We start from the raw sequence: 143,282 nt of genomic DNA on the forward strand, positions 1-143,282 counted from the left end.
CTTCTGGGAGGAAGGACTCTGCCAGGATCAGCTCAGGGGCCATGGAGCACAAAGAGAAAAAATGTGTTTACTGCTGTATCCCATACCCAGCATGGGGCCTGGCACACTTTAATCTTCAGTGAATGTTTGGTGGATGGATGGATGGATGGATGGATGGATGAATGAATGAGAAAGAGACTAAGTGCCTAGGACAGAGGCAAAGTTAACCAGGGAAGGCTCTTCAGATGAGTTCACTTTGGGAGGGCCTTGAAGGATGAGAGGAATCAGCCAGGTTGGAAAAGGAGGGGGAAAGGCATTTCAGACATATGAAAGGGGATAACAGGATGGAGTAACGATCTCAACTTTTTTTTTATTACAACCTACGATACACACACACACACACACACACACACACACACAATCGGAGCCTTATTATGTACAGTGCCCTATTATTTTCTGGTCTGTTTCCATTTTGTAAACATTAGTGGCAACCTGCTAATTTTTTTGTGATACGGTCACAGGATTTGGGAAAAGTAGGGGCTGGAAAGGTGATTTTCAGCCAGACTGTAAAGATCTTTGGATGTTCGAGTTGAGTTTGGACCCTTTTCAGTCCTTGCTTCTCCTACAAGCTCTGATCCTGAAAACTACTTGCTCCTTCTCTAGCTCTTTGAGTAATTTCCTGCCCACTCCGGCAGTCTTCTTCACTTGCTTCTGGCTGCTTTTCTCCCTACGCCCCCGCCCAGTTGGTTCTTTAAATCGTGCTGAACTGGGGCTCTGTGCTGGGCTGTCCTCACTCAGCCTTCTTGGCCGCTCTGACGTCTCACCCATGCCTTGGTTTGAAGGACTGCCCACTACTTCCGACTCTGGAGACCATCACCCTCAAAAGTCCACACACTCCCTCCTGAGTGCCCAGCACACTCACTCAACTGCCCCTTCAGTGACCTACAGGCACATCAAACTCAGCACCTCCAAAACCAAGGTCATCACCTGTTCCTCCCTGTCCCATCTCTGTGTTGTCCTCACCAGCCACAGTGCCTCCAGGGCAGAATCTTGTCCTTGGAGATGCATCATTCTGTCTATTCTGCCTTCAGACCAGCTCTCAAATCCATCCGCTTGTCTCCTTACCATCTGCCACCACCCTTGTGTGGGCTGGACCTCTTCTGCCCTGCATGTCTGTGACACCTCCTGTCCCCATGCCCTGCCCCCTTCTCTCAATACCGCATAACAGCTGCCATGAACCTTCTGAAGCATAAATCTGACCGTATGACACCCCTGCTTCCCTTTATGATAAAGCCCAAACTTATTAATATACCCTGTGTCCCCAGACTCCCTCTCTACCCCCATTCCCTCTGATGCTCCATTCATTCACCAGACCTTAGTGAGCCCTGCTTCCTCTGGCTTCAAAAACTCTGCCCGGTGAACCCCAACTCATTCTTTCTGGATCCCCGTTTAGGAACACTTCCTCCAGGAAGCCTTCCCTGACCCACCCATTTGGAGCCCTCTTCTCTGTGTTCCCACAGTCCTTGCATTCCCCATCTTGATGCCTAATACCTTTTTTTTTTCCTATTGCAGTGGTCCACGTCTCTCTTTTCCATTAGATGGGAGGCATAATTGAAGGATTAAGAGCAGATGCTGAAGTCAAAACTCCGTAAATTCAAATCCCAATTCTGCCACGTGGTAGCTGTGGAGTTTGGGATTTTATTTCATCCCTCCATGACTCATTTTACCCATACTATAAAATGATGATAATTATGATTATAACAAAAATATTAACAAATAAGAATAGTACCTACCTCATAGTATTATAAGAGGATTAAATGAGTCAATGTGGGGGCGCCTGGGTGGCTCAGTCGCTTGAGTGTCCGACTTCGGCTCAGGTCACGATCTCGCGGTCTGTGAGTTTGAGCCCTGCGTCGGGCTCTGGGCTGATGGCTCAGAGCCTGGAGCCTGCTTCCGATTCTGTGTCTCCCTCTCTCTCTGCCCCTCCCCCGTTCATGCTCTGTCTCTCTCTGTCTCAAAAATAAATAAATGTTAAAAAAAATTAAAAAAAATAAATGAGTCAATGTGCTACAGTTCTTGGTGACAGTGCTTGGTACATAGTAAGTGCCACCAGTGTGACTGATAATCAAATCAGCCCTCAGAAGAGTTGCTCCAGGAGGGCAGACACTGGATTCATTTGATCCACTGCTATGTCCACAGCACTTACCCCAACATCCTGATCATGAGTGTCCCCCAACACTTGTGACACGAGTGAATCTTTTGTCTAAGAGAATGACAATGCATATAGAAAAGAAAGGACACATTTAGGTGATGCTTTGGAGGAAGACTGCTCAGAGCTCATCACTGACTGCATCTGAGGGTAGGAGAGTAGGAGGAGGAGTACAGGAGGAAAAACATGGCCAGGACAGACTCTGTGACTTTCCTCCCGAGCCCTTAGCTACTCCAATCCCCCTCCCCCACTATCACTCATGACTGCCTTCATCCATCCAGGACTCCAGCCATCCTAGGGGCTCACTGTTCATCCCTCTCTCCACTCTGTCCCTTCCCTGCCCCTCTCTCGGCCAGGCCCTTCCAAGTCCTGTCAGACCTTCTTGTGGCCCAGGCCCAGCATCCTCCATTCTCCCTGCACACTCCCCTTCCACCTTAGTTGTTTCAGTTACAATTGCTGTGTAACAAGCACCCTACCCCAAAGAATGGCATAAAACAATCATTTTATTCTACTCCCAAATTATGGGGCTTGGGGATTTAGACAGGGCACATCAGGGATGGCCACAGAAGCCCCTGTCCACGGTGCCTCAGCCGGAAAGACTCAAAGGCAGGGATGACTTGGTGGCTGCAGGTTGGAATCATCCACATGTCTGGCACCTGGGCTGGGAGGACTCCGATGCTGAACACAGCTGGGACTGTGGACTAGAACACCCACATGTGGCCTCTATCGATGCCTGAGCTTCCTCACATCATGGCAGCCTCCAGACCCCTTCCATGGTGGCTCAGGGCTCCGGCAGGAGTGTTCCAGCCAACAAGCAGAAGCTACACTGCCTCTTATGACCTAGCCTGTGGCAAGTCTTGTGGCATCACTTCTGCCACACATACGGCCACCCAGATTTAAGCAGGGAGAGCACAGACAGCCCACCTCTCAATGGGAGGCACATGGAATAATTGTGTGGTCGTGTTTTAAAACCACCAGTGTCTCATACCTGGACCATGGGGTAGTCTTCTCTCCGGTCTGCCTGGCTTCACTTTGCCTAGCCCTACCCTTCCCCCACTAGTGGATTTTCCACAGGGCAGCCAAGGGGAGCTTTTGAACACACAAATGAGATGAGTCATCCTTCTTCATATCCCTCCAATGTCTTCCCACTGAACTGCCCCTTAAAATCTAAGCTCCTTGACATGCCTACACAGCTCTGTGGGATCTGTGTACCCCCATCTCCTCCCTTCCATCCCACTGGCCTTCTTTCTCTTTCTTGAGCAGAGCCCCACTTCCCCTCCTGGTGCTCATGCCCACCTCCAACCTTCTGCACTGCTGTCCTCCTTCTTGAAGTGCTGGGACCCCAGATCCTGCCTCCTTCAGCTCTCAACTCAAACACCACCTGCTCAGATCTCAAATAATCCCTAGGCACCCAGTGTTGTCTCCCTCATCATTCTGTTTTACATTATCTTCACATCACAGGAAGCTGTGATGTCTGAAATTATGTGTTTACCTCTCTCTGGTCTGTCTCCCTCACTAGCTCCAAGAAAGAAGGTCCCTTGTCCTTCGTGTTCCTTGTATCCACGAGCCTGCCATGATGCCTGGCATAGACATCTGCGGAATGTGAATGCATGCATGAACAGCGGTTTTCAGGGAAGATTTAGAAAAGCAATTCTGAACGATAGGCAGGTCTGGCGTGGTGGTGGTTAGAGTGGGGGGTGGGGGCGGTGTTTCCAATCTGCCTCTCCCACTCACTAGCTGCTGACTTTGGGAAAATACCTTCGCGTCTCCGAGCCTCAATTTCTTCAGCTGAAACGTGAGTCCACTAGCCCCTAGCTCAACTGGACTCTGGGGTGTACATCATAGGAAGGGATCAGCATTTCTGCTCAGCTGGAAGGCTCCGAGCACCGAGTTTCAGGGAACTAGGAGGAGCTAACAGTGCCCACCGCGCCCGCCAGGTGTCGCCGCGAGCGCGTGCTGAGCGGCCAGCGGAGCCTGGCGCCCTCGGGCGGCTCCGGAGGGAGGCCCACGCCCGGGTCTCGTGCCGGGCATCCTGGCCTCCGCCCGACTCCGACAGTCCGCTAGGAGCGGCATTCCAGAAGAAGCTGCCCTACCTGGGCACCCACCTGCCGCACCCTCTCTAATAGACAGGGGTCGGGGAGGAATATGCTGAATCAGTTATCCCCGCTTCGCGGAAGGGGGCGCCCTCCCCTGAAGCTGGGCTCGGAAGCCTGGGGAAAGGGGGAACCGGGGTGCCACCTAACACCCCGCCCCCCAGCTCTGAGCGTTCCACCGGGCGGGGAGGACGAGGAGGCGAGCCAGGGTGCAGGGGTTTTCGGTCGCGCCTCGATCCTCTCAACCCGAGGGGCAGTCCCAGGGCGCCAGCTCGACCTGCAACTTGCGAAGTAGCGACGCGTGGGGGTCGAACTGACTTCCACCGCCCCCTGCCCGGCTCGGCGCCCCGGAGCCGGGAGGGGGCGCCGCGGGAGCGCGTGGGGCAAGGCGTGAGCGCGCGCTTGGAGCTGGCGGCCCCGTCCCGCGGGCTCTGGGGTGCGGGGCGGGCGCTCCGGGGAGGCGGGCGGGGGAGGGGGTGGGGGAGGGACAGGAGAAAGGAGGGAGGGAGGGAGGGGCGGGGGCGGGCGGCAGCAGCGCCCCCGCACTCCCCGCGCCTCACACACTTGCACCGGCCGCTCGCGCGCAGCCCGGCGTCGCCCCGCGCTGCGCTCGCTCCTCCCTCCCTCCTCCCGCTCCGTGGCTCCCGCGCTCCCGGCGAGGCTCAGGCGCCGAGCGCGCGGACGGGCGCACGGACAGACGGCCCCGGGGACGCCTCGGCCCGCGCCTCCCGGGCGGGCTATGTTGATAGCCCCGCCGGGGCCGGCCCGCGGGATCAGCACTGCCCGGCCCGCGGCCCCGGCGGCCAGCGGGGACTATGAACCGGAAAGCGCGGCGCTGCCTGGGCCACCTCTTTCTCAGCCTGGGCATGGTCTACCTCCGGATCGGGTAAGGGCCGCTCGCATCTCCTGCACGCTGTCCCGGCAAAGTTGGTGTGGCCTGGGGAGGGGGTCGGCCGCCGGCCACCAACTTCTTCGGCCCCTCGGGGAGGCTGGGTGGGCGCGGTGTGGGAGCCGTGGGCGCACAAAGGCCCCCCGCAGGCGGGCGCCCCAGGGGCGCGCACAGCTCTAGAGACTCGGGCAGAGGTTCAGCCATCCTGAGGATGTCTGAGTCTGGAAGCCCCAAGAACCAGAGACAACCAGCAGGGACGGTCCGGCCTGGGGGACTCTGAAGAGAGCTATAGCTGCTGCAAAGGGTCAGCCCCTCCTAGGGACACTTCTGACCCAGGCATAGGAACAGCAGGTCCTTAAGGAGCTCCGGAGCCGGGAGCCGGAACGACAGCCGCTCCCAAGGAACTCAGCACCCGGAGCCCGAGAAGAACTCTGTACACAGAGGCGCGGGCACAGCCACTCCTGGAGTCAGGGCAGTCCCGGGGTGGCAGGTGGGGCTAGTCCGTGCAACAGGGAACAGGTACCTAAAGGGAGGGACCTTCGATGGCAAAAGCACAAACCGCTGCTCAGAGTCCTGACACCACCCGATTTCCGAGGACCCTCGTACTCCCGGAGCCCTTTCCTAGGCCAAGGGGACAGCTCCTCCCATCCCCACGAACACACACAAAGGTAGGACGAGAGATGGCCCTAGACACCCAGAGAGACAAGCTCGCAGAGCCAGCGCCAGAGAGACGCGGGCCACCCCGCCCCCTAAAACTGGGCACCCGAGTCCGCTGGCGCGCCTGCGGAGCAGCCCTCCCCGCTTCACTCCAGCATTTCTGTGGAGGTGGGGCCTAGGGCGGCGCTCTGGCTGGAAAGTGGGAGGGGGTGGCTCGGGACGCGTCTCGGAGCTGCAATTGCAGGGCCAGTCACCCTTTGTACTTCGGAGATAATGCGTGTGAAGCACGGAGGGGCGGGAGTGGGGGGCTTTAGGGATTGGTAGAGGTTCTGACGCTAAAGGAAGGGCCACCTTGGCAGGTTTCACACAACCTGCTTTCCCACCTCCAGCGGTGACCACCGCCCCCCCACCCCCACCCCCCGACCCCGACCGCTCGGCTTGGGGAGGGGGCAGACTGCGGGGGTTGCGGCGAGGGGGTGTGTGTGGCGGAGCCTTTGTGTTTTGCCACAACCACTCCTCCCCTCTCCCCACCCCGCGTCTCCGGAGCGAGCGGGCATTTCGCAAGTTGAACAGCCGCGGGTGCGAGCAGGTGCGCACAGAGCGGACGAGGCGGCCGCCAGCCGCTACCGCGGACCGAGAGGCGACCGCAGGCGGAGAGGCGGCTGCGGGGCTCGCGCTCTGTCTGCCTGCGGGTGTGTTTTAAGTGTTATTGATTCATCCGCGTCTGGGTGGCTTTTCTTTTTCTCCCTGCTTTAATCTTCATCTTGGCCCGCGCCCCGCCGCCCCGCGCGCATCCAGCATCCAGGAAGCCGGTCGGGCTGATTGGCGCTGGCCGCGTGAGGCTTTATCTTCTTTTTAATTAGAAACGGGGCGGAGGGACCAGGGAAGGGAGAGAGAGAAAGGGAAAACAACAGAAAATAACCTCCCCTAGCTGCCCCGCCCGCCGGACCTCCCGCCTGCCGGGAGACCTCACTGGCCCCGAGGGGGCCCAGCTGCCCTGGAGGGAGGGAGGGAGCGAGGAGGGCGCTGGCCTTCAGCACCGACGTCGCCCTTTGGGGCAGGGAGAGGTCCAGGTCAGGAGAAGAAGTTGCAGGGTGAATTTGGCCCGGCCCCACTGCTCCCTGAGCCTCGGGTTATCCATCTGTAAAATGGATATGAGGAGTAAAGTCCCAAGGTCCTTCAGAAGCCTTCCAGCTCCCAGGATGTGACTGGTTCCTCCCTGCTCAGGACTGATGCTAGGGCAAGTGTCTCAAGCACTATCCCCTTGTGACAGCAAATCCAATAATAATCAAAACCACGAGAGCAGCATACTTACCGAGTACATACTATGTGCCTGGCACTTTCTGTGTTTTAATTTTCACAGCCACTCTGACAGATGAGGACTAATTATCAATATCCTCATTTTAGTGATGGAGAAGCGGAAGTACAGAGAGGGGATGTAACTTGCCCAAGGCCACAGAGCTAGTAGGTGAAGGAAGCTTGGATGGCACCCTAGGCCTGACCTCTTAGCTGCTAGATTATTGTTCCTATGAATTTTTGACCCTAATATATCATTACACTCTGCTGGTGTAGGAATTCTCTGGGGGTCACAAGTGTTCACAGGTTCCTCCCGACTTGGGGCCAAAACGTCTCCACTTGCCACCTCTTCCTCAAACATCTCAAATAGTCTGGCTCTAGGTGTCTTAGACTCTCTCTTAGTGCCTCCGGTGAATGAATGAGAGCTCTTCTGAGTCTCCTATTTCAGATCTGTGACCCACTGGCCCCCAGATCTCAGTCTCTGTGAGCCTCAGTTTTCAGATACGTGAAATGGATATGGTGATTCCTGGCGGCCAGGGCTGTTTAGGAAGGTCCCAGGTATCTAATGTTTGCAGCAGCACTGGCCACACTGCCTTGGCATATGGTAGGGATGTTGCCAAAGTTCACTCCTTCATTCAGCACGTATTTGGGGGGCACCTGCTGTGTTGAACACGGGTACTTATTCTGAGTGATATTTTTGAAGCTCCATAATTCATTCATTCAGTAGCCATTTAGTGAACCAGCAGACAGCCTCCATGCCCCCCCGAAGAGCTCATAGTCTAATAAGACAAGTGGGAACAAAGTGGGCACACAAAACCAAACGCATATTAAAACATTTCAGAAGACCGTAAGTCATAAAGAGAATTAAGTAAACAAAACAGAGACTGTGATAGAAAGTTATAAGGGGCGGGATGTGGAGGCAGGTTCCCTTAGCTGCGGTGGTCAAGGAAGGTGTCCCTTGAAGTCACATGAATGATGGCAAGAATGATGGACATCTCAGGGGACCAGAGAGATCCCAGGGAAGGGGACGGGTAAGGACCTGAGGGAGGAAGAGCCTGAGGCAGGAAGAGGGCTGGTGTGAGGAAGGAATGAAGGGAAAGAGGGCAGGAGTGGTCTGTTATGTGCTTGGAAAGGACTGGGATCACCTCATCTCCTGGGCCACTGGTACACAGAGCCTCGCTTTAAGAAATTCCAATTCCAGAACAACTTCCTGTAGCTGAGCCCCAGGATGGAAAGTGTGAGGCACTTCGCCCAGGGCTGGCAGTGACCTTCAATAAATGGAAGCTCTTATTATTATAACCAGAGTGAGGCATCAGGGGTGAGGTCTTCTCTTTAAAAGCTCCAGAGTGCGGACCATCTTTGTGTAAAGGGAGGGCTACCTGCACCATCGCAGGGTTACCACTGGAGCCTGTCTGGGGTTATCTTGATATTAGGAAATGGCCCCACTCTCAGGCCAGACACCCAACAGTCACACTGACGCCTGTCTTTCCCTCAGACCCTACCCCATCCCTCCCCTCAGCTCTGCCTTCAATCAGTCCATCAGCAAGTTTGGTCAGCCCCATCTGCAGCCTCCCCCACTGCTGCCAAGGCTAAGCCACCACCCCTCTTACCCGTCTGTCTGTTCTCCCTTCTCCTGCCCTGGCATCCCGCATTCCTCCCCACCCCCGCCCCCGTGGGGCTGGAGGGAGGGGATCCTGTGGGTTTCCCCGCTTTCAGCCTTTCAGTGCATCCTGATGCACCTGAGAAAATTCTACTCTCTACCAGATCCTCTCCCCAGACCCTCCCCTTCCCTGAGCCTGAGGCAACAGCCTCTGTGGGTTCTTTCTGTTCATTAGCCATCCCAACAAGCTTGCTCCCCTCCCAGAACTTTGTGTTTGCCGTTCCCTCTGCCCAGATTACTCTTCCATGGCTGGCTCCTGGCCATTCAGGCCCTGCTCCTCTGCACCTCCCCAGGGAGGCTCCCCTTGACCACCCCAGCTAAAGTGGGCCCTCTCTCTTCCCTCCCAGCCACCCCCCAAATGCCATCACAGTGTCTTCATTTACTTTCCTCATAGTGCCCACCACTGTCTGCAATGGTCTGTTTTATTCATTTGTGAAATGGGTGTAGTCCCCTTCCATAGCTCCTGGAGGGCAGGCTGTTGCCTCTGTCCCAGCATGGTGCCTGGCACTTGATAGGGGTCCAAGACGTATCTGTGTAAAGAATGAGTGAGGAACATAAGAACTGTAGACGGTTCCGTCATAGGCATCCTCTAGGTGGGTCATGCCTAGAATGGGATACACATGCTCTGTTGGCATGAAGTTCTATGTAAATAGGACTTTTATTTACAATTACTTTTTAAAGATTTTGTTTGTAATAGAACACATACATACATACCAGAGAGTATATATAACATGTACAAGCAGTTGGGTGGGGTTTTTTTAATTAAAAAAAATTTTTTTTAATGTTTATTTATTTTTGAGAGAGAGAGAAGGAAGGGAAGGGGCAGAGAGAGAGGGAGAGACAGAATCCAAAGCAGGCTCCAGGCTCCGAGCTGTCAGCACAGAGCCTGACACGGGGCTTGAACCCACGGACCATGAAATCATGACCTGAGCTGAAGTTGGATGCTTAATTGACGGAGCCACCCAGGCGCCCCATTTTTTAAATGAATGTCTGTGTATGGACAACCTTTCAGTGCCAACTGCTGCCTGAAACTTTACAGTTACCATTCCCTGGCTTGACTTTGCAGTTTTACCACATAGAGATGATTCCTAGACAATATTAGGTTGTATTTTGCATGATTTTAAATTTCATCTCAATTGAACCCAACCATAAATACAAGGGCAACTTCTTTTGTGCACATTATGTTTGTGACATACATCGTCTTTGTGTGTGTATATCTTAAAAGGAAATCAAGCCTCACTGATATTGTATATATATATTACAAAAGTGCCGATAGGGAATAAAAAAATGAATAAGTGTGGGTTGGGGGTGCAGTGTCAAAAAGTTGGGACCCTTGCTGGGAGCAGTGGGAGGCGGTGGCCAGGGCCAGACACGCTGGGAGGGCTTGCAAGCCTTGCCCTCCACCTTGCTGGCCTAACACTCCTTCTCTCTATGTCCCCTGTTCCAGTGGCTTCTCCTCGGTGGTAGCTCTGGGCGCGAGCATCATCTGTAACAAGATCCCAGGCCTGGCTCCCAGACAGCGGGCGATCTGCCAGAGCCGTCCCGACGCCATCATCGTCATAGGAGAAGGCTCACAAATGGGCCTGGACGAGTGTCAGTTTCAGTTCCGCAATGGCCGCTGGAACTGCTCTGCACTGGGAGAGCGCACGGTCTTCGGGAAGGAGCTCAAAGTGGGTATGTGCTCACCCAGACACCTCAGGCAAGGTCTCACAGGCTGTGGGAGACCACAATACCCCCGGGAGCCCTCTAGGACCCTCTCACCTGCCCCGTGTGGGAATGCTCCCTAATATGGGGTCATGACTTGAATTCAGATCTCCTCGTGAGGGTTGGCTTCCTAATTTGAATCCAGATCCCCCCAATCATTTATGGCAAAGTTGAAAAACAGCAACCAGTGGCCTGAATGCTAACTGACTGATATAGCACTCTGCTGTTTCGTTAAATTGAAGACCAATTAAAAAAAAACAAAACTGTTTCGCCTAGAAATATGAATTTCTGTCTTCTTTTAAAAAATCAGCAGATCTGATGACTTATACATGTGTGTACATAGTTATAATGGGGTCAGACTGAGAATGCAGCTTCTTCAAGTGGAGCCAGGGCAGGCCAGTCACTGCCACGGTCCCTACCACTCCCTATTACCACCCAGTCCCCTTATGTGACCCACCAGGCCACTGTGGGCATTTGCATTGGTAACCTGTGATCTGTGGGGATTGTGGGTTGCTTGGACATGCACACACGGGCGTGCACGTGCACCTGCACACATATACACACAGACACGCACAAAGCGTCAGGCCACACATTTGGTTTTCAAAGCAACTGTGACAAAAACCTGGTGGAAAGGGGTTTGGTCATAGCACTTGTGGAAGATGTCATGGTGTGTGTCTTGCTTGGGGGCCAGGAATTCTGCAGGCTCGCTGCTAAGCTGTGAACTTCCCTGAAAATAAGTCAGCCTCAAGTGTCTTTGGGCTGGAGTGGTTCAGCCGGCCTGCCGGGCTGCTCTAAAGGCACCCCTGAGTTTTCTCTCTCTCCCTCAGCCCCAACACCAGCAAATTCAGTGGACACTGATGAGATCCATCCCAAATCCAGCCATTTTTCTGTGTCCTGACATCCTCCCTCTCAGGTCACGAAGCTGGGCTCCCGGGCACCCACATCATCCTGTTGCCCCTGACTATCCTGCAGACCTTCCTGCAGGCAGGGTCCTCCTCTGTAAATGAAAATCAGATCACATCATTTCTCTGCTCAACACTCCATGGAGGCTTCCTCTCGTTTCAAAACGCCCCCCATCTGCCCCCATCTGCCCTCTCCCCCCTTGCCCACCCAGGCTTGTTCTGTTTCCCAAACATACCACGCTGGGTCCTGTGCTGGAGCCCCAGCACCACGCATTCCTTCTGCCTCAGATGCTTTCTCACAGGCAGCACCGGGGCCCCTTTTCTCTGTGCATCTCTCCCTCCCGGCCACCCGGGGCCTCCCTTGATCACGGGTGTCTAAAGTCCCCTCTCACTACGAAGCTGCAGCCCATCGGCCAAGTACTCGGCACCGTCTGAATCATTCCTCACCCACTGAGATCGCCGGCTCCAAGAGGGTTGGGGCTCCCCTGTCACATCCACCGCTGGATGTTTCCTTCCTCCTTCTTGGAAGGAAGAGCAGTATCATCTTGGTCCTAAGCAGGTCTTGTGTCACAATCTTCTGTAGGCCCTTGCTTACTCACACCTGAGAGGGAAAGAGCTCAGCATCATGGTGAGGTTGGCAGGGGGGCATGTCGGCCCCCTCTTGCAGAGCCTCTCTCCACCTGTGTGCCCTTCTGACATCTTCATGGTTAGACTTTTGCCTTGCAACACTTGCCCTTCCTTCTCCCTCTTCCCTACCTCAGGGCTGACTTTTCAGGTGGAGAACTAAGGCCCAGAGAGAGTGTGGGCTGCCCCCTGCTCACACGAAATTGGGACTCCGATTCAGGTCGCTGAAATCCCCGTCGTGTTGGCATCTGTGGTTTTTCTGCCGTCTCCTGCTCACATCTCCAGCCCCCTGTTCCTGGGAACCAAGCCTGGGCTCCGGCATTATTTTAAACTCGCGTTTCGCTGACATATGAGATGCTACAGATGAGGAAACAAGCTCAGAAGGGACTTGTCCAAGGCCAACAAAAGTGAAGGACACGGTCTCCTGGGACTGGGTTTATGCCAGCACAGCCTGTAGCCTTGGAATAGCCAGCCCTTAGCCTGCCATTATAGTAGTGCCTGCTGGGGTGCATTGGAGGGCTGTGGTACACGGAGCCCCTACTGTCCAGCAGCCCCCCGCTGGCTAGAATTGTACAATTGAGGGAATTCATTGCACGTTGGGTGGCCTCAGGGAATTCAAACAATAAGAGGAGCCCAAGAAAACCCCATGATAGTATAGCAATGCTAGGGCAACAGGTTCACAGGCTTGGAAGGGGAGTGGGAGCCAGGGCCAGGAGGTGTGTGGCATCCATCTCAGAAGTTTGGATTTCTAGGCGGTGGGAGCAATTGGAGAATTTTGAACAATGGCATAGCTGCCAAAGTAAGGTCATACTGTATGAAATAGCCACTATTCAATGATTTTTGGCTTGCAAAAATGGCAACATCATATGATCCAGCCTAATAGCAATCCTGGAAGATTCATTAACAGGTGGCTATAAAATTCATTCATTTATTATGTCATTCATTAGCTCATACACTGACCAAATTATTTATTGAGTGCCCACTATGGCTGGAGGCTGCTGTTCCAGCCTGTTTGGTCAAAGAAGGCCTCTAGATTCATGAGGGAGTTGAGCTATGGCAGTTCTGGGTAATGGCATGCTAGGCAACGTGAATGGCATGTGCAAAGGCCCTGAGGCAGGAATGTGTTTGGCAGTTTGAGGAATAGTGAGGGGCCTGGTATAGCTAGAGTACAGCAACAAGGGGGAAGAGGAAGTCTCAGAGGTCAGAGAAGGAGCCAGAACCTGGACAGTGTGACATCTCTCAGGCCACATCAGGGGTTTGGGTCTTCCTCCAGTGAATGGAGGTCAAGAGAATGACAGGATCCGACTTTGAATTTAGCAGCATTGCTGTAGCTGCTGGGAACAGAATGAACCGTGGAGGTGCCACTGGGAGTTAGGAGTCTGGTCTAGTCTTCCAGACAGGAGGTGACAGTGGCTCTGGCCTGAGTGATAGCTGTGGGGATCTGCTTTGGAAGTGAGTTGCAGAGGATGGAGGGAGGCCAACGACTCAAGGGCCACTTAGAAAGGCATTACCCTGGCCGGGAAGTTGTAAGGTGGTGGCAGTGGAGGAGAGGAAAAGGAGGCCAAGATGAGACCCTCCCTTGGGTCTGAGAAGTCACGTCCCCTCTGAGCCTTGGTTTCCTCACGTATAAACATATCCTGCTTAAAGACACCAAGCAGCAAGCCTCAGATTTCATCTTTCTGGGCTCTTCATCAGTGCTCTTACCCTCATGGGGTTGCCTCTTCCTGGCAATGGCCAGCCAACAGGCTGCTTGTAGGTGAGGCATCAAGAGTGTAGTCTTTGATTTTGGGAGCTCTGGCCATCAAGACCGCACTCTGGATGGCAGGAAACGTTGTCTTTGAAGAGACTTCCCAGAAGCCTCCTGGCCTACCCCCTTCATACTTCTTCTGCTTACGTCTCATTGGCCAGAACTCAGTCACATAACCACACCTAGCTGCATGGGAAGCTGGGAACTGTAGTCTTTTATTCAGAGTAGCTATGAGACCAGCTAAGGATCTGTGACTGAGGAGGAAGAGGAACGTTGATGTTGGGGTGGGCAGCCACCCCCTGGCATAGTTATCCATCCCGTGCTGAGACCGGGACCAAAAGGCTCGCCTTCCACTGCCTCCTCAGCCTCCACTCTGGTCCCCAGCTCTGCGTTTCATGGCTCTGTCTCCCCTTCTGAATGTTCCAGATTTTACTGTATAGATCTCAGGAGAGGGCCAGGGATGTGAACCAGACAAAGGCCACTGGGATGCTAGAAACTGAACCCCAGTTCAAGCCACCTCAAGGTGAAAAGGGGAATTTATGTCTGCCTAAGTCACTGGAAAGTCAGGGATGGTGCTAATTTTTGAATGGCTTGAACCAGAGATGGTGTTGGCCTCTACCAACCCCACAGCTGCTTCTTGGGGAGGCAAGATAGCTGTTCAAGTGCCAGCACCGCAGCTTCCAGGTTCTAGAACTGCAAGGAAGAGCCTTAGCCTTTCTCTGGCTGCACCTACAAAAGTCCTAGGGTTCACCCTGACTGGATCAGGTAACAGGGCTTGACTTTTGGTCATGTGTCCATCCCAAACCAATCATTAGTGACCGAGGGTGGCAGTGATTTTGTTGGCCAGACGTGGGAGCCCCACCTAGACCGTCTCTTGGGGGAGAGGCACCGCTCACGGGTCCATCAGGCAGCTGGGGCTGCTGTAACAAAGAACCACAGGCTGGGCAGCTTAGACACAGATGCTCCTTTCTCACAGTTCTGCAGCCTGGAAGTCTAAGATCAAGGTGTCAGCAGGTTTGATTTCTTCCGAGGCCTCTCTCCTTGGCTTGCAGATGGCTGTCGTCTTACTGTGTCCTCACATGATCTTTCCCCCGTGCGCGGGCCCTTGATGTCTCTATGTCCTAATCTCCTCTGCCTACAAGGACACCTGTCAGATTGGATTAATACCCACCATGATGGTCTCATTTTAACTTAATCACTTATTTAACAGTCATACCTCCAAATACCTCTTGCCCCTTGCCATATTCTGAAATACTGGCGGTTAGAGCTGCAACATATTACTTTTGGGGAGGACATAAATCAGCCCATAACAACGAGCAAGCAGATTGTGGAATGGTTCGTGCTTTAGGGAAAGGCACAGATGGTGTGGTGGGTGCTCAGAGGTGAGACTGGACAGTGAAGGTGAGACAAGTGGACTGGACAGTGAAGATGGCCCTTGCTCTGGGTCTTCAAGGGTAGGAAGAATTTCACCAGTGAATGCGATCCCTGGCGGAGAGAACCGTGGGGCAAAGATGTGGACATTGGATTGCTAAGAGGATCTTGGACAAGGCCCTGCAGCCTCCAGATGCAGGGGGTCAGAAGTCTCGGATGAGATTGCAGGCCAGCTATTCAGGGGTCTTGAATGCCAGGGATTATTGGAATCTACAATATTGGAAGCCACAATAGTGGTTCCACATTGGTTTTATCAATTGCTACCCAGTGTGGCCCTTGGGGGCTTAAGAAGGCATTCACCTCTCCCCCTTTAGCCTTTTCCTTTTCTGAAATAATACAGTGAACCCCCCCTTGAATCCAGCACCCAACACAACATCTAGAACAAGAATGGGTAATTTACATCCACCCCTGTGAGCATCCCTGTGCGCCCCCTGCTCTCCCCACCCCCTGCTCTCCCCACCCCCTGCTCTCCTCACCAAGCCATACGTTCTCTATCCTGAACCGTGGGTTTCCCATTCCTTGCTTGTTTGTGTCTGTTTTATCATATTGATATAGTCCCCAGAAGTAAATTATTTGGTTTTAGTTCTATTTAATTTTATAAAGAAAAGATATCATCCTATGCGCAATCTTTTGGAATTTATTTTTTTCACTCACTAGTAATAAAACCCATCCACGTTGTTCCTTTAGCTGTTGCTGATTCGTTTTAGCTGGGGTAATAGACTCTAATCTATGCTCCTGTGCTTTTGGTTGTGGGACATCTGGGTTGCCTCTAAGCATTTATTGTCACATTGCCACCACACGCCTCCCTGTTCACATCTCCCGGGGCCCATGTGCATGTGTTTCTCTTGGGTGTGTACAGAGGAATGGAATTGCTAGTCACAGGTATGAATGTCAACCTGATTTCCACAGTGATTGTGCTAGGTGCCACTCCTGCCAGCCAGCAGTGTTGATCCACAGCCTCTGCAACACTTGGAATTATCGAGACTTCATTTTTGCCTAGGGATTTGGTATAAAATGCTTTCTCACTGTCGTCTTGATTTGCATTCTCCTGAGAAGTAATTCAGGTGAACCCTCTTCCTATATTTACTGGCTCTACATGTTTACTCTTCTGTGAGTTGCCTGTTCATGCTTTTTACCCATTTTTCCATCCAGTTGTGTGTTCTTGCCTCAGGTTTGACTGTCGTGGTAGTAGTACTGAGTCATGGTGCAGGGGAGTGAGGCTGGATCAGATAGCACCCCAGGCTATGGTGGCTCATGTGGGGTTCACTCTTTTGTCTTTTCATTGAGGATCCGTGAGGGCCAGGCACCGCGATAGCCCTTCCTCATGTATGGCCTCATCTGCCCCCCGACAGGAGGTCTGTCTACCTTCATCTCAGGCTCTGAGTGAGGCGGAGGCTGACCAAAGTCACATGGCTGTTTTGTGGCAGAGCTGAGATGGGTAGTGAGTTCTCTGATGCTGGGATATTCTTCTCCTTGTGTGAGCCTGCCAGATTTGAGATTCTCGAAGATGCCACGTATTTGAGAACCTTGTCTTGCTGGGCCATGTGGCAACCAAGTGAGCACTGGGATCAAAGTCACATGGCCAGGTTTCCATTCCAGCCCCACCACTACCTTGCTGAGGACTCTGAGAGAGTACCTCACCTCTCCTATCTCAGTCTTCCCATCTGTAGAATGAGGGAGTCTCATGGCAACGTTGTGCAGGATTTAAAATCCTGGCACCTGTAAATTAGGGCCATCAGAAGGTATCCCTTTGTCCCTCCCAGGAGGCTCACATGCCCATCTCAGACAAAGATGAGCTCAACGAATTGGGGATGCATGCACTGGGTTTTTTTCTTGGTGCAACAGAGTGAGGAGATGCAGAGAAGAACAGGGAGAGGCTACCGGTGCAATTGCTAATCTAAGCTCACCATTTTGACTCTACCTGTGAATTGTGTCTGCCAGTCTGTCCACCTCTCACCAGCTCCACCACCACCTCCTGGTTCAAAACCTCCATCTTTAGAGACTTGTTGCCCAGACAGCTACATCAGCCTCCTCATGTACCCCCGCGTCCCCAGCTGCACAGCCATCCGGCATAGCATCTTCCCAGCATTGCTCTGATCATGGCAGCCACCGCCCCCCCCCCCCAATGTGCAAAACCCTGTAGCGGTTTACTGTTCCTCCAGGAATAAAATACCAACAGGCCCCCCTGGTTCTTTACAGACCCCTGTGACCTGCACCCAGACCCCCTCTCCCCTCCATCTCCAGCCCCTCTGCCTTTCTTTCCACCCTCAAGCATACCAAAGCCCTTCTCACCTCAACGCCTTTGCCCTGCCTTGTCCCCTCTGCTGGGATGCTCTTTTGTCCTTCCATTGAGGACACCCATGGGTAGCGTCGACCACCTGTCCCTATCTGCCCCTTACCTTGCCAGATTTTTCGTATCACTTCACTACTCCAGGGCATATTCCCTATTTGCTCATTTGTGCAGCACTGTATAACAGTTCAGTCCCTAGACTGCCCGCTTGGTTCTTTTCCTGGCTTCCCCATTTACTAGCTGTGGACCTTGACCACACGGCAGTGATAATAGTGTCTGCTCCATAGATTGTGTCCCATGGGCTGAGATCATTTAGTCCCCATGAAGCATTCAGAACTGCGCCTGGCACATAGGATGTGCTCCGGAAATCATAGTTGTGATGTTGCTATCATCTCTCTCTTGGGCCAGAAGGCAGCTCTGTGAGGAAGCAGACGGAGGCCTCTGACATGGCGCCTGGTACATGGAGGGCATGGTGACCACAGACGGGCACCAGAGGATGTGGGGACCTCCCTGGGTACTGGTGCAGACACCCGCCCTCAGCTCCCTCTGGAGCAGGAGGCAGAGGAGAAGGGTGAAAGGGAGCAGCTGCCAAGAGATGGCAGGTAACCTGCTTGCTCCAGCATCATGCAGGTCTCCACCCAAATGCCACCTCTTCCAGGAGGCCCTCCTGGACTGTCCAGCCTGAGATTGGTCAATCTGTTCTGATGTCTTTACAGCACTTACCACCTTCAGAAGGGACATTGCTTACTTTTGCAAAGATGTGTCCAATATCAATCTTCTCCCTGACTGTGGGGGTGTCCATGGAACCCAGGCCTGTCAAGCATCTTCTCCTGGGATGCCCCACCCAGGGCCTGGCACACAGTAGGTGCTCAGAGCACACATGAAGAAACACATGACCCCGGAGCTCCTCTCTATCCTATGTGCCAGCAGCTGCTCTGAGCCCTTGAGGACAAGGCCCAGGTCTTATTTATCTTCTGACTCCCAGGTCGGTGGTACCTTGCACACAGGAAGCACTCTGTTCCCTCTGTTGTGTGAGTGGATGCTTTTCATTCTGACCTCAATACGAGGCTGAACATTCATTCCCGCACATTTCATTTTAATCCGTTTTAGCCTGGCCTTCTGTTGGCTCTCCCTTCCACCTTTGCATTGGCTTCAAATGGGGTAAACATGCTAATTAGGTCAAGGCCTAGGGAAGACCCCTTCCCCATGGCATGATTCAAAAAGACGCGTTCCCAGGATCTGTTCAGCAGAATGATACTGTCCACCCGCTCCCTTCCTCCACCAGCGTCTCTGGAGAAACATAGGAGGGCTCCCTGGATGACAAACTGGGGAGCTCCCTACTTGGGGGAGCCAGAATGCCCACCAGCATATTAAAGGCCCTGAAAAGTCTTACAGACAAGAGAGCAGCTTGAGCAGGCTTTTCCTGAAGGACCCACTCATCTCTGACCTTGGACTCACTGACCATCTGGTAGAATGCTCTGCAGAGGCAGCCCCTGCCCCCCACCCCACAAGAAACACCACTCATATATATATATATATATATATATATATATATATATATACATATATATGTGTGTGTGTGTGTGCGTGCACGTATATGCATATATATGTATATCCCATTTATATATCACATTTTATGTATATATCATAAAATACACACACACACACACACACACACACACACATATGACGTTTTCTTTGTCCATTCATCCATTGATGGACCCTGAGGTTGTTTCCACATCTTGGCTATTGTAAGGAATGCTGCAGTGAACACAGGGTGCAGGTATCTTTCCAAGAGAGTGATTTTGTTTCCTTTGGATATGTATCCAGAAGTGGGATTGCTGGATCATATGATCATTCTATTTTTAATTTTTTGAGGAACCTCCATACTCTTTTCCATAGTGGCTACACCAATTTACATTCCCACGCATACAGTGTTTTTATTTATTTTTCCCCTAGGTGCTTTTGGTTGAATTTGTAGAATTTAAATGCTCATGGGATCCCACACCACAAGCTTCCCCTGCCCCACCATGTGTCCGCCATTCATTCATTTATCGGTCCCACAGATATTTACTAGAATCTTCTGTGTGGTAGACTGATGAAATGGCTTTGCCTTCAGTGTGCTCACAGTTTGGTGGGGACAGACAGCAACATCAGAGCAGAAAATGTGCTCTGGGATCTCATAGGTGAGGAGAGGGCACCAGGCAGGTAGACTGTAGCACAGAAGGCTGCCTGCAGGGGTCATCTGTGATGGGCTGGTCCACACTAGAGGGGGGAAGGCTGTGGCAGGGGAGAAGCCGTCAGGAGAGGCTTGCAGGTGTGACCCAGCCCAGAGCCAGGGGGTCGGGAGTGTGATCCGGACACCCTGGACTCTAGGGTGTGGGGGAGGGAGGGCAGAAAGAGGCTGGAGAGAGAGGTGGGCATGAATCAGTCCGCCAGTGCTTTGCCAGGAGGGGAGCTGTCAGAAGAATTTCTTTCCCTTGTGTCAGGGGAGAGACAGGATGTGGGAAGATAATCACATTCTTAGCACATATAGAAATTTGCTCTGTCCCCAGCATTATTGTCAACAAAGAAATGGTGATTTCCCGACATGCGGGACGGCTGCATTCTTTTCCAGATACTCACGACCTCCTGTTTGGTACTCCCCCGCCGGAATTTTTCCAGGGATGGGCACAGATGACCTAGGATCCAGGCCCTGGGAGGGGAGTACCACCCTCCTGTGTCTGCACACCGGATGACTTTAAAGCATTTCTAGGCTTTTGCTCCTGTGGCACTCTTTAGAGCAGGGTGACCCGCTGGGCCTAGGTTCCCTCGTCTGGGAATCCGTGCCTCACACAAATGGCTCCGTCTTTTTACCCATTTCAGGCTGTGAAAACAGCCAAAGCACACGTCTGGTGAGCTAATGACTGCTTGGAAGGATGGATTCGAAGGCCTTCCCAGTGAGTGAGAGAGACAGAAGCAAGGGGCGGGCCGGCTCCACTTTCTCTCTGCCATTTCTTAACAATGCGCCATCTTGCCTGAGCGAAAGACCTATTCTTTCCCTATTCTTGCTTAGAACGCAGCTAACAAAGGACTTTTTGTCTCCTTTGCATTTTTTTTTTTGCAAGCCTCAGTTCATCCTGGGTTTTAGCTCTCCTGACACTATTCTTTGAGATGAGTCTTTTGTTATAATGTTCTCTTTCCAGCTTTCATATGGTGGACAGACAGACACACACACACACACTCACATGCTTACACGCTTTTACACACACTGTCATTCACTCATTCAACTATGGAGGCTACGCAGATAAATAATCCAGCTCCCCACAATCTAGTGGGAAGAGACAGAATTCAATTCGACACCAAGTAAGGAGAGCTAAGGTGCTGGGCCACAAGCAGAAGGAGGGGCATATCAGGAAGGTCCCTCAGAGAGGGGGCACTGGAGCTGGTGAACCAACAGTGCATCTTGTAAGAGCTACTGGTTATTGATCCCTTACCAGGTGTGGATAAGGGATTGACAGATTCTGTCATGTGCTTTGGTTTTTTAACCATCCAAGCGACCTTAAGAAGGTGACTATATTCCCAGTTTACAAAGGAGGACACTGAGGCCCTGAGAGGTCAATGAACTCATCTAAGGTCCTGCCACTGGGAAGTGGAACCAGAATGTGAAACCAGATTTATCGCCTCCAGGGCCCTGCTTTGAAAACACCTGCCTCTCACCAGGCAGATGGGAAGAAGACCATGTCCAGGCTGACGGAACAGCATGCGCAAAGGCATGGAGGCAGGAAGGGGCAGATGTTGACCCTTCGTGGACGGTCAGCAGGATGCACTGGCTTTGCCCAGTGAGAAGAGAGACCCTGAGGTGAAACTGAGGCAGGAGAGAAGGGTGGAGACTGGGGGCCTGCACATGCCCCTCCCCCAGTTTCCAGCTCTAAGGGCCTATTATCTTAGCCAGGCTCAGCCCAGACATGTACTCCCAGCACCCCCAGTTCTTCCAGTTGTTCACTGAGAAGCTCTCTAGTTCCTCTGGATGGAGACAGCCAGATGTGGCATTCTGAGCCCAGAAGGGCTGTGAGCTGCCATGCCATGGGACTGGCAAAAGCAACCTTTTTCCATCTGTATATTTTCCAAATCATCATATATTTCAGCCCGTGTCACTGCAGATTGCTCACTCTCTGACCCATTGGCTTTAAATAGCAAAAGAAAAAAAAATACAATGCACTTTGTGGTTTCCAGTAAGATACCGTAAATACACCCAGATAATATTCCGGTGCAAACCATTTACGGTGGCTGCACAGGGCGGTGGAATGGAATCTTTCGGGCAGGCTTGGTCATCAGTTTATTTCCTCTGTACCTACCGGGATCGTTATGGAGCTGGGCTGTGTGGAGGGCACCATTCGGGCTCCCCATGTTCACCTCAGTGATAACACTTTCCTGAGCACCTCCTAGGGCCTGGGCTGTTTACACAGAGGGTGCACTACTCTTCATGGCAACTTGGCAGTGTCCTCCTGGTGGTTCTCATTTCACAGATGGGAAAGTTGAGATTCGGGGAGGCAGAGCCCTTGCTCAGGGTCCCCCCAGCCGAATAAGGAGTAGAGAGGAGGAAGGACGGATAAGCTCCATTGTATCCAAGTTCTGAGCTAAAGCCAGTTACCTGGGCTTCTGGATGGAAAGTTTACCGGGAGATGTGGGTGCCCTGAGAGTTAAGGAGGATGTGGTGGAGGTGAGAGTGGGGACCCCATGCTGGGAGCCAGGAGAAGAGCCTCGTTCTAGTTCCCCTGGTCTCGCTGAGTCACTGGTGACCTTGGGCAAGTCTCCTGGACTCCATGAACCTATCATTCCAGGAGGAATTTACGTCTGCGGCTCTGGGAGTCTGTTCTCTGATTCTGAGGATGCCTCTGTGCAGGGCAGGATGGTGGAGCCAGCAGAACCTGCCACCGCCCTTGAGAGCTTCGGCTCACCTGTGCCCCCGGCTCTCCTGCTTCTGCCAACGGCTCTTCTGTGTCAGGGTCATCACGCGGGCTCCTCACAGAGAGAGCTGCATAGCTGGCTCCTCTGAGCTCTAAAGGCACGACCCCCGGTGCACCCGGCTAGCAACACTGCTCTGTTTTATGTTCTTCAGAGTCCTCAGCTGCCACTGAATGATGTGATCGTGCTGTCTGTTCCCCTATGAAGGCAAGGCCATGTCTGAGTCTCTCCTGTCGGTATCCCCAGGCCCCAGCACGTGACAGGTGCTTAAGAAATATCTGTGGAGTGATGGCACAGGGCACATGGCTTGGTCCAGGAGATTTGATGGAGGTTCTTCCTCAGCTCAGGGGTAGGAGAGACAGGTAGACTCTCCAGGCAGAGGGGGGTGGGTCTGTTCTTGGAGGGCGCGTGGTCAGCAGTGGCCAAGCCCAGCGTGTGCTGCTCAGTGACTCCATGTGGAAGATCTGGGAAAGTGCCTGGGTCAGGGTCAGGAGGACTGAGTGGGTGTCATGACCTGGAGGCAGGAGAGTGGGTCCGACTCTGGAGCTGAGCCAAGTTTAAGTCCTGGAAGGTTGCGTCACCTCTCCAGGTGTCAGTTTCCCCATATGTAAAATGGAGATAGTAATGGTCCATACCTCATAGGGCAGTTGCTAGGATTGAGTTGATCTATATTGAGTGCTTAGGAAAGAGCCTCTCACATAATAAGCATTTTATGACTTTGCCATGCTTATGATGAACTATGCCATTGGGCATAGGATGTCATAAACAGACACCCTAAATGCACTCTTGCAGATGCCTCATAAGAGACAAACAAGGTGGCCTTCAGGAAATCACCCAAGCAGCTGAGACACGGGCTGTCCTGGGAGCCCTGAGAATGGCCAGGGTGTAGGGCATTGCCCCGGAGTGGTTGGAGATAGCATGTGACCTCGAAGTTTGCATCCTGGCTCTGTCTGGGCAAGTCATTCTTCTGAGCCTCAGTTTCCTCACTGATAAATCAAGGTGTTACTCACGTGGGATGGGTGCAGGAAGAACCCACGGATGGATGCAGTGTAACATGGCCTCTTACCTTGAGAGTCTGAGATTTTAAGATTCTGGAATCCTTTTCTACCTTCTCCCTGCCATCAAAACCGGCTCTTAGCTTAGCAAGCCATCTCACTTGAATGGGTCTTATAAATTATTTGTTGATAGGTTTTAACTGATAACCTAATGGCATCTCTTGACAGAAATAAAGGCATTTTGATAAGCATCCATGCCTTAAGCCAAAAGAATCTCTCTTAACCGTGGGCTTCCAGATTCAATGAGGAGCCAGGAAGAGAGGTGGGTGGGGCTGAGAAAGGACACTTGGGTCTAGAATCCCAGTTGTGGCCAGTTTGTAGGTGGGTGGCCTCAGTGAATCACTTTTACCTCTCAGAGCATCGGTTTCCTCATCTGTAAAATTGTGGACAGTGACGTCTACCGATAGGGCAGTTGGGAAACACGACACAGAGAGCCAAGTATGGGCCTAGCACATAGTAGGTGCTCAACAAATGTTACTTTCAGGCCTTCTCCCTGAACCCAAAACCCCCCTCAAAAACCCCAGCTTCTGGCTAACTCTGTGCTGGTATCTTGGAGGAAGTAGGCTGAATGGGCTGAGTTCACCACTGCTCCCCACCCTCCTGTCAGACCTTCTCTGAACCTTTCAGTCGGGGTTGTTTTCCTAAGGAATAGGTGAGCAGACTTTCCCAAATTGCCTAGCCGGGAGCCTGGCAAATAAGCCCTAAATAAAAGTTGTTGGCCACCGTTTGAAGCTTTCATTCATTCATTCATTCATTCATTCATTCATGCAATGAAATTTACCGAGTACCTACTATGTGTCAGGCCCTGGGGACCCAATGGGGAACATGACAGAGTGCTTACCTTCAAGGAAATTATATTCCAGTGGGGGGATGGGAGTGGTAGGTGTGTGAGGAACAGACAATAAGCAAATCAATCTAAAATGGCAGGAGGGCTATGTAAAAAAACTAAATGGGGGGGAGGGGAGTTTTCTTTCTGTATCTCCCAACAGTGTGCCTGTAATTTTATCAATTATAATCTCTGTAATACTCACTGCAGTTTATTTAAGCACCAGCTTTGTGCCAGGTGAGACATATTTCTTCCTACAGAGTAGGTGACACGAACAGGTATGGAAATGGAGACGCAGAGAGGTTAAGTGACTCGTGCAAGGTCATCCAGCTCCTGGCGGGGTTGAAATTGGAAACAGACCTGCTCCTTCATTCATCCCTCACGCATTATGGGGGGGGGGGGGTTGTAAACAATGGAAGCAAGACAGATGTGGTCACTGTCACCTTGTGAACCTGCAGTTTGGCTGGGCAGGCAGACATGGCTGGCTCAACCCCACCCACTTGCCTCTGTGTGAGGCTGTCTTATCCTTCGGGGCATTATGGAGCACAGTGAGGCAAAATGGGACCTGGGGGTAATAATAACAAAAACAACAACGATGCTTGGCATTTACTGAACACTTACTACATGCCTGGCTCTGTACTCAGCCCCTTCCCCTCGTTCTGTGGTTCAGTCTGCTCAGTAGCCCATGATACATAGATGCTGTCATTATGCCCATTTCACAGAAGAAACAACAGAGGCTTAAAGTGGTTAACAGGCCTGACGTTAGATACCCAGGTAGCCTGATGCACAGGCCAGTTTCCTCAGTGGTCAGGTGGGGGGTGGGGGAGAAAGGGAGGGGGGATCAGGCAGTGCCAGTCTAATATAGGCGGGCAAGGCCCACATCAAGGTCAATGGCAGGGCTCACAGTGACCCTTTAGCACCCCGAGGCATTGGGCTTGAGCAGCCAGTACTTGGGTCCCTGGGAACTCTTAAGCCACAATTTTCACTTTTCAGGGGCAGTGGGTGCTGAGGTAAGGGCCAGCTTGGCGGGGAGGGGCAGGCCATGGCCCATGATGGGACTTCACTGTGGAGCGGGGAGGGGGGGTGGGGTCCACCTTGAACTTAGGGGAGTTAACTGTGTGGGGGTTCAACTGTGCTTCCCCGACCTAAGTGGAGGTACCTGGGAACAGAAGCTGTGTTTAGTTCGTTGTCTGCCCCTCACCACCTGCATTGGTGTGCGCTGCTCAGGGGGCTCAGAGGGACCAGGGGCAGGTCACCTGCACTGCACACAAAATTACCACAAAGGACGCTGGTCCCACCCCTCCTCACCCTGCCCCTGGCCCCGCCTCCAGGGAGGAGTCTGGGAGAAGGGCAAGTCTCAGATGACCGGCCTGGCTCCCCCCCCCCCCCCCCCCCCCCCCCCCCGCCTTCCTCAATTTGCATACTCCATTCTTGGTCTGATAAAGGGGACACAGTCTCCTTTCAGCTGCTGTGGCACCTCCGGCCATTTAATCCCTGGGGACAGACTTGATCTATATGGGGTGTCTGGAGGCCAAGTCGGCAGCTCAGCTCTGTTGCCCACCCGTTGGGTGGCCCCAGGGCAAGCCAGACCTTTCTCTTGGCCTCGTTTTCTTCAACCATAAATGAAGATCAACATTGCCTCCTACTCTTTACCTCCTCAACCTCTCATAAAGAACTGTTACTTGGGTAAGGGGCATTAAGGAATCTGAAATCATTGTTGCACTATATGCTAACTAACTTGGATGTAAATTTAAAAAATAATAAATTAAAAAAAAAAACTGTTACTACCGTCATGAATAGAAATCGTAATAAATCTAGTATCTGGGGCCCCTTTCTCATACCAGGCTCTGTGCTCAATGTTTTATCTTTGTTAGTGTTTCTAATCCTCTCAGCTACCCTAAGAAAGTGGGTGGTTGCCGTCCCTATTTTATAGTGGAGGAACTGGAGCACAGAGAGGTTAGGTGACTCACCTGAGGTCACACAGCTGGGAAGTGGTGGAACGGGAATGACCCCCATCCTGTTCTCTTTATGCTCTCCATCTCATTACTCTTTCCTTTGGTGTCACTGAGGGTCTAATCTCACTGTTGGCTGAATCTAGTATATTATTTCCTCGTGTGTTTCATACTCTCCTGTGAGCTGGTGCCTGGCAGCTTTATCTTTGCTTCTCGAGGGGTCTTAGGGAATGACCGGCCTGGGGCCAGTCTTCCCCCTTGACTTGGGAACCCCTGAGCATGCAGAAGGACAAGTCTGAGCCATATCTCGAAGGCAGGGACAAGGCTCCCAGTTTCCAGGATTCTGATGTCCTCACCCCTTACCCTCCCACCTCCTGTGCTGCCTCAGGTAGCTTGTTTATTGTCCTGCTTTGCTGTGTGTGTGTGCGTGAGCAGCGACTTTCCCAGCGTGCCCTCTCTGCAATTCTGTCCATCAAGTAGTAGCTCCTTTCCAATGTCCTGCCCCTCTGGGACCCAGGGCCTGATCACCAGGCCTTGAGGCCTTAATTCATGAGCTCCCTTTTCTGCAGAGCCCAGCAACACAAGATGGCCACATCCCATGCCTACTCGCCCTGCTGGTGATCAGTTCTGTCCTCAACACACGGCCCCTACAGGTTCCCTTGCCTTCTTGTGAGCCCGGCCGCGCAGCGGACGATCTTACACAGCATTTCTTAATTTCACAGAACGAAAGCGTTTTGTCAGGAATCCAGCGTGCCCGAGGTCCAGCCTGTGCATGTGCCCACACTGTGGCTGTCCCCTGTCCACGCTGGGGCTGTCCCCTGTCGATGCTCCCTTGTGCTCAGTTCTCTGCAGGGCACGTGTTACACACACACGGTTTCTAATACTAATGTGATCGATAATGTGTGCAGGGTCAGGAACCTGGTAGGTGCTGAAATAATGCCTTTTTCCAGGTTCGAGCTTGAGGTACAGTGAAAAGGAGAGAGTGCCCAGTTTAGGGGTGTTTGGTGAGCCAGGCACTGGGCTAAGCAGGTCACCCCCACTCCTTTTCCTTCTGAGCAGCTCCTGTCAGGTAGGCACTGGCATCATCTGCATTTCACAAGCAGGGAGACTGAGGCTCAGAGAGGACAAGGAGCTTGCCTGAGTCACAGTCCGGAAGTGGTGGGGCTGGGATTGGAGGCGCTGTGTGAACAGGGGTGCCACGGACGGGCTGGCACGGGATGGCGGAGCAAAGCGCCCTGGTAGAGCGAAGCCATCTGACGGGTGGGCAGGCCGACGTCAGTCAGACAGTGGGAGAGCAGTGGCTGGGGATGGGGTGGGAGGCAGGCTCTTTGTGTCTCAGCAGCCCGGGTGGGCGAGGCCAGGAGGTGGATGAGGGGTGGATGGGGGAGGCATCTACCTGAGTGTGCATCAGTGTGACCTGAGGCCCGAAGCAGCTTGGAGGTTGCCTCACCCACTGCTGAGGTCACGTGCATCACAGCACCCTGGAACCCTCTCCCTGCCCCTTCATGACTGGTCAGCCCTGCCTCATCTGCCTGCTCTGGGTGTGGGGCCTCTTCCTCCAGGGAGCCCTCCCTGAACCACCCCACCCCACTGTGAGAGTGGACTTGCTGAGGGCTCACTGGGGCTTCCCAGAGAGTGCCTGGGTTCATCTTCATTCCATACAGCAGACGCTGCTCTCGGACCCATTTTACAGATGGAAAGACTGAGGCTCAGAGAGATTAAGGGGCAGGGTGGCAGTGCTGCTGTGCCCCAGCTACTCAGGACCCTTTTACTCCCACTTAAAGCCCTAGCACCATCCTGCAGAGCCTTTGTAAATCCTTACAGGATTTATGCCATCTCCACGCAGCTGGGAAGACCTGTGGGAAAGGTGCCCCCCAAACGCCCTCCCTCCCCCGAACCTTCCTGTCCAGGCTCCTTCCTGCCCCTTTCCACCCTGACTGTGGGCAGTCCCCATCCCTTCCCTACACCTTGCCGTGTCTATCAGACTGATGATGCCTGAGGACACAGACACGAAGGGGCCAGGTCCCAGCCTTCTCTGGAGAGGCTCACAGTCTAGTGAGAGGACCATGGGGAAGAGGAGGGGATGGGCCTTATAGGCGACACACAGCCATGATAATAGGGACCACAAACGCAAGACCTGCTGTGTCAGGCAGGTGCCATGAGCCGGGCACGGAGTCGAGAGCTTGACACGGACAAACTCTTAACGTTCTCTGTCATTGCTCTGAGAAAGGCACGATGGCCATGTCCCCATTTTACAGCTGAGGAGACTGAGACACGGGGAGGAGTCGTCATTGGCTGAATGTCTCAGAGCCAGGGATTGACGGTCCTGGGATCTGAGCCCAGGCCCCTGGCTCCAGGGCCTGTGCACACTGGAGGTGTTTTAAGAAATGCCGCTTTGTAGTGTGTTGCCGTTAGTGTGTACACAGTTTACACAGCCACATCAAGTGTGGCGGGGAGTGGGTGGGAATCGACAGAGAGGTCCCCTCATCCAACCCTCCGGAAGCCGGACAACCCCTGCGCCGCCCAGCTGACACCCCAAGGGCATTCAGTGACAGGATTGAATGGGTGTGTGCATGCTGGCGGGTGTCGGGCATTGTCATCGGCCCCAGACGGAGCTTTCTCGGGGGGTGAGGAAGAGTAGGCACTCAGTCCGTCTTTGCAGAGCATTACAGTGAGCTCGGCTCCCCTTCTTATCCAGGCTGGCCTTCTCCCAGGGTGCCCCGGACTTGACCCCAGTCTCTCCACTCTTCTCCCTGCAGGGAGCCGGGAGGCTGCCTTCACGTACGCCATCATTGCCGCCGGTGTGGCCCACGCCATCACAGCTGCCTGTACCCAAGGCAACCTGAGTGACTGTGGCTGCGACAAGGAGAAGCAAGGCCAGTACCACCGGGACGAGGGCTGGAAGTGGGGTGGCTGTTCTGCCGACATCCGCTACGGCATCGGCTTCGCCAAGGTCTTTGTGGATGCCCGGGAGATCAAGCAGAATGCCCGGACTCTCATGAACTTACACAATAACGAGGCGGGCCGAAAGGTAGGCAGCCAGGGAGGGGAGCCGGGCGGCTCTGGCAGATGTGCTGTGAAACAGCTTATTCCTAGCGGCTGGTGTTGGGTGTCTGGTGGTGAGCCCCAGGGCTCTGCCCTCAGCCTCATTCGGCTGGACTCTGTCGTCGATTTGCTGCTGGTCAGGATCTGGGTATGGCGTGGAGCGTGTCAGTTACTGGAGAGATTGAATAACCGAGTCTCTGGTAAAACAAACTGGATGGAACTTGGCAAGATGGAACGAGGGACGGATGTGATGTCTTATCCTTGGGCCCACAAAATCAGCTATACAGATCTCTGATTGTGGGGAGGAGGTGAGGTGAGTTCAGTAAGAATCATCCCTGTGGAGCAGCTGCCGGGGCCACTGAAATGTCCTTGCTCACCTTAGTCAAGATATGGGTGACTGTTCTGTCTTTATTGCCTCCTGAGGTCCTCCTGGATTCTGGGCTCAGCTTAGAAGAGAGTCAGGGATGTTTCGGAATGTTTCTAGTGGAGGTGCTGGGATCGAAAGGGGGCTGGACATCTCTTCCCATGAGGAGCTGGCTGTCCCAAGGCAAGGGGGCACATGGGTCTTCAGGCCCAGAGTACAGAGTGAGGGCCCATGGGTGGGGGGTGTCACAGAGAGGCAGGTCCTACTGGTGTGAGGACAAGCCATGGCCGTTGAGAAACAGATTGAGTTACCAAGAAAGTGAGCCCCCCGTCCCAAGAAGTATTCAAGCACAAGCAGCTTGACCAGGCGTCTCGGGGCTCCCAAGTCAGTGCTGCCTGGCTTGGGTGCTGTCCCAGACAGAGGCCTGAGGTTGGGAGCGGTCTCTATAAGTGCCTGTGAAGGCCACAGTGCTGGGAGCCCACGCTGGAGCCCCCAGGCCCAGGAGGTGCTGGGAGAGGAAAGTGTCTGGGGGCCGCTTGGAGCTCGATAGAGAAGCCTCTGTGAGCCAGGGCAGATTGGGAGTGAGGGCTCCGTGCCACCTGGGTGGGGGATAGACCACCACAGTGACAGGACATGTGCGGGCACTACAGGAGGCCACAGGAGCTGGGCAGGAACAGGAGTGACAACAACGAGGGAAACCGTGCACAGGGCTATGGCGAACCAAGGAGCCCAGCGTGGTTCCTGCCTGGTGTGGCTCTGTGGGAATGCGGCCCACTGTGGCCGGACCTTCCGATTTTACACTCAGATTTTTCTGTGCAGTCCCTTCGTTTTTAAGTCTGGGTGTTTAGAACTGGTAGTCACCGGTAGCTCTTAAAAAATACAGAAAAAGGTGAAAAGGAAGATGACCAGAGGCTCCAACACATACATCTCCTGGCAAAGTGTGGGCCGCAAGCTGCCCATTCAGGCGAAAGATGGTTAAGGGGCACCAATCTTGTTCTGCCAGAGCCTGTTCGTCGGTCAGGTAGCCTTCTAGCTCTGGAGGCATCCGCTCACTTCATCCTCAAGGCATTCCTATGAATGGTCTTATCATGATCCCCATTTCCCAGGTTAGGTTCCCACAGCTAATGAGCAAGGTCAGAATTCGAACCCAGTGCTCCTAGCTCTCGAGCTGGCCACGCGCTGCCACGGCGTGGTGGTCGCAGCACGGGCTGGCAGCAGGCTGCCTGGGTTCTGGCTCTGTCGCTCCTTCCTTCACGAGGAGGAAGCAGAGCTGGCAGGAGTGTCCTCGGGGCTGAGGTGGAGAGGGAAAGAGACGGGGCAGGGGAGCACTTACCCCAGGGCCTGGCACCTAGGTGGTCCTCAGCACAGGCTGGGCATAATTACAAGTCGTGTGAGCATGTGTCGTGGGAGAGGGAGTCTGTCTGGCAAGTGGCGGGGGTCACGCATGCACACCTTAGAGGGGAGCGAGCCCCCCTGGTGTGCAGAGGAGTGACACAGGCCAGCCGGGCCTGAAAGCAGGCCTCCCACTCTCTTCCTTCTCCTCTCCAGCCTCTTGCCACATCCTGTGTGTCAGAGCCTCCCAGGCTGCCAGGGTGAGTCACACAGGCCGAGCTGCTCACCTGGCCTGCCCCAGGATGATGTCCTGGGGTAAAGTGTAAGGCCCTGCCTATCCAGTCCTATGGCTGGGAGTGCCTACCTATAGCCAGCACACCCCTCCAGGGTTCCCAGCTGCCCATTCCTCTGTATTCCTGTGGTCAGATCACTCCTTATGGCTGGGGTCGCAGATCACAGACTCCCTCCTGCCCTGGAAGCTGTCACTCCCTGGGGGTGGACAGAAGGAAGGCAAGTGGCTTCCCTCTCCCAGTCTCAGTTTCTTCACCTGTGCCTACCAGGTTGGGCCCCTGTGAGAACTGAAGGAGAGAAGTCCTAGCCTGGGGTAAGAAAGGACCTGTGTATATCACATGGGAGAGGGTTTTAGAAGCCATGTCACTGCAGCAGGTGTGAGGGCCATGGTTGCCGTTCCAGGCAGCTCTTGGGGGAAGCAGATGCTGGGAGCTGTCAGAGATCAGAAAACCAACCTTGGTGGGCTTCCTGGAGGAGATGGGCCCCCAAATGAGTGAGGTTTGACTAAGCAAAGAAGAGAGATGAAGGTAACCCAGGTCTGCTGTATGGAGGGGGTGGCCAAAGGCCAGAGGTGGGGACTTGGGGTCAGTTCGGGGGTCATGGGTCCCTGAAGGGGTAACAGCCGCTGTTACCCGCAAGGTCACCTGCCACGTTAAGGAGTGAGAAGGGCCTTGCATTCTCCCCTCAGATCTTCCTGGGGCTGCCTTCTTCTTACTGGTCACCTTTCAGCTCAGATGTCCCCTCCTCAGAGAAGCTTCCCTTTCAATTCCTTCTTAGCCTTTTCTCAGATGCTGCCTTGTTCTGGAGCTTGCTCCCCTCCCTAGACCATAAGCTTGATGAGGACAGAGACCCTGTGTGTCTCATTCACGGCCACACACCAGAGCCTGGCATACAGAGACCTTCTGCATACGTACAGAGTAAATGGTTGTGCACCTCATGGTCACTGATGGTTCTGGAGCGGAGGAGGTACGAAAATCATAGAAACTGACTCCAGGGATGCAGAGTACAGCTTTGGGCAGTGTCTGGGAAGAGTGCAGGCTGGGTCCTACTCGATGTTTCTGAGCAGGAACAACTCTCACGGCTCAGGGAAACCCAGCTGAGGGGATACTCCCCATACCTACCAACTCCACTCTAGTTTGGGAGGACCCTTGAGGATACCCTTCCTGGAACAGCCATTGACCCTGACGCCATGTATTTTCCAGAGCCTGGAAGTAGAATTCAGGACTTCCCGTTGTACATGGGAATAGACCTGAGCACCCCTTTGTAGGGTGCAAAGGGAGGCCACCCAGGGCAGTGGCCATACTATTCAGGCAGAGCACAGAGGGAAGGCAGCTTTCCAGCCTAGCCCTGCGGTGGCCAGACTGTCACTCCCCGCTACGGGGCCCGCCAAGGGTCCAGGCACATATCTAAGTGGTCAGGAGCAAGGACAGCCACTTAGCTGGGGTTAGTAAGGCTCAGTGTATATCAGCTCAGGGTCCCATCTCTGTTTGAAGCCTCCGTTTCCCCATCTGTTAAATGGGGCCCTGATCCTCAGTTTGTTCTGGACCCTCAGGTGCTGGTCAGGGCCTGGTGAGGGCCCCAGTGGGGAGATGCCCATGGGATCCTGCAGGGTGCTATTTGTTATTCAAAGACATGGGGTCCCACCGCAGGACCTCCCCCACAGTAGGTTTCCGTGGGCCCCACACACAGCAGAGGTAGGGAGCTGACAGCAGAAAAGGGGCCAGCCCACAGCCGCTCCTGACGGAGCATCTTGGAAAGGATCACAGATGTGTTTATCGCTGGCTCCCTTGCCCCTGCTGTGAGAAGACAAGACTCAACCCGACCACAGGCTCTGGGCTTGTTGGCAGCTGGTGAGAAGCAAAAGGAGGAGGAAGTCAGGGAAGGGTTATGTGTCCTAAGGGGCAGAGGTGGGGTGGCAGGCCCCGTGATGGGGGACCCAGGGCAGCCCACGGCCTCACCTGGCAGATGAGGGAGAATAAACGCCATGGGGCGTCCTGCCCTTACGGGTCTCCAGTTCAGGTCGGAGCCCGGGCAAAGCCAGTCACTCACCTGCAGATGTGGGCCTTGGGCCTGGGGAGGCGGGGCACCGCTGCAGGCCGGCGGGGCTCCCCCCGCACTGTCTCATGCAGTTGTGTGGTCCTCGAATCAGAATGGTCAGGGGAGAAGATAGAAATGGGGGTGCCAACAGCTCTTTTGGGAAGGTGATTTTAGAATTATAGTCTCTCCTATTGGAAAATCAGGGGCATGATATTTTTGGAATGAAATCACAGACCGCTCAGGTTGGGATTGTAGAACGTGAGGTTCACATGCTCACGTGTGGAGTTTGGAATCATAGGATCTTGGTTGGGAGGGAGAGAGGCGTCAGAAGCGCTGGGCTGACATCTTTGGATGGCAGGATTTTTGTGGCTTTGCATGATTTCTTCCCAGCCTTTTGGGGAGATGAACTAACCACAATTCTCGCCCTCAAGATGCTCAGTCTTGTGAGAGCGTCAGATAAGAGGAACAAAAAATAGGATTCCGGGCTACCCTCCACAGGAGAAATGCAATGCAGAAAGAAGAGGGAGTGGCTTCTTCTTGGAGAAGTCCGGAGACCTCTGGGAGGAAGAAGGGACTCCTTAGCAGGGCTTTGAAGGTTAAGTAGGAGTCCTCCAGGTGGACAAGGCAGGTGGGAAGAAGGAGGAAAGTTCAGGCAGTGCAGGTGGCCGGTGAGGTGCTCTGCGTGTCCAGGGAGAGAGGGGTAATAGGCGATGAGGCTGCACAGGGGTGAGGACCAAATGCAGGGCCTTGAATGCCAGTTCAAGGAGTGAGACTTTTCCCCTTCTGCAGGAGGTTGCTGAAGAGGCTTTGGTGGAGAAGTGTGTAGGCAGTTTCTGGTCCTTTCTGGGACATAGTGTACAACAGAGTAAAGGGGGCAGGGCAGCAGCATGTGCCCAAACTCAGCAGGGGCCTCGGGAGAGTGGGGAGGGACAGCTGTTCAGGAAGCAGAATAGACAAGACCCACCTTGGGTTGTGTTTGGGATGGATGGGTGGACGCCTCTTCTCACTGGGATCAGGACCTGGGGCAGGGGGAGACCAGTGTCAGGGGAAATGATCAGGGTACCTTTGGGTGCTTTTGGGACTGGGAAACCCTGTGGCCTGCAAGTGGGGGTGCCCAGGGGTATCCTGGATGCCTAGATCTTAATTCTGGAGAGAGATCTTGTCTGGAGCCACTTCCTGGCAGCCACCAGCAGGAGGCAGTAACAGAAGCCCTGGCTTTTGGTAGGATTGCCCAGAGGGAGGATTCGAGTGGGAAAGCAGGAGAGCTGGGCATTTGCCTTTGGGAAGTGGGCACGGGACAGGAGGACTATGGGGAGCCAAAGAGCAGTCCTGGAGGTGGAAGGAGAGCCAGGTGCGGGGGCCCTTCCAGAGACATTCCGCTGCACGTGTAGAATGCCCCTGTGGGGTTCAGAAAAGCCCAGCCTCTGCCAGGTGCCAGCTCTGGAACCCCAGCCAGGGGGATAGGAGACCGGCCTCTTGGAGCCTCCACAAACACATTGCACCTGGCGGGGCAGGCTGGTGAGGTCTTGCTGTGCACAGAGAGGGAAGTGTGCTGCAGCTCTGGGGCCTGGAGGGAGGGAGGGGCCCTCAGAGATCCCTTCCTGGGAGTGTGGTGACTGAGCCCCAGAGAGGCAGCCCCCAGGGATGGGGGCCCAGCTGGGATGGGGCTGGCCCTGCTGGAATGTGCTGCTTGCTCCGAGGGAGGTGAGCTCAGGGGGATGGAATGCCACTGGAGTGAGAAGTCACCTTCCAGTCCCTGCCCAGCCTCTCGCTCACGGGAGTGGTGTGGGGGGGGGGGGTCAGTCTTGTCCCTTCCTGCCCTGCCCCGTCTGGTCTGGGTGCTCCTGGGAGCTGGATTCCCACCCTGCCCTGGCTGCAGGCAGGCCTGTGAGTCAAGGGACACCAGAGACCTGGCCCCTGGCAGCTGGGCGGGGCCCAGATAAGGCTTACTCAGCTATGCTCCTCTCCACCGTGCAGAGGGCCACTTGCATATTTGACCAGATAGAGTGCTCAGCGGTGGCACGTTGAGGGCCAGAGGAGGAGCCAAGCCCTACCTGGTCTGAAGCTGGCTGCCCAGGCAAGGCTGAGTCCTCCTGGGGCCACCATGCCCTCCATTTCTGCCCCAGATTCAGGAGCAGCTATGGGTTCTCACCTTCCCAGATGGAAAGGCTTCTATTCAGAATTGAGGCACATGGGCCAGTGGCAGCTTTGGGCCAATCTTGGCCTCCAGAGCTTCGGTCTCTTCCATGGTCTCAGAAAGGTCTTCCAGATCTGACATGTGGGGAAGGGGAGGACACAGGGTTCTTAGGAGCAGTGGATACCAATTTTGTCTGAGGCCATGCATTCCTGGAATTTGCCAGTCTTGTTCCTGCCTCAGGGCCTTTGCACATGCTCTTTCCTCTGTCTAGAATGCTCTTCCCTCAATCTTTGCATAACTAGCTCCTTCTATTCCTTCAGGCCTCTGCTTAGATGTCCCCTTCTCAGGGAGTCCCTCCCTGACTTTCCTCCCCTACATCTACTTCAGCTCTCTCTGGATACTACTCTGCTTTATTTTCTTTTTTTTTTTTTTTTTTAATTTTTTTTTCAACGTTTTTATTTATTTTTGGGACAGAGAGAGACAGAGCATGAACGGGGGAGGGGCAGAGAGAGAGGGAGACACAGAATCGGAAACAGGCTCCAGGCTCCGAGCCATCAGCCCAGAGCCCGACGCGGGGCTCGAACTCACGGACCGCGAGATCGTGACCTGGCTGAAGTCGGACGCTTAACCGACTGCGCCACCCAGGCGCCCCTACTCTGCTTTATTTTCTATGGAACACTTACCCCCATATGAAATTATCTTATTTACATAGCTCATTATGTCTTTATTGCCTGTCTTCTTCCACTTCAATGCCAGTACTGCAGGGTAGGGATGAGGTAAGTGCACAGGTGGGTTCTCTGTGCCTAGGACAGTGCCTGGCACATATTAAGTCCTCAAGAGATCTTTGCTGAGTGAATGAATGAAATGACAAGTATCTGCTCTTACCTTGGGGAATTTCCCAGGAGTAAGATTGCCAGATAAAATACAAGACTCCCAGTTAAATTTGAATTTGAGATAACAAATAGTTTCTTGGTATGAGTATGTCCCAAATATTATGTGGGACATACTTATACCAAGAAACTATTGCTGTTTAACTCAAATTCAACTTTTACCATGTTTCTTGTACTTTTAAGTACAAGTTTTTTATGCCGACATATTATAGATACACGTGCAGTTGCCCCAACACAGAAAGATACCGCGTACCTTTCCCCGGTTTTCCCTAACAGCTTGCAAAACTATGGTACGGTATCACAAGCAGGATGCTGGCATCGATACAGTCATGGCATGGAACATTTCTCTGAGATAAATGCCCCAGAGTGCGAACGCTGGGGTGGATGGTAGTTGTCTGGTTAGCTTTGTAAGAAAGTGCATCCCCACCGGCGATGTACAGGGATCCAGTTACCCCGCGTCCTCACCAGCATTTGGCATTGCCGCTGGTGTTTACTGTTGCCATTTTGGGAGGCGTGATAGTGGTAAGGCCACCGACACACTGTGGCCTTAATGAGCGTTTCCCTAATAGCTAATGATGCTGCGCATCTTTCCGTGTGTTTGTTTGCCATCCATATATCTTCTTCAGTGGAACGTTTTCATGTCTTGTGCCCATTTATTTTTATTTTTGAGTCAAAAAAAATTTTTTTAATATTTGTTTATATTTGAGGGGCGAGCAGGGGAGGGGCAGAGAGAGAGGGAGACACAGAATCCAAAGCAGGCTCCAGGCTCTGAGCTGTCAGCACAGAGCCCTGTTCGGGGCTCGAACCCACGAACCGTGAGATCACGACCTGAGTTGAAGTCGGATGCTCAACCGACTGAGCCACCCAGGCGCCCCTCTTGTGCCCATTTTCTAATTAGGCTATTTATGTTTGTACTGTTGAGTTTTGAGGTTTCTTTATACATTCTAGATGCTAGTCTTTTGTCAGACACATGTTTTGCAAATCGTTTTTTTCTCAGTGTCTGGCTTGTCTATCTGTCCTTGTCACAGGGTCTTTTCAGAGCAGTAAGCTTTTAACTTTGATCAGGTCCAATTTATCAGTTTTTCCTTTTGTGGATAGTGCTTTTGGTAATGGGCTAAGAACTTGCTGACCCCCGGTCCCAAAGTCTGTGATTTGTTTTTTTAATGAGCTAGTTATTTTGAAATCAACAAAAGGCTTCTTTGTTATTTTTAAAAAAATGTATTTATTTATAATTGTAGTAAAATATACATAACATCACACTTACCATCCTAATCATTTTGAAATGTACAATTTGGCGGTGTAAGTCCAACAGCACGGAGCCCGACACAGGGCTCGAACTCGTGAACCACGTGAGATCATGACCTGAACGGAAATCAAGAGGCAGCCGCTTAAGGAACAGAGCCACCCAGGGGCCCCTCTCTGTGGCTATTTAACTTTCAATTAATTACAAACAAATAAAAGTAAACGTTCAGTTCCTCAGTCCACATTTCAAGTGCTGGGGGGCCACATGTGTCTCATGGCTGACGTCTCAGACGGTTTCATCTTTTCAGGGAGGTCTGTTGGACAGCACCCATCAGCTTGGGGGAGCAGTGGGCGCAGACATTGGTGTTGTTATTAAGGGGACTCGGGAAGGTCTTGGCAGCAGTGGGAGCGAATCCGTTCACCTCCTGGCCCCTAGCCAGCCCAAGGGGTTCTCAAATAGTGGCCATCTGATTTCTCTTGGAAGGAATTCTCAGTGTGGCTGCTGGCCCTTCAGCCAGGGGGCTCATTTGAAACCGAAGTGAGGTGGGGAGGGGGCCCTGAGGGGCCTCCCAAGTGGGGTGAAGCCGAGGGGGCTCAATTTCACCGTGGTGAGACCTAGTCAGAAGGCGCCCACCAGGGACAATCGCTGCCTTTGTCCTCAGGAGGGGGACTGAGGTTCCTGGGTGTTATCAAATCTGCTGGGATGAAGGGAGGGGGAGCCAAGTGCTGGTGGGGGAGACAGGGAGGGGAGGGGCAGGAGTGGTCTTAGAGGGGAGGAGGGAGGAGTGGGGTGGGGCCCAGCGAGATGGGGGAGCAGGCGGGTCACTTTCCCTAATTCTGAAAGCTTGCATGTCCTTTGAGGAGAAACCCAGGTGCCTGTGTGTCCTGAAAAAGGGCTCCTTGCCTGAGAAATGGGCTTCTTTAAATCATGACCTTGCAGCGTGCCGTAGAGTTGCAAATAACCAACACTGCTCACAGCGGCCAGTGCTTGCTGTGTCGCAGCACTCTGTCTAAGGGAGTTAATCTGTTTCACTGGCCTAACAACCTTGGGAGATGCGGGGGGGGGGGGGATCCTTGTTAACTCCATTCCACAGTAGGGCAGCTGAGGTCCAGGCAATGACTTGAGCAGCATCTCAGGCTCCTGGGAAGTCCCAGAGGTAGCAGAATGAGTTACCTCATCTCAGGGTCTCCCTGGATGTTGGGGGTGGGACCAGGCTCTGGGCCAGGAGGGTGCAGGCAGTGTGAGCCCAGCACTCAGCTGCTCTGTGCACCCCTCTCAAGGTCTGACGTAACACGTGCCCGCCCATTCCAGGTGCTCTCCGTAAATGATCTCACAGGGAAGGGCCTGTGTTGTCACTCCCATTTCACAGATGTGGAAAACTGAGGCACAGATCAGTTAAGTGGTACACTGAGGTTGCTGAGGTAGAAAGCATCCGAGTCAGGATTCCCTCCCGGCCATCTGCCTTTGTAGCCTGTGCTCTATGCAGCCTCTTCTCATCCTGCGGTAATGTATATATATAGTTGTGTGTGTATACTGTATATGTATATACACACATACGTGTTTATATATACATAATATGTGTGTGTACGTGTATGTATTTGAGGGAGGGGGAGCCTAGAGGATTGGTTGTATTACAAAGTAATAATTCTAACAAGAACATTGGTAAAACACTTTATAATTTGCAAAACCTTTCTTTGACACTTTGATGGCCAAGGCTTGAAACGCTCTTCCAAGGGAGTGGTGAAAATGTGCCCATTTTGCAGGCAAGGCGATTGAGGCTCTGGCTGGGTGCCACGCAGTTTGCTGGGAGGGTTGCTCTGTGGGGAGCTATTCTCCCCTGGGCTTTGAGGCTCCTGGCAGGGTGCGGGGAGGCAGGTCAGAGGGCTCCTGGCCACACTGTGCTCTTGACTCATGAAGGGATGTTGGACTTTTGTTCCACTCTGGGAGCTGCGAATGACACAGCTGGGGAAAGAGCTACAATAAAAACCCCAACTTTGCAACTTGTATATGGCGTGACCTTGGGCAGTTTTCCCCCTCTGAGCCTCAGTTTCCTCACTGGGAGAAAAGTGATGATTTGTACTCCCCAGAGCCGCTGTGTAGACTGAATGGGACAATGCTCAAGAGTGCTGGGTTCCGTGCTCTCTTGCTTGATGAGTGCTCAGAAAACTGTAGCTACTATTGTGAATATTGTTATTAGTAGTAGCAATGCTAGTCATTTTAAAGCTACGATTAGGTTTTAATCCCTATATTCTATTCCTAAGGGTCTTTCTAGCTCCATTTAAAGTCCCTTTTTCCCCACATAGCAGACAGGTAGCATGCTGGAAGCACTGGGGAGCAGATGTGTGAGAGGTCATTGGGATTGTCACTTTACTGGACAGGAGACCAAGCCCTTGCAATGCCACACTGGTCCTCCCGGCTCTGAGACAGAGGGGGTCTGTCTGGGTCTGTCGGTCATGTCTGAGCAGCCACCTCCAAAGAGGGCCCTGCCCTTGCCCTTTCTGGCCCCACGCCACAGGTACCCAAGTACATGCCACATTCTGGGATCTGCAGGTTGTCCAGTCCCGTCTCCTGCCCAGATTTCCCACCCAAAGGCAAGCCTCACACATCCAGCTGCCTGCCACTCTCCGCTCCAGGATATCTGCTGGAAAACTCCACCTGCCCCAAACCTCCCTGCTCATCTCGCTCCCACCAACGGGCTCCTGCTTCATTCCTCCCAACCCCCAGCTCCATCCTTCCAGTTGTCCAGGCCCAAAAGCTTGACTTGGTCCTTGACGCTTTCCTTCACACCTCACATCCAATTTGTTGATTCTACCTGTGACATCTTTCCGGAATCTTCCCCCTTCTAACAGCCCATACCCCTGATCCTCTGGTCCATGCTGCCGTCATCTCTTCCCTGAAATAGTACAACAGCCTCCTAACTTGTTTCACTTCTGCCACCTTGGCCCCTGTGGTCTTATCCAGCATCAGTGAAACCATGTTTCCTCTGCTCATGACTTTGTAGTGGCTCCCAACTCACTCAGAGTAAACATCAAGTCTTCACCATGCCCGACATGGCTCTTCATGACCTGGGCCCCCATGACCCTTTGACCTCATCTCCTTCTACTTCCTCTTTGCTCTCTCTGTCCTATCTGTTCCTTAAACACACTGGGTCTATCCCTACCTCAGGACCTTTGCACTTGCTGTTTCCTCTGCCTGGAATGCTCACCCTCCAGACATTCACCCCTTCACCTCCTCAAGTCTTGGCTCATGTACCACCTTCCTAAGGAGGCCTTTCCTGACCACTCTATTTGCAACTGCTGCCCCGTCTGCCTCACCACTTCCTGTCCCCTTCCATGTTTTCTTTTTCTACATAGTACTTATGACCACCTGACATAATATTGGTAGTTTGCCAAATGATCCCAGTGTGGCTGGGAAAAGTTAAAAGTGTTTGCTGTAGGAGCCCTCCTATGGGAACAGTGCAGGCTGAGACAGACGCTTCCTTCCCGCCTTTTAAACTCAAGTCTGTGCCTTCAATATTGGTTCCTATGGACCAGCTTTACATTGGGATTTCATTCTTAAACTCCTATGTAGCCTTTGTCTTACTCTGGGCACTATTCTAAGTACTTCATGTCTATTAACTCATAAAAATCTCAACCTGGTGAGATAAGTACTGTTGTCAGCTGCCTTTTATGAATGAGAACCCTGAAGCACATAGAAGTTCATTGACTCACCCAAGGTCACACGGCTAATGAAGGGAGATCCAGGATCTGAATCCAGGCAGTCTGGCTCCAGAGTCTATACTTTTGCTATATTCCTTTTTTCTGCACTCACTCAGTCGTTATGTATTTATAGACTGTCTTCTTTGTGTCAAACACAAGATTTTAGACACCCACAGATGACAGAAAACGTGGTCCTTTCCATCAGAGAGCTCACAGTCTTATAGGAAGTGAAGAGCAAGTAAATAAGGGGAAAGGAAAAAAAATATTCATCCAGTAAACATCCACTAGCACCTACTAAGTGTTAGGCACTGGAAATGAGAGATAATATTTCTGCTTTTGAGATTCTTACATTGTAATAACAGAAGGAAATGGTGAATCACTGCATATATTCATGATGGCATAAGCTGGATTTGGTAAAAGACAGCGTAGGGGACTGTGGGACCCCAGGATATGAGGTCTAACCATCTGGGGGTTGGTTTGGATGGGTGGGTGGTGGATGGCTGAGTGATTGGACAGATGGTTGGATGGTTATGTGGATGGATAGATGGATACTTGAATGGATAGATGTTAGAAGATGGATGGATGGATGGATGGATGGATCGATGGATGGACAGGTATTTGGAAGGATGGATGGATGGATGGATGGATGGATAGTATTTGGAAGGATCGTTGGATGAATGGTTATATGGGTGGACAGGTGGATGAATGGATGGATGGATGAATGGATAGTTATTTGGAAGGATGGCTGGTTGAATGGATGGGTGAAAAGCTGAGCTCATTGCTGGCAAGCTGGACATTTTCCCAGTGAGATCAGCAGACCAGCTGAAAGAAAGGGATGGAAATCCATGCATTCATTAATTCAGCAAATGTTTATTAAGCACCTATTTATGTGTCTGGTATGGTTTTAGGTTCTGGGATTAGAGGGTGCTTGCCTTTATGGAGCTCACATTCCAGAGGGAAAGCAGAGGACAAACAAATAATCAAACACAGAGAGAATCTACTGTGAGAGAGCAATAAAGCCATGATTAAAAAAGGAAAGCACAGTGAGAAGAGGGGATGACAGGGGCAGGGGTGGGGGGCGTTTTATATTGGGTAGTCAGGAGAAGTCTCTCTGAGAAGGTGAGTTCTGAGCAGGAAGTGAGGAAGGGGGCCCTGTGGGGAATAGCATTGGAGACAGAGGGAACCACAGGCACAAGAGCCTGAGGCCCAGAGGCCAGTGTGTTTCTCACTGAGGGAGAGAGGGGAAGGTAGGAGGTGAAGTCACATGGGTGTGTTTGGGAGTGGGGCTGGGAGCGGGGAGGGCACATCACCTCCCGACCCCTGTGGGTTTGGTTGTGTCCTGGAAAGCCAATGGTGGATTTTGAACCTGGGCCGATGTGCCTTTGGAAATGCACCACCCTCCCTGTTCCCCTCTTGTGGGTTCCCAGCCCTGCTCCCTCCCGGCCTGCTCACAGTTGGGAGGCTGTCAGCATTTTAATTACAGCTCCCAGCTCTCAATGGTTTACAACTCAACCGTAAAACAGGCCCTGGGCAACCCGTGGCACCTCTGAGTGATTTACTTGCTTACCATTTCTATATTTAGTGCCATTTAATGCCTGTGGGCCAAGTTTTCAGAGAGAAAAAGAAGGAGGAATTTAGGGGGAGTTGGTCACATTGGTTTTTGTTTTTTTTGTTTTTGTTTTTTTTGTTGTTGTTTAACACACAGCTCTGTTTTCCAGTTATTTTCTGAGATTATTTCCCAGCCTTTAAAAAGTTACAAGGTGCCAACCAATGGTGTATTCTGTGTGCATTTCTAAGAGAGACTGGTCCTCGCGAAGCTGCCCTTTTTTCTTGAAAGTATGTTTGCTTCCTGGTGCGAGAGAGCAGGGTTTGAAGGACGGCATGGACCAAGTGTATGACTCTGGGACAATGGCATCCGTTAGGATTTCGTGTAATGCAGGCTGGACTTCGGGCCGTTGGCTCCCACTCCATGCCGGAAACGGGGATCCCCCAGACCTCCAGCTGAGGCGTCCACAAGGCATCTCAAATTTACACGTGCACACAGATCACCTAGCGAGTGTGTGGAAAAGCAGACTCCGGAATCTGTACTTCCAACGAGCCCCCACGAGGCCATGCTGTTGGTCCTGGGGCCATGCTTTGGGCAACAAGGAATTGACCAGCTGTCTGATAGAAATTAACACAAGCTGTGTAGGTAATTTAAATTTTCTAGTAGCCACATCAAAAAAGTTAAAAAGGGGATACTAAACTTAATAATATATTTTATTTAATCTAAAACACCCAAAATGTTATCATTTCAATATGTAATCAACATGAAAATACTGAGATGTTTTATGTTATTTTTTTTTTTCCGTAACAAGTCTTTGAGATCTGGTATTTGCTTTACACTTAAAGCTCATCTCCATGCAGACTGGTCACAGTCTGAGTGCTCGTGTGGCCGGCGGCTCCCATTTTGGACGGTGCAGATCTAAATCTGGCTTGCACACCTCTGGTGCCGGGGAGCCCACTCCCTTTGCAAAGTCCACTCCCATCCTGCAGGCTCAGTTGGGAGTTGCGCCCTAAAACAACTAGGAAGAGCCACCTTTGCTCCCCAGGTCCTCCAGCTCATTGGCATCCTCTGCAGAAAAGAGTCCTGCAAAAATCTGGAAGCACCGACCAGGCCCCCTTGAAGCCCTGTCCTCTAGCTCCCTCCTGTGAGGCAGGCACGTCACATACTCTTCCTCGGTTAGCAACCCTGAGCCGGTTTCTGTTGTTGTTCTCAACCCCCAGTTTTCTTGCTGAAGAATCAGGCTCAGAGAGGTGAAGTGATATTCCTGTGATCACCCAGCCAGGAGGTGCCAGAGCTAGGACTCCCAGCGGGGACACTGAAAACTCCTCTCTCTGCTCTAAGATGCTCCAGTTCCCTTGGTGTGATCTGGCTTCTGAGGACCTTCCAGGCCCACTCGCACTCCACCAAATTCGCAGGGCCAGCCCACGTGGCACTGACAGAGCCTCAGAGATGGCCGGGAGAGTGGGGCACAGAAGCGACACAGCTTTTGGTGGCTGGGCTGGGACAAAAGCCCAGGTGCCTCCGAGCCCTTGGGTCTCAGTTCCTGAAGCAGTTCCCTGTAGCTTCAGAGCAGTAAGAAATCAGTTATTCCTCCATCGTGGCCCCCCTCCGCTGCGGGGCGAGGCCCCACCCCACCTCTCTGGAAACTGGCCTGGCATAGAGATAACCCAGGGTGTTTTTCCCAGTTGCCTGGCTGGAAAAAACCTGACTCCATCGGGGGCAGGAAAAGGCATATCTCAGGGGACGTGTGCCTGCGCCCATGTCCTCTGGGACATGTGGGGCAACAAGGAACCTGAGGCCAGACCGGCCCACCCTCCTGGATACCAGCTCCCTTGCCCAGACACCAACACAAAGAGAACTTTTGTCCTGGGATGGGGGTTCAAAGGGCTTCATTAGTACCTGGTCGCCCCGGCGGGGCCTTGTTGGGATCAGGGAAGTTCATCTGGGGGTGGCCAGGGGCACAGAGGATGACCTCATTCTTGAGTCTTCCCTCCATGCACTGGAGCGTCCATCCCTTATGTCCCCTGTCATTAGGCCCCTCCGTGGGGTGTCAGCCTTCCTCTGTGGACTAAGTCAGGGCCTCTTTACAAGGTCCCACCGGGAAGGAAATGGCCAGCTAGGCTCCTGAGCCGGGATGAATTCATTCATTTGTTCACTAACTCACTCCTTGATTGCATCCAAATGCTGGCTGAGCACCTCCCATGAGGCAAGCCTCTTCTAGATGCCTCCTGAACAAGAGATAAGGGCAGTGATTTTTTGGAGCTGACATTTAGGCAGGGAGGGGGGAGGAAAATGAGTTATCTCCAGGGGCCCTGAGTCTTGGAAGATGTAAGTGGAGATATGATAGCTGGAGGAGAATGCATGGGCCACCATGGAGAGTTGCTTTGAGGAGCAGAACTGTAGCTGAGGGACCAGAGGAAGGGTGTCACAGGCAGAGGGAATAGTAGCTGCAAAGGCCCTGAGGCAGCGTGGGCTTCGTGTGGTTCAGAAAGACCTGACATTAAGTGTTTACAGAAGGGATTTCCAGGGCCGCGCAACCAGCCCCGTAAAAATTTTAGAATGTTTTCATCCCCGCCGAAAGAAAGCACGTGCCTATTAGCAGTTGCTCCCCACTCCTAATTCCCCCAGCCCCGGGCAACCATTAATCTGCTTTCTCTCTCTGGATTTGCCAGTTCTAGACATCCATATAAACGGAATTGTACAATATGTGACCATTCACGTCTGGCTTATTTCACTCAGCTTAATGGTTTCAAGGTCCGTCCGTGTTGAGCCTGTGTCAGTATTTCATCCCTTTTTATGGCTGTGTAATACTCCATCATACGAATACGCCACATTCTGTTTATCTGCTCGTCAGCAGGTGGGCGCGTGGGTCGTTTCATGTTTGGGCTCCCGCGAATAGTGCTGCCGTGAACATTCTCCTCCGAGTCTTGTGTGGATGCGTGTTTCTGGTCTGACTGTTGCACTGTCCTTGTGGTCAAATACCACAGGCCTTTGAAGTTTCATCTTCAGCATTGTCCTTGAAGGCGCACAGGTCTCTGGGTCAAGAGAGGAGGGTCTGGACATAGGCACCGGCCTGCTGGGCAGCACGGGCCAGCCGTGCCCTGGGCGCTGGGGCTCTGATCCCCATAGGGCTGGCAGGGTGTGGCTGATTCACCACCAAAGCAGGTTCATAGGGGCCTTCCTCTGGAAAATGGCCAAGCTCTCTTCCAGCTTCTGTGAGCTTCCTTGCTGTTCATCTACAGTTCTGCCCGGCTGAGCCCCCATCTTATTGCTTCCTGCACCTGCTCAGCCCCCCGGTCTGTCATCCATGCGACTACCCGAGGGGGCTTCCCAAATGCCAAGTCCCTCTGTGTCCCATGCGAAGGCCGGGCTGGCCCTCTCCTCATGTCTTGACTGCTTCCTGCTCCCTTGTGCTCCGGGGCCTTTGCCCATGCTCTTTTCTCTGCCTGGTCTGTCCTTGCCTCCTTTTTGTCCGGCCACGTCCTTCTCGACATCCTGGTCTTGACTCAGGAGGACATTTCCTCACCTCACTCCAGTCAGTTTCCTCTGTTACTGCTCTCAGTTGTTCATTTAGTGAGTATTTTCCGGCACCAACCATGGTCCTGGCACCAGTCTAGGTGCTGGGGACCTAGCAGGGAGCAGACAGACAAGTCCCTATCCTTGAGCAATGTACATTCTAGTGGGAGACAAGAGCAACCAAACAAAGAAAATGCGTGCTATGTCAGTTACTGACACAAGGGAGCAAAATGAATCAGGGCAGGGGTCAGGGAAAGTGTTCTTGGAAAGGAGAGATTTGAGCAAGGGTCAAGTGAGGGACGGAGCCCTACGGAGGGTGGGGAAGAGTGTTCCAGGCAGAGGGATAGCAAGTGTAAAGGCCCTGAGGCAGGAGCACGCCTGGTGTGTGGGAAAAACAGAAAGGAACCTATTGTAACTTGAGCGCAGTGGACAAGACATCCGAGGTGAGGTCAGAGGTAGCAGGGGATGATAGGGGTAGATGGAGACAGAACTGTATAGTGAGCCCCACGTACCCAATGCCGAACTACAACAACCCCAACATTTGGCCAAGAGCCATCAACATTGTTTTAGTCTCCACCCCAGTTCCTCTAAACCAGAACCGCTTAGGGCAGACATCATGTTACTCCACTAATCAATAAGGATTTTTTAAAAACATAATAATGGTACTGTTATTACCTGGAACAACACAAAGAATTCGTCAATGCTCTATGATACCCCATCTGATTCAGATTCCTCCATTGGCTCAAAAACGTCTTCCAGTCGGGTTGCAGGAGACAAACTGCTGGGGGCTATGACCGCGGGAGGGGCAGGTGTGTGCTTCCCTTCAGAGCCACCGCTGGGAGAGGCTGGCCTCAGCCTGCGTGACACTTGGGTGCATGGTCACCTTCCCCGCAGAGCGTAAGCTTCCAGAGAGCAGGGGGCTTGCCTCTTCCTGCCCACCTGGCCATCAACCTCAGGGCCCAGCCTAGGGCAGGGGTTAAATGAACATGTGGTGGAAAGATGAATAGTAAAAGAATGAATGAATGAATGAATGCTCCGGAAGTCGGGGGGAACGTGTGGGTTCAGTGGCTCCACCTCGCTCCTGCCGGCCTCCCTGCCCCTCATGCTATAGTGGGGTCACCTGACTACCATCCGGGCCACGGTCCACATTCCCCACCCAGACCCCGTCTCTAGGGCTGACCCTGTCGGAGGCAGCCCCTGCCCCTTAGTCATCCCAGCTCCCCCCAGTGAGTCCGCTCATGAGAAAGAAGCAGACAGAGTGTGTCTGGGAGAGATGGGCTGGGGCTAGGAGGCGGTTCCTGGAGCCACCACTGGCCCCCTTGGGCCTGTCCGTTCCACCTCGAAAATGGGGTTTCTACCTTCCATGCCCTCAACAGCCCTTTGAAAGGGTTGTGCTAGAATCAGCTGATAGGTGAGCAAAGCTGAGGCCTGGCCTAGGGCCCCTGGCAGGAAGCACAGTGAAGCCCATCTGCTGCTCCCAGCTGGGCTCACTCACCTCCAAGCGTGTGTGTGTGTGTGTGTGTGTGTGTGTGTGTGTGTGTGAGATGTGTGCAAGCCTGTGAGGAGTGTATGTGTGTATGATGTGTGAGCATGGGGGGGCTCTATGTGTGTATGTATGTGTTCGAGCACAGGAGGTTATGCGGTGTGTCGGGGCGGGTGAGGGACTATCTGAGTATGTGCCATGCAGGGCTGACTGGCGTGTGGTGGTGTGTGAGAGTGTGCACACGTGTGTGTGACTGGGAGTGGGGCAGCAGGCGAGCCCGAGCACCCGTGCGACTGTGTGGTGAGGACCGCGAGGGTGTGAACGGGGTGGGGGCCGCTGGGGCCATGCATACGTGGAAGGTGCGTGTGTAGGTGGCACGAGGGGTGTGTCCCGGTGTGTGTGCCTGTGTGCAGGGGTGTACAGGTGTACTGGGGGGAGCGGGAACCTAGAAGGAGACAGGTCTAGGGGTGGGGGGGGTCTGTCCCTGAGACGTGGCTCCCTACAAGTCCCCAAGGTTGGGCAGGGGCCAGTCCGTGGAGGCCTCGAGAGCCGGGCAGACTGGGCTCGAACCCCAACGACAGGGAGCCAGGGTGGCCTCTGAGCAGTTGTAACCTGGCCAGCGCTGAGTTTCAGAAGGTCCCAGTCTAGACCAGGAAACTTCTCTCTCCACTTTGGGTTGACACTCCTTTTCCTGAGGCCCGGGCTGGACGCTGGGCCTGCCTCACCGTCAGGGCTAACCCGGCTGCCCTCCACTACCTCTGTCCTGTGGGGTGTGACTTTCCCCCTGCCATTCCCACCTGAGGCAGACGGGGATATTTGCTTGAGGTCAGTACATCCAATATGACTTAAAGAATGTGGCTGAGAAGAAAATACTCCAAATGTTTACTGAAAAAAAGCTGACTTTTCCTCTCTTTCATCTGAGTTGCCCAGAGGAATACAGCTGCAGCTGGGTGATATGCAGCTTTCTGCTCATGATGGATTGACACGCGGGGCGGGCGGGGGGGGGGGGGCAAGGGAAGGAGGATGAAGAGCAGAGGAGGAGGGGCAGCAGGAGGGAGAGGAGCAGCTGGAGGGGGAGGACCAGCTGGAAGGGGAGGAGCAGGAGGAGGAAGAACAGAGGAGTAGCAGGGAGAGGAGGAGGAGCTGTAGGAGGAGGAAGAACAGGAGGAGGAGGAGCAAGAGGAGGAGGAGGAGCAGGAGGAGGAACAGGAGGAGGAAGAACAGGAGGAGGAGCAAGAGGAGGAGGAGGAAGAACAGGGAGAGGAGGAGGAGCAGGAGGAGGAGGAGGAACAGGAAGAGGAAGAACAGGAGGTGGAGGAGCAAGAGGAGGAGGAGGAGCAGGAGCAGAAGCAGGAGGAGGAGGAGCAGGAGAAGGAGGAGGAACAGAAGAAGGAAGAATAGGAGGAGGAGGAAGAACAGGAGGAAGAGGAGCAGGATGAGGAGGAACAAGAGGAAGAGAAAGAACAGGAGGAGGAGGAGCAAGAAGAGGAGGAGGAGCAGGAGGAGGAGGAGCAGGAGAAGGAGGAGGAACAGAAGGAGGAAGAATAGGAGGAGGAGGAAGAACAGGAGGATGAGGAGCAAGAGGAGGAGCAGGAGGAGGAAGAACAGGAGGAGGAGGAGCAGGAAGAGGAGCAGGAGGAGGAAGAACAGGAGGAGGAGGAGCAGGAGGAGGAGGAACAAGAGGAGGAGGAAGAACAGGAGGATGAGGAGCAAGAGGAGGAGCAGGAGGAGGAGCAGGAGGAGGAAGAACAGGAGGAGGAAGAACAGGGAGAGGAGGAGCAAGAGGAGGAGGAAGAACAGGAGGAGGAGGAGCAGGAGGAGGAGCAGGAGGAGGAAGAACAGGAGGAGGAGGAGCAGGAGGAGGAGGAACAAGAGGAGGAGGAAGAACAGGAGGAGGAGGAGCAGGAGGAGGAGGAAGAACAGGAGGAGGAGGAGCAGGAGGAGGAAGAGCAGGAGGAGGAAGAACAGGAGGAGGAGAAGCAGGAGGAGGAGGAACAAGAGGAGGAGGAAGAACAGGAGGAGGAGCAGGAGGAGGAAGAGCAGGAGGAGGAAGAACAGGAGGAGGAGGAGCAGGAGGAGGAGGAACAAGAGGAGGAGGAAGAACAGGAGGAGGAGCAGGAGGAGGAGGAAGAGCAGGAGGAGGAAGAACAGGAGGAGGAGCAGGAGGAGGAGGAGCAAGAGGAGGAGGAAGAACAGGAGGAGGAGGAGTAGGAAGACAAGGAGGAGCAGGAGGAGGAGGAGCAAGAGGAGGAGGAGGAACAGGAGGAGGAAGAACAGGAGGAGGAGGAGCAGGAGGAGGAGTAACAAGAGGAGGAGGAAGAATAGGAGGAGAAGGAGCAGGAAGACAAGGAGGAGGAGCAGGAGGAGGAGGAGCAAGAGGAGGAGGAAGAACAGGAAGAGGAGGAGCAGGAGGAGGAGCAAGAACAGGAAGAGGAGGAGCAGGAGGAGGAGGAAGAACAGGAAGAGGGGGAGCGGGAGGAGGAGGAGGGGCAGGGAAAGATAAGGCGGAGCAGCAGAAGCAGGGGCAAGTGGTGTGGACTCTGGGCTGTCAGCCTGCAGCCCCTCCTCCCAGGGTAGTGCTCCCGCCTGTGGTCTCCTGGGGGCACGGTCCACGGCCAGCTGCCCACTGAGTTCCACACGGTCTTCGGTCAGGGCCCCTGGAAAGGGCCTCCGACGTGGAAATTCACACGCAGGGCATTTCCAGGAAGGGCTCTGGGGAGATACGCCCAGAAGGAGACGCGATACGGCCACAGCGGAGCCTTCGGCTGGTCCCGTGAGACGCTCTGGGCTGGAATGGCCCTTTAGAGTTGTCCCCAGCGGAGGCAGGGAGACCGGGCCTTTGCAGCCAGTACCAACCGATCACCGGCTGGGGTTGCCCCGAGGAGGGTCATGACCTTGTGTGAGGTGGCTCCCATGATGGGAGAGCGGCTCCCAGGACGAACTGGCCTTCGAGCATCAGCGGCCATGGCCCGGGCAGCCGGGTGGTGAGCGTGAGTCCTGGAGGGGGACCTGGGTGGGCACCACAGGGTCCGCCCTGCAGACTAGCCCTGGGGACCACAGCCTGAGGGAACAAGGCCTTCCTGGCCCTTGGCCTTCCTTCTGTTCAGCCGTACTCTCCTTCCTCGGCCGCAGAACGGGGATGAGGATAATCCTGCCTGAGATGGTTGCTGTGCAGATTCAGAGAGTTGCTCCCGCTCTGGTGGGAGGAGCAGGTGAAGCTTAGGTGGGAGGCCAGCACGGAGCCCTTTTCTGAGAAAGTGTCCCCGCTCTTATCCAAGCCCAACATAAAGATTTCACACAGCACCGGAAATAAATAAGTCCTAGGAGCAGCAGCTGTGTTTCCTGACAGCCTCCTCCGGACCCGGCACCGTGCCTTTGGTCATTTGGTGTTGGCCCTCCTGCTGGCCGGTGTGTTCCCTTGACTGAGGGGGCAAAACCAAGGCGCACAGAGGTGGTGGGACTCACCAGGTGGCCCAGCCAGGGTCTTGTAGATGGCACAGTTGGGGTCCCGGAAGAGAGCCTGCCGAAGGGATTACTTACAGGGGTGTGGGCAGCATCGGGTGAATCCTGTGAGGCCTGTTGCCGACCCGGTGTTGGTAACCCCAGGAGCTTTTACTGCCCAGAGGCCTGAAGGGGCAGTGAAGAGAACCATGTCACTGGAGAAAGTATAGCTGGAGGAGAGGGACCAGCTGGCAGGAGCCACGGTTATAGGTAGGGGAATGCGGTGACAGCCACCAAATGGCCCCACAGAGAGGGAATCAGGGGAAGAAGTGTCCCAGCCTCTCTTTCTTCCTGCACTTCCATCCTCTGTGGGGTCTCCCACTGGCCAGATCTGTCATGAGGCTGGGGGACAGGGGGTCTGTGGGTGTGGGGTACACAGGTGAGCCTCCGGGCTGGAGAAGGGGGCAAACAGACTGCCTGGCACAACCAGGCTCTCATGGGAGGTGAGCAAGGGAACAGTCCTGACTCCAGCAGGGCCCCGATCTTGTCAGGCCCCTTGGGATGTGTCTGTGAGGCACTGAGCACAGAAAGTGGCACATGCACAGTCAGGGACACCGTGATCACACACAGAGGATGAGGGACAAGGGTTCAGCTCGGTTGGTGCAGGTGGTTTGGGTCACATGCGGCTGCGGGCAGCGAGGGCATGGAGGCCTGGGAGAAGCCAGCAGGACTCGGTGACCATGTCCTAGCCCAGGTCACCTCCCTTCGGTGGAAACCACGCGCCAGCCCTAGGGAGACAAGGCCTCCATGCCCAGCAGACCCACCACCTGCTTTCTGGGCCTCTCCTTGACCAGTGGCCAGCTTTTCCTGGTGGCCCAGCTCACTCGGCGTTTGTCCAGAGAAGGTTCTGGGACCAGGTGCCCTACTAGGGAGAGGGTGGTCAGGATCTCAGGGTGGGAGCAAGCACCGGCGATGACACTGATGGGAGGGGACACTGCAGGCACCGGGAACGGGCACCACGCGGGGAGAAGACGTGGCCTTCTCGGGGGCTTCATGAAGATGCCCTGGGCTCCTGTGCCATGTGGCAGCTGCACCGACAAGCCTCGGGAGCTGTGCTCGGGGTGTTCACAACAGGATGGGTTTTGGGGTGAGTCGGCCTGGGTGTGGGAGGAGGCGGGAGGGAGGATGAAGACCCAGAACCTCCTCAGCAGGGTTCGCTCGACACGCGCAATGACCTCCGTGTCCGCGTGGCTGCTGTACCACGCTGAAATTAACACACACCCTGGGAACGCCTGGGAGGACGTGGCCAGCTGCTCTTCTCACGTCCCTGCCCTCCTTGCCCCTCTGCGTCCCTGTCTTCTCTCTTGGAGATCCCTCTCTAGCTCCTTCATTGTACAGGTGGGGGAAACTGAGGCCCAGAGAAGGAGAAGGACTGGCCTGCAGCCACACAGCAGTGTAGAGGACCTCCAGCCGATTGCTCCTACAGCCCACAACGCTGCTCCTCTGCCCCTGCCCTTGGAGGGCTGTGCCCATGCATCTCAGCATTCGTAAAGGAAACTGGAAAACTCGTACAGGCCAGGGCTGCTAGGTGAGGTGCTCTGCACCAAGTCCCCATCGCCCTTCTCCCATTCAATCCGCACTGTTCCTTCTGAGGAACAGCTTGCTCCTACTTTACAAGAAGAAATGAATCACTGAGGATGCATTTGGTTACAAGTAACAAAACGTCCTACTAGAAGCAGTTTCAGTGACAGGAGGTGGCTGTTTCTTACGAAATGAAGTCTGGATATAGGTGGTCTTTTGTTGTTGTTTGTTTGTTTGTTTGTTTGTTTGTTTTTTCAGAGGCTCTCTTCCAGGGCCCAGGTTATTTCCATCCTTCTTGTCTGCCATTGTCATCTTGTCAGCCTCTGGTTCTCTTGACTTTTGGTCACAAGATGGCTGCCTAAGCTCCAGGAATCTCACTGTCACACCACAGCATCCGAAGATAGGAAACGAAAAGTTACTCTCTCAGGTCTCTCTTTTTATCAAGTGGTGTCTTGGGTTTTCCACCTCTGTGGTCAGAGGCAGGCTGGTTGTGATGAGGAAATGGAGAGCGAGACAGGGAGTGTGCCCTGCTCCCTTTGGTCATTTCTGTCATCGCTGGCATGTGGCAACTAGAGGTCGCATTTGAACCAGGGTTCTTGGGCTACCTAGGTAGCTTTAGGCTGCCTTTCATCACAACATGCTGCCATGTAAGGACCAATTCTGATTACTTGAGTCACTGCTCCTTACCTGGGGTGCAAATGGCCCAGAACTGACCCCTCCTGCAGAGGAACCAGGCTGGCCAACAGTGGAGGGGATTAAAGGGGCGGAAGCAGCAGACCTCAGTCTCTAGCCCTCGAGGCCCTGGCGTCTTCAAGGCCCTTAAAAAAAACCCACAGTCCTTCCCCCACCCCCTCCCAGATTTGCTCCATGCTGTGACTTGAAACTCATGGACTGGCTATTAGCTTTACAAAGGGCACCTCTCCTACAGATAAAGGGAGCTGTGTATCACTTAGGATATTTTAGGATGTGAGGGACAGAAACTCAACTCAAGTCAGCTTTGAAACGAAGGAAATTCATCAGTTCATGGAACCGAATGGTCCTGGGGGAATGAATTCAGGTCCAGCTTGATCCAGGATGCAGATGCAGAGATATTCTAGGAATCAGTTGCACACACCCATCACCCTCTCTTTTTTCTCAGTTCTGCTTTCTCCATTCTCAGACTCACATGACTGACTGCAAGATGCCTATCCATAGCCCTGGCCCCTGAATTTCTTCTTCACATATGGTGGGAAATAACTAACAGTTCTTGTCTTTTCCTCACACGGAATCCCCAGGACTTGTTCTGATGGCCTGGGTTATGAGCCTGTCCTTAGGAATGACTAGTGGGAACGGGGAGTGATGAGCGGTGGGAACCATGAGCAATGATCAGTGGGATATGGGAACAAGGAGTAATGACTAGTGGAATCTGGGAGTGATGAGCAGTAGGATCTGGGAGCCATGATTGGTGGGAACTGGGAGGGATGAGCGGTGGGAGCTGGGAGCCATGACTGGTGGGAGCTGGGAGCCATCACTGACAGGATTACTCTAGTCTGGGCAAGCCTCACTGAGGAGCCAGGATTTGCAGAGCTCTGAAGGCCATGCCAGGCTTGCTGTGAAACACGGCACAAGGAGAAGGGCATTGGGATGGGGAGAAGGCCATGCTGGCGGAGTCCTGCCAGCATACAGTGGGCAGGGCAGGACTCTGAGAAAGAGGGCCACTTTTGGAGGCCCTTGAAGGGTTCGTTGGGTCAGGCCATGGGGGGATGAGGGAGCTGCACACTCGGGGGAGGGCATGGCAGGAGCGACGGAGCTCCACGAGGTAGGATTTCCTCCCGGACTGTGTAGGGCTTCCCGTTCCTCCCGGTGGCCTCAGTGTTAGAGGGTTTGTGAAAGGGAGTGGTGGAATTCAACGCTGGGAAATGGCTTTTGGGTTTTAAAAATTAGATGCCCCTCAGGACGCTTTGGAGAGTCAGGACGCTCAGAAGCTTCCAGTCGCAGGAGCGCCATGTGGCATGGACCGTGTGGGAACCAGAGGTCACTGTCTGACCTCCCTCCCCTCAGAACCCCTTCCTCCTCCAGGAAGTTCACCCCCAGATCCTCTGGGCAGCCCTAAGAGTCTGCAACAGGAGGCCAACTTTGATAGTATCTATTCGGTGCTATGAATCAAGGAATTTTCTGGAGCCAAGTTTCTCCCAAGGCCCCTCCCAGGCCTAAGAATCCTGCCCTGGGTAATTCTGGGCTCCGGGCAGCACCTGGTACATTGTTGGCACTTCCTGGGGGACCTGTCGGAAAGAGATTGATTTTTCTCCCTCCAGCGGTGCAGAAAATCCTTCCTCCTCTCCAGACAGGTTTGGAGCCAGAGAAGCAGTTTGAGAGCAGCCCCACCCTACCCTGTGCAGGAATCCCCACTGCAGACCCCAGCTGCTGCTGCCACTTTCTCCAGGACAGGGAGCTCATTACCTCCCCAGCAGCCCCCATCCAGTTCTGGTCAGCTTGGTGGGGAGGGCTGGCCTCTCACCGAGCAGGCATCTGCTGTCCTGTGGCTCCCCTCCACCTGGCTTTGCAGTTCTACCCTCTGGATGGACACACAGTCCCTCCCACTCACCCTGCCCCAGGACAGGCCTGCACAGCCGGTGAGACAGTGACCAGGGACATCATAAACTGCCTTCTCTAGGCTAAGCAGCTCCAGCTCCTTCGGTTTGGGGTCTCCAGCCCCTTCCCCTACACATGCTCTATCTCTGTCTCTGTCCATCTGCCAGGGCATAGTTAGTTCTGAAAATCACATAGCAATCTCCTCCCTTACTGTGGGCACCCGACCTCCATTAATGTGACCTCAGGCCATTGGCTTTTTAGTAGCTTATTAGCTCATGTTGAACTTGTGGTTGTCCAAAGCTTTCAGTCTTTCTCAGAGTTTCATGTCTTGTACTCTTGTAATCTTTTTTTTAATACCCCAAATTACAGGCGCTTACCCCACTTCTGGCTGGTGTCAACCACATGTTCTAGTTTGTGGAAGTGACTGAACCCTGACTGGGACTCCAGTCGCATGATGTCCTGTGGGCACCCATGCTGACGGGGGCCAGATTTCAGTGGCACTGAAGGCTCCCCAGATGCCCCTCTTCTGGGCTACTCCCTGGGCCTGGGATTTCCTCATTATGCACTCAGTGCATGTTCTTTCTCTAGCCGGGTCCTCCTTCGGGTCCCTTGTTTTAGTGCATGGTCTCCGTCCCCATTAGAGGCCTGTGAGTTGACCCGGGCCCCCCACAAACTCCCCACGGATCACCCAGCACCAAGTGTTGCCGATGTTGCTCCCCCTCTCCCCTCCGCCACCACCGTTTTGTCAGAGCCACTGGCATCTCTGGATGGGGACAGTTTCCTTCCATCCTGCCACTCTGGCCTTCCCTAACCTCATTTCTGCCCCATCCGGAATGATCTTTAAAGGTGTCATTCGGACCTCACCACTCCCCTGTGTGAAAGGCCCTTGGTGGCACCCCTTGGCGTGCAGCTAACCGGGTTCCTCCCTGCCCCGAGTGGCCAGCCCCACTGCCCCTTCCCATTCACCTCCTGGGCAGGCCACATCCCTCCCACCCCCGGGTCTTGGCATGTACTGTTTCCAGGTCTGGAATACCCTTTCCCCATCCTGCAAGTTTGGCTGATCCTATTTTATCCTTCCTGTTATCTGGCTGCCAGCTCTGCCTTTGCCTTCTTGAGGGAAGCTTCCTGGACGTGCACATAAGAGCAGCTTCTCGGGTCAGAAGTTTTCTTTGCGTTCTGTTCCACTCCTTCATGGAACTCACAAATTTATAATCAGATGCAGGTGGATTATTATAACTGCTCCAGGCTCGGATCTGCAGGCCTGAAGAAGGCAGGAAGAGCATCACCTTGTATCACGGTCCTCCCAGGGCCTGTGCCGCAGGGGTGAGGCCCCGTAGCACACAGTAGGTGCTCAATGCACAATGATGGAGTGAGTGAATACGAATAGACACACGCTAGGTCCTTCTTTCTGCTTCCTACTGGCCAGTACCTTCTCCACACCAGGCTTTCTCTGCCAGAGGCTGGGGTGGGGAAGGTGAATGTCCTGGCCCCAGCCTCCAAGGAATGGCACAGGTGGGGTTCTCCAGAAGCAGAGGCTGAGCTGGAATTCTGGGTCCAACCTGTTCATTAGGGATCAGCAAAGGGAAAGGGGAGGAGCAGGACTGGGCTGGAGTGGAGCTGCGTCGCTGGCTGGACAAAGCTGTGGCGGGAACTCCGGGGAAGGTATCGCCCATCGAAGTGGCCAGACCTTTTACTCTGGCCTCTCTCAGCCCCTGGCTGCAGCCTACCCGGGGAAAACTGTGGTTCTGAGGCTGGGACAGGCCCTGAAGGATCTGACAGCTGGTGGCCGTATGTGGATCCCACCCCTCGTCCCGTGACGCGCTGGAGCCGGCTCCCGTGGGCTCACAAGACCCAGTGTTAAAGATTCGGGGATTTGTGAGCCAATTGTCAAATCGTTTGCAGCCTAAAATCAGCTGAGGTAGGAACATTTATCGCAAAGAAATTAGCAAACACTACAAAACAGGCTGTACGGGGGTTTTTTTGTTTGTTTTTTGTTTGTTTGTTTGTTTGTTTGTTTGGGGTTTTTGGTTTTTGGTTTTTTTTGAGGGCCAGTCTACTAGCACATCACTAGCTATAGCTTTGAAGCAAGACTTCCCTTGAAGGGGCATCTGAATAATATATCCCCACATCCACCAAAAAGATCTGCTGGCTTGATGGGAGATGCTGACAGGGAGACAGTCGTCATAGGGCCAAGGTGACAGATACTCCACAGCCCAGGACAGCCATGGAAACCATGAGGGAGTCACTGACTGCCTTGGCAATCAAGGAGGGCTTTGTGGATGAGGTGACTTTTTTTCTGACGTAATAGAATATTCGAAAGCTACAATACCATGAGAGGTAAAGCTCGTGTCCCTCCAGTCCCCCGGCACTGGGTGATCTCCCCGGAAGTAGCCACTCTTACTAATTTCCCATGTATCCTTCCAGAGATATTCTGTGCTCTTACTAACACACATGCACAGATCTTTTCTTTCTCCCACAAGTGAGCTCATGCTCTGCATACTTTTCCACGCCTCGCTGTGTTCTCTTCTTAACCATGTATCTTACGGATCAGCCTTCATTAGGAAGTACAGACCTGCCTCATTCTCTTTAACCGCTACAGGACATTCCAGTTATTAGAAGTGTTATCATTTCTACAACCAGTCCCCCTTGGTGGATCTCTAGATTCTCTCGGCCTCTTGATATTTCAGATAATGCACCCGGTCATTTGGCACATGCGTGAGCCTCCCCAGAGGGTACACATCCAGCGGTGGAAATGTTGGGTTGAGCCTCTGGGGTGGCAGTAAAGATTAGCCAGACAAGGAACAGGGTTCAGAGCCAAGGGGTGGACGAGGAGGGAGAGCAAGGACGGACCTGGGAGTCAAGAGGTAGGGGACCATTGTCAGCTCACCGCAGAGGAACGACGTGCAGCCTGTGTGGCCTCTGGGTCATGGCCGGTATACTGGGTGCACTCAGACTAGGACATTGAGGGCAGTTTTAAAAGGGGGCTGGGGCACCTGGGTGGCTCAGTTGGTTAAGTGTCCAACTCCTGGGTTTGGCTCAGGTCATGATCTCATGGTTTATGAGTTCAGGCCTTGCATTGGGCTCTGTGCTGACAGCACGGAGCCTGCTTGGGATTCTCTCTCTCCCTCTTTCTCTACCCCTCCCCTGCTTGTGCATGCACTCTCTCTCTCTCTCTCTCTCTCACACAAAATAAATAAATAAACCTAAAAATATATCATAAAGGGGACACAACCACTGATGAATGGGACAGAGTGTGGCATATCCAGACAACGGAGTATTATTCAGCCATGAAAAGGACCTTGAAAACATGCTGAATGAAGGAAACTAGACACACAAAAGGCCACCTGTTGTATAATGACATTTCTATGAAATGTCTAGAAGGGGCCAATCATAAAGACAGGATGCTGTTTCGTAGTTGCCTAGGACTGAGGGGAAAGGAGACATAGGGAATGACTTCTAATGGGTATGGTGTTTCTTTCTAGGGAGATGGAAAATGTGAGGCCCTGTAGGGAGCAAGTAGGAGCGGGACCTGTCAGGACTTTCCTCCTTCCCTCCAGTCTCCCTCTAGTGCCTTCCACTGGTCAGGCCCAGGTAGAAGTCACAGCTGCATTCAAACTGTCCTATGACCGATATGCAGCCGGCCCAACCAACCAATCACCAATAGCAATGGTCAGGGGCCATTTCGTCCCCTGGGGCAAGGTCAAGAGATGGAAGTGTGGGGAGCGGTCTGGAGACACATATGAACACACACTCTGTGAACCTGCTGAAGTCCCTCCCTTTCTCTGAGCCTCCCTTTCTTTACCTGTGAAATGGGAGTTTAATGTCCATCTGTCAGGGAGTGTCAGGAAAATCAGATGTCATCAGGGTCTGAAAACACTCTGTATAGGTTAAAAGCAGTATGGATACAGAGCCAAGACAGACAGAGTCAGAAGACAGAGAGACTGTGGCAGAAGTGGCCTTGGAGATCATCTAGTTCAGACCCTTGAGTTCAAAATGGGGAAACCGAGGGCCAGCGAGGGTACCCAGCCAGTTAGCATCAGAGACGGCCCAATCTCCACGCCAGAGACCATCCCCGCATACAGCTTCTCTTCTGAGATCTTCTTCTTTTTAAATTTTTTTTTAATTTTTATTTATTTTTGAGGGAGAGAGACAGAGTGCAAGCAGGGGAGGGGCAGAGAGGGAGGGAGACACAGAATCCAAAGCAGGCTCCAGGCTCCGAGCTGTCAGCACAGAGCCCGACGAGGGGCTCGAACCCACAGACCTCGAGATCATGACCTGAGCTGAAGTCGGACGCTCAGCCGACTGAGCCACCCAGGCGCCCCTGAGATCTTCTTCTTAAAAATAGACTTTGTTTCTCAGACCAGTTTTAGGTTCACGGCAAAACTGAGCAGCAGGTACAGGCATCTCCCACACACTCCCGGCCCCGGCACACACAGTCTCTCTGCGCGAGTGTGGTACGTTTGTTACAACGGCTACGTGAGCTTTATAAATCCTGACTCGTGGTCCTGGCCTCCACTGGCTTCCCTGTCCACTCACGATAAAGTCCCATCTCCTAGCCGAGCAGCAGCGACAGGTGGGGAAGAGAAGGGAACTCCGCCCCTTCGTCAGGTAAAACTTGAACCCTGTAGCAGGAACTTCTTGTTGCCCCCAAAGTCCTCCCACCCCACTAACCTGAGGCCCCTTGCGGTGTTTAGACCCCAGGGCACTGGCGGGAGGCGGGAGAAGTCCACGTTCTCCCGAGACACTGTGAGGCACCAGACTCCAGGCCTCGCAGCTTTATTTTCTCCTTCACTTTCCTTTTGCACTGAGGCATGTCAGCATCACAGGCTGGTGAAATGGCAGGCCCCAACCAGTCTTATGTGGCTGCTCTGTAAGCTGGGACCCAGCAGTGCCACCAGGGACATAAAATGTTGACACATGTCCATACCGGGTGCTCCAAGCCCTGTGATTGCCCCCCTGAATCACGGTTGCCCCCGGGGTCCTCCCCACTTCCCCTCGGCCCAGCGACGCAGGGTTGATACCTGGCCAGGCAAAGCCTCCCGGACCCTGAACGTTCAGGGTGCCCCTTGCTGGTCGTGGAACAGTCTGAGCGCACCCTGATGGTGAGTTTACCTTTGGGCGTTTCCTGAGCACCTGCTGCGTGCCAGGCACTAGGAGGGTACACCGGGTTGTGTCATCTTAGAGCCTGCAAACCTTCTGACTCCGTGTCACTGCATCACAGTCCAGACTCTTCAAGTGTAAAGGGAGTCCTGGAAGTCTCCCTGGACAGCCGAGAAGCCCGTAGCCAGCCTGGCCTCGGGGGGTGGGGGCAGGGGCCGCAAAGAATGTGGCTTTGTCCCACACTTGTTTCCTCTGCTGTTGTCCCCTGCCTCGGGCAGAGGGCTGGGTGCCCATCCGGATGCCCGTCTGGGTGGCCAGTTCTGGCAAGGGCGGCTGCGATTATGCCCAGCTTAGCGCGGATATAATGCAATCACTAAGGCTCTCAAAATGCAGAGTTTGCAGGGTTAACGGGCTGGACATCATCTGATTAGGGGCCCACACAAATACTGCCATGGCCCCAGGCCAGCTGTGGCCTCACAGGAAGAGGGAGGCGATGTGCGGGAGTGGCAGCTGCACCCAACCTGACCCGGGAGCCTGACCCTTGCCACTGGGGTTCAGGGCCCAGCATCCGCCACAGTGAAAACATTGGGTGTCACAACCTCACAAATACAACCTATTGCTTTTTCACTAAAACCTTCCAGGGACTTTAAAAAAAAAACAGCTTGGGGCACCTCGGTGGCTTAGTTGGTTAAATGTCTGACTCTTGATCTCAGCTCAGGTTGTGATCTCACAGTTAGTGAGTTCGAGCCCCGCGTCGGGCTCCACACTGACGGCGGGAAGCCTGCCCCAGATTCTCTCTCTCTCTCTCTCTGCCCCTCCCCAGCATGTGCGCTCTCTCTCTCTCTCTTTCTCTCTCTCTCAAAATAAATAAATGAACTAAAAAAAAGAAAGAAAGAAATTTCTATTAAAAAAAAACACAGCTCTATTGAGGTATAATTCACATACCATATAACGCACTCATTTAAAGTAAACAGTCCAACAGTTTTTAACACATTCTCAGGTATGTTCAACCATGATCACAATTTTAGAATATTTTCGTTACCTCAGAAAGAAGCCTGTGCCTCCTTTCCCCCAGTCTCTTCCCAAACCACACTAATCTACCTTCTGTCTCTCGGACTTGCCTATTCTGGACAATGCACATAAATGCAGTCATAACATTTATGTCTTTTGTGTCTGGCTTCTGTCCCTGAGCACAATGCTTTCAAGGTCCATCCATGTTGTAGCACGCGTCAGCACTTCATTCCTTTTCATGGCGGAATAACGTTCCATTGTGTGGATCCGCCACATTTTGTTTATCCATTCATCAGGTGATGGACAGTCGGGTCGTTTCCACACTTTGGCAATTATGAAGAATGCTGCTGTTCACTTTGGTTTACAAGTTGTCGTATGGGCAAATGTTTTCATTTCTCCTGAGTGTATCCGTAGGAGCGGAATTGCTGGGCGGACTCGGTCTGTGCAGGCTGCTATCACAAAATACCACAGACCTGATAAACAGACACTTATTTCTCACAGTTCTGGAGGCTGCAAGTCCAAGCTCAAGGCTCCAGCACAGTTGCCTTCTGGTGAGGGCCCTCCTTCTGGCTCAAAGCCAGTGCCTTCTTGCTGTGTCCTCACACGGTAGAAGGGGCCAGGGGTCTCTCTGGAGCCTCCTTTAACAAGGCATGAAGTCTTCATGACTTAAGAACCTCCAGAGTCCCCACTTACTCCTTGGGGGTTAGGAGTTCCACACATGAATATGGCGGTAGGGGGGCTGTAAGACTCAAGGGAGGTCATAGCACCGGGCCATGTGACAACCCTGTTTAACATTTTGAGGAACTACTGGATAGTTTTCCACAGGGCTGCTCCATTTCTCATTCCCACCAGCGTCACGTGAAGGTTTCCATTTCTCCACCCCCTTGCCAACACTTGCTATGTCTGTATTTCTTCTGTCAGCCATCCTAGATGGTGGGAAGGGGTATCTCACTGTGATTTTGATTTGCATTTGCCTGATGCCTAATGCTGTTGAGCATCCTTTCCTGTGCTTAGTAGCTATTGTACCCATTGCATTTTTTTTAAATATTTATTTATTTTTGAGAGAGAGAGAGTGCAAGTGAGGAGGGGCTGAGAGAGAGGGAGACACAGAATCCCAAGCAGGCTCCGGGGTCCGACCTGTCAGCACAGAGCCTGACGCGGGGCTCGAACCCACGAACCGTGAGATCGTGACCTGAGCCCAAGTCGGATGCTTAACCGACTGGGCCACCCAGGTGCCCCGCGTTGCATTTTTATAAATTGTGAGATAAAGCATTTGTGCAAAAAAGCACAGAGAACATCTACATTGGTTTAAAAGAATAATTATAAAGCATCCATATCAAGGAACAGACATTGCCAGCACCCCAGAAGTGCCCCAGGTGACCCTTGTCAACCACAAACCCTCGTGCCCAACTCCAGGTACAGCCACTGTCTTGATATTTGTGACCCTCACTTCTTTGCCTTTTATTATAATTTTCCCCTCTATACGTGCCCTTGAACAATACGATCCAGTTTTGCCTACTTTTGAACTTGGTATAGATGAAATCGTTCTGTGGAAGTCTTTTATGATTGCTGTTTTCCCTCTCCCCTGTGTTTCTGACCTTGACCTCTGTTGGTGTGGTTTGCTGTGGCTGTTCATTGTCACTGTCCTGTAATGTCCCATTGACTGCACCCCTCAGCTTACCCATTCCGTCATGGATGGACGTATGGAGAGTGCCCAGCGTGGAGAGAGATCATGAATCCACACTGGGCACTCTCCGTGTGTCCATGAATGCTGTGCTGATGAACGTCCTTGAACCTGTTTCCTGTGCACACAAACATTTGATTCTCTCAGGTATATACATTGGAAGTGAAATTTCTGAGCGTCTTCAGCTTTATGAGACGCATGCTGTGTGTGCACACCCACGAGCCATGAAGAGGGCTCCAGGTGCCCTACGTCCTCAGTGTTGTCAGAATCCGCTCTGAGTGTCCCCAGCATGTCTGGTCTGACTGCACTGAAATCTCAATGGGCCGGAAGCTGCTGCCTAACCCGGCCCCCAAAGCACATTGCCACACCCCTGAGCTTTGCTCTTTCCCCGCGCTTCTCAGGCCAAGGCCAGAAGGAGGGCCAGACGCTTGGGAACTATCTCCTCACTGACAACCAAAAGGGATATTATTTGTGTTATTTGGGGGCTGCTCATCAGTACCAGCTGTATGTGTGTGCAGGTCATACGAGGCTGCCTGCGTGCAGTAGGTGCTCTATCACACTAGGTGTCCTGGAATCAGAGCATTCGGCCAACTGGATTCTCTGTCCCTGAACATTCTGGATGCTTGTGGCGTTGCTGGCTCATTCGATTGCCGATACTGTGGTTGAAACAGGGTGGCCCTCCCTTCCTGTTGAGTCCATTGACTCGAGCACTGGTCACCTCCTCCTGGATGCAGAGCTCTTAGAAATGGGAGGATCCTGAACAGGAGCCCTTCCTTGGAGACAGGGACCTTATCTTGTCACCTCTGTGTCCCCAGCACCCACACAGGCCCAGGCACAGAGGCAGAACTAATGACTATTTTTTTTTTGAATGTCTGATTCTGTTCCAGCACCCTGACTTTTGTCAGAAAAGATAGAATTGCTTTCATTCCATGTTTCAGCAAAGGCAACTGAGGCCCAGAGAGGGGGTGTGACAATTCCAAGGTCACAAAGCAAGTAAGCAGCCACCAAGCAGCTGATGCACAACCCTCAGCAATAAGACCCTTTCCTCTGAATGCCTCATAGACCAGCTCTAGGACATAGTGAGCCTCAGTTCTGACCCCTGTAAAATGGAATCATACTAACCTCATGGAGTTAACTAATGCCATGTATAAAAGCATGGGCCCAGTGTGTATACAGGTGATTAATATTCAGTCATTTACTCACTAATGCACTTTTTTCCCACTATACAACAGGCAAAATTAATTTGGCAGTCCAGATGAAGACCATGAAAATGCTCATATACACTATGACCCAGAAACTGTGCTCACTAGCACATGCCCCTCCCAGGGCCTGGTACACAGTAGGAGCTTCATAAATGTCTATTGGTATAAAATCAGGCAAAAGATGATAAGGAGGGAAGAGAAGCTTTAGTTCCAAAGATGCTCCCTTCTATAATACAGTTAAAAAAAAAAAAAGAAAGAACAAAGGGGAAGGGAAGAAAAAAATAAAATAAAAACAGAGGGAGGCAAACCATAAGAGACTCTTAAATACAGAGAACAAACTGAGGGTTGGTGGGGGGGGGACTGGGGGGATGGGCTAAATGGGTGATGGGCATTAAGGAAGGCACTTGTTGGGACGAGCACTGGGTGTTATATGTAAGTGATGTATCACTGGGTTCTACTTCTGAAACCAAGACCACACTGTATATAAACTAACTTGAATTTAAATTTAGAAAAAAAAAAGAAGAAGAAGAAGAAGAAGAAGAAGAAGAAGAAGAAGAAAGAAGGGAGGGAAAGAAAAGATTTTTTAAAAAAATCCACAGCCTGAAAACAACCTAAATATCTAGTACCATGGGGAGTTGGGTAAATGTTGCCTTCTTTTCCTGCTGGGATATTCCAAAGCAGGTGTCAGGAAAATGCAGCTCACAAGCCATCTGTGGCCCACTGCCCGTGTATGCAAATAAAGACCAAGTGAAACCCAGCCTTTAGTTTTGCCTGATCTTGAACTTCGTATCAGTGGAATCATACAGTATGTTTCTTTTTTGCATCCAATTTCTTTCGCTCCGCATCACATCTTAGAGATCTGTTTTTCTTGTGTGTATAAGTTCATTCCTTTTTGTTGCTGTCAGGTAATTTGTTGCGTGATTATAATTAATTACAGTTATCATCCCTGTTTTGCATATGGGGAAACTGCAGCACAGAGGACTCAAGTAAGTTGCCCGAGGGCACACAGCAGGTTCATGTTAGAACTGGGATTTAAACCCAGGCTCCAGAATCTGTGCTTTTTGTTCCCTATGCAGTGCTGCTTCTCAGTGCCATGGCGATGGGAGCCCAAAGGTATTGGCAACTCAGAAGAAGAGGCACATCATCTTAGCCTGGAGGTCAGGGAAGGTTAGATCAGAGCCAGGGTTCCCAATCACTGTGCCTGGCAGATGTCATAAGTGGTCAAAGCAGATGACCTCTGAAAATACATACTTGAGGTTAGGGAGGCAGTAGGGAGTGGTGGGGACTGTGGCAAATTGGGGGTTGCCAGCCCGTGAAGGAGGCAGCTGGAGGTACAGCTCCAGGCGCTGTTGCCATGTGGCAGTGTGGCAGAGATCGTGGAGAGCAGGACTGCCATGCTGGCGTTTTCCGCCAGCTTCCATGTGCAAACGTCAGCACTCAGCTGTACCAGTTATTAAATAATTTGAGCCTCACTCTAGAATCGCCAGATGCCCTTTCTATTTGTCAAAAAACAAAAAACAAGAGACAAGAAAACACCTGGAAGTCTAGCTCCCGGTTTTCAAGTGTTGGTTCAAAATGACTTTAAGCCTGTGCCGGCCAAAGAGAACCTCCGTGTGCTCTGGATTGGCCTGGTCTGAGCACCAGTCTAAGGACCAGATAGGAGTTGGGAGGCCAGGAGAAGAGGTGAGTCCCAGGTAGAAGCACGGCCCACAGCCCGGAGGTGAGAGGGACTTGACACCAGGTGTGAGTTTCCCCCACCTACAAGGAAGGAAGCCCAGGCGGGGCCTTCGGAAGGGCGGGGGTGGGCGGGGCTGGGGGCCACCCGTGGCCGGCGTGCAGTGACGTGTGCGCTGTGCTCTTCCCCGCCCGCCCCTGCAGATCCTGGAGGAGAACATGAAGCTGGAGTGTAAGTGCCATGGCGTGTCGGGCTCCTGCACCACCAAGACGTGCTGGACCACGCTGCCGCAGTTCCGGGAGCTGGGCTACGTGCTCAAGGACAAGTACAACGAGGCCGTTCACGTGGAGCCCGTGCGCGCCAGCCGCAACAAGCGGCCCACCTTCCTGAAGATCAAGAAGCCGCTGTCGTACCGCAAGCCCATGGACACTGACCTGGTGTACATCGAGAAGTCGCCCAACTACTGCGAGGAGGACCCGGTGACAGGAAGCGTGGGCACGCAGGGCCGCGCCTGCAACAAGACGGCCCCGCAGGCCAGCGGCTGCGACCTCATGTGCTGCGGCCGCGGCTACAACACCCACCAGTACGCCCGCGTGTGGCAGTGCAACTGCAAGTTCCACTGGTGCTGTTACGTCAAGTGCAACACCTGCAGCGAGCGCACCGAGGTGTACACGTGCAAGTGAGCCCCGCACGCCGCCGCGCCGCCCTCCGGCCGGGTGGGCGCCTCCAGCCGCACGTCAGACTGCGGGGAGGACCGGACGGCTTCCAAGCTGCAGTCACCCTGGCGGATCTCCTCCCGGATCTGCACGGGGAACCGCAGGAATGCTGAGCTTGTCTTTTCTGCTGTAGGGACACCTCTCGCGGGGTTTCTGGCGGGCGCCGGTCGGAAAGATCTCTCCAGAGCCCTTGCCTGTTCTCTTCCTCACCCACTGCTGCTGCACCCGACCCCAGACACCGCCGGCGGGGGGGGGGGGGCCCTCCTTGGCAGGAGCAGAGCCTCTTCGCACCAGGAGCTCTGGACCCTTGGGCCTCAACATAGCAATATTTAACAATTTATTCTGATAAAAAAAATAATATTAATTTATTTAATTAAAAAGAATCCTTCCACCTCGTCGGGATCCGTTTTCTGCAATCAAAGTGGACCGCTTGCTTTCCTTGCGGGATAGTTTTGTCACTAGGGCAAGGAGCCGAGTAGAACTGTACATAATTATTCTTTATGCAGATATTTCTACTAGTTGACTTTGCAGGTACCCCCTTGCAGCACTAGATGTTTAAGAGCAGATGTCCTTTATACATATATAGATATATATACACACACATTTATATTTTTTTGCTGTTTGCTGCTACTTATCCAGAAATTTAAGCTGGTCCAGATTTGGAGACGTTTCCCACCCTCGAGTCCTTCCCAGCTCAAACTGACACCAGTAGAAAAATCCAGTTTGGAATACAGAGAGAGAGGAAAGATAATAAAACTCCCAGCAGTTTCCATCTTTTGGAAAGTGAGCCACTGGATAAGAGAGAATATTTTGTTAAGAGACTATTTTTATATGAATATTTTATTTATATCGAGTCTGCCTGTATCATTCCATGGGCCGTGCTTCTTCTTAATTCCGGTACTCACTTTGGGGTAAGGAGGAGCGAGGCCTGGTCCCCACAGGGACCCTCACATAGCTGGGTTCTCGAGTTCTGTTGGCCAAGTGGGCAAAAGTGGCCCCTGGATGGCTGGACTGAAGTGTCATCGGTATTACCTGGGAAAGGAATCAGATCCCCAGCCTCACCTGTGAAGCTCAGGCCTTTTGAGCAGGGTCACTGAGCAGTGACCTCGTAATGAGCCATGTGGCAGGCAGGCCCGTGCCCTTGGCATTGGGTGACCATCACAGGGCTTGATCGCCACTCAGCAGAAACCAGCTCAGGGAGGCTGCTCCTCGCCAGGATGTCCCTGCCATTGCCGTGTGTCCCGAGAGGTGAGGCCATGTCCTCAGTTATGGGGCAGAAAAGCTGGGGTGAGGGGTCCCAAGGACGGCAGGGCTTCCTACGGATGTCACGGTCCTGGGGCAGACTGGCAGAGAGGTGTAGACGAGGCCTCTGTGCTCCGGCTCCACCTACATCCAGTGCCTCTCGACCTGGAAAGCTCTCCTCCAAGAGGCTGTGGGTGTCCTAACATGTGTCCGTTTGCATTTTCGTGTGCACGCATGTGTGTGTGTGTGTGTGTGTGTGTGTGTGTGTGTGAGACCTTCGGGAGACTTGGGGTCGTCGTGTGACTTTGCACCTTCACGCCCCTCTGGGGTCCCGATGTGCGTACATCTTGTGTGCCCCCGCATATGCCCAGCTGTGTGTGTCTCTCTCTCCATGTGTCTGAGAGATTCAGGGTGAAGTGTGCATGCGGGCGTGCGCCTGGGCAGCTGCTGGTCCCCTGGTGTCTCCGCTTGAGGGTGAGGTGTGGTGTGCAGGGACCTTTGGCAATTGTGTTGAGCCATCGAGATGGCTCCTCTGGGCTCTGTGCCCACAGACACTGGTGAAACTCAGATACCTCTGAGACCACAGCCTGATGGCCCCACGTGCTGGGAGCCCCTCGGTGTCTGGGCTCTGTTGGACTCCCCAATGTCAGCACTGGGCCCGGATCGCAGCATGGACAAATAAAATGGCTGGATGGTTGGTTGATTTCTTCCCTTGGACCATTTATTTCTTCTTTACTTGGGGGTCAGGGTGGGAAGGGATGTGAAGGAATGAGTGGACGGACGGGTGGCTGGTTGGCTGGGCGCGTGGCTGGGGGGCTGGGGGGCTAGGTAAGGGAGGAGAAGATGTACAACAGTTTCTTGCAGATCCCACGTCACAGTTTCTCTCTGCCTTAGAAAACCAGAGTCTGCCATGAGCAAGAAGAGTTTCCAAGCCTGCACCCCTCTGTTCCCGGCCTCATGGCGCCTGAGAAGGGGGAAGGTTCTGACCAGCCTCCCCAGATACCAGAAGTCCCTCACTATCCAGATGAAGAGTACATGTGGCGTGAGGGAAGCCAGGCCAACGAGAAGAGTGGCCGGGTCGGCTGCCAATCTGTCACCTGGCCCCTTGGCACACTGTTGGTCCCCGACCCTGGGGCCTGCTCCCTCTCCGAGGCCCCCAGCTCAGGTGAGCTCTGAGCCTCAGTTTCTCCATCTGTAAAAGTAGGAAAATAATACCTACGTCACGGGGCTGCTGTGAGGGTCCTCCTGCTGATGATTGGAGTTTCAGAGCAGTAGATGAATGATACATATTATTAGTTATTAGTATTATTACTCTTCTTTCCATAATGATAAGGTTCTTCAAACACAGCTTATGGCAATAAATATTTGACTCTGCTGGGCAAAGGTATTTTCCCCCTCTTTGGCTTATTCCTGAAGTGGCTTTTCAACAAAATGGACATTAACAAGGCCAAAATCTTAAGAGACTGAAGCAAAATGTTTAGTAAAATCTCCCACTTTTTGGGTATTTTGACAAACACCATGAGGGTGGTGCAGGCAGCAAGCTGAACTTGGCCTTTCTGCCACCAGCATGCGGCCTCCGATTTGCTCCAAACCTCTGGTTTCAGAGATGGAGAAACTGAGGCCCAGAGAGGGGCAGGGCTTTACGCAAGACCACGCAGCAAGTCTAGCGGAAAGAAGACCGAGGCCGGCACTTGTGTCTCTTGGGGAAGGCCTTTCACCAACACAGTGCACCCCAGCAGCAGCAAAGTAGTTCGGAGGGGGTGTTGGGAGGGATAAAGTTCCTAATTGTTAAGACCTACATATGCACGCCTGCAGGTGCACACACACCCACATGCCTTCTGGACTTCTGTTTAAACCTAGCGCAAGGCTCCACAGGGCAGGATCTGGGCCTTCCCGAGGGCCCTAAAGGGATAGGCCTGGAGGGAGTACCCTGGCAGCTGTCCAAGGGAACGCCAAATCTTCCCATTCTCCCCCACCCCAGAACTTCAGTTTCTTCACCTCTGTCGGCTGCCTGGTCTTAGAGGCAGTCTTGGGTCTTGTCTTCCTCCACCTCCCATCCGTCAACAAATCCCATGTGTCTAAGTCAAAATATACCCAAATCTGATCCCTCTGTCGGCACACTCAGCGGCCATTCGCTGGAGGAGTCCGGCTGCGTTCCTGCCATGCCCGGGTCTTCTTCTTCCGGGTCACATTGCTGGAGCAATTGCAGTCTCCCCTGAAGTTGGGAGTGGCCGAGGGGGCTAGGTTCTGGATGACAAAGTACTCCATTCCCAGCCCATCAACACTTCCTTCCCTTCCATGCTCCTTTCTTTCCACTAGCTTGACACAGCCACCCAGGGGCCATAGGGTATGGACAGTGGAACCACAGAAAGTAGGGCCCTGGATGGTCCCTGAATGGCCAGAGGACAGCCCCCTGCTGGTCAGGAACACCCACAGGCAAGAAATAGAGGTCTTTTTGTGGAAGCCACTTTGATTTGGAAGTTCATCTGTTATAGCACAGAGCCCCTCCCTCATTAGGCTCCAGCCTAATGTTCTTCCAACATGCCGTGTTCCAGTTCTGCCTCTGGGCCTTGACACATGCTGTTTCCCCTGACCTCTGCATGGCTGGCTCTCTTTGGCTAATAAGACTCAACTCAGATGCCAACTTGTCAGTGGTATAACCTCAATGACCCTGGGGTCCAGCACCCTTCATCCACTATTTTTGTTTCTTTGTGGTATTTACCACTATCTGAAATTATATTTCAGATAGTGGTAATTTATTATTACTTATTTATTAGAGGCTCTAATTATTTATTAGAGGCTATGCAGTATAGTGGTTAAGAGCATGGAGCCAGATGCCTTGTATTCAAACCTGCCTCTCTTGCCGTGTGGTTTAGAGCAAGCAATTTAACCTCTCTGTGCCTGCATTTCCCCCTTTGTAAAACAGAATTATTGCAGTCCTTACATGAACTGACACATGTAAATTGCAAAACAGTGCCTGGCACACTGTAAGGGCCAAGGAAGTGTGAGGTTTGGGTATTAATATGTTTATTAAGTTTGCCGAGTGTAGGACTTCGTCTGTCTTTGGTGCCACTGGGTTTCCAGTGCCCAGCACACGGTTGGGGTTAATAAATATTTGCTGAATCGGAATGACTGAAGACCTGAAGCCTGTTCCCAGATTCACCGGGCCCCTGCTGGGGCCCAGGCAGAGGGTGGGGGGGGGGGGCAGTGGGCTCAGGCGGGCTGCTAGAGCTAAGGAGCTAGGGGACAAGAGTTGGCCTGTCCTGAGTGCTGCCTGCCTGCTCGGGGGCCAGATGGGAGCGCAAAGACAGATCAAGCTCTCTTAACGTGGTCACAGACACATCTGCTCCATTGACAAGGTGGCCACCGGTTGCCACAACAACACTCCTAGCCCCAGAAGAATGTGCTGGAGACAACAGGAAAACTCTGCAGCCATCCTCCAGCTTAGCCCCCACGATGGCGAGCTGCTCTGACCCAGAGATCATGCCACACACTTGTGTGGCGTCCACACGGACCCACGGTCGCACACAGACACTGAGCGAGAGACCCAGAGGGACCAGCACACGGTCAAGGGAGGGACCACTCACCAAGGGGAAACACTGAGGCGTCTGGGTGGCTCAAATGGTCGAGCGTCCGGCTCTTAATTTCGGCTCGGGTCATGATCTCATAGCATGTGCATCCGAGCCCTGTATCGGGTTCTGCGCAGCCACTATGGAGCCTGCTTGGGAGTCTCTCTCTCCCCCTCTCTCCCCGCCCCTCGTGCACACTCTCTCTTTCTCTCAAAAATAAACTCATACAAAATTAAAAAAACAAAACAAAGGGGAAGTACAGACACACATCCTCCGTGACCAGAGCCCCAGACAGACCCCGTTGACAGGACCTGAGACACATACAGGCCACCCCAAGGGGTACAGGGTCACACTCATAAGATATACACCCAGAGGCCACCCACAGACTGAGCAACCTTTATTACCTGGAAGGCCCTGGCTTGACCCTCACCTCTTGCCTATAGTCCCTGGCCACGTGTGTGCGTGTGTGTGTGTGTGTGTGTGTGCTGCGTGCAGGTGCAGGTGGGAATCAGGGTATGCAGGCTGGAGGACATCTAGGGCCGTCTCCCTCAGGAGAGCACACCCAGGCAGGAGATCACAGTATGAAGAGAGACGACTCCTGAGGCCCAGGACAGCACTCTCTGAGGCTCTGCTCCGGCCTCACATAAGCAGCGCGCCCCACGGCAAAGCCCCGCTCTAACCAAGCTCAAGATGCTGGGCTCCGATCACAGCTCTGCCCCCTCTCGCTCTGGACGGACGGGGCAAGGAAGGTCCTTCCCCTGGCGGAACCTCAGCGACGTCGCCTAAAGTGCATGCGGATCCCAGGCGGGCTCCCTGTGGCTCTCGGCACAGGCCACAGCTGTGAACACCTACCGCGGAGGAGCCCAGGCCAGCGCGGCCGCACAGCCAGCCTGGATCCCGTCCCCACCGCCAGCGCCAGCCGGTGCGGCCAGGGCTGCGAGGGGCCTCAGGGCTTCTCAACACGTGATCCACATGATCTGGGAACCTCTGTCGGGATTAGCAGATCAAAAGGTCACAACTATTTTTATGGTAATACTAAGATACTCACCTTTTTCACACTCACGGGCTCCTAGGTGTGCAGGGGAATTTCCCAGAGGCCAGATGACAAGGGACAGCATAGGGCACCGGATGCAGCCACAGACGCGAGAGGCCGGCTGACTTCGATGAAGCCACACATTGGAAAGATGGGCAAAAATGTAAAGTGATGCCACTTTTTCCACGGGCTTTAAAACGCAGAGCCATTTCCATTTAAAATATGTCATTTATGGGGGTGCCCAGGTGGCTCAGTCGGTTAAGCGTCCAACTTTAGCTCAGGTCATGATCTCACGGTTTGTGGGTTCGAGCCTTGCGTCAGGCTCTGTGCTGACAGCTCAGAACCTGGAGCCTGCTTTGGATTCTGTGTCTCCCTCTCTCTCTGACCCTCCCCCACTCACTCTCACTCTCTCTCTCTCTCTCCCCCCCTCTCTCTCAAATAAATAGCATTAAAAATTTTTTTTTAAATGTTTCAATCTGTTATTTATGTAAACATAGTGGGCTAATTATCATTTAAGAGGAATACATAAATATTTACATTTTTTTTCAAAGCTTTAATTTCTATTATCATAACTATTGATAGATCAAGCACACACACACCACACACAACACCTCTGTGTCTGCAGTAATTTCTTTAAATGTTAAGGGGTCCTGAGACCCCAAGGTTTGAAACTTGCTGCCTTACATGCATGGCTGGCAATTGATCAGCCAAATTCAGTAAATAGTAAGGATAGGGAGTACACATTGAGTCTAGACTGCATGCCAGGCTGCGCGCTAAGGGCTTTGGAAGGATCTCATGGAGTCCTCACGTCAGTCTCATGAGGCAGGTACCCTGAAGATGGAGGAGAAAACCCAGGCTGAATTTCCAGTGAGTCCGACTTGAAAGCTCCCTCCCCAAACCCAGCCATATCCTGCCTCTCTCTGTGTCCGGGGTTGTCAGATGAAATACAAGATGCCCCGTTAACTCTGAACTTCAGATAAGCAACGACAGAAACTTTAGTACAAGTATGTACCAAATATTACATGGGGCATATGTATACTAAGAATTCATTGTTTATTTGAAATTCAAGTTAACTAGTATCCTATATTTTTATTTGCTAAAATAAATATAAATACATAAAATATCTGGTGACCCAAACTGTGCCCAGGCCCCTGGGTGCTGAGGGCCCCTGCCTCCTGGACGTCCTGGGGTGCTGTCCCCAGGCAGCATGGGACAGCCACTTTGTGGCTGTACATCCTGAGACAATGCCTTCCCTCTCTGGGCTGCATTATGGTTCCTCTCCCCAGGGCAGAGATGAGGGGTGGGGGAGGGAGTGCTGAGCTGCGATGATTATAGGCACTTTTCATTCTGCTAACATTTCCCCTCAAATTCACACCCTGGGGGAGTTTTCTCAATACCCAGCTAACTGCCCCCTTCACACACCCCCACACCACAGCCCCGCACCCCACGGCCCATCAGGACGACTTTGAGAGGTTGTCCCCGAGCTGTACAATCTGCTCACCCCACCCCTCTGCTATCCCCCAAAGGCCACCTGTCTTCCTTCTGCCTCCCCACCGCACCCAACTGCACCCCTCCCCCATCGGGTGACCAGAGAGGACTATTCTCTGCAGCCTCACCCCGACCCTCTCTGGCCTCCAGCAGGTTCAGCAACAGGTTCTTAAAAACCCCCAGGTCCTGGGTCTCCCTGATCACAGTGGCACCCATTCTACAGACTAGGAAACTGAGGCTCGGCTCCCAGGGCCCGTCATTTAGCGCTTAATTAGGCATCGAGCTGCTCCATCCTGAAACACCAGGCCCTCCTCTCCACAGGAACGTCTTCTTCTGCCCTGCACACCCTCCCGCCCACCTGCCAGCCCCCACCTGCTAGCCAGCACACCTGGACGGCGGTGGAGACGTGACTTACAGCAGACACTCTGACACGGCTCCTGCCACTGGAAGGCGTCCAGGGCTGCACATCCATCAGGGACTCGGCAGTGCTGATCAGTGAGCACGCCCATAGGACTTTTTCACTTAATATGTAATTACTTCCTTGAGTTAGATCCTTTCTCTGCCAGCCTGGCCCTCTTCTCTGTTGTTTCATTTTTTCCCCCTTTGACCTCCGAAAGGATCATCAATTCATGCGGTGAAGCACCAGCTACGGGCAAAGAAGGCACAGGGTGTCGGGAGCTCCGGCAAAGTGCACTCAGGAGAGAACTCAGATTGGAGTTCAGGCAGGACAGCAGAATCATCAGGAGCGTAGGTGTGAGCTGTGTGACCCTAGGAAGGTCGCTTCACCTCTCTGGGCCTCAGCTTCCTCATCAATCACTGAGCATTTGTGTGCCAGGCCCTTTTCCAAGCACGTTGCACACACTCTGTCGTGTAATCCTCACAGGAGGAGATGGGTGTTCTTATCAGCTTCCGTACAGGAGTTACGGGGCCCGCTGGAACATGGGCCCATAGACTGGGCGGGCTTAAACAACAGAAGCTGATCCCCTGAGAGTCCTTCCTGGAGGCTCGAGTGCACAATCAAGGCATGCGCTGGGTCGGTTCCTACTCAGGGCCGTAAAGGAGAGTCTGTTCCCAGCCTCTCTCCTTGGCTCATAGATGGCCTCCTTCTCCCTGAGCCTCTCCACATTGTCTTGCCTCCATGTTCTCTGGGTCCAAATGTCCCCTTTTTATAAGGACACTTGTCATACTGGATTAAGGCCATCTGAATGGTCTCATTTCCACTTGATCACCTCTTTAAAGACACTATGTCCAAATAAGGTCATGTTCCGAGGGACTGGATATTAGGACCCCAACATATGAATTTGGGGGAGGGACACAATTTGACTTATAAAATCTGGTTTAGGTAAGGACACTTAGGCAAAGAGTTTAAGCAATGGATCCAAGATCGCACACCCTTTTTAAAAAAAATTTTTAGGGGCGCCTGGGTGGCTCAGTGGGCTGGGCGTCTGACGTTGGATCAGGTCATGATCTTGCGGTCCGTGAATTCGAGCCCCGTGTCGGGCTCTGTGCTGACAGCTCGGAGCCTGGAGCCTGTTTCGGATTCTGTGTCTCCCTCTCTCTCTGACTTTCCCCCGTTCATGCTCTGTCTCTCTCTGTCTCAAAAATAAATGAACATTAAAAAAAATTTTTTTTTTAATGTTCATTTATTTTTGAGAGAGAGATTGAGAGAGTCAGAGCATGAGCAGGGGAGGGGCAGAGAGAGAGAGGGAGGGAGACACAGAATCCGAAGCAGGCTCCAGGCTCCGAGCTGTCAGCACAGAGCCCGACACGGGGCTCGAACTCACAAACTGTGAGATCATGACCTGAGCACAAGTTGGATGCTGAACCGACTGAACCACGCAGGCGCCCCCACACATGCTTTAAAAGCTAGATCTGGGGGGTGCCTAGGTGGCCGGTCGGTTCAGCGTCCAACTTCAGCTCAGGCCACGATCTCACAGTTTGTGAGTTGGAACCCCACGCTGTCAGCGTGGAGCCTGCTTGGGATTCTCTCTCTCTCTCTCTCTCTCTCTCCCTCTCTCTCTGCTCCTCCCCTGCTTGTGCTTTCTCTCTCTCTCTCTTAAAAAGAAAAAAGAAAAAGAAAACAAGCTAGAAGTGGGATTCAATTCCCGTTCCAGAGCCCCACTACCCTGAAACCCTGTTGGAAACTGAAGTAGGCATTCCTGCTTGATGGGGCCGTGCCAGGGATTGTACAGCCTAGCCACGGAAGAGTTTAGAATGGTGCCCAGCGCAGAAAAGGTACTGAACAAATGTTAGCTATGAATATCATGGTCTGCCAGGCCTGGGTTCAAATCCTGCTCTGACTTCTTGTGCTGTGTGACCTTAGGAGGGGCTTCACCTCTCTGGACCTCAGTTTTGTCATCTGCGAAAGGCAGGGAGGATGGCAGTCCTTCCCAAGAGGTCACAGCGAGCTTCCTCTGGGCTCCCAGGTTTCCTCTGAGTACACGCTGGCCAGAGCTACAATGCAAACCCCTCCTTCTCCTCCCCAGGCTCTGGGCCCTCTCTGAGAGCCATGTGGCCTCCCTCAGGGCACAGTGAAGGGTCTGACCCAGAGCACATATCAGCCTGAGCTGGAAGAAGGGAAGGAGAGAGAGGAGAGAAGAACCTGGTTTAATTCAGGTGAGGGGGACATAGAATTACTGGGGTTGTCCACTTCTGGCCAAAATGGAGTCACAGGGACCAATTTACCTTCCTGCCTAAAACCGACAAAAACAGACAAAAGACACAAAACAGTAATTCTCGAAACACTGGGTTTCAGGCCACAGAGGACAATGTATTGTCCCTGTATTGCAGGGCACAAATGAAGTAAGCCCTATGGTTGCTCAGCTTGCTGCCTTGAGGGTTTCCAGGCTGGGGCGTGGGGACAGGGAGCCACAGCACCTAGAGTCTGCTGGGGTCCATGGAGACTGAGGCAGCCATACTTCACAGGCCAGACCAAGAGGACAGAGTTGGCCAGATCTGCAGGGGCCCCGAGGACCCAACTACACGATCAGTGCATGCACATGAGGCCAGTACTTGAGGCCAGGGGAGGAGCCACCTGAAAGGGACGGAGACAGGGTCACCTGGTGACCAGACTGAAAGTACCTGGGAATAGTACCAGACCCCTACTCACAATTCTCAGGACAGCAGGTGGAGCATTCTGGAAGGCCTTGCTTGCCTCGGTACTGGAGAACGGTTAGCTCCAGACTGAGCACTGCTCCAGACCCACCTACTGGATCACAAAAGCAAGACCCATGAGAAGCACACAGTTTCCAAGGGATGTGAGGGCATCTCTGAATAAAGCTTGAGAAGATTCACAGGAACATGCAAAAAAATCTGCACCCGACAAGCTCAAATTCACAATGTCTGGCCCCTACCCAAAGATCACCCCCACTGTTGCTGCCTGCTCAGGCCTCAGGACTGTGGCCCTCGCCTCCCGGCTCTCTGGGCCTCCCTGGGCTCCTGTGACCACTGTGCTTTTCTCTCTCACACTGGAGAGTAGCTGTCTGTGCCTGCCTCCCCCCGCCAGACAGGGCGCAACTCAAGACAGAGACAGCGTCTGGTCCTGCACTGAGGCCCCAGGAGGGCAGGGCACTCCGCGGGCACTAAATGCTTAGTGGGTAGACGGGTGGATGGACGAACGGTAAATTCATTAATGACAAGGCTTTTCCTTTCTTCCCTATCGCATTCTGAAGTTAGTGATTATTTCATTCTTCTCTGTGTGCCAAGGTTTTCAGCACCTGCCTAACCTGAGTAGGCCCTAATAAATAAATGCTTGTTGACTGAGTAACAAAATGGGCCTTTGTGCATGCTGCTGCTTCTGTCTGGAATGCTCTTTCCCAGACATGCCCATGGCTCACCCCTTCATCTCCCTCCAGTCGTTGTTCATGTGACACCTTCTCAACGAGGCCTGACCACCCTATTTAAGACTGAAAGGGCCTTCTTCCTGCCAGGATCCCAACCTTTCTGCCCTTGCTCTTGTTTCTGCCTTCTTGCTTACACTATCATTCACTTATTTATTATGTTGACTGTTTCTTTGTCTGTGTTCCCACTACCACCTGCAAAATAAAATAAAATAAAAGATCGAACACAGAGCTTTTTGACTCTCTTTTTGTATAATTTCCCCACTGCCGAAGACAGTGTCTGGCACATAGTAGCTGTTCAGTAAACCCTTGTCGAATAAGGGAATGGCTTTTGTTCTGCCAATGACGGCTCTCTGTGGTCTGGGGCTGACTCCTTGCTCCCTCTGAGCCCCGTACTTAAAATAATAACGGCCAAAATCGTAGTAATAATAATAGTAAAAAAAAAAGGTCGGATGGCATGCTACTCATGGGCACTGCTTGCAAAGATTCTGTCCCTCCATCCTCCGGGCACATAGTAGGGTCGTGCTCGTTGCCCTCTTAGGGTCCGCCTGTGACCTGCATCGGCCAGCCTGAATGGAAGGGCAGTGATGAGTTTCACTTCCAGGCGGACGCTTTAAGAGCCAGTAGCCTCCCATCTCCCTTCTCCCCTGTGCCAGAGCGATGGGCTGTGTTCCCCACGGTGGCTGCTACTCTGTTATGCCACAGAACAAAGCCACAGCTGACCCATTTGGGACATTTTGCAGGAGTGAGAAATAAGCTTTTGTTGTATTAAGCCAGTGGGATTTGGGACTTTTGTTATAGCAGCATAACTTAGCCTCTCCTGACTGAGGGTCCTGACAAATGGGATTCTGTAGCCCAAGGGCTACCCTGGGGGCTCAGTCCCCTTTGCACCGGGAGGGGTGGGACTTAGAAGAGTAACAATGACTGTGACTTTGTCAGGGTTGCGCGCTTAATGCCCCTTGATTGCCCCATTGTATGGTCACAACAACCCCATGAGTAGGCACTGCTGTGGTCCCCATGGAGGTACAGAGAGGTGAGATGTGAGCCCAGGTTGCTGAGAGGGGGCAGGGCCAAAACATGAAGCCTCAGGTAGTTCTTGTTCCTGCCTCTGTCAGTCTTCAGGTACCAGCCACTGTCATCCCGATGCCAGCTTGCTTCATGAGGAGGGTTTGTACCTCCATGCCTGGCCTCTCTGGTATGTTTGCGTCCAGGCTGATGGTAGGGGAGGCCGGACTCCAAGAATCTTTGCTAAGATGGTTTCCTGGAAGAGGGTCTGCTGGTCAGAGAAGGGCTGGGGGGCTAGCAGGCACCCGCACACAGCCTCTGGCTGCTGTGAACCCCTCACCATGACCCCATATCGGTGTGTAGATTCATCTACACTCCTTGGGGGCCCGCCCTCTTCCCCACACTGGGCTCTTTCATAAAGAGCCCCCAGAGCTCCTGGGCCCTGACCAAGTAGCAGTGCTTGGGTCAGAGTGCCTGCTCACCGGGACCAGTGAGTTTCACAATGGGGGAGACGGAGGCCCCAAGAGGGACAGGCATGAAGCGAAGGCCACACAGCTGGAAGAAGAGCTCAGTTTGCCTGGATCTAACTGTCACAAAGCCAGTTTCCATGATCAGATACACCCCCTCCGAGAAGCCTTCCTTATTTACATAGGGCATGGTGATGAGAGATTTCCCTTATGCACCCGGGGAATGGGGAGAATGGAAGCAAACACTGATTGTGCCCGGAGCTGGACTACAGCAACCTCACGAAGGCCTCCGATGCCTTAGTATGTGAAATGTGTCCATTTCACAGGTGCAAAGCCTGAGGATGACTTGTCTGAAGTCACGGGGCTGCTAAGCAGCAGAGCCAAGTCTCCAGGCTCCTACCCGGGCTCCTGCAGTAGCCAAGTTGTGTCCCATGAGACCCGGTACTGCCCAGCCCTGTGGCCACCCTCCGTGCAGGAGCTGCCCCTTCAATAGGGAGCTGAGCGAAACCACCCAGGACAGCTGACTCTGGGGGACGCAAAGTCACACAGACCTCAGCTCCTAACCCTGAGCCTCAGCCTCCACAGCAGAACACAGGGATATAAGGACTCTTTCTGCAGTCAAATAATGAGGTCAAGTGCACCCCATAGTGCCCAGAAAATAGTATCGTGCTCAGGACATGGCCATCAACTCTCTAGTGGTGGGCATCCGGTGCCTACAATACCCATTGCCCTGAATAGCACTGTAGGGCACATCCTTACACACGAACGTCACCTAAGGGACTTGTGTGAGAAGGTCGGGGGTAAGTATCCAGGAGCAGAATTGCTGTGCCCCAGCTAGGATAGATGTGACTTCCTTTGCATGAGCCCTGGGAGGTGGCTCCCTTGACTGGCTCCACCCCTGCCATTCCCACGAAGGGCATCGCGTGTCCTCTGTGCCCCACCCACTCCAGCACTTGGCAGTCCCCAGCTTTCCAATTCTTGCCAGTCTAATGGACGCAAAGTGGCACCTTGTGCCTCTCTGCTTACTCCTCATGAGTTTGCTCATCTCCTCATGGGCTACTTGGCTTTTTCTGTCTTCTCTTCTGTAAATGGCTTTCTTACACCTTTGGCCCACTACCTGGGAAAGCTTTGGTAAGCTTGCTACCCGGTCAACCTCTCCTGCTCCCCAGGCATCTTGTCCCAGCCCAGCTTTGTGTTCCTTCCCGGCAGTTGCCCACACCACACACTATGCCGTGCAGGTTTTTGTTTGGCGGTGTTGAGAGGCAAGGAAGCTGATGAATGCACAGAGCAGCCCCTGGCAGGAGCCCCCAAACGGACCCCATGCACCTTCCTCAGCACCTCTCAGACACGGTCCCCGGGGCAGCTTTAACCCCAGATCCACCTGGGGCAGATTAAGCATTGGCTCAGCTCTAATTCAGGTGAGCCCACTTAATTTCTCTTCTGAGCCCCACTGCCTGCTTCAACATCAAGGCGCTTCATCTGCACAGGAAAGGAGGCTGGTAGTGAAGGCAGGGAGGCCCAGAGCATTTGTGCAGGAGCAGAGCCACTTCCCGGGGGGCCCAGCCCTCTAGGAGATGGCTCGGTAGGACCGCTTCTCCCGCAGTGATCCGGGAGCAGCAGTGGATATGCATCATACCCAGACCCTGATGGGAAAGAAGCAGGTGGGCTTTGCCACCCTCTCTCCCCTCACAGCCTCCTTGACAAAGGAGCCACGAGGTGGCAGGAGCCTGGGACTGCCTCCTGCTGTGCGGCCTCCTGCCGCATGCCTACTCCAGACTGCTGACACCAAAGGAGTCACCTCGATGGCATTAAGCCACCGAGATGCCCAGGTTTCACTAGCAGACCAGCTGTAATTACCAAGTAGGACAGCAGGACTGGAGCCGAGTTCACGTCGGTAGTTAGAGGCAAGTGCCCGGCCCACAGTTGCAGCAAACGAGCGGATAGACGGGAGTCAGTGAGCCAGCCCTTCCCCTTGGTGCTCTCGCCAGGCAGACTGCCTCAGGCTAAGGAACATCTTCTTCCTTTACATCTTTTTTTTTTTTTTTAATTTTTTTTTTCAACGTTTATTTATTTTTGGGACAGAGAGAGACAGAGCATAAACGGGGGAGGGGCAGAGAGAGAGGGAGACACAGAATCGGAAACAGGCTCCAGGCTCTGAGCCATCAGCCCAGAGCCCGACGCGGGGCTCGAACTCACGGACCGCGAGATCGTGACCTGGCTGAAGTCGGACGCTTAACCGACTGCGCCACCCAGGCGCCCCTCTAGGCTAAAATTTTTGAGTACATTTGAATTGTAAACACGATTCTCACATTTAAAAAATATTTTTTTTAATGTTTATTTTTGAGAGAGAGAGAAAGAGAGAGTGCGTGCAAGCGGGGTAGGGGCAGAGAGAGAGGGAGACACAGAATCCGAAGCAGGCTCAAGGCTCTGAGGGGTCAGCACAGAGCCCGACACGGGGCTCGAACCCACGAACCGTGAGATAGTGACCTGAGCCGAAGTCGGATGCTTAACCGACTGAGCCACCCAGGCGCCCCCCTTTACATCTTTTAATAACAGAAAGTAATGCACGCTCCCTGGTTTAAAAATATACAGAAGTGTCAGGGGCGCCTGGGTGGCTCAGTCAGTTAAGCGTCCGACTTCGGCTCAGGTCATGATCTCGCGGTCTGTAAGTTCGAGCCCCACATCAGGCTCTGTGCTGACAGCTTGGAGCCTGGAGCCTGCTTTGGATTCTGTGTCTCCCTCTCTCTCTGCCCCTCCCTGTTCACGCTCTGTCTCTCTCAAAAATGAATACACGTTAAAAAATTTTTAAAAATATATACATATAGAGGTGTCTATAGTAAAAGGTGAAAATGTGTTCCCAAATCCTGCTACCCAGAGGGAGCCAGGCCACACTTTGTGTGAATACAAATGTGGACTTATATGTCCCCTTGTGGAACATGCCTATTCCTCAAGGTATTTTCTCCATCTTCACATTCCACATGAGTAGATCCGCCTTATTCTTTTTTTTTAACGGCATGGAAGCACCCAAATTTATTTCCTCAACCCAATTGAAGGACATTGACAAGGATTCCATTGGTTTTTCCACCGTCATCAACAACATGGTAACAAAGATTCTTGAACATGTATCTTTCGGCACCGGTGTGAGTCTTGCCGCAAAGTCTCCTTGTCTCCTAGAAGGGGGGGTTCTGGGTCAAACAGTGGCAGCTTTTACATTTTAAGGGATTCTCCCAAAACGAGGGCTGATCATCCCACAGGAGGACCTTGGAGAAACCCTGGAAAACCCGTGAGGTAATGAGCTTTCCTTTGCTGGAGGAATTCAAGGGACTTGAAACAACCACCCACCGGGGTGCTGCAGAGGAGGCTTCTCCATCAAGTTCTGGGTTGCCCTGGACAACCCTGATTCGTTCCCACTAGCAGATGTGATTTCCGAACAAAGGTTCTGGGGCTGCTCCTGGCCGAGAATTGTATGAGGTTCCTTCATGACCATAATCTCCCTCTCCTGGGGGCCTGCTGGGGTCGCTAGAGCAGCTTGAGGATGCAACTCCCCCATCCTCCCCGGGGACGCCCCTGTGAAATCCACACAAGAAACGCAAGGCCCTTGTAATCAGCGCCACTGTTTGTCACCAGATGTTCAGAGGCAGGGGTGCTAATTGATGCAGGCAAGTAGGAGGGAGAGGAGGGGATGGAAGCCGGTGGGAGGATGGGTGGGCTGGGGGGGCAAGAGAACCCCACACTGGGTGGGGGTGCGGTGCAAGAAAATGTATCCTAGGAGGGACTGAGCAGGAGGAGGGGCGTAAGACGTTTAGGGTCTCCTGACAATGAGATGTAATGAGCCTGAGAATAAGGATCTCTGATTTTCTTAAAAGATCCTGTACTACTGTTGAGAATTTCCATCATCTGGTTCCTGGATGCTATGACTCTGTTTTAAAATGCTCCCATCTTGTGATTCTGAGCTTCTGATTCTTTGATAAAGCTCCCAGGGGTGCACGGGGCGCGTGGCTTTGGAGCGGGGCTCCTGGAGACCCAATCCAACTCATGAGTGTTGAGGACTTGGGCACACTGCCCGCCGGCTCCATGCCTGGGTTTCCCAGCTGGTAGATGGGGACAGCAAGGCACGGGCTCCTGGTGCCTCAGGGAGGGTTCAAGGAGCACCTGATACACATGGGTACATGTGGGCCTGGCACACACTGGGCGTTCAGCATGTGCTGGCTTTGGTTGCTCTTGAATTTGTTTCTAGGGCAGGGAGTCCGAGAGAGGATTCTGGGAGCTGAGGCCAGGGACTGAGCTATTGTTCCGAGCTGCTTCTCTGGGTCTGGAAGTGTCCGGGGCTCTAGGACCTGGGTCCACTGGGCGGCCAGCCCTCCACAGCAGGCAGCTGCTGGAAAGCAAAGCAAACACGCAGAGGGAAGGAAGCTCCTGGAGCTGCAGGAAAGCAAACAAGGGCCGCTTCCTCCAGCCGCATGCTGCGGACGGCCAACCTTTCCCAGGGCTGTTCCTTGGGAGTCCTCCTCGGGCGCCCGGCCCGTGTTTGGACAGCTTGAGGGGCGCGGGAGACAGAGAAAGTGGACCAACAGAAAGCCAGGCCTGGCCAGGCCAGTCGCAGGCCCAGGCTGCCTGTCCCGTTGGCAGTGCACTGCCATGCAGCCTACCTGACCACATCCTCGGCTCTGGCCCCCGGGGCCTGGCTGTTGGGGGCCCGTGCCTGGAGGGCGGTCCCCAAGATGGGGCAGTGGGGCTGGGGATACCATAAAATCAAGAATAATAATTAGTGTTGATTACATGCTTCCCAGGAGGCAGGCACCAATCTTCAGAACAGCCCCCTTACTACTGCAATTTTACAGATAAACAAACTGAGGCAGGACGGAGTCATTCTACAGTCCAGATGGTCTGGGCCCGGTCACTACACTCTCAGCAAACCACATACTGCCTTTCACGAGGTAATGATCGTGATGCTAACACACAGCACTTTTCTGAACGATGACCCTTCGTGACACCATTGGGTGGGTGTGGTTATGAGCCCCACGTTTCAGCTAAGGTAAACTGAGGCACCACCATTTAGAAAAGGTAGTAGCTGGGATTCAAACCAATTTCAGTCCAGCGCCAAACCTCGTGCTGTTAACCACTGTGCCAGTCTATTCGTTTCCTGTGGCTGCTGTAACAAATCACCACAAACTTGGTGGCTTAACACAACACAGATTCGTTCTCTTTACAGTTCTGGAGGTCAGAAATCTGAAAGGAGCTTCACTGGGCTAATGTCGAGGTGTGGGCAAGGGCTCGTTCTTTCTGGAAACTCTGAGAGGTCAATTCCTTTCCTTGACTTTTCAGTGTCTACGGCCACCTGTGTTTCTTGGGTCACGGACCCTCCCTCTGCCTTCGGAGCACCTCATTCCACCTCACCCCAATCTCTGCTTCTGTTATCCCCCCCCCCCCCCCCCCCACTGCCTCCTCACTCATATAAGAAAGACCATTACGATTACATTAGGTTCTTCTGGATAATCCAGAATAATCTCCCCATCTCCAGATCCTTCATTCACTCACAAGTTCAAAGTCCTTTTTGCCATATAGGTAACATACTGACAGGTTCCAGGGATTAGGATGTGAACATATCTGGGGGCCCATTATCCCACCTGTCACAACGAGGTTAGGCTGAGTCTTGCTAAAGTTGAGGTAATGAGCTCCCCATTCCTGGACGTATGAAAGCACATCTTATCAAAACCTTGGCAGTGGAAGTCATGGGTGCTTAACTTAGAACTTAAAGACCTGGCAGTTCATTCTCAGACCATCTGGCACGTTGCCAGGTGGAGAAACAGAAGCATCCCTCACGCTAGCAGGGGGGACTTCTCCACCACCAGGGCCTTTGGCACAGCTCTCAGGGGACCTTTCACACCCGGGTTTGGGTGTGATATGCACCCAAGCCTTCGCCCCACGCTGCCTGCTGCGAGCTGGCCCAGGGCAGAGCTTGGGTGCCCCTCCCGCCAGCACGCAGCACGCACTCAATGAGCACGTGTGGAAAGGGCAAGCCAAGGAAGCCCAGAGGCCTCCCAAGACTGGCAGGTTTGTGGCTGGCCCAGGCCGGTCCTGGTGCCCAGCAGGTGCCCAGCAGGTGTGCGCGGAATGAAGTCACCCGCCAGTAGCACATCCCAGAGAGTGTTGGCCCAGAGTGCAGTGGCCACTCGTGGCTACTGAGTCCTTCAAAGACGGGCCAGTGCGACTTCACTTAGGCTGAATTCTCTCTCACGAACCCCAAGGCCTGGCCTGAAACTGGGCTTCTGCGGCCTACCCTGCCCACCCCTCTCCGTGGGGTCCATCGTGAAGGTCCCACCCCGATGGCTGCAGCTGAGCGCGGCCCTCCTCCCTGTCCCCCCACCCTGCTGAGCTCTCACAGGTCAGCTGCCACCAGCACCAGCAGTCCCAAAGACCCACTACGTGCTGTGAACACACAGTCCTTGCAACAGCACAGGGAGGTGGGTCTCATCATGAGACCTTACCCTGCAGGTAAGGAAGAGAGGGCTTAGCGAGGGCCCGGGGCTTCCCTGATTCACCCAGGAAGGCAGGGCCGAACGAGACCACTGGCCCAGGCCTCCGCGTGCTCCCGCGGAGAACCCTCGAGAGCAAAGGAGGCCAGCATTCTGAGGCAGGAAAGAGGCAATATCGGGGCTACCCGAGGCAAAAGCGGGACCCCCTCACCCTGGCCACCGTCCCCAGTCTGCTCCCCGAGCCTGGAGGTCCCACCAAGAGCCGGTCAGGGGCCTGCGGGGCTGCCCACGGGCAGATGGCTACACTGGCAGAAACGGGACAGCCCCTCACCGTGCCAGACCCAGTTTCGACCAGGGCGGAGGAACAAAGGGCTTTCACGGGGTGTAATTCAGGCCGAGGGGAGAAGAATGGTCAGGTGTATCGAGAGGCAGGTTCACATGGAGGGAGAGGGTGAGCCGCGCGGGCCTGGCTGGCACGGGGGCCCGGGTTCCGGCCCACACTCCCAGGGCAGCAGACGGTCGCTGGCAGGGAGTGAAGGCCCCGTTTGTGCGATATGTCAGCAGGGAGGGCAGGCCTTTTAAGGGGGGAGATCGTGTGGCCCGATAGCACAGCGGGGCCTCTCCCTGGGGGGGCCCGGGCCCCCTGTGAGGACTGTCGGCCATTGTTACCTGCGCCCCGAGTGAAGGAAAACGGGACACAGGCGGTCAGCCGATACCTGTGCGATCTGGCCGCCGGGACCAGCTCCACTGGTTGGGGCTCCAGTTACACAGCCAGGACAGGTGAGGGGGGCGCGCCGGCCCTGGGAGGGGCCCGTGGAGCTGCAGGCTCCCCCCCACCACACCCCTGCCCCGGCATGCCTACGGCAGGCAGGATGGAGTGATCCACCCAGAGTGAAAGGGTGGGGACCGTGAGGCCACAGGGGTGGGCGCCAGGTGTGAAGAAGGGGCCACAGAGCCCCCGTTATACGAGACTTCTCACTCAGTAAGGAGAGGACGCGAACACGCTGTCCAGGGCTGCTGGACCACATCGGTCCAACTGTCAACATGGAAGAAGTCCAGGAGAATGTGGCAAAATTGAACTGCATGCCAGTATCGGAGGAGACTCCCATCTGTAGCGTTTGCCAGTTACCCTGGTGTAAACGCTAGAGGTGCCCGCTGGGCCCCCACCACTAACATTTAACTTCTAGCCAGCACACGTGGGGATTCTGTGGCCGCTAGGTAGTGGCAGTCACAGCGCTTGCTGTTTGGGGCATTCAGAGTTAATATGTGATCGACGTTACGGTTAACTACTGCCCCGTTTTACAGGGGAGGCACAGAGAGGCTGAGGAATTTGCACAAGGTCACACAGCTGTGACGTGGTAGAGCTGGGATTTGAACCCGGACCGTCTACCCGACTGCAGAATCTGTGCTACTCTACCTTGCTCCCCACCCCCCCACCCCCCGCCCCCCCCCTTATAGCATGCTCAAGTAACAGCCATTTCCTGTGCAATAGCAATGAGCTGGCCATGCTGCCCGGAGGGATTCTCTCACGTAACCTGTTCGACCACCCTGCATGCTGGCTACTCCCGTTTTACAGAAGCCAAGACTCAACTCTAAGAAGTGACCTGCCTGGAAAACGACGCAGGGTCCTAGCAGGGAACAGGGAGCACAGGCAAATAATTAACGAAGGGGCTGGTTACAGAGGCGTGGGCAGCGTGACAGAAACCAGCAAGGGACAGTGAGGCACACAGGGGCTGCCGGAGGGGGTGCTGCTCTTTCCTGAGGCCTGGGGCACAGAACAGCCCCTCCTGGGACCTGCTGCGGGCAGCTGCGGCTGGACGAGTGGCCACCCACAGGAGCCACAGTCATTGGGGGATGCAGCCACAGCCACCTGCCGCCCTGAAGGAGAGTCCAGGGAACCCCACTTAGCCTCTGACCCCCTATCAGGCCAGGTGAAGCCAACGGGCTGGGAGGCCACGGACGCGGCCCCAGAGGCAGCCCCCGGGGCACAGAGCAGGGCCGAGCATGGGTCTGGAGGGGCTTATGCAGAAGAGCCAGCCTGCGTCTCCACAAAGCTGGTGAATGCCAGAGCCTGGGCTCCCATACAGTACACGCACCTGCCGACGCACACACTTCCCACGGTCCACTAGCTCGCCACGCTGCCTGGGGACCAGGCCCAGCACTCAGGCCTGGCACCGGCCACAGAAATGACACCGAGTCCCAAGGATATCGTGCCTCTGCCAAGCAAGCACTTGTCCATCGATTTACTGAACGTTTCCTCATATGCTAGATGCTTTGCTGGACAGAGTGAACCAGATAAGCTGTGGAGGCTGTTGTGAGTGTCCTATCCTCCAGGTGTCCAGCTGGCATCTACAGGGCACGGAGTTGCCAGGGAGTCTGACACTTACATGGCATTTTTTTTTTTTTAATTTTTTCAACATTTATTTTTTTTGGGACAGAGAGAGACAGAGCATGAACGGGGGAGGGGCAGAGAGAGAGGGAGACACAGAATCGGAAACAGGCTCCAGGCTCTGAGCCATCAGCCCAGAGCCTGACGCGGGGCTCGAACTCACGTACTGCGAGATTGTGACCTGGCTGAAGTCGGACGCTTAACCGACTGCGCCACCCAGGCGCCCCAACATGGCATTTTTAAATCGTTTTACAAATTGAAGATGTCCTTGACAACATTTTATATATATATGTGTATATATATATATACACACACACACACAAACATACATATGTATATATGTGTGTATGCATGTGAATGTACGTATGTGTGTATGTTTTGTGCATGCATATACTCACGCATATATGTGTACATGCACTAGGTACATGTATGTGAGGTTATGTGTGCCTGTACATATGTGTATCACATGTGTGTGTTTGTGTATATATGTACACATATGTATGCATATGTGGGCACTTGCAAAAATGTATATGTGCACTAGATACATGCGTGTGTGTGTATGTGTGCCTATACATATATGTGTCTCACACACACACATAACACATACATGTGTCCATCTTTGTTTCCAGACTGGATATTCTGTATGACTTCATTCACTCAGTCATTGAACAACACGCACTGGGGTCTCCTGAGTGCCAGGCCCTGGGATAAAGGAGATGGGGAAAGAACTGGACACAGAGCCCTATCTCCAGAAGCCCCTGAGCTGGGTCAGGGACCCTGTCACTGAGCGATAATGAGCTGTAGGCCTTGAGTGAGGCCAGGACCCAGCGAGGAGGCCGAGACCCGCAGGAACTGCCAACTGTGAGAGGAAGCAGAGAGTGGAGCAAACTGGGTGTAAGGGGGTGGCTGCAGGGCCAGGGACACTGAGCGGGGGCTGCCATAGCTACATATTACTCGGAGCCAGAGTTAGCGTCTGGCCGAGCTCCGGCCATGCGTGAGCCACAGGTAGATTCATGCAGGTGCAGGCAGGACACAGATGTCCCCTCAGCAGGTGCCTGAAGAGCGCCGGATGGAGGCGTCACTTACAGGGATGTGAGCAGAACTCAGGGGGCCCTGGAGGCCAGAGCAGCAGCCAGGGCTGGGCACGGTGGAGTGCCATCACCACCCTGGGCTTAGGACCAGGGCAGGGGGCGGTCCCCAGAAAAGGGCTGGAGCCATGGGAGGGGGCCTTGTGCGGGAGCTACAACTAGAGCAGAGGAAGGCGGCCACGGTGACCCTGGACAGAGAAAGATGGAGAAGCAGAAGGGCAACAGAGCCTGGATGAGGGGGTCCTCAGAGGTCAGCCTCCGGGTGCCGATCACAGTAGAGAAGGGCAAGGGGTGTATGGGGTAGGGTAAGAAGAAGAGCCGGCCTACTGGGGCAGTCAGGGTGCTTAAGACCAAGATCTTGGGAGCCATTTAGACTGAGTCTGGGCGGCACCCTCACCCTGGGGTGGGCTGTGGCTCTCCTGCTCCCTCCCTCCCCTACAGTCCTATGGCTGCAGAAACTTTGGACCAAACACACTCACCGAGTGAGTTGTACAAGCTGCCCCGGGGCTGTGCATGTGTGGGGCCGGGTGACCTCTGTGCAGCCCGTGGCACCTGAGTGTCGGATCCACCTGGATGAAGCGGTGACGCCGGAGTTTCAGGACGATGCACCGAGAAGGGGGTAAAGGCTTGGTGATGAGCCCGTCAGGGCTTACCATGACCTGACACCCTATTGGACGGCACCTGGCCATTGCTACCGACCTGAATGCCCGCCATGAGAAGCGGAACCACCCGCCCCACCCGGCCGTGACATCTCCTGGTCTCTGCCTTAAACGCCACGACCGTTGGCTCGATTTTCTAGAGCCTCTGATGGAGCCTGGGGTCTCCACAACCACCCCAGCAGTGTGCCCTCACACAAGGGGCTCCCTTCCCCAAGCCTCTTGTTTCTCCCCACCAAACAGGAATACTAACAGAACAGCACGGGGGTTTTGTCGGGATGAAATGAATGAGTCACCGAGCTCCGTCCACAGCGGCTGCAATCGTCAGTGCTGCTCTGCATTCACACATGTTTGCTGCACGTCGTCGTCCCCAACAGAAATATACTGCGAGGCACGGAGGTCATTTAAATCTTTCTCAAAAGTGAAAATAAGCTGGCGTGATTAATTTTAATGTTATTTAAGCCAATATATCTCAAATATTTCATTGCACGGCGCCGGCCACATTTCAAGGGCTCAGTAGTCACTGGCGGCCGCTGCCGCCCTGGAAGACGCAGGCTGCCGAATGCGTGCAAATGCGCTTCAGGCTGGGGAAATCGAGAGACTTCCTGCCGGAGGCAGTACCAGCACTGTCTATCCAAGGGTGAGCTGGATATGTGCATATGTGCATATGTGGGGACAGGTAGGGTCATCCAGGCTCGTGTCCTTCCTGTTCTGCACATGGTGAAAGCAAGGCGCCGAGGCGTTGTGGGCAAGAAGCTTTTGCCGTGAGTTACAAGGAGGAGGCCCAGTACTGAGAAGGCGAATAAGGAACAGGTATGCTCCCTAATGCCAAGTACAGGGTGGGTGGCAGGGAGGGAGGGAGAGAACAGTGTGAAGAAGACAGGAGGGCAAGGGAAAGCAGAGGATGAGGCAGCGAAGAAAGAAAGTGAACCCTGAAGGGAACCCATGTACGGCTTTAAAAGAGCCGGCTGCATCCTGCCGCTGCTTAAGATGCTCAGCCTGCTGTCGCCCTGGTAACGGGAGAAAAATCACAGAGCAATTTGTAATCAGCAGCGGTTCCTGCTGCTCCCTGGGAACATTGTTCCCCGTCGGAAGCCGCGTCTCTGAGCAGGAGGGGCCCTGCCGATCCTGGAGTCCAGCCCCCACCCGGTACCAGAGACCATCTGCATCGCCCTCCATGAGAGGCTGTCCATTCCTAACTCACATAGCTTCCCGAACACAGAGCCCCCTCCTTGTTGGCCAGCCTGCCCCATGCCTGTGGAGGCCATCTGGGAGGAAACTCTCCCTCACGCCACACTGGAGCCTGCCTCTCTGGGCTCTGGCCACTGGAGCCATAGCCCCACCTCCTCCCCCTGCCTGGGGCAGCCTGCAGTGACTCAAGATGGAGAGCAGAATGTCCTCAGCCCCACTTATCAAATGGTGTCTACAGACTCCTCCTGATCCTGGTTGGTTCCTCCCAACCAGTCCCAGGCACAGGATCCAGGAAGAGTCTGAACAGCATAAAGCACAAATGTCACCTCCTTCTTTCTAGGTATAGACCTTCCTTAATGGGACCTAAGCTCAAGTTGGCCATAGGCCCATCCTCCTTACTGTCTCTGTGTCTGTCTCCAGGTGACCTCATCCAATGGTATGAAATATCGACCTCAGTGAGATCAGGCATCCCACTGCCTGTGTCCTGTCCATCTGAAGGTCTCACGGGCAACTCCGTGAGCCCAACGTGGAACTCCTGATTCTCCCCCCGGATCTTCCTGCTCAGGCCACAAACTTCAGCATCATTCCTCACTTATCTTCCATCTTCACCACCTCCCATGTCTGATCCTTGAGCCTACCGTCTCCCACTCCTTAACAGCCATGGCGTCCATCTACTGCTCTCCTGCTCATCCAATGCCCCCCTGGACCTGTCACCATCAGCTCTCATCCAGGTGGCTGCAAGAGCCTCCTAGCGAGTCTCCTGGCTTCTCTTTCCAGCAAGCAATCAGAGATGTGGCTACCTTGTCTAGAACAGCTCAGTGCTCCCCGCCCCAGCGGGAAGGAAGTCCGGCTCCTCACCTTGGCCTCAACTGAGTCTCCAGAGCCGCTCCTGCCCTTCCCCTCACCCCTGCACCGTAGCCACACAGGTTCCCAAAAGCTTCTTACCACTTTGGGATCGTGGTACTTGCTGCTTTCTCTGCCCGGGACGCGCTTCTCCCAACTATGCTGTCCTGAGTCAGCTCTAGGCTCCCTTCAGAGGGGTCTCCTTAAGCCCCTCCAGGTGCCCCTCCCCCGCCCCCTGCCAAGCTCAGTGATTTTCTACCCCTGCATGGTTTTCCATTCCTCTATCACTGATGCAGCTTTCCTCTGGCCTTTTCCACCTGGTCGATGAGGTCCCCACTGGGCTGGGTGTCTCTGGACTGAGACTGTTTCGCTGGGTCTACCCCAAAACCTGGTGCTCAGTACACAGCAAATGCTCAGTAAATGCCCTGAGAATGCGTGTGTGGTTCCCACACCCTCACTGTGTGCTGCGGGCAGGTGTGAGGCCAGAAGCATCAGGACGGGGGGATTCGCCCACACTCTGCCTGAGCTGCTCACCCGCCCTGTGACCCCGGGCAGGCCACTCTGCCCCTCCTGGGATCAGTTTCTCCCCTCCCCTCTGAGGCTCCCTTCACAGCCTGGTGATGAAGAGGAACAAAATAATTCCTGGAGACCCGACTTGGCGCTCTCTGTCAGGGCCTCTCTTGGGACCACTGGAGCATTGTGTACCCCCACCAAGAGCCTCTCCCCCATACTGTGGCTGGAGTGGCCTTTCCTCCCTTCAGGCACAGTAGAGCCCACAAAAGTTCTGTAGTCAGAGGCAACTCTGTGGTCTGGGCCCCAGAGGCTCTGGAGGTTGGGGGAGGACACAGGTTCATCCTTCTCTGGGCTAGCCCAGGGCTCATCAGGACCCCTAGTCTGAATCTGGGCTCCAGGATATAGGAGGCCCCAGTGTCAAGGCTCAGACAAGCATGTCTTGAAGGGCCAAGGCCCTAACAATTATTCTCACATTGTTTCCAACTGCTCTGTGAGCAGGTGCAAAAATCCCCCTCCCCGTTTTTATGGATGAGGAAATTGAGATTCAGTGAGAAGTGACTTGGCCAAAGTCACATATCACGTAAGGTGGGAAATAACCAGCATCCTAAATCAGGCAGATGCAGCCCAAGGCCAGGGAGAAAGCAGACTTGGGGGCCTCAATGCTGGACCCTAAAGATGGGAGGACTCACAGCACAGGATGCCGAGAGGGGCCCCACACACCTCTGGACCAGGAGAAGAAGGTCCTGGGACTCTGGAGGACAAACCCCTTCTCCTCCCCCAGCCTCAGTCTCCAATTCTGGAAAATGGAGCTGCCGCGCCAACTAGGGAGGGCTGGAGGGAGGCTCAGGGGAGGATGGGAAGTGGGGGAGGAGCCAGGGGGAAGTGGGGGACAGGAGCACACCATCCCTTAGCTGCACAGAGGCCCGACGGCCCTGTCCTCTGCCACCCCAGCCCCCATTTCCTCCCAGTCTGCTCCCAGGGCTCCATCACTCACTCTGTGGTCCATTACTGCCTGTCCCAACTCCGGCCCTGGAAGTTGTCCAGTCGTAAATGGAAAGGAGCCGGGGGTTGGCAGAGCTGGTGGGCCTGCGGTTCTGAGGACAGGAGCCTCCTCTGATCAATGGGGTCTGGGGAGAGTGGTGTAGGGAGAGAGAAAGAAGCTGCGTCCATGCCCACTCCCTGTGCCCTTCCACCTCGGACTGGAACAGCTTGCACATGACCACCTTCCTTGTCCTTGAGGCAGAGAGACACCCTGGACTTGGCCGGGAGCAAACCGAGTGGCGAGGACAAGAACTTGACCTCGAGTTGCTCATCACCCAGGGCCAGCAGGAGCTAAGTTCACGCAGCCCCAGTTCCTGACCACAGGCTCTTCCCAGCTGCCTGTCCACGGCTTTCACCCTGGGGAGCGGCATTTTCGTCTGTCAGTGAAGGAGTCTCCTAGATCTTTGAAGAAGTTGGCGAGGGGAGGACTCTCCTAGCTAAACTCCTGCAAGAGGCAGGTGAACATGCAGCTCAGCCACTGCTTCCCCAGGTTTTTGCATAAGTGGGCCTTCGTCTCCATGTCTGCAAAATGGGCTCAGCATGTGGAGGTTTGGCAAAGGAAACCAGGCTTAGGACTCCCCCCTGACTCAGCTCACCTCCCACCTACCATACCCCGCAGCCTCCACCCCAGCACTCCAGAGAGGTGACGTACAGAAGCTGCGTGGGCTCTGCTGTGGCTGAGAGGAGGGGCAGCCCCAGCCAGCGTCTGGGAGAAAGACCCTCGGGGAGGGTTGCCGAATGATCCAAGGCCCCTGAGCCAGGGCTCTGAGGATCACTTTGTTTCTCTGCATCATCTGGGCTGTCATAGGAGCTTCAGTCGGGGAAACAGATTCCTCTGCCTGAGGTCTCAGAGCAGGTGAGCAGCCCAGGCTGAGCATGAGCGCATCGGCTGGTCCCCTTTAGAGCTGTGCTGTCCAGCACGATGGCCACCAGCCACGTGTGGCCCCTGAGCACTTGAAATGCTCAATCCAAGTCTGGACTGAGGTGTGCTGTGAGTGTCCACTATTCACCCGACTTCAAAGGCTTAATTAGAAGGAAAGTAATGTAAAACGTCTTATTGATAGTATTTTAAATGTAGATTACATGCTGAAATGATAATACTTTGGGTAGAGTTACATAAATTATATTGTTAAAATTCATTTCACTTGTTTCTTTTTATATTTTTTAATTAAAAAAAATGTTTAATGTTTATTTATTTTTGACAGAGAGAGAGAGAGAGAGAGAGAGAGAGACAGAGCATGAGCAGGGGAAGGACAGAAAGAGAGGGAGACACAGAATGTGAAGCAGGCTCCAGGCTCGGAGCTGTCAGCCCAGAGGCCGACACAGGGCTCGAACTCACAAACCGTGAGATCGTGACCTGAGCCAAAGTCGGACACCCAACCGACAGAGCCACCCAGGCGCCCCTCTTTTTATATTTTTTAACGTGGCCACCGGAAAGTCTGAGATTGTAACACACGCGGCTTGCACTGTATTTCTACCGTGCCACGCTGGCATTCCACAGCCTTGAAGGCCACCCGCCAAAGCAGGCCGCGGCCCTCCAGGCCAGGTTCCTTCTCCGGGGGTGTCTCCACTGCACGCCGGGGGTGCTAAAATCTCCACCCCAAGGTGACTGTGAGAATTCATGGAGAGAATGCGTGTCAGGTGCTTCCAGAAAACACTCAGCAATGTCCACAGTTGTGTGGCTATTGTCATTGTCGCTGCTATTGTTACCCGCTGAGGCCCAGAGAGGGAAGCACCTGTCCTGGGGTCACGCAGCAGGGCAGCGGGACCAGCGGCCTCCCCAAGGCGGGGTCTAGGAGCCCCTCCACCCACATCCCAGACGTCCAGGCCTCGGTGGCAGGAGGTAGAGGGAGGAAGGCAGCTGGGGGATGCTCTCGATTGCTCAGGTCCAAGCGCCTGACACAATGGAATTACTGACCAGGCCAAGGCCGGGTGGCCCAAGGCGGGCCTGGCCTCTGTCTGCTTAGCATACTAGGCGGGGGCCCCTGCCCCTTCCCGGAGAGGGTTCCAGGAGCAACCATAATGTCCCGATTGTCGGACAATGCCGTGATGGAGGGCCCTGTCACATTTTTGTCCCCGTTACTGGGGTCCCCATTCACGGCCACTGTCACCACACTCAGAACAAGCCAGGCCTGGCAGCCTCCTTTGCATTAAAATGGGATGAAAATAAGCCTTGTCCACTGTTCAGCTGGGCAGAAAACGGGATTAGGCCAAGGGACAGGGCTGAAGGCCCCTGAAAGGGGCCCCTGGGGAAGGCGGGTGTCGGCTGCTCCCTGCCCCAGCCAAGGCAGGGCCTCACACCCACAAAGCACCTCTCCCCAGGCCTCAGTTTCCTTGGATCTAAAACATGGAGGGCGAAGGGGGTGCCTGACTAAATAAATGCCTTTGGACATGGTTTTGTAGCTGAGAAACTCCACATCCATGATAAAAAAAATCCACCTAAAACTGGGCAAAGCAGAAATGCCACAGTTGGTTGGTGGCGATCAGGGGTGGGGGAATGGCCAGAGGGATGTGCCTGTCCATCTGTGCTCTCACTCTCAGTGCTGGTTCCCATCAAAACCTTGCAGCTCCTGAACCGTGGCAGGACGTCACTGGGATAAGGCTATCTCTAAAGCAGTCTAGAATGGGTACTCAGCACCCAAAGGGTGAGTGAAATGCCAAAGGACCGAAAGCAACCAAAAGGTCCAGGGGTGGGGGTCTGGCCTAGTCAGGGAACTTGTCACCCCCGAACGCGTCACCACTCGCAGAATGCAAATGCCAAGGTGTATGTGACAAAGAGGCTTGTGCAGCTGGCGTGGGCTGGAGAAAAGTTAGAAACAGCCCCAGTGACGGACGGGGCGCCTGGGTGGCTCCGTCGGTTGAGCGTCCGACTTCGGCTCAGGTCACGATCTCGCGGTTTGTGAGTTCGAGCCCCGCGTCGGGCTGTGTGCTGACAGCTCAGAGCCTGGAGCCTGCTTCGGATTCTGTGTCTCCCGGTCACTCTGCCTCTCCCCTGCTCGTGCTCTCTCTCTGTCTCTCAATAATAAATAAACATTAAAAAATTAAAAACAAAAACAAAAAGGAACAGCCCCAGTGCCTCTAAATGGGGACCAGCTAAATAAATCATGAGGCAGTCACACCTTGGAACACCAGGTGCCAGTACCATGAATGGGGAAGGTCCGTGAAATTTGAAAGAGAAGGATGTTCAAGAAGCATTGGCAAATGAAAGAAAGAGATGCAGACCAAGGGGTCCATTTGGAGAGAAAATATATACTGTGTGTGGAGGCAGAAAACAGTCTGCAGTGCAGCACAAGAAACTATTAACATTGGCTACCTCGAGAAAATTCAGGACGTTGAGAAGGAAAGGTTTACTTTCGCCCCGTGTACTTTTTTTTTTTTTACTGTTGTATATAGTTTTCCTTATGACACGTATTTCCTTTTCCAACAGGTTCTTTAAAAATTTTTTTTCAACGTTTTTTTATTTATTTTTGGGACATAGAGAGACAGAGCATGAACGGGGGAGGGGCAGAGAGAGAGGGAGACACAGAATCGGAAGCAGGCTCCAGGCTCCGAGCCATCAGCCCAGAGCCCGACGCGGGGCTCGAACTCACGGACCGTGAGATCGTGACCTGGCTGAAGTCGGACGCTTAACCGACTGCGCCACCCAGGCGCCCCCCAACAGGTTCTTTAAAAGGCACCCGCCCTGGCATAGAAGTTCTCTGAGGGTCCTCCTTGCCTGCCGATCCAACAGGGTCAGTTCAACCAACACTTGGCAAGCTGTTCTGAGTGCCGTGGCCAGTGTGGTTATGACGCCAGCCACCAAAACACCCCCAAACACCCCCGCTCAGAGACAGAGATGAGCCAGGGGCCTGCTGAGCTGGATGCCACAAGGGCAGCTAGCGCCCACCAGATATCGCCAGCTGGGTTTTGAAGGATGAGTAAGAGTTCCCCAGACGGATCAGCAGGGGAGAGTTCCCAAGGGAGACGGAGAGGAGAAAGAGGAGGGCATGTGTGTGTGCACAGAGTAGAGGACAATATAGCCCCAGTTCCTGCACACGAACACACACGTGCACACACACATGCGTGCATGTATACGCATGTGTGTGTGCGTGTACCCCCGCGTGTGGGGGTGTGCAGGAACTGGGGCTATATTGCCCTCCACCCTATCCGCAGTTCCTCAGCACGCACGCGTGGCTAACATTTCGTGAGTGCCTACTGCTGTGTGCCAGGCGTTATTCTCAGCACGTCAGTGAACTCGTGGCATAAACTCTCTGACGTAGGTGGCACTCGTGACAATTATCCCCATTTTGCAGATGGAGAAACACGGACTCTAAGTGGTCAAGTAATGTATGCAAGTTTGGGAAGATCACAGGTACCAGGCCTGAGCCGGGAAGCTGGGCGGTAGGCACCAAAGCCCACCCTCTTAACCGGTACACTTCGCTGCCCCTTGCAGCTGGAGAATCTGTTGACCCAACCCTGCAAGCCAGGCATACTGCACATGTGCATAGTCTCTCTGGCAAGCGGAGAGGCTCAGAGAGACCCTTTTCTTTGCCCAAGGCCACTCAGCTGGCAAGGGACAGAGGGCAGATTTCAACCATTGGGTGTCCGGCTCCAAAGCCCGTGTTGCTCTCACCCGTGGACACCCCTTCTGGAAAGGGGCAGGCAGCTCAGTGCCAATAGCACCCAGGCGGTAAGGGTGCAAGGGAAGGTGAAAGAAAGTGGGCTTCAGGGGAGGTGATAGGGAGCGGTGGGGAGTATGGTTACGCGAGAGTATATGCCCCGTCTGAGGCTCTCAGGTGCGTCCTTCCAGAGCACTGTGCAGCCCAGACAAAACATAGCAGGGGGCACCAGTTTCCGACCTCTAGTTCGGTCCAACCTACTGGTAGAGGGGAAGCCAGACCGGCCATGGCCCTGTCTCTGGGCTCCCCACCTGCCCCCAGCCAACCAGGAGGCTGACCGTCCCCTTCCACCCCCCAAAGCTTTCCCGAGTCAATAACCTAAATTCCCCTTTTGCTGCAGTTTAAACCAGGGCTTACGAGGAAGCCACCATTCTTGGGCGGGGTAGGAGGGCAGGTAGAGATTCATGCCAGCTGGCGTTCGTAGCCCAGCTTCACGCGATTCACCTCATTGTGGCACGTCAAGCCGAATGGAGGAGGTCCCCAGCACCCTGCCTTTGCCTGAGCCCCGGAGACTCTGGCTGGGGAGCTCCATGTTAGATTAAATGGCATTTACAGCAGCTGTAAGCACGTTTGAGTTGATCACCCTATAATTTGTATGCAGTTGCAGTCATTACCTAAATGACAATTAAACACTGGCACCCTGTAATTAGATGTTTTTATGAATTAGGTCCTGAGGTATTAATGTCAAATTTCTAAGTTCCGCCCCTCCCCCAATTCCTCTGCCCTTCTCCTGCCAGCCTAGGGCCCACGACCCGCTTTGGCTTTTCCAGGGCCCTGGGCTGGCTTCAACCAGAGGTTCTGCCACCTCCCACACGGGGGTCACCAGTGTGGGCATCTGCTGTCACCCACAAGGTCTTTGAGGACAGAGATGGCTTCTCACACATCCAGTCTAAGCACATAGCGTGCCTCATCCCATGCACGTTTATTGAGAAACTCCCACATGCAAGGCACTCACTAGGCGCTGAATGTATCAGACAAAAACCCCCATTCTGGTGGAACCGATAGTCATATAACAATAACCACAAAAATGAGTAATATCTGTGATGTCTCAGAGCACAATAAAGGTTAAAGAGAAATAAGGAAACTAAGGATGGCAGGTGCAACACGCTGCCCGGAAGAGGGTGTTGAAATCTTGGAGATGGTAGGCAGAGAAGGTCTCCCTGAGAAATGAAAGTCTTTGGAAATGAGGCGGTGAGCCAAAGGGACTTCCAGGGGGAAGTGCTTTCCAGGACAGAGAACAGCCGGTACAAATACCCTGGGGCACAAGTGTGCCAGGTAAGGCCAGGAAGCGGCCAGGCAGACTGTGTGGCCTGAGTCCAGGGGATGAGGTGGGAGAAGTCAGTTTCCAGATCACAGGGACTTGTAGGCCCCGGGAGACTTAGGCAGGCGTTTGGAAAAGCATTGGTTGAAGGAATTTATGGATAAACCGGAAGGACCCTGAGAGGCAGTCTAACTCGAGAAAGGCTTTTTAAACATTTCTTTTCTTTTCTTTCATCACAAACTCTCATTCCCTGAGTGCTCGGCTCTGTGGCTCTGTGCTGAGAGGTCAGCCCGGCACTGTGTGGATGCTGTCCCATGCCCCACGGGGAAGATACTGCTATCCCCAAATCACAACGAGAAAAGCAAGTCTTAGAGGGGACCAGCCTGGCCCAGCACCATTAATGGAGCCAAAACTTGTGCCTTATGGCCTCAGGAGGCACAGCAGTTTTGGGGTGAAGAACATGAACTCAAACAGGCTGCTCGGGTTTAAACCCCAGCTTAGCCACACACCGGCTGTGCAGCTTAGGCAGATTTACTAAGAAACTGCCCGGGTTTCCTCACCTGTGCAAAGGGGGTAAAACAGCGCCTCCCTTAGAGGGCTGCTCTAAAAGAGACTGGCCCAATGCCTGGCACATAGTAAATAGTCACAAAGCATGAGTTAGGGGCGCCCAAGTGGCTCAGTCTGTTAAGCGCCTGACTCAGGCTTACATCCTGATCTCATGGTTCATGAGTTTGAGCCCTGCATCAGGCTCTGTGCTGACAGCTCAGAGCCTGGAGCCTGCTTTGGATTCTGTCTCCCTCTCTCTCTGCCCCTCCCCTGCTCATATTCTCTCTCTCTCTCTCTCTCTCTCTCTCTCTCAAAAATAGATAAACATTTTAAAACTTTTTTTAAAAAAGCGTGAGTTAGATTTACCATTAGCTCTGCCCCTCTCTGACCATGTGACCTTGGGTAGTCCCTCCATGTCTCTGAGCCTTATTTTTCCCCCAATGTAGTGGTTGCAGGGTGTTAATGAGATACCAGTCAGAAAAGCAGGTGTTGGTGTTGGTTATTGCTATGATGAGGACCTTAGAGTCAGGCCCCCCAGAGACGCCCTTCTCATGCCCTTGAGCATGATGGGGCTTAAAAGAGGTGAAAGTAAAATTCTCCAAACTTGGAAGTCATAACTATATCAAGTGAAAAGTATTTTAAGGCCTCCTTGAGAACTAATTGAAATCATCAGTGGGACAGTGCCTGTAAAGAAGGAAGTGCCTACCTCAGGTCATATCAACTAAGATCTATACCCAACACAAGGGAGGTGATTATTCAATTCTGTTCTGCACTATTCAGAGTCTCCCTGGAAGGAATGAGTCCTACCCTGAAGATGAAGCAGGAATATCCAGAGTATGTTCAGAAAAGAGGAGGGTGTGGGCTGGAGACCCCAGCCGAGGAGGAGCCAGAATTTTACAGGAAGTCACAGGGAGTCAGACTCTAGCTCCCTGCAAGAAAGCACATCCTCAGTGTTAGAGCTACGTAGGGACTGAATGGGCTGCCTAAGGTGTGTGTGTCAGTGGTGGCGGGGACTGTAAGCTGGAGTAGAGGGAAGCCTACGAGGGCTGTGGGGGAGCGAATTCCAGCCCAGGACTGGAGTTTGGGCCATTGGTCCACCGTTCACTTCTCCATGAGATCCACATTTACGGAGGCAGCACAGAAAGTTGGTCAGACTTGTGGATTTTAGAGCCTGACTTCACGGATTTGCATCCTGGCTTCTCTGGGCCTCAGTTTCCCCGTGTCTAATAGTTCCCACCTCATAGGGTCTTATGAAGATTCAGTGACTAAATACAGGCGAAGTGTTGAGAGCAGTGCCTGACACTAGTTTGGGGAGGGGGCTTAGGCTGCAGGCTCTGTGCGTGAGAGCCTTGGAGGGGAGGTTCGAGGAATCTCACCCCACCCGAGATGTCATGCTGCATGGGCACAAAGCTGTCTCCCGGGAACTGGCTTCCCCAAACCCCCAGGCTGCTGAGGGATTCCCCTGAGAGTCGCCACTGCCCTGGGAGACAGTGAATGGGCGCTTTGTGTCTCCACCACGGCCTGTTGCTGCACGCCCAGGCCCCTGCGCTGCCTGCAGCCTGTGCTCGCACCCTGGCTCCTTCCCGACCCCACGGCACATGCCTTCTTCATCCCCAAGACACAGCACCTCCTGTGGGCCCCGCCAGGCAGCCCTCCCCACACACTCCAGGTCCGGAATCGGCCCAGTTTCCTGGGTGGCATGCGGGCAGGGTTTAGAGGGAGGATGAGGCCCAGCCCACCTCCTCAAGCCCCTGGAGCAGCTGGGTTCCAACCTTGTACAGGCGGAAAATGCCCCATCTTCTGCTCCCCGCACGACCCCTTCCAGGTCAGGCTGGTCCCTGCCCTTGGGCCGGGTGGGACGGCAGCTCGGGATCCCTAAAGCAGAGGTTTCGGAGGGCTTCCTGGGGTGTTGACAGCAGGCCCCTAGAGATCAGGGGTTCTCTGGCCACCCCCCTGGGTACACCGTGTCCTGTGGTGAACAGAAAACTACAGCAGCCCGTATAGGTGGGACCACCAATGGCACAGTCCCCCCCCCTCCCACGGGAAGGCAGCCACCAGGCCAGGCGGCTCAGGGGAGGGCCAAGGGGAAATGGGACCGGGAGGGGAAGAAGGAATTGTAAATGTACCTACTGCCACGTGACTAACTGCAGAAATGAAGACTAGAATTTATGCATATTTTCCTCTGCTTCCATACGAATATACTCGTATATATTAACCCATTATTTTTCTCTTCCTCCTCTCCCATCTCCGCCCGGTCAAGCCATAAGGTGCACCGATGGTGGTAACATCACAAACATCACATGCGAGTCACAGACATGGAAGAGGCATGTGGCTCAGCTGGAAGACACCAGGCGACATAAGAGATGTGGCGTCCTCCCCGGGGGACAGGCAGAGCGTGCCTTCAGTGGGTCGGAGGGCAGTTGCACCCGGTTAGGTAGAAACACAGTGTTGTCATGACCTTATGCAAAAGTTAATACAGTTAAGCTGCGTCCGTGGAATGTCGACTGGACATAACATGGCTGCGTTGGGCTGCCCGTTGCTGGGCTTGGCAGGCCACAGAGTCTGGGAACGGTGTTTCCCGGGATCCCTTCCCCGTCTGGTGCGGTGAAGAGTCTCCAGGGAGTGGTATTCCTACAGGATGGGGAGCACAGTGGCTGTGGCTGGGACATGGCAGGGGCAGGTGCAGTGGCCTGAGATGACATGGTGGCTCCCGTTTTGTGCTGTACTTTTGGGAGCCAGATTCCATAACTTCCCAGACTTCTCTGCTTTCCTTTTTTTTTTTTTTAGTTTATTTATTTTTGACAGAGAAAGAGCAAGCATGCATGTGTGAGCAGAGGAGGGCAGAGAGACAGAGAGAAAAAGAGAGAGAATCTCAAGTAGGTGCCACACTGTGCAGAGCCCGATGAAGGGCTCGAACTCACAAATGGTGACATCATGACCCAAGCCGAAATCAAGAGTCAAACGCTTAATTGATTGAGCCACCCAGGGGCCCCTTCTCTGCTTTTCCTATATGGAGGTTTATATATCACGTGAAGTGTGGCAAATCCCTCTGCAGGACACTGAAGGGACAGGGGTTTGACAGGCGAAGAGTTCTGATGGTTCTGATGACTCCCTTGATGATAATAATAAAATAAACCGAATCAAAGATCGGTTGCACAGTTTCAAAGATCCTGCACAATCTAAAGCGGTACACAAAGCCCTGGAGGCCATTGAGATGAGTTTAGGTGATTTTCCATTTCAATACCTATAGCATCAAGCCCATCATAATTGGGGGATATTGTTTCTGGTGGTTGGATAAAAGCAGGTAGTACTTTAAAAAGGGAGGGATCAGTTTAGATAAAAACACAAATGGGGGCACCTGGGTGGCTCAGTTGGTTGAGCACCTGACTTCGGCTCAGGTCATGATCTCACGGTTCGTGAGTCTGAGCCCCGTTTCGGGCTCTGGGCTGACAGCTGGGAGCCTGGAGCTGCTTCGGATTCTGTGTCTCCCTCTCGCTCTCTGCCCCTCCCCCACTTACACTCTGTGTGTGTCTCCCTCTCTTAAGAATAAATAAACATTAAAAAATAAAAAAAACACAAATGACAGCGGACACAGATGGTAGGAAGACACCCCGTGGAATCCCCTGATATGATGCCCTGAGAAGCACTTCTGTGGCCCTCTGGCCCAAAATGCACAACCTCCATCTAATCACGAGAAAGCAAACACCAGACAGATCCCAAACTGAAGGCCATTTGACAAAATAACTGGTCAGCATCGTGCCCAAGCGTTAAGACAAAACATAAATGAGACAAGACGACTGGAGCTGTCCCAGATTGGTGGAGAGGAAGGAGGCATCACCCCTACGGGCCATATGGGACTCTCGATCGGATTCGGGATCAGAAGAGGGGCACTGGTGTGAAAATAGCAAAATTCACGTAAGGTCCTCAGAATGGTTAGTGGCATTTTTATCCGTGTTCATGTCCTGGTTTGAACAATTGCACTCATGGCTCAAAATGGTCAGTATCAGGGGAAGCTGGGTGAAGGCTACACGGGAAATCTTTGTACTCTCTTTATAAGTCTAAACTTATTCCAAAATAAGTTTAAAAGAAAAAAAAAAAAAGAAGAGAAATGGTACCTGACTGAATATAAAAGAAAAAATATAATAGGCTTGATGGGAGGGCAAAAGTTTTCAAGAGGTTTAGGAGTATTTGACGTGTGCAAAGCCCTACTCTAAGGCATCTGAACATTCTAGGCTTTGAATGGTTCCTTAACAATGAAAACACCTAGAAGTTGTAACAATTCTAAACATTCTCCCTTCCCCCTAAGATCAGAATATTCCAAACTTCTAAAGGTATTAAACAGCCCGCACCACCAAAGTTCCCAAACCACCAAAGATTCTGCAGGGCTAAAATGAGGCGGTTCAAAATTTAGGATGCAGATGAGTTGTTGGGTCACTTCTATTAGGAAGTTAAAAATCAGGATTGCCAAAAATGAAGATTCGTGAACTTTGTCCCCCCGGGGCTCTGGATGGGGTCTGCCAGGGATGGGGCCCAGGAATCTGCATTGTGAATGTCCCATCCATGATCCTGCTGTCAGCACCCCAAGAGACCCTCAGCACCCCTATGTTTCTCTGAGACACGCTCAGATACGTGCACACCTGCGCACACATGCTCAGATACGCACAGACGCATACCTTGCTCAGATATATCCCCAACCTAGGTTACATCACATACCCAGTCCTTCCCATACTGTGTCACCCCCACTGTGTGTCTCTCCTTCTCACACACACTTAGACACACACACATATAGACAGACAGACACACACACACACACACACACACACACACACACACATTCTCCCAGCAGTACAGGGCTCCCACCTTCCCCAGGTGAGCTGTAGGCCCCAGAGCCACTGGACATCCTCTCGCGATGGCCAAGGCAAGCCCCAGTGCCAAGTGCCCTGACTGGACAACACTGAGGGGCGGTAACCTCCGGGGACCCCAGTAGCTCCCTGTTGCCCTTTCCCTAGGCTTTGCAGGTCCCTCTCTCATTTTATTTGGAACCAAATAAAAGATTAAGATAAAAATAATTCCCAGAAGGCGGATCATTTGATAATTATGTGCAGGTGTTAAATCACTCCTAGCTCCTCAGCTGCCCCCCTTTTACCTCCCTGCCTGCCCCCGCCAACTCCGCACCCCCGTGGGGGGTGTGATAATTCCAGAGCCAGCCACCCCTGACGCACCCCCACCACCCCCCGGCCACGGGCCAGGCCTGCCCGCCTGTCTACCCACCTGGCAGCTCAGCCTCAGAACCCCGCTCCCCGGGAAAGAGGGGAACCCCATGAGTCACCACCGGGGCCAGGCCTTACCATTACCCTGCGAGGCAAGCTCTGTGACCCATTCTCAGGTTCCAGAGGAGGAAACTGAGGCCAAGAGAGGGGTCACATGCACAAGGTCGCAGACGAATCAGGGGCATACACACTCCCTCTGGCCCTGCAGGGCAGGGGTTCACCCTCCCTGTGCCTCTCCCAGCACAGAGACAGGCTGGAGATGGGGCTGTGAGGAGACACAAAGGATTCGGGTGGAACTGTCTGGAGAGGAGCCGCCTCCATCCGGGACTCTGTCACCATCCCCAGGCTCTGCAGGGCACTCCAGGACAGTCAGAGCAGGAGAATTTCTATCCTTGGGGATGGAGCCCAGACCTGGGGTGGAGGCATGGTTACAGGAGGGGCAAAGTCAGCTCTGCCTGAGGAGACGGTTTATCAGCCACAAGCTGCCTGGAAGGACTGGGGACCTCGTGAGGGAGGTGAACTGGACCGGCCTCCAGGTTACTGGGCATGACTGGTGGCTGCTTACAGACTTCTCAGCATCCTTCCAGCAGGGATGCCCAAGGTCCTCTGGCCACAGAGCCCCCGGGGCCGGCGGGCTCTGCCAGTCCCCTGGCCCAGCTCCCACTACCAGCAAGGGCTCATCACCCCAGCTTCATCACCTCCCTGCCCGCCCCACACCCCTCTGCGCCCTTGCACAGCCTTCCCCTCCCAGGGAACAGGGCATTTCCCCTGGGAATCCTTCCTCCATCAACCCAGGCAGGGGCCATCCCAGCCTCAGGAATCCCACGCCCCTCTCTGACCAACTCTGCCATTTTGCCTCACTTCATTGGAATTCTCTGAGATCCCTATCAAGGACACAGACCGTGCCACATCCGCCTGTGATCCCCAGGGCCCTCTGGCCCCTGCCTCCTCCCCAGGAGGCACTGGGACCTCCTGCCCAATCCAGTCCCGGCTTCTCCGTTTTCACTGCCTCCTTAGGGCCATGGTGAACATGGTGGTCCCCCTCTAGAGCAGCGTTCATTCAATGACATTGTCCAGCTCAGGTGTGGTTCAGCTTCCCCAGCCTCTCCCACCTGCTGGAGCTCACAGGACAACCTCCAAGAACCCGTCAGACCCTCTGAGCAGAGAGTGAGATCCTTATAGGACAGGCAGTAAAACATAGAGGGACAAAGTGAGTCAGAGGCAGTGTTTCGACCCGAATCCAAACCTCACTCATTCTGTAATGCTCTGCCCCTCACCACCGGGGACCCCAACACTCCTCCCCCGACTCCCCACCCCTAGTCCAAGTTCAGACGCTCAGGAACAAAGCCTAGCGCAATGGTGGACACAGGGCAGGCACTTCGCTCACTCGACAGCTGCCGCTGTGTGTGCTGAGAACACCGGTGGGACCCAGGTGTGCCTGTCCTGCTGGAGAGACCCAGGTGATGCACACAGAGACAAACGAATCTGCAGCAGGGCAGATGGGGTGAGTGGGGGAAGAAAGAGACTGGGGTGAAGGGGCCACCCACGTAATTCTATATTTTCTCCTCATTGCTTTGAAAAAAAGTAAAAAGAAACAGGTAAAATCAATAAATAACATATTTCATCTAATCCAATAGATCCAATCGATCTATCCAGTATTTTATCTTGGAAACTTGTAATCAATACAAAAAATTATTAATGAGGTATTTTATATTTTTTTTAAATACTAGCTATTGGACATCTGGTGCATACTCAACACTCACAGCACATCTCAATTTTGATTTGCGACATGTCGAGTGCCCAGGAGCCACATGTGGCTGGTGGCTGCCGTACTAGCCAGAGTGGTCTAGAGGGTACGGGCCATACAAGGGTGGTCAGGAAAGGCTTCTTGGAGGAGGTGATTTCTGAGCAGGGACCTGGAGGCCAGGGAGTGAGCCAAGACTCTAAATAGAGGGAGAGTGGGGCGCCTGGGTGGCTCAGTTGGTTGAGCGTCTGACTGTATCTCAGGTCAAGTCTCGTGGTCTGCGAGTTCGAGCCCCACATAAGGCTTCGTGCCCGTCGCGCGTAGCCTGTTTCCGACTCTGTGCCTGCCGTCTGACTCTCTCCCGTCCGCTGTCTGTGCCAAGAAAATAAATAAAGGTTAAAAAAAAAAAATAAAAAAAAAAAATAATAAATAAATAAATAGAGGGAGAGTATCCCAGGCTGTGGGGACGGCAAGTGCAAAGGCCCTGAGGTGAACATGAGCCTGCAGTTGGAGCAGAGTGAGCCAGAGGTGGGGGTGGAAGGAGACAGGCAAGAGAGGCACTGGCTCAGCTGACATTACGGCCACCGTGAGGACTTTGGCTTTTCCTCTGAGTAGGTAGGAGCCACGCAGGGTGCTGGGCAGACAGCAGAGCCCCGGCTGGCTTGGGTGCTGACAGGCGCACTCTACATCAGTGTGCTAACTCTAGCCCCAGACTGAAGGGTATGAATCCTGGCTCTGTCTGTCCCCAGTGGGGTGACCTTGGGACAGCACCTACTGCTGTGAGGGTCACCACACTGCCCGGCAGGCACTGGGTGCTCCCTAAAAGCCAACGTTATCCAATGCTCTGTGAGGGTGAGTTTTCAGGAGAGACTCACGCCTTCCCAGATGCCAAGGGTCTGGGTTCTCTGCTTCCTGGAGAAAGGCAGGGAGAAGACCCCCCACCCCCAAGGTACCTCCCTCTTTGGCCCCCTCTATCTCCACATTCCTAGAATTGCTACAGGTGATAAATGGCTCTAAAGCAAGGCTGCCCTCAGGGTTCTGACATGGCAGCCTCCACTTCCTGTGCCCCCAGTCGTGGGCGGGTGGCTGGGCGGGGCCTCCTGACCCTGCCAGGAAGCCCTCCACCCTATCTTGGCCCCAGGGCTTTTCCCTCCCCCTGACCCCTTGGGGACAGCCCAGCCTCTGATGTTCAAGCCTTGGAGGCTGCACAAGGCCTTCTCACTCAGTTCCCCACCTGCACTTTCTCCCGCATTCATTCCACAAACTTGAGCGTCTGCTCTGGGCCAGGCACTGCTGTGGGTCGTGGAGAGACACGAGGGGACAAGACAGACAGAGGCACCTGCCCCCCAAGGAGCTGGACTTCTGGGTTGCCGGGGCTACTTAGCGACCCCCCAGTCCTTGTTTAATGGGGTGCCCAGAACCTCTGACCCCTCTGACCAGATTCCAATGAAGACCCTTTTTCTCACCCACCTCTGCAACCCAAGATGGCAGCCTCTTAGGGGTCCACCGCTTTGGATGCCTTGACCTACAGTGAACCCCGTGAGAGGGATCCAGGCTACATGCAAGGGGACTTACTGACCCCCTGGGGAACAGAGCCTGAACTAGGAAAGGAAAAGGGGGCACTTCCCCTTGCCTGCAGAAGTTTAAATAAATGCTTTGCAATAATGCACGAAGAGAAAAGTCTGCTGGCAGGACCCATAGGCATTAATAGCAGCCAGCTCTTGGGGACGGTGCAGGATTCTAACAGTATTTTTGCCTTCTGCTTTTCTGTCTTCAGACTTTCTACAACACATACTCAGGGGGTTAAAAAGAAAAAAACAAAAATGTGACAACAATCACGGTATTATATATAGCCCAGCACTGCTTAGAACCTTCTGGAGCAACTGTGTCTGGCTGGCAGGCCCAGGAACTCTCCAGCCTGGGGCAGGACACGGATGATTGTTCCCTCCAATCCAGGGCCAGGGCAGCATGGGAGCTGGAGGCCTGGAGCTGGACTTGAGCAGAGGGAGAAAGGGCAGGGCAGAGAGTGGGATGGTGGGGGGTGGGGGGAGAAAGGTGTTCAAGAAGATAAAGCTGGCCAAGGAGTGGCCAGCAGGTGACGCGGGTGGTGGAGGGTGAGGAGGACACAGGGGTTAGGGGACCCAGGGCCCTACATTAGTCCTGCAGGCACTGGGGAGCCACAGACGGTATGTGAGCAGAAGATGGCTGTAGCTTCGGAAGACCAACGGGGCATCTTCCAGATTCGTCTCTCCTTCTCCTTTCTGACATTGATTCTAGACTTCTTCACAGTATAAAGATCCTCAGCATTCTCACAAAGTCAGCATGATTCCATGGTCAAAAGCGTTGGCTTTACAGCTCGACAGCCTGGGTTCAGGTCATTGGTCGCCACCTCCTGGCTGTGCGTTGTGTCCTCAGTCATGCCCCGACCCCTCTGTGCTTCCGCTCCTCTTCCCAAAATTGAGAGTGGCCACAAGATACCAACCTCCGGGGATGGTGTGGTGGAGGGCATTCGATGAGATAAAATGTGTAGAGCATTTAGAACCGGGGCTGGCACACAGTAAGTGCACAATAGATGCTAGTCATTGCTGCCATCCCCATCATCATCCCCATCATCATCATCGCTGTTTCAATCTCCCAGCTTACTCTCAAAGTTCCTCAAGGGCAAAGACTGGCTAGGAATCTGTCAGCAGGTAGACACCTCCCGTCGCCCTCAGGAGATGGCGTCCCCGAGCTCGCTGCCTCCCTTGACCCCCTGTGCCTTGCACGAGGTGGCCCCGCGGCTGCTGTGAACCAACACCTGTGAGCCCCCTGCTTCAGCTACTTCTCTATGTCATTTATTCCCCTCAGCATACTTGTTGGGGGGGGCATTCTTTTTTTTTTTTTAATCTTTTAACGTTTATTTATTATTGAGAGACAGAGAGAGACAGAGCATGAGTGGGGGAGGGACAGAGACATGAGACGGGGAGACACAGAATCCGAGGCAGGCTCCAGGCTCTGAGCTGTCAGCATGGAGCCCGACGCGGGGCTCGAACTCACAAACCACAAGATCACGACCTGAGCCGAAGCCGGACGCCCAACCGAGCCACCCAGGCGCCCCTGAGGGGGGCATTCTCATCCCCATTTTATAGAAGAGGAAAAAGGCTCAGAGGTGAGGCACCAGCTCTAGACCAAGCCCACCAATAACCACCACTCTCTCCAGGGGCCCCTGTGGGGCTCTTGGCAGGCCTGACACCTCCCAGGCACTTGTAGTCCGTCTCCCAAGGCACAGGGGACCCAGCTGGAGAGGGATAGAGACGAGGGGGGCACCTCTGGCCTTTCATCTGGAGCCCGACGACCCCTCCCCCAACTCCTCAGTGGGGGGCCCTACGATCACTCACCTGGAGCCATAAATGAGCCGGTTCTGAGGCCCACCTGTTGCCTGGCAGGTATGCCAGGACCCGAGAGGGGGAGGGGTCCCCAAGAAGGAAGCGTCACCCACCTCAAGCTGAACCATGCCAAACTTTTGAAGCCCCGTAAAAGCTCCCAGACCTTCCCTCTGCCAAACCTCACCTGCCTGCCTGTCGGCCACCCCCTCCCCCAGCCCAGCTGGGGTGCAGAGCCAGGAAGCCCAGTGCGGAGTCCATTTACCAGAGACTGACCTCTCTGAGCCTCAGTTTCCACTTCAGGAGAGGGCGGGGGGGGGGTGGTGGGGGACATCCTAGGGCATCTCAAGGAGATGACTCCGGTCTGGGGGTGTGACGCCAAGGGTCCACTACGTTGCCCGCCTCTGGCCCGGCATGGCCCCGCGAGGCCTTTCTGACTGTGGGGAGGAAGCCGGCATCCTGGCAGCTGTCAGCTGTTTCTGCGGTTCTGAGCTGGAGTCTGCCCCGTAGCGGGCAGGCTGGCTGGGTGGTCCCTGGGAAACCAAGCCCAGACAACAGGCCCAGCCTCTACCTGGGGGCTGTGTGGACTCTGTCTGCTGTGTCCCAAGACAGTCAGGAACTCTGTTTATCGGGTAGCTGTTGTCTGCCGGTTCCTGAGGGGAACATCGCTATCCTCATTTTGCTGAAGCACGGAGGCTCTGAGAGATTAGGTCCCAGCCCGGGGTCACCGGGCTCAGCATCCTAACCCGCATCGGAGGCCCCAGATCCCAGCAGCAAGTGGGAACTGGTTTTCAGCAGTGGGGGCCCTGCCCAGCAAGGGCCCAAACGCTCCTTTCCTTGCACCGTGCACCAAACCTCCTGGGTTTCAGAAGTTGGATTTTCTAGAAAAACAGGTATGGAGTGGAATGGGGCCATACCCTGCCCTAGCAAAGGGGAGAGGTAAGCCTCAAGGTAATAATCGTCTCGATAAGGGACTAGTGCATGTCTTTCTTTCTCTTTCTTTTTTTAAATCTTCAAAGTGATTTGCAAACCCAGGCTAATTAATTTTCCCCAGAGCAGCAAGGACTGTCACCTGTCTCACTTTCCAGCGTACCACCCCAGCCCCAAGCACACCTGAAGGAAGGGGGGTGGGGGGGGTTGCTGCTGATCTGGGAGTCCTGGAGATGGCAGAGAGGATAACTCAGCTGGCAGAGGCCTGGGGCAGAAAGAGGGCGGGACTGGCCCCTGGGAGGCTGCCTGCCCAAGATGGAGGAAGAGAAGCAGAGATTAGGGGAAGCAGGAGGGCCAGGAGCAGGCAGGCCTCCACCTGCCCTGTGAGCAGCAGGGCCACCTGGTCTACCTTCGAGGAGAGTCACCTTCGAACACCGAACAACCACTGTGTCCTGCCCAGAGGAGAGGCCAGTCTGGCCTCTGCCCGCAGCCTGGCAGCCGAGAAAATTCACTCATTCGTTCACTCACTCACTCACTCACCTTACTCATTTAGCTAACCAATGAAAATCATGAGCCCTCCAAGCCCTTGCTTTAGAAATGGGGACCACACATCTAAATTAAAACCCATTTCCTGGACTTGTGGAAGGCCCAGTCCCTAGCAGGAGAGACCATCAGCCATTGGGGGCGAGCAGCAGAGCACAAGGAAACACACAAGAGATACTGCGGTGGAGCGCCGGGGCTTGGAGAACTTTCATAAAGGAAGCAACATTTGATCTCTAACTGGGCTTTGAGGGGTGAGTAGGAGTTTACCGGAAAGAGATGAGCATTTGAGCAGAGAGAACAGCAAATGCAAAAGCATGGTGCTAGGTAGGGTCTGGGGAGTCTGGGGAACAGTGAAGAGTTCCAAATGACTGGAACAGAAGATGGGTACAGTTGCCAGTAGTGAGACATGCAGCTCTCGGGGCCTCAGGCAGCGCTTGTCAACTTCCACCCCATCCCTCCATGGTATCGAGAGAGAGGACGGCAATGGGCCAGCTACTGTGGGAAACAGAAGGCACTGCTGGAGGTCAGAGGCGATAAGCCGGGGAGCTGCAGCCACTCAGCTTGCTCTAGCTGCTTGAGGCCGGGGGACGTCATAGCTTGGCACACGGAGAACGAGCAACACGACCAACAAGAAGCAATAGGAAGTTTTAAGTTTATTTACTTTTTGAGACAGAGAGAGAGCAAGAAGGGGAGGGGCAGAGGGAGAGGGAGACAGAGGATCTGAAGCAGGCTCCGCGTTGACAGCAGAGAGCCCAACACGGGGCTCGACCTCGACCTCGAGATCATGAACTGAGCCAAAGTCGGACGCTTCGCCAACTGAGCCACCCAGGTGCCCCGGGAACTTTTACCTTAAATATTAGTGTTGCCTGAACAAGAAGTTCTAAGGTAAGGACGCTGTGCTTGTTCACGGGTTCAGTGATGTCACTGAAGACACAATTTCCCACTCTGCCACTCTGTGCATGCCACTCTAATCTCCCCTCATGGTCACAAGATTGATGTCATGGGAACCAACATCACCTCCCCTCATGATGGCGGCTCAAGCAAAACCTAAGGGGAGATATGGCAGAAAGGGCTTTCTCTCTGCCTGCCCCTTTCTAGGAAAATCATTCCCAGAAGCCCCTGGCAGTCTTTCCCTTAAACACTATTGGCCAAAATGGAGTCACATGCCCATCCCTGGACCAAAAGGGACCGCCAAGATCAGCCAAGTCCAATCAAAATTCATCCTTGGAATTAGCCGCAAAACTGTCATAGGATCAAAAGCTAGATGTTTTTAAACCAGGAAGGGCAAAATGGTATCTGACCATGATTAACTTTTTTTAAAGCATTTTTTAACGTTTATTTTTGAGGTGGGGAGGAGGGGCAGAGAGAGGCAGAGACACAGAATCCAAAGCAGGCTCCAGGCTCCGAGCTGTCAGCACAGAGCCCGATGTGGGGCTCAAATCCACAAACTGCGAGATCATGACCTGAGCCAAAGTGAGACACTCAACCGACTGAGCCACCCAGGCGCCCCCAGGCTTAAATTTTAAAATACATACTTAAGAAAACTCCTTCCTTACTGTCTCCTGACCCTGCTACATTTTTCTTATCTGTTCTTAACTGTAACTGTCATCTCACAGTATTCTGTTTTCTTGTCTAGCTCCCCACCAAAATGTCAGCTCTGTGAGATCAAGAATTTCTCTGCTGGGGTTTTATTAATCTGCCTGGCCTCTAGAACAGGATCTGGCATATGGTAGGTGCTCAATAAATATGTGTTGGATGAAAAACAATGGATGCACGGGAGAGTTTGGGCCGGAAGTCCTAGGGTGGAGGCCAGAACAACCAGTGGTCCAAGTCACAAGGAACCGAAAGCCTTGCATGAGATAGAGCCATGGAGGGTTTAAGCAGAGCTGAACAAGGTTAAAAGTAAATTTGGGGAAGATTTCTTCTTGGCAGAAGGGGTCAGGGATGGATTAAAGGGGCATAGCTGGAGGCCAGAAGGCCGGGGAGACATTGGTACATGGTGCAGGCTAGTAGGGCCTGTATTAGGCTAGTAACAGACAGAATGGTTTTCTGATTACCTTTCACATCCCAGCCTCTCAGACACTGACCCCAACACTCCTTCTACCCAGGATGCTCTTCTCCTCACAGCTCCATGTCCAAACCTTCCCCATCCTCAGGTACCCCCTCCTCTAGGAAGCTCTCCCTGCTGCCTTCAGAGAGCACAGGGCTCGTGCTGAGCCTTGGGTCTGAGCCCGAGCCTGTGACCCCTTTTATATCCTCACAGGGCTTTTGGGGCACACATCAGGTGCTCAAGCAGTGTTTGAGTGAAGGAATTACAGACCAACAGAGTTTCAGGTTTCTGGATGGCACAGGCTTTGGAAGGGCAAGGTTGCACAGATGCAATGCAAGGCCAACCCACAGAAGCTTCTGGAAGCACACAGGGCTAGGCTGATCTGAAGCCTCTCTCCTGGAGTGAGAGAAAGGGTGGGGTCTTTGAGGCCCAACCGACGGTTACAGGGGATGGAAGGAGAGAGCTCCTGCCCACTGAGTACCTGCCATGTGTCAATGCAGCATCTTGCCTAACATCAAAAAGCCCCCATTTAACAGAGGAGAAAACTGAGGCTCAGGAGCAGTTTACCCATGGCTATAGAGCCAAGCCTCGTCCCTGTAGCTGCCAGACTCCTTTCTAAACTAGGGTTTCTCAGGGGCGCCTGGGTGGCGCAGTCGGTTAAAGTGTCTGACTTCAGCCAGGTCACGATCTCGCGGTCCGTGAGTTCGAGCCCCGCGTCGGGCTCTGGGCTGATGGCTCAGAGCCTGGAGCCTGTTTCCGATTCTGTGTCTCCCTCTCTCTCTGCCCCTCCCCTGTTCATGCTCTGTCTCTCTCTGTCCCCAAAAAAAAAAAAAAAAAACGTTGAAAAAAAAATTTTTTTTTAAACTAGGGTTTCTCAAAGGGATTTTTATCACCCCAGGGGCATGTGGACTTTTTTACGGGGTGTTTATGTTCATCCCAGTCGTTGGGGGTGGAGCTGCTCCCATTCAGCAGACAGGGTTCCTGGAAGCTGGACATCTCCACGTGTAGGACTGTCCCACCCAGGAAGTCCTGTCAACATCCCTCCGTGTCCTAACAGAATCTAGAATCTCACTCTATTTTGCATTTAAACACAAAGTGGTTTGATTGTGTTTCGCAAGGCGTCTGCGTACTCGTGAACTTGCCAGGGATGGAGCCACCGTGTGAAGCAAGGGGAGGCTGTGTTTCCTATTTTTCCCAGGACTCTCCCAAGAGTGAAGAGTTGTCCACCCTCTCCTAACATCACCTGCAGCCCCCAGCTGCATCAGTCTGCACCTGTAGCTGCTGTATACAGGGTGCATTCTATGCACGTGGGTAAATACATGTTTTATCCCTATTTCAGTGTACTACGTTATTCAGTTAAAGAGTGCCTTATTTCTCTTGGGTCTAAACGCATTCATTATCAACAGGCACAATCATCTGACAACTTTATCCTCTCTTCTGGTGTCGTTTCAGCCCAAGCATTCATGAAATGAAATATGTGTTATTTGTTACAAATTATTTCCTTTTATTTCCCTTTAATATTATAACTAGGACATTGTACTGATTTATCAAAATCACGGGTTGCAAGTAGGCGATATTATCTACGAATTTGACTTCGGGAAAGGAAAGAAACCACCACAATACACTTATTGAAAGAGGAAGCAGTGGGTCTGAGCTCCAAGCCATGTGTTAGCCCAGAAGTCTCGTTGCCTGTGGATGGGACGCCCACAAGCCAAGCCCTTAGGGTATATTCCCTTAACAAACACTTTTAGGCCTTCTGGTCAGGCCTTCTGTCAGCAAGGTGGGGGGAGACAGCGACAGTTAACCAGTCTTCAGAACGTCAATGTCTATGGAACAGGTAGGGGCAGAGGTAGGGTTTGGGGGACGTAGAGTGAGCTCTCCCCTCAAAATCACAAATGTGCCAACATCACTAGCATTTTTAAGCCTTTGCAGGGCTGAGAGAAGGGCTTCTTTGGGGTGAGAGATAGTAAACAGGTACAGCAACAGAAGGGACAGGGCAAGAGTTAGGAGGGCACAATTTCCAGAAGGCATGGGACATGGAGAAGGACAACATGAGTAGGTCTAAGGTAATTGCCTGAACTGAGCTGAGGTGCTTATAAAGAAAAAGAGATACAAGGGGAGAGGTGATACGAACTCCCCCCTGGGAATATCGTAGAAAGGTGGGGGAAAACACGGACTCAGACACACTTAGCCATGGGGTGGCAGTGCTGATGCTGGGCAGCTTGGCTGCAGCTGAGAATGTGTGGAGGTGTGGAGGGAAGCAGGTTACCCAGCGGTTTTCAAAAGGCTCGTGAAGAGAAGGGCATCTATACGTATAAGCCAGTCAAAGGCCAAGGATCATGATTTCAGCACAGACTACACATTCTTTCTACATTTGTGGAACACAGTTCTTTTTTTTATTTTTTAATTAAAAAATTGTTTTTACATTTATTTATTTTTGAGAGAGAGAGAGAGGGAGAGAGAGAGAGGGAGAGAGAGAGAGGGAGAAAGCAGGGGAGGGGCAGAGAGAGAGAGGGAGACACAGAACCCAAAGCAGGCTCCAGGCTCTGAGCTGTCAGCACAGAGCCCGACGCAGGGCTCGAAGTCACAAACGATGAGATCATGACCTGAGCCAAAGTCAGACGCTTAACTGACTGAGCCACCAAGGTGCCCCATGGAACAAAGTTCTTTTTAAAAATGCAATTAGAAATATACGTAGGGGCTCCTGGCGACTCAGTCAGTTAAACGGCGGACTCTTGATCAGCTCAGGTCACGATCTCACGGTTTGTGGGTTCGAGCCCCATGTGGGGTTCTGTGCTGACGGCAAGGGGCCTGCTTGGGATTCTCTCTCTGCCTTCCCTGCTAAATACATAAATAAATGTAAAAAAAAGAAATACAGTGAAACCTTGGGTTGTGAGAAACCTTGGGTTGTTCTGCAAGTGTCCCGCAAGATGGGCAAACACTTCTAATAAATTTTAACTTGACAAACAAGGGATGTCTGGCGATCCAAGTACGTGATGCCAAACGTCACACAGTCACAACTGAGCCGATGGTTCTTGAAATTCGTCTTGATATACAGGTGCTTTGCGTTATAAGCACGTTTCCAGAAAGAATTGTGCTCACAAACCAAGGTTTTACTGTATATATATGTTAACTTCCACCTCACACAGTCTTGGAATAACTATCGTCTAGGACCCTTTCAGACGCCTAATCCAAGCTGGCTTAAGGAATAAAAGGAATTCTTTTTTTTCTCACTGATCAAAAAAAGCAGAGTAGAATTGCTTTGGTTCTACTCAGGTATAGCTTAATGCAGGGGTCAGGTTATGTCACCAGCACTGATTTCTCTCTTCCCCCAGGGGGTCCACCTACCCCCCTCTGCCCTGGCTCTTTTCTCAGGCAGGCTCCCCCGTTGGGGTAAAGGGAAGGGTGCAGAGGGGCTCAGCACTCCACCTGTCCAGCTTTAAGTCCCTGGTGGCCAAAGAGCACAAAGATCTAGAATTGAGTCTTCCTATTGTGGATTGGCCGGGCCTCAGCCATGTGATAGCCCTAGAGCCAATCACTGTGGTTGGGGAAGGGATGCACAGATTGGCATGGACCAGGAGCTATGGTCCAGCCCACCAAGACTGTGGGCATTTACCAGAGGAGGGACAACAGGGGGCCATGGAGACATCTGCCCACTATACAGACCCAAATTCATTTAATTAGAGGCGAATAATGCTGATGACAACGGAACCTGACATTTACTAAGAACTTAGCATGCGTCGGGTCCTGTTGCACATTCCATATCTCCTTTAATCCTCTCGACCACAGATGGGGGTAGGTACCAGCACCGTTTCTCCCTTTTACAGACAGGGGAAACTGAGGCAAAGATATTTTAGGCAACTTTCCTAACATCCCATAGTTATGGAAGCGATTCAAAGTCAACCCTCCCTCCACTGGATCATGTGGCCACTCGGAGGAGATGGCATCTTTACTAAGCTTCTTTTGCGGTCAGGAAGATAAATCCAGACACAGATAACTGATTCATGAAGGCGACAGAATAGGCAAACCACTAACAAAGTGGCAAGTGGCTTGGGGCAGAGAGAGAGAGGGGGTGTTCAGAGGAGGAAGGACGAGAGTCCTGAAGGAGACACGTGAGACTGCGTTTCCCCATCTGTTCATCACTCAGGTTGGGTTAAGGGGATTTGACAAAACTTCCAAATGCCGGTCATCTCATAGCCTATGTTTTCTACTGCCAAGAGTGACGCAGGGTCAGTTTCCACGTTCCGTGCTTCTACCTATATGCCAGGGAGCTCCATGCTGCCCAAGGCAATCCATCCTGGCAGAAGAGGGTGGGCAGGGCGGCATCATGGTTGAGGCTACACCCCCTCAGGTTTGAATCTTGGCTCCTGAATAAATTAGCCATCGGGAGTCGAACAAGATCTCTTAGGACCCCGTCAGGTCTGCTGTTCTCTCACCCACGACCAACCGTTCCCTGTTGCAGGAAGGCAGGATACTTTCAGGGTTTAATTCTGGCAGAGTGGGCACTTTGCCCCCAAACTACCCGGCCCCCGCCTTCTGTGATGTGAGTCCTTACCCCTGCGTGTTAATGTTTTCCTGAATCCTTCTACACTGTTATGGTCCCCAGCTGCCTTGGGCCTTACTCAATTCATCTGTCGACACACACACACACACAAAAACCCAAAAAAACATCTCCTTGGGCCAGGCCCTGGGGTTCCACACAGCAATGAGGCATCCTGCCCTCAGGGAGCTCACACACTTGTTTTTCTCATTTTAACATCCCTGAGAAGGGACAGCCGCTCACCATCCTAGTCGTCAGGTGGCAGTGGGGTGCGGCTGTCACCGCCTGTGTCTGTGTGAGCTTGGTCCACGGCTGTTCATCGGGCATCACTCTGCTGAGGTCTGTGCGCTGTTGGAATGACATGTGCTCCACTTAATTGCCACTTAAGATGTCTTCAACAAGAATTACACTGTGATGCCGTCGAAGTGAAAAGTTATTGCGTGTGCAGAAAGACTTGGGAACCGAGGAAACAGAGGATAGAGGTGATATTGGTAAAGCGAATGCTTATCAGAGGAGAACTAGCCAATTTCTCTTGCAAAGCAACCGCCGAATGCTCTAGGGTCTCAAAAAGAGAAGATCCACACAAATAGAGGAAGCTTGTCTCTTTCTGTTCTCGATACATGCAAGGTGGTTGACCGTCACATGCCAGGCAAGAAAAGGCCAGAGTCAAAGTTTGCAGGATGGGTGTCAGAGGTTTGGAAGAGAGCCTCAGGGATAACAGTGGAGCGACCTTCCCAGAAATGCGGCAACGTCGCACGGTCTTGATGGAACAGAGGACAATATTACGTGGAAAACCATAGACGTCAATGACCAAGTCAGAAATCACTCAAAACAGCACGACTCTGAATGTGAACACGTTTGAGGACTAACTTACCCAGTCTCTGACGTTTTTTTAGGCACAAGAGTAATAAATGATAGATTCTATGTCTAAAGAGCTTCTTTCGGGGCACATGGGTGGCTCAGTCAGTTAAGCGTCTGACTTCAGCTCAGGTCAGTATGTCGTGGTTCACGGGTTCGAGCCCCGTGTCGGGCTCTGCGCTGACAGCTCAGAGCCTGGAGCCTGCTTCGGATTCTGTGTCTCCCTCTCTCTCTCCCTCTCCTCTGCTCACACTCTGTCTCTCTCTCTCTCTCTCTCTCAAAAGTAAATAAACGTTAAAAAAAAATAAAGAGCTTCTTTCAATGACACTAAAATAAAACTTTCAAGTGATAAGAAAGAATTCTAAGTCTAAGTTTAGCTGGAAGAATAAAGATGCATTTTACAACCAGTGGTGTTTTAGATGCAGTGGAATACACCAGATTTTGAAGTGGACTTTCAAGCCAGACAAATGTGGCCGGACGTTTCAGACAGAGGAGGCAGCACCAGGGAGGGGGATGGATAGAGAAAGGACTCAGAGTGGTTCTACCTCAAGGAACTTCACACAGTTCAGCGGCACAACCAGGGTGGGAAGGGAGAGGCAGGGCCGGCACTGGAATAAGCCCCCCATCACTGGACACAAGCAAGCAGTGGCTGGTTGACCCTGTTGAAGATGAAGAGGAAGGCTCAGGCAACATAGAGCCGTATAGTATGTGCCCACAGGCAGAGGTTAAGAGGCCAGGCTTGGGATTTGACTGCCCAAGTTTGATTCTGGCTCAGCCCCCACTTACTATGGCTGATCCCCCAGGCACAGACACAACCTGTCTGCATCTCAGTCTCCTCATCTATACGGTGTAAATGATAATGTACCTATCATGTACCACTGGGCTGTTATGAGGATTAAATGGCTTATTGCATTTTAAATACTAGAGATCCCTGACACATAGTAAACTTTCAAAAAAAAAAAAATGGGCCAATTTATCTCAGTAGACTCCCTGTGAGAACTGGCCATTCATCTTTCTAACAAATACTCTCAGCTTCAACCATATGCAAAGGAATATCCAAAGGATATTTCCACCCCTGACCTTAAGCTTTCATATGTAATATCTTTTTTTTTTTTTCTAAGTAGGTTTCATGCTCAGCATGGAACCCAATGCGGAACCCATCATGGGACTTGAACACACAACCCTGAGTTCAAGACCTGAGCTGAGATCAAGAGTTGGATGCTTAACTGACTGAGCCACCCAGGTACCCCTACATATGTAATATCTTGACCAAGGTCATAAAATTCCCTTTGAGAGAGCCCAGGCAAAATCGTAATAAATAAATAGATACGTAAATAAGTAATATACATTAAAGCGATTTATTGGAAAGGCTGATAAGTAAAAAGGGTCAAGACCTGGAGATTCTGAGGGAATCAGCAGATTCTCTTTCTTCTCTCTGGAGCACGTACTGTTTCATGCTCTCTGTTGCCGGCTGCATAGCAGTTGAGAGCAGAGATCCTGGGATCTGCCTCTGCCCTGCCACCTCCCAGCTGGTTGACTTTGACCCTGTTCTCCCATCTCTCCATGCTTCAGTTTCCTCACCATACAAACAGGGATAATAAAAACTTGTTGGTTTGCGGGGAGGATTGAATAAGAACAGTGTTGGGCCAGGAGTAAGCGTCCAACAAATGGCAGTTCAGGAATGCAAAGTGGATAGAATGTCCTGGAGTTATGCAAGGCAGTGGCCACGCCCACGTTCTCTGTCCAGGCCCTGATTCCAGCTTCAGGCATTCTGGGTCTTAGCTTGAGGAGTAGAGAAGGATGTCTCCTCATTCAGAATCACCCATGGCTGTGGTCTACAGCCCCTGAAATCTCTGTACCTGAAGACAAGTGTCTTCAACAGCTTTGAGGAGGAGTTAGCTTGAGGGCTAACTGAAATGAATCCCCTATTGTATGGGCGCCATGACACTTCCTGTCACGTATAGAAGAGATTGTATACACTAGCAATAAGCAATCCAAAGAGGAAATAAAGAAAACAGTTCCATTTATAGTACCATCCATCAAAAGAATAAAATACTTAGGAATAAATTTAACTAAAGAAGTGCGAGCTTATTACTGGAAACTAGAAAATATCATTGAAAGAAAGAAGATCCAAATAAATGTTCATAGATGGGAAGACTTAATAATGGTACGATTACGATACTCCCCAAAATGATTTACAGATTCAGTACAATCCCTATCAAAACTTCAGCTGCTGTTTTTTTTAATGTTTATTTATTTTTGAGAGACAGAGAATGAGCATGTGAGTGGCGGAGGGACAGAGAGAGGGGGGGACAGAGGATCCAAAGTGGGCCCTGTGCTGACAGCAGAGAGCCTGATGCGGGGCTTGAACTCATGAACCATGAGGTCATGATCTGAGCTGAAGTCAGATGCTTAACTGACTGAGCCGCCCAGGAGCCCCTCACATGCTGTTTTTACAGAAAGTGATAAGCTGATCCTAAAATCTATATGGAAATGCAAGGGACCCAGGATAGCCAAAACAATCTTTAAAAAAAAAAAAAAAAAGTCGGAGGATTCACATTCCCCTATTTCAAGACTTATTACCACAAAGCCACAGTAATCAAGACAGTGTAACACGGACATAAGGATAGACATGTAGATTAATTGAGAGTCCAGAAATAAACCCAGGTACCTATGACCAGTTGAATTTGACAAGGGTGCCAAGACAATTCAGGGAAGAAATAATAGTCTTTTCAACAAACGGTACTAGGCAACTGGGTAACCACAGCAAACGAAATGAAGTCAGACCCCTATCTCACACCACATACAAAAAATGAACTCCAAATGGATCCAAGACCTAAGTGAGAGACTTGAAACAGTAAGGCCCTTCAAAGAAAACACAGGCGTAAATCTTCATGACTTTATATCAGGCAACGGTTTCTTAATGACACCTAAAGCATAAACAACCAAAGGAAAAAAAAAAGATAAATTGGATTTCATCAAAATAAACATGCTTGTGCTTCAAAGGATACCATCAAGAAAGTGAAAACAACCCACAGAATGGAATGAAGTATTTGCAAATCATATATCTGATAAGGGTCTAATGTTCAGAACGAAGAAGTCTTACGATAAAAAGACAAGCAACCCAATTAAAAATGTGCAAAGGATTCGAATAGACATTTCTCCAAAGAAGATGTTAACATGGTCAATAAGCCCATTAAAAGATGCTCCGTGTCACCTGTCATAAGGTAAAGTAAATCAAAACCACAGTAAGATTTCACTTCACACTCAGTGGGACAGCTTTAATAACAAAAACAACAAGAAGCATAGGCAAGGGTATGGAAAACCTCAAGCATTGCCACTGGGGGTGTAAAATGGTGCACCTGCTGTGGTAAACTGTTTAGAGGGTCCTCCCAAAAGTAAACATTAAGTCATTACATAACCCAGCAATTCCACTCCCAGGTATAGACCCAAGAGAACTGAAAACACAGGTTCACACAAAAAGCCTGTACATAAGTGTTCATAATGGTACTATTCGCAGCAGCCAAAAGGTGGAAACAACCCAATTTTTCATCATATGATGAGTGGATAAACAAAGTGTGGTCCACCCATACAAGAGAACATTCTTCAGCCATGAAAAGGAATGAAGGTCTGATGCACGCTACAACACGGATGAACCCTGAAACAATTAGGCTAAATCACAGAAGTGACACACAAAGGCCACATGACTCCGTTTCTATGAAATTTCCAGAATAGGTGTACATAGAGACTGAAAGTGGATCAGTGGCTGCCAGGCAGAAAGGACGATGGGAAGTGACCGCTAAAAGGTACAGGGTTTATTTGGGGGATGATGACATTCTGGAACCAGATAGTGGTGGTAGTTGCAGAACCCTGTGAATATACTGAAAAACCCTACATTGTATACTTTAAAATGAATTGTATTGAATGCAAACTACATACCAATTTTTTTACAGCATAAATAACACACAAAAACTTATATGGAACTCAGGGAAGAGCCAGGACATGCCTGAAGAAGAGGGTCAAAGGCTTGCTTTATCAGATGCCAGGATGTGTTATAAAACTCCAGTAATCAAGACAGGGTTGCCTCGGGCGCCTGGGTGGCTCAGTGGGTTAAGCATTCGACTTCAACTCAGGTCATGATCTCACCCTCCATGGGTTCAAGCCCTGCGTCAGGCTCTATGCTGACAGGTTGGAGCCTGGAGCCTGCTTTGGATTCTGCGTCTCCCTCTCTCTCTGCTCCCCACCTCTCAAAAATAAAAACATTAAAAAAAAGACACGGTTGCCTAGGGGTTCATTAAAATCTGGTGCTAGTGTTACCACACTAGCATGCATATTTTCATTTCATGATGGGCCTCCATGAACATACCATTGATGACATTCCACAAATGTCTATGTACATGTCATTCCAGTGACCCACAAAGTAATAAATCATCCTGTCACTGGTGCACCTAGCATTAAAGGGAAAACAGGCAGGGGCTGCAATTAACTGTTTCTCAAAGTGTGGTCCACGGGCCTCCTGCACTGGAGGTGCAGGGAGATTGTTGGGAACAGTGGCAGATTCCTGGGCCGCACTCCATGCCTCCTGCATAGGAAGTGTCATGGGCTCACTATGTGACTCTCTTGCTGGGTGAGGTTTAAGGACCACTGCACTGGTTAAGTTCGCTCTACTTAATCCAGAGTTCGAATACCTCTGGATCATTCTAGATCATTCTAGAAGAGAGTAGCTTACTTGGTTTTCTTTAAGATGCAAAGAGTTGGGATGTATATTTCTCTAGCATGTTGAAGACTTAAAGGACTTAGACAAACTGATTCATAGACATTGACAGCCATTAGATAGGACATTTGGCTAAAAGGACAGACAAGACTTTGTGAAATCATGAGTTGATACCTAGAGAACAGTATCATTGCCGTTCTAAGAAACACATGAAAAATAACTTTTTAAATTCGTATTTCCCACATCCCAAGTTCCCTTACCAAAATTTTGATGGGCTCTGATGATGTCATAGAAATTTCTTGCATCATTGGATTCTGCCCATGAACCCCAGGGAAAGACAGGAAGCATAATCTCTGATCTTAGGCTGGTTTTTCAAAGCCCTTTTCACGGAGTGTTTGATTTTGTAAATACACTAAATGAGAGCAAGATTTCAAGAGCTAAGTGTTTTTTGCATTTTTACTCCAATCATATTAGCTTTGAAAGCACAAGAAAATTTTCCAAAGAGCTGACAGGATCATTACAAATATAATGACTGCTTTGCATAAAATATTTTTTAAAAAAGTCACATGGAGAAACTTCAAACCACCTTCAAGTTGGTTTCGAGCATTCTTATGATACTAAGCTGTACGTTCCAATTTTTCTTCAATGTGTTCTTATTTTGTTATTGACAATTCCCATCATGGTACCTATAACAGAAAGCCCTCCCACCTAATAAAAAATTATTTAAAATACACTAATGAACACCAAGAAAAGGTTTACAAGGCGAGACTCTTCAGCTCAGAGACTCTAGGCAGTTACAAACCTAAAAACCTAAGAGTTCCTATATGTGTCCATTAGTGACTTTGCTGATATCAAATGCTTCCCAGTGACTTGAGCTGAGTATCTGTACAACCGTCTCAAATACATCTTCTAATATGTACAAGATTTAGCAAAAAGACAAAGGCTGGATAAAATATCATTTAAAAATGTCGACATCCTTGTTTGATACTTTCTCCACCTACCCTCCAAATGCTGTTAATGCAAAAGGCATCACTAATGATTTGGTAGTATTGGTTTTATACTCATTGCTCCTCTTCAATAAATTTAGTTTCATTCAACACTTATTAGAGGGTTTTAAAACTTGTTTTAATAGCACATGAAATATAGAGCATTGCTATCTTCTATATGAAAGTAAAAACATTTTAATGTGAAAATTAAAAAAAATTTTTTTTAAGTTTATTTCTTTTTGAAAGACAGAAAGAGACAGAGAGAGAGAGAGAGTGGGGAAGGGGCCAACAGAGAGAGGGAGACACAGAATCGGAAGCAGGCTCCAGGCTCCGAGCTGTCAGCACAGAGCCCACGTGGGGCTTGAACCCATGAACCGTGAGATCGTGACCTGAGCTGATGTCGGATGCTCAACAGATTGAGCCACCCAGGTGCCCCAAAGTGAAAATTTTTGATTGTATTTGCGTTGAAGATGTATGTGTGTTTAATAAAACACACTATTGTTCAGCTTCTGATTTTTACAGTCAACCTTTTATTGAAAAGACAGATGGGATGATTAGTGGGTTTGGCACCTACACACAGCACACTTCACGTTCAGAGCTCAGCAAAGACAGAGGAGGGCTTTGATTTTGCTTTGAGGCCCCTTTGAACATAATTAGCAAAAACCTGTACACTGTTTTGCTCTAATCTGGTGGACCAGGGTTTTCTCTTCCGTGACATTCGAGCTCCCCTCCTTTTTTAATGAACTTAAATTCCTGGAAGAAATATTTTGCATGTAATACAACAACAATCACCACTAACAATAGATATTATTATTATTATTATTATTATTATTATTTTCATACCTACACCTGACAAGGCAGCCAAATGGTTAAGGAACGGACACCTGCCATTATTATTATTATTATTACAATATTCATGCTTCCTATTTATTGAGCAGTTAGCAGCCAGGTCTCCACCAGAGGCTTTAGACCTCATTTTTAAGGAAAACAGGTGCTCTTACTTACTACCCCCGTTTACAGATGCAACAACTGAGGCTCAGCCATGAAGTGAATCATCCAAAGTCACGCTGCTAGCAAATTTGAACCCCCGCCTGCCCACTGGTCTCTACCCCCCTCCCAGAGACAGATTCTGAGTCCCTAAAGATCATAAAGCGGGCAACGTGGATTATGCAATACAACCATCTCCAGGTCAGCCATGCTGTAGAGCCCTGGGGGGAATTGTTATAGAGTCCTAAGTCCCTTCCCCCGTGATTCCGATGGGACCAGGCTGGGTGAGGACCGGGAATTCTGATGCAATCTGTCCGCAGATGAGTTGGGGGGAATTATCCCTGTAAGCCAGGAATTGGGGCTGCCCATTTGGGCACAAGATGAATGAGTTATGACCCTGACAAGGTGAGTCCTTAGCCAAAAGCTGCTGGGGTTTACAGCTCTGCTTCCCGGAGCCTCCCCTCTGACTGGCAAAGCACATTCACCCCCATTAAGCCCTCCAAGTCTCTGATCCCAACAGCTGTACACTGTTACCCCACTGTAAGCCAGGGAACCCCATCTGGTCACACAAGTTACAGGCGGTGCCCCGTCCTCCCCAAGCACCTCCCATTCTTGTGCCATGCTGACTGCAAAGAGGGGTTTCAGCCCCAGCTCGAGTTGGCGGTGACACAAAGCAGAAGGGAGCTGGTGACAAGCATTCTTTCTTGAGTCCTTCTTAGTCTTTGACTTTTTGACTCCGGCCAGTTTTTCAACCTTATTTCTAGGAAAACAAATAATTTTCCCAACAGTAACAGCTAAGAATGTACCAGCCCTGCTCTGAGCACTTTATATAAACGATCTCATTGACTCCTTATCGCAACCCCATGGAGGTGAGACTATTTCCATCTCCACTTTACAGATGAGATAACGACGGCTCAGAGAGGTTAAGCAACTCATCCAAGGACACACAGCCAGGAAGCAAAGAAAGCAACCAAACAACCCACCAAAATGAGGCCTCTGTTCTTGAATGCCATGATTCACGAGCATTCACTCATTCTCTCATTCGTTGATTCACCTACCCAAGGTATATTGGGTTCCAAAATAGGATGTACAGTCCCAGACATTGTGTAAGATCCATGGTGGAGAGGCAGAACACATAAAAATATCTCTTTATGTTCATCCATGCCTTCCTTTAATGTTTATTTTGAGAGAGCGAGCGAGCAGGGGAGGGGCAGAGAGAATGGGAGAGAGAGAATCCCAAGCCGGCTCCACACCCAGCACAGAGCTCCATGCGGGGCTTGATCTCATGACCTCGAGACCATGACCTGAGCCAAAATCAGAGTCGGACATTTAACTGACTGAGCCACCCAAGTGCCCCTATGTTCATCTATCTCTTTAATATTTCTCTTTTGGGGCATGTGTGTGTATATAAATGTGTGTGTGTGTGTGTGTGTGTGTGTGTGTGTGTGTATAATTTACAAATGAATAGATGGCAAAGATGGAGATCTATACTCAATTTTTTACTCCAATGAGGAGTATTTTTAACCAATACTCAATTTTTTAACCAATTCTTTTTTAACTTCTCTTTTTGGTAAAGTGGGCGTGGTGATAGCAAGAGCTGTGCACAGGGTTGTTTGAGATGGAGTGTGTGGGTGCAGGCAGGGCGCACAACACAATGCCTGGCAGTAGGATGCTCTCTGTTCATGTTAGTGGCTGTTACATTGTTGGCTCTCCTTGCTCACCCACCTCCCCAGATATTTTCCCCCTTCCTGCTTGCATTTCCTCAGAAATATCTGTTCAGCACCTGCTAGGATGCAGGGCGATGGCCAGTCCCTAGGGACCCAGAGCATACTTGGGCCGCAGCCCTGAAGGAGTTCACAGCCACCGATGGAAGAACAGGTGGTGGCTGAGCGGAGGGAGGTCAGGTGTCTTCAACAGGTCTTGATGGGAGGGTGTGGCCCAGGAGATTCCTGGAAGTCTTCCTGGAGGAGAGGGCCTTTGGGTAGAGCCTCAGTAATGACCAGAACTTCATGTAAAGCAGAGAACGTTCAGGCTCAAAGTCAGGTCAGCTGTGTGTTATTAATTGAGCACCTACTGTGTGACAGGCCCTGTTTTAGCCATTCAGGGTACAGTAGTGAACCAGCCAGAAAAATAAAAACCCTCTGGCCTCAAGGAACTGACAGCCTTGTGGGAACCACAGAGAGTAACGTGTAATATATATGGTGAATTAGAAGGCAATAAGGTAAGAAAAAAAATATGGGGTGCCTGTGTGGCTCCATGAGTTGAGTGTCTGACTTCGGCTCGGGTCATGATCTCATGGCTCATGAGTTTGAGCCCTGCTCATGAGTTTGAGTGCTGACAGCTCAGAGCCTGGAGCCTGCTTTGGATTCTGTGTCTCCCTCTCTCTGTGCTCTCCTCCACTCACTCTGTCTCTTTCTCTCTCTCTCTCACAAAAATAAATAAACATTTTTTAAAAATTTAAAAATAAGATAAGAAGAAAAATAAAGCAGGGCAGGAGAATCAGAAGTGCTGAAGGCCTTGGAGTGGCTGTTCCTGAGAAAGGACCTGAAGGAGGCCAGGGAGTGAGTGTGTGAAGGAAAAGCAGTCCAGGAGGAGGAAACAGCAAGTGCAAAGGCCCAGAGGCAGGAATGTGCGGGCCTGTGCTCAGGCAGCAGGACAGTGGGCCTGGAGCAGAGTGAGTGAGGGGAAGGCAGGAGGTAGAAAGGGACAGCTCTGATGATACAGGCCTGCAGACCTTTGTCTCTGCCTCTGAGGAAGATGGGAGCCACGGAGGGTGTGAAGCAGAGGAGGGATGTCGTACGACTTCCAGTTTACCTGCACGCCTTCCGACTGCTTGTGGAGAATGGATCGCAGGAACATGGGGAGCAGGGAAGACAGATGGGGAGGCTGGGCCCAAGATCCAGGCAGCGGCTTCAGGCCTCCCGCCCCAGCTCTGAGGGAGGCTCCTCCGGACTTGGTCCCCCACCCGCCCTGCACCCCAGCCCAGGCAGCGTTCACTCAGAAAGCCCTGCCAGCTCCCCCCCAGGAAGGGCCCGGGCTAGCGGAAAGAGACATTCAGAAACCGCCAACCCTACAATTACCGATAAGATGGATTCTTCTCCCTGACAGGGTGCGGGAGATACCGAGCCTGTTATTACCAAGGCCTAATTACAGCGTCTCGGGCTGCAATGCTCCTTGCAAGAGAAATACCAGCAGCCTGCAAAGCAGGGCTAATTGTTCCCTCCTCCCTCCTTCTTTTTGTCAGAAGCATTCAATCTGCCCGAAATAATTACACATCTACTCCCCCAAGAGGCTCGGAGACAGGCTTTGCTCTCTCCCAGGCTGCAAATTCAACCACCTGAATCTGAAATTGCCAGCAGGCAGCTTGGCTGTTGGAATCGAGGCCCTAGGCGAGTCTTGTCTCCCTGAGCCTCAGTTTCCCGGGTCCAAGTCCCAGCACTGCCTCGCGTCGGCCAGAGCCTCCGGCTCAGGCACTGTCCAGAGCACCTCTCAACGTTTAGGAAATTACTTCACACCTCAGAGTTTCAGTTTCCTCGTCCATTAAATGGTGATATAATACCTATCTTGAGAAGCGTGGGTAGATGCCCCCGGGCAGATGCTGGTGTGGAGTAGGTGCTAATACCTGGTGCTTATTATGCCACAGAATCGCTTTTTAGCAGTGAAGGAGATTCTACGTGTTGAGCACCTACTAGGTGCCAGACGTACAATGCTCAGGAAGCATCCACTGAAAGGATAGTCTCCTCTTACCGACGTCTCACAACCAACCCGGGGAAGGGAGAAGCATTGTGCCTACTGCAAAGAAGAGAAAACCAAGGCCCAGAGAGGTCAAGCTGTTCTCCTAAGGTCATGGCCACACACTGGCAGGTACATGTGCTCACTAGAGTCAAGCAGGTCGCAGGGACGCAGAGTGACCCTTGTAGAAATGAAGCTTTCAGAAGCAGCATCCTGCTGTGTGACCTTGAGTGGATCCCTCCTCCTCTGTGGGCCTGGGTCTCCTGGCTGATCTTAGAGTTTCCCATCCCTAAGATGACATTGGATGGGACATAAGTGTTAGGTAATGTTGGTGTTGCATGCTGAGCCGGTTTCCATGATCTTTTCTTCCCCCAGTGGCATCATGGGACAGCTCGGGTGCCTGCCTGTCATTACCTTTGTTCCGGGCAAACAGCGCAGGCTGGGCACCCTGAGATGGACCTGATTGCTCACACCCACTGCCCCCACGGAGGAGTCACAGAATTGATTTCTACCATCTCTTTAATGGAGAGTTTGTGATGCCGGGCTTGTTTGAGTTTTTAAGACAGTCTGTCAAATTTCCGCTTGCTTAAGTGAAAAAAGGCAAACGTACTTAAATAAAGGTCATTGCAAAGACAAGTGCTGCGTGATATGGTAGAAATGGGGAGGCGCCGTGAGGCTCGACAGCCACTCCGGGGAGCCTTGGGCAGCTGGACACTGGAACCCTCCCACGTAGAGAGCCATCACTCTGTGGTCCCGTGGGCCGAAACCTGGCCCGGGTAGTCCTGCCCCTGAGCCGCTGCCCCCCTTTGCAGTGCCTCAGTTTTCCCCAAGGGGAAACTTCTTCAAACCTCTTCACACTCCAGGCCCGGGTCCCAGCCTGGACCACGGTCCTCTGCCAGGTGCCATGGCTGAGTGAGATGTCACTGCTCAGTGGCTCCATTTAGCCTGATGGGCTAATAAGGGGGCACCTGACAGCCCCAGAGACCTGACATGTCTATTTTCAGGAAATGCAACATCTGGTTCTCAGCCCCGTCCTTCTCCTCTGCACCACCTGCCCGGCCTCAGTGCTCACCACCAACGTCTGTGCCTGACAGATTGCCCTTCTGATATCTTTATTATTGCTTTGAAAAGACGCCATGGGGGCTCCTGACCCACCATCCTTTCCTGGAGAAATGCTCCCCCCAGGGCGTTCCGATGTCAGCCAGGTTACGGATGTGACACCACAGGCAGTTCCTGGCCAGAAGTTCCCCCTGTCACCTGGACATCTCCATAAATAATGCCCAGCCTCTCCGAGCATTCCCGCTCAGGATGGGGCGTGGCAGACGCTCCCACGAGGCACTGCCCCTCCCGTGTTTCCTGCCAGAGGTCAGTTGTCTAGATGAGTTTTGGGAAACAAGGATTTCCAACAAAACCGTCAATAAGTAAATTCAAATACCATGCACTCTACAAGGCCTGAGGTTGGATTCAGTACTCTCTTCCACTTTTCCTCCAAAAGTATCAAGAGGAGGTACACGAGCGGTCATTCATTCACCAACTCGTTCATTCATCCATTCATCCATTCATTCATTCCAAAGCATGTACTGGTCTACAGGACAAATGACCAGGTTTGTTCAAGAAATTCAAGGCATGAAAATTAAAAGAAGGATAGTTTATAGATTAAAAGACACTTAAGACACTAAGAAACAAAATGCACCATGTGGTTCTTGTTGGGATCCCGGTTTGATTAAATCCACTGTGGGGGGGGGGGAAGCACACTTGAACAGGAACCACTGAATATATTCCCAGTTAGAAAATTATTAAGGAATTACTGTCCTTTTATTTTAGATGCAATGGAGGCTTTGCGGTATCTGTGAAGTCTGGGATTTCCTTGAAATTGTTCCAGGCAACCCCTCAGCTTCTCCCCCTCCCCCTCCCCCTCCACATACACTTTTTGATAAAACATGAACAACACAGTCCGGTGATGGCTGACTCTGGGTGGGAGGCACAGGGGGTGCCCTTCTGTGTAATGACTATGCCATGCTCTCAAATTCCAGGTACATTTCTAATGTCCACTATTTATTTAAGTTAAAAGGAATGGTGGCTCCTACAGTGTCGGCTGTGATCTGAGCCTCAGCCTGCTGGCTGGGCGAGCTAAATGGCACACAGTAGGCCCTTCCTACTCCCTCAATCGCATTTCATGCAATCACCCCCAGATCCCCCAAGGGAGGTACCTTTACCTCCTCTGTGCAGGAAAGGAGCTGAGTCTCAGAGACATGCAGTCACCGTGAAAGTGACAGCAGTGGGACTGGGGCCAGGGCTATGCCAGTGTCTTGGTCTTGAGAAGCCCCCAAAGCCACCTCCCAAGTTCCCGTGGAACTTGGCCCTGAAGCTACATGCGGGTCAGAACATGCTGTGAATACATGTAATAGAACCCATAATACCATATATTGTTGTATACAATCACCATATATACACCATTATCACAAACTTATCCTATTGTATAATTATACGTGTGCATGGTATCATATAATACATATTATATATATATATATACAACATATATTATGTTACACATTAACACGTATAATATATTTTATACAAGGTTAGATTGAATAGGATGCACAATGTGTTGTAGATTATTTATATTTGTATGTAATAATCTCAGGGACAAATGTACAGTGTTTTATGTTTTTTTAGTTGAGATAGAATTGACATAAACAGTGTGCAAGCTCAAGGTGTAAAGCATGTCGATCTGATAATTTGATACATTTACACATTGCAATATGATTAAAATAGTAGCATTACCTAACACTCCATCAAGTCATATAATTATAATTTGTTTTTTTTTGTGTTGAGAACAATTAGGATCTAGTCTCTTAGCAGCTTTGAAGTTTATAATGCAGTATTGTTGACCATAATTACTGTGCTGTGCATAAATCTCCAGAACTTATTTATCTACTGGTTGCAAGTTTGTACCCTTGAACTACATCTCCCCAATTCCCTCAGTTCCCAGCTCCCGCTAACCACCATTCTGTTCTGTTTTTACAAGTTTAGGTTTTCTTAGATCCCACATATAAGTGAGATCAGACGTCTTTGTCTTTTTCTGCTGATTTATCTCACTTGGCATCACAGCCTCGAGGTCCATCCATGTTGTTGCAAATGGCAGGATTTCCTTCTTTCTCACGGCTGAATGGTATTCCGTTGTATGTACATTACTTTAAATTGCAGCTGGTCCCCCCCAGCACTTTCTCCCGCTCCCTGTTCTAGTGCTAACATCTGTTAGCATATCAGATATTAACTGATATAATTTAATGGCGTTAATTATCCTATGTATCCAGAATGGTAGGTTCACTCTCAGCACATGGACGGCCCCCAATAAACATCGCTGGATAATGAAACAAAGCCTGTGTTTATACACACACACTCATAGCTCCCTAGTTCTCAGCGCCCTTGTCCACATGCCACTGGGGCCTGACCCCAAACAGAGGAGTTTCAAGTGAAGGTCCTCAGGGATCACAGGCATTCACTCACTCCTTCCTCTCTTTAGCCTTCCATTGCACAACCACTGATGCGTCTGTTGTCTGGTCACCAGACTCAGTACTGGGGACTCATAAAGTCCATAAGCTTGGAGACCTTCCTTTTAAAAAGGTGGGGGGGGGGGAGCAAACCAGAAACAAATAAATAATTCAAATAATTGCAGGTGGGGATTAGAGACTTAATAAAAGGGAAGCAACAGGAACGCCTGGGTGGTTCAATTGGTCGGGCATCCAACTTCAGCTCAGGTCATGATCTTGCGGTTTGTGAGTTCGAGCCCCATATCAGGCTCTCTGCTGTCAGTCCATAGCCTGCTTCAGATCCTCTGTCCCCTTCTCACACAGTCTCTCAAACATATAAAATTTAAAAAATAAAAGGGAAACAACAGTAGTGATGGAGAATGGGGGAGATGCCCTTTACATGGAGTGATCAGGGGACTGTTTGAGCAGATTACCCTGGAGGGGAGTGTGAGGAACTGGGCAAGAGCATCCCAGACCAAGAAAAGCAGATGCAAAGATCCTGACACTGGACAAGCCCAACATGTGCAGAAGTCAAAGAGGCTGGTGTGGCCAGAGCTCAGGAGGGGCTATAGCAGCACCCACACTGCAGTGGGATGCTGGCATAAGAGAGGCATCATCTCGTCTACTGAGCTAGAGACTTTAAGGGTCAGAGAAATTGACACTGAAACAGTTACTGGCCTGTGAGAACAACAGCCAGGATCCTAGTTCTGTGTCTTCCACTCAGAAATCCCCTTTTCCATGCTGGGCCTCAGTTTCCACAGTTGTGGCTTCAGTCCCAAGGCTATGGCATTTGTGGTCCAGAGGGGAAGACTGAGGGAGTTTCTGGCCAAATCACATGGAATTCTTTCTGCCAGGAAAGCAGAACCACATAGGCCTTTAAGGGGATCTAGTTCCCTGCCTTTCACACCCTCATTCAATGCCCCAAATCCTAGAAGCTGTTATGCTGGAAAAACTGCTGAGATTCAGATAAGAACAGTGGAAGGCCATGGCCTTTGTGCTTCATTGGCTCTTGGTCTCCTCAGCTCAGTTGGCACAAGGGTTCTTCCAGGGTGGGTCAGACCTTAAGGTCCTTCATGTGTAAAGTAAAGGACTGAGAAAGCCCAAGCTATTCACATGCTCCTGGCCAGCCCTGAGTTGTGCAGTTGTATAAGAGACATGGAGATTCCCAGAAGAAAGTGAAAGCAAAGGCAGACTTGCAATCATCCTGACCTTTGAATAGACTGTATCCTACACACGTGCGCGCATGCGTGCACACACACACACACACACACACATCAAGAGAAGACAGAAGCCTTACTGGTTCAAAGAGTTTGAACACGACCTCTGTCCAATCACTGGATTATTATTAAGCTATCCAGAAATAGGAACGACTTATAGGAAGTTAGACTTAAAAGTTAAAGCAAGAATAAAAAACTGTAACACAAATAGCAGCAGCCACACTCAGGGTTGTCAGTTGTTAATGTTAGCCAGGCAAGTTATTAAACAAACAAAAGTTACTAAACAGGGAATATCAATTACTTCCAGGGTGAAAACATCATATCAGAAGCCAAAGCTACTACATTATCTAAAATGTCCAATTTTCAACAAAATTATGAGGTATGAAAAGAAACAGTATGTGTGACCCACGTTCAGGAAAAAGAGAATTCTGTAGAAACTGTTGCTGAGTGTCCCTGTATGTCTGACTTAGGAGAAAAATACTTCAAAGAAACTTGTACCAAAATGTCCAAATAACTAAAAAATAATATTTAATTAACTGAAAGAAAGTATGACAACAGTGAACCAACAACGATTATTGATTAGGAGACACAAATCATAGAAAAGAATCAAAATGAAATTGTGGAGTTGAAAAACTCAACAACTGAAATGAAAGGAATCCTTGGAGGGGTTCAACAACAGATTCAATATGGCAGAAGGAAGAATCTGTGAACTTGAAGATATGTCAATAGAAGTTGTCCAGTCTGAAGAACTGAGAGTAAATGAGATTGAAGAGAAATCAAGAGAGCCTCAGAGACCCATAAGACAACATCAAGCACACCAACATATGTGTAATAGGAGTGTCAAAAGGAGCAGAGAAAGAAAGAGGCAGGAAATTTTTTCCAAGAAACAATGGCCCAAACTTACCAAATCTGATATACAACTTAAACTACACATCCAAGGAGTTCAACAAATCCCAAGATGGAAACAGAAAAGAGACACATATGTAGACACATGACAGTAAAACTTCTGAAAGCCAAAAGACAGCAAAACCTAGAAAGCAGCAAGGAAAAATAAAGGTTCATGTACTGAGGGGCAACAGTAAGAATAATGGCTGACTTTTCATCAGGAACAATGGAAACCATAAGGCAGCGGCACACCATATTCCAAGTGATGAAAGGAAAATGCTGTCAACCAAAATTATCATACCCAGCAAAACTATCCAGCAAAACTATCCTTCAAAATTTAGAGCAAAATTAAAACATTCCCAGGTAAGCAAAAGCTGACAGAATTCATTGTGGACTGGTGTACCTTAAAAGAAATTCTAAAAGAGGTCTTCCAGGCTTCTAAAAGGAAATGACTCCAGGGAGCAAATCCTATCCATAGGAAGAAACAAAAAACACCAAAGATGGTAAATATATGATGTAATAGAAAAGATTCTACTAACACATATTTCTCATCTCTTCTTTTAATGTTTAAAAAATAGGGGCACCTGGGTGTTTCAGTAGGTTAAGTAAGTATCCAACTCTTGATTTCAGCTCAGGTCATGATCTCACAGTTTGTGAAATCAAGCCCTGGATTGGGCTCTGCACTGACAGTGTGGAACCTGTTTGGGATTCTCTCTCTCCTCCTCTCTCTCTCTTTCCCCCTTCAAAACAAATAAGTAAGTATTTCTAAATAATAATAACAATAAAATTAAAAATGCATAATGTTGCATAAAACAGAAATTGTAACACTGTACTGTTGAATTTATTACATATGTAATAAATGCAATAAACAGATGTAACATCATGAAAATATGACAAAGGGGGAAGGGAATAGAGCTACAATGAAGCAAGGTTTTTATAGTCTACTAGTGCAAGTTAGTACTAATTTGAAGTAACAGTTATAAGTTAAGGTGCATATTGAAATTCGTAGAGCAAGCATTGAGAAAATAACTAAAAAGTGTAGGGTAAAATCTACAGAAAAATTAAACTGGTACCCTAAAAAATATTTACTTAACACAAAGGCAAGCAGTCAAGAAAAAACAGAAAACAAACAAAAAAGAGACACAGAAAAAAATAGCAAAATGGCAAAAGTAAATCCAGCTATTAATAACTACATTAAATATGAATGGTTTAAACATCCAAAGCTAAAAACAGAGATTGTAAGACTGATGAAAAGGGGAGACCCAATTATGAACTGTTGACAAAAGAGAAACCTTTGATGCAAAAACAAATAAGTTGAAAGCAAAAGGATTGAAAAATATATACTATATAAACAGCAACCATAGAAAGCCAGAGTGGCTATGTTAAAATCAAACAAAACAGACTTTACGCCAAGATGTCTCATACATTGCTAATGGGAATGTGCAATGCTATAGTTACTCTGGAAAATAGTCTGGCAGTTTCTTTTAAAACTGGATACAATACATTTTCACTGAGATATAACATATCAACTACATCTCAATTTTAAAAAAAGAAATTATTATGTGTTGTGATAGAGGCATTAATTATCACTATAATGATAATCTTATTACCATACATGAATCTATCAAGTCGGTGTGTGTACACCTTAAGTTTACTCAGTGTTATATGTCAGAGATACTTCAATTTAAAAAATTACAATAAAACAGCAATCACTCTTCGGTGTCTATGTCAGAGAAATGAGAATTTACACAAACACCTAAGCCTGCACACAAATTGTTCACAGAAGTCTTATTTGTAATAGGCAGAAGCCAGAAACAACCAGAATGTTCCTCAATAGGTGAATAGTTAAACAAATTTTAATAATCCATTCCATAGAATACTTCTCAGAAATGAAAAGAAATGAACTATTGATATATACACCTTAGCTAGATCTCAAAGACATTATACTGAGTAAAAAAAAAAAAAAAAATGCCAGTCTCAGAAGGTCACATACTGCATGATTCCATTTATATGACATTCTCAAAATGACCAAATTATAATTATGAACAGATCAGTGGTTGCCAGGGGTAAGTAGTGAGAGAAATGTGTGACTACAAAAGGGAAGCATGAAGGTCTCTTTAAGATAATGGAACATTTTTGTATTCTGATTGCATGATGGTTACATGAATCTAACCATGTGATAAAATTTCACAGAACTGTAAACACATGCACGCACGCGCGCACACACACACACACATGAATCCATGAAAAAACTGAATAGGGTCTACAGTTTAGTTCTATGCATTGCATCACTATTAATTGTCTGGTCTTGCTCATTGCATTAGGGTTATATAAGATAATGTCATTGAGGGCAGCTGGGTGAAAGGTACAGTAGAGCTCTCTGAACGACCCTTGCAACTTCTATGTAAGTCTAAAGATGCTTCAAAACAAAACTTTAAATATATGCAAACAAGTCTAAAAGAATACTGACGATACTAATGTTGCTATAATTAGTAATATCCAGAGTGTTAAAAATATATAGGTAATTAAAATAAATTACAGCAACAACATGAAAATTAGGAGGATAATTTGAAATCGAATATGCCAAAGTCCTTGCATTATCTAAGAAAAGAAAAAGTATCAATTAATATTAGGCTTTGATAAATGAAGGATGTCAATTTTATTCTTTAGGGTAATAACTGAAAGAATAGTAGAAGAGTGTATAATTTCCAAAGTAACAAAGAAAAATGGAATGGTTTTATTTTTTTTTATTTTATTTTTTTTTCAATATATGAAATTTATTGTCAAATTGGTTTCCATACAACACCCAGTGCTCATCCCAAAAGGTGCCCTCCTCAATACCCATCACCCACTCTCCCCTCCCTCCCACCCCCCATCAACCCTCAGTTTGTTCTCAGTTTTTAAGAGTCTCTTATGCTTTGGCTCTCTCCCACTCTAACCTCTTTTTTTTTTTTTCCTTCCCCTCCCCCATGGGTTTCTGTTAAGTTTCTCAGGATCCACATAAAAGTGAACACATATGGTATCTGTCTTTCTCTGTATGGGTTATTTCACTTAGCATCACACTCTCCAGTTCCATCCATGTTGCTACAAAGGGCCATATTTCGTTCTTTCTCATTGCCATGTAGTACTCCATTGTGTATATAAACCACAATTTCTTTATCCATTCATCAGTTGATGGACATTTAGGCTCTTTCCATAATTTGGCTATTGTTGAGAGTGCTGCTATAAACATTGGGGTACAAGTGCCCCTATGCATCAGTATTCCTGTATCCCTTGGGTAAATTCCTAGCAGTGCTATTGCTGGGTCATAGGGTAGGTCTATTTTTAATTTTCTGAGGAGCCTCTACACTGTTTTCCAGAGTGGCTGCACCAATTTGCATTCCCACCAACAGTGCAAGAGGGTTCCCAAATGGAATGGTTTTAAAAAAACACTCAAATGAATACAAAAGTAGTCATCAAAGTAGAGAATAAGGAAAATGGCCCAGGTTGTATAAATAAAAAGAATTTGGCAAGATGCTAAATTTAAACCTAAATGTAGCAACAACTACATAAAATGTAGATTGTCTAAAAACCTTCAATTATAAAAAAAGATAGATTGGATTCTTTTTTTTTTTTTTCAACGTTTATTTATTTTTGGGACAGAGAGAGACAGAGCATGAACGGGGGAGGGGCAGAGAGAGAGGGAGACACAGAACCGGAAACAGGCTCCAGGCTCTGAGCCATCAGCCCAGAGCCCGACACGGGGCTCGAACTCACGGACCGCGAGATCGTGACCTGGCTGAAGTCGGACGCCCAACCGACTGCGCCACCCAGGCGCCCCTGATAGATTGGATTCTTAAATGCTATAACTATATGCTGTTTCCAAAAGATACACTTAAAGTAAAAGATAATTAATAGATTGAAAGTCAAGGATGGGACATATGCAGACAAACAACAGGACCAAAAGTCAGCAGGTGTAGCTATGTTAATATCAGGCAAAGCAGACATTAAAGCAAAAAAGCATTAGTAGAGATGTAAAGTGGGGCATGTCACACTATTAAAAAATTCAATTTACTAGGACTACTTAGCAATTCTAAATTTGGATACACCTGGCCTCAAAATTTATAAAGGAAAAAACTTCAGAACAAGGAGGAGAAATAGACAAGTCCATGATCATATAGGCAGATTATAAACACCTATCTCAGTAATTGATAAAACTTAAATACAAAAAAAAAATCAGTAAAGATACATACGATTTGAACAACATGGCAAGCAGACATCATCTAATTAATATATACAGAACACTGCACACACAAATGCAAAATGTTTATTTTTTTTCCTGTGCAGTTAGAACATTGCCAAAAAGTTGACCATATTCTAGGCTGTAAAGCAAATACGTGAAATCACCCAAGGGATGCTCTGACCACAATACAATTAAGGTAGAAATCAATAACTAGCAAATCCTCACTATTTTGGAAATTAAAATATGCAGTTCCAAATAATCAATGGGTCAAAGAAGAAATCACAGTGAAAATTAGAAAATATATCTGAAAGATAATGAAAATGTTACATATCAGAACTCTTGACTGAAACTAACATAATATTTAAAAGTGAATTACAATTATTTAGTATTCAAAAAGAAGAAATGCTGAAAAAAATCAGTGAGTCATCACAAGGAGTTAGGAAAGAACAACAAAATAAGGAAGCAGGAAGAAAATAATAAAGAAAATATCAGAAACTAATATAACAAGAAATATATAACAAAGAGAATCAACAAATGCCAAGTTTTATCATTTTGAAAAGGTTGATAATAAAACCAATAAACCCCTTAAAAGACTGACCAAGGATATGAAGGAGTCAAGACAAATTATTAATTAAAAAGGGGGCATCTCTACAGATCCTGCAGGCATTTAAAAAAATGAAAGAAGACATTATGAACAATTTTATACCTATAAATCTAAACATTTTGGTACAATAGCCAAATTCCTAGACAACTGTAAAATATCAAACTGATAGAAGAAGAAATAGAAATGTGAGTAATCTTGTAACTATTTTAGAAATGCCATCTGTATTTAAATGTTTTCCACCCAGAAAAATGGATACTCTGGCAAATTCTACCAAATACATAAGGAAGAAACAGAGTCAATTTTCCAGATTTTTTCCCAGATAATAGAAAAAGAAGGAAAACTCTAATTAGTTTATGAGGCCAACATAATCTTGATACCAAAATCCTGAATTCAACAAAGGCATCATAAGAAAAGAAAATAACAGGCCATTTGTATTCATGATCATAGTTGCCATAATCTTAAACAAATAGTAACAATCAAAACTGAACAATATGGTCTCTTTCATGTATTATTTTTTAGCAGCAATTTAAACATGCAAAAATCATTCTTAATTCAAGGGTCACACAAAAACAAGCTATGGGCAAAATTTGGTCTCCTGGTCATAGCCTGTCAACTGAATCTAAATAACCATGTTCAGGAGTTCACTCTTAGGCCCTAAAGAGTAAATCAGTGCAATTCCAATCAAATTATAAGAAGGCTTTTTTTTGTGGAAATTGACAAGAGAATTTTAAATTTTATATGGATGTACAAAAGGCTAAGAATAGCTAAGATTGATATAAAAACTTACCACAAAGCTTCAGTAGTTAACACAAAAATGGTATGGTGTTGGCACAAAAATAGATGACTAGATAAGTAGAATAGCATAGAAAAAAATCCAGCCATATTTGTACATTGAAATTATGCCAAAGGAGATTCATCTAAGAAATGAGCAAAAGGCAATTTCTTCCATACAGGAATAAGAGGAAATTTAACCCCTACCTCATATCATACACAAAAAAATCAAATTCAGGTGAATTATAGACCTAAATGTGAAAGGCAAAGCAATAGGGCTTCTGGAAGCTATTATAAGACAATATCTTTGTGAGTTCCATTTCCAGCATAACAGCATGAGGAGCTCCCTGGGCCACTCTCCAGAGAAATCAGTGAAAAAAAAATTGTTAACAACCGAAGTATCTGGAAATAAGGGCATACAGCAAATGAATATATTACTGAAGGAAATATACTAAAATACAGTAAGAACATCAAGAATCTCTGGTATTTAAACCAAGATCCACTCCATCCCTTCCCACTCCCAGCTCAGTGAGACAGACTGGTACATCCAAGAACACAGGATTTCCTCTCTCCCCAGCTCCAGTCAAAGCCTGTCTTCCCAAGAGGGGAAGAGTGTCAGCATTTCTCATTCTGTCCCAGCTGCCTGTTGCTGAGTCTGAGTTCCAGACAAGTGCAGCCAAGAGGTGGGGGAGGTTCCTTCTTCCTTCTTCCATTCAACCCCTGCCCATGGTATAAAGCCTATTCATAGGCACAGATCCACAAAGATACTGGAGCTCCAGTTACCCTTGCCCCAGCTTATGGAGCAAGGGTTTCATACCAAGAGAGGTTAGTCAGGACTCAGGGCTGCTTCCCCCTGTACAGTGAGCACTTGAATCCCAAATGTGGGTGTCATTCAGACAGAAGTTTGCCATTGCCCCACTCCCTGCACCAGGGCTATACATCAGATTTTTTTTTCTTGAGGGAGAAGCAGACCATAGAAAAGAGAGCTATAAATCTCTCTCCAAAGGAACTTATTTCATTTGCAACCAAGTACGGAGAAGTTCACGTGAACAAGCACACTAAAAAACAGTGGAGGTGTGCTAAAAGGCAATTGGGAGGAGACTGATAGACTCATTGGAGATATAGGCTAACCTGTAAAGCAGCTATTTTACTGGAGAGAACGAGAGAAAGAGACCACTGGGAATAATCCTCTGGGGGTGGTTACAGACAATCCCCAACATCAACCTAGGGAATTATCTGTCCAAAGGAGTTTGGTTTTGATTGGATAGTCGGTGAAAAACTGTATGCCCCAGGGAATTGATGAAAACAATAGATCAATCAGCTAGCAATTAATGGAACTCAATAGCTGGTGTGGCCGGGGAAAGAGGCAATCAAAGAGAGGCCCCCTAAAAAACAAGTCATCCCAGGATAGCTCTGGGTACACCCAAGGCTGTGCCCACTGAGGAGTGACATCAGAGGCTACACACTAGAGGGCTGGGAGAAACAGACTTTAATAAGATAATCCAGCAAGTCACAAAATAAGTTAAAAAAAAAAATAAAATAAAATAAAACAAAATAAAATAAAATAAAATAAAAATAATAACAATAAGCCTCTAAAAGGAGAACTAGTATCCAGATTTGCTACATTATTTAAGATGATTTTTAGTTTTTAACAAAACAATTATGAGACATACCAAAAACCCGAGAAAATTATGACTCATACACTGGGAGGGGCAGGAGGGGGCAGTAATAATAACTGCCTGTGACAATGACCAGATGTTGGACTTAACAAAGACTTCAAAACAGCAATTGCTTCAACAAAGCACTAAATTAAACCATGATTAAAGAAGCAAAGGAAGGTATAACAACAATGCCACATCAAATTGAGAATACCAATAAAGAGATAGAAAATATAAAAAAAGAATCAAGTGGAAATTCTGGAGTTGAAAAATACAATAATTGAAATGAAAAATTCACTAAAAGGGCTCAACAGTTTAACTGACATAAGGAAGAATCAGTGAACTTGAAGATAAATTGATAGAGATTGTGAAATTTGAAGAGCAGAGGGGGAAAAATGATGAAAAATGAACAGAGCCCTGGATAAATGTGGGGCATCATTAATCACAACAACACATGTATAATATCCAAAAAAATACCTGAAAACTGCCCAAATGTATTGAAAAACATGAAACTACACATCCAGGAAACTCGGTGAATTCCAAGTGG

General features: G+C 51.4%; 1 protein-coding gene across 1 annotated transcript; it reads left to right on the top strand.

Annotated features, from left to right (window-relative positions):
- The first annotated feature begins 5,084 nt into the window (after positions 1–5,084).
- On the top strand, positions 5,085–68,942 carry WNT7A (Wnt family member 7A). The gene is made up of 4 exons (XM_030307491.1): positions 5,085–5,167; positions 10,231–10,457; positions 29,021–29,292; positions 66,312–68,942. Exons 1-4 carry the CDS (start codon positions 5,097–5,099, stop codon positions 66,789–66,791), a joined length of 1,050 nt encoding a protein of 349 aa, XP_030163351.1. The 5' UTR covers positions 5,085–5,096; the 3' UTR covers positions 66,792–68,942.
- Positions 68,943–143,282: the final 74,340 nt, after the last annotated feature.

This window comes from Lynx canadensis, chromosome A2 (genome assembly GCF_007474595.2).
Source record: "Lynx canadensis isolate LIC74 chromosome A2, mLynCan4.pri.v2, whole genome shotgun sequence".
NCBI lineage: Eukaryota > Metazoa > Chordata > Mammalia > Carnivora > Felidae > Lynx > Lynx canadensis.

What these genes read in the sequence shown, in the direction of transcription:
- WNT7A (XM_030307491.1), top strand. Translation starts at nt 5,097, where the DNA reads ATGAACCGGAAAGCGCGGCGCTGCCTGGGCCACCTCTTTCTCAGCCTG. An exon ending in ATGGTCTACCTCCGGATCGG is followed by an intron (nt 5,168 to 10,230) that starts GTAAGGGCCGCT and finishes CCCCTGTTCCAG; the next exon opens with TGGCTTCTCCTCGGTGGTAG. An exon ending in ATAACGAGGCGGGCCGAAAG is followed by an intron (nt 29,293 to 66,311) that starts GTAGGCAGCCAG and finishes CCGCCCCTGCAG; the next exon opens with ATCCTGGAGGAGAACATGAA.